The sequence below is a fragment of the Haliotis rubra genome, unplaced genomic scaffold (assembly GCF_003918875.1).
Source record: "Haliotis rubra isolate DU_JTF1 unplaced genomic scaffold, ASM391887v1 Scf555, whole genome shotgun sequence".
NCBI lineage: Eukaryota > Metazoa > Mollusca > Gastropoda > Lepetellida > Haliotidae > Haliotis > Haliotis rubra.
The window spans coordinates 373,897-507,318 of NW_025767252.1; the positions used below are offsets into that span (position 1 = coordinate 373,897).

The 133,422-nt window shown below is 42.4% G+C and overlaps 5 protein-coding genes and 1 long non-coding RNA gene across 8 annotated transcripts; 4 read left to right on the top strand and 2 right to left on the bottom strand.

The window, feature by feature from the left end:
• The first annotated feature begins 2,654 nt into the window (after positions 1–2,654).
• On the top strand, positions 2,655–24,632 carry LOC124253832 (N-terminal EF-hand calcium-binding protein 1-like). Of its 2 annotated transcripts, XM_046687678.1 has the most exons (14): positions 2,655–2,803; positions 3,671–3,695; positions 4,523–4,631; positions 5,041–5,164; positions 5,511–5,647; positions 6,640–6,698; positions 9,080–9,136; positions 14,037–14,057; positions 17,622–17,692; positions 17,842–17,895; positions 19,701–19,810; positions 20,133–20,210; positions 21,009–21,100; positions 21,560–24,632. In XM_046687678.1, exons 1-14 carry the CDS (start codon positions 2,756–2,758, stop codon positions 21,577–21,579), a joined length of 1,005 nt encoding a protein of 334 aa, XP_046543634.1. In that variant the 5' UTR covers positions 2,655–2,755; the 3' UTR covers positions 21,580–24,632. The 2 variants fall into 2 exon arrangements, with proteins under 2 accessions (XP_046543634.1, XP_046543635.1); XM_046687679.1 differs by lacking the exon at positions 14,037–14,057.
• Positions 24,633–27,353: 2,721 nt separating this feature from the next.
• LOC124253835 lies at positions 27,354–28,663 on the top strand. The gene is made up of 3 exons (XR_006892305.1): positions 27,354–27,425; positions 28,463–28,534; positions 28,595–28,663. It is a non-coding gene; the product is annotated as an uncharacterized LOC124253835 (long non-coding RNA).
• LOC124253834 (cytochrome b-245 light chain-like) lies at positions 28,424–37,300 on the bottom strand. Of its 2 annotated transcripts, XM_046687682.1 has the most exons (7): positions 37,154–37,300; positions 36,940–37,009; positions 35,895–35,969; positions 31,911–31,994; positions 31,327–31,408; positions 28,769–28,875; positions 28,424–28,492 (listed from the first exon to the last, which is right to left on the bottom strand). In XM_046687682.1, exons 1-7 carry the CDS (start codon positions 37,209–37,211, stop codon positions 28,468–28,470), a joined length of 501 nt encoding a protein of 166 aa, XP_046543638.1. In that variant the 5' UTR covers positions 37,212–37,300; the 3' UTR covers positions 28,424–28,467. The 2 variants fall into 2 exon arrangements, with proteins under 2 accessions (XP_046543638.1, XP_046543639.1); XM_046687683.1 differs by lacking the exon at positions 31,911–31,994.
• A 9,622-nt stretch (positions 37,301–46,922) lies between these two features.
• On the top strand, positions 46,923–90,172 carry LOC124253822 (GPI ethanolamine phosphate transferase 1-like). The gene is given in 30 exon segments (XM_046687667.1): positions 46,923–47,175; positions 47,614–47,857; positions 48,041–48,162; positions 48,577–48,675; positions 49,312–49,418; positions 49,588–49,712; positions 49,900–50,030; positions 62,310–62,429; positions 62,620–62,660; positions 63,393–63,452; positions 63,781–63,873; positions 65,343–65,398; positions 65,543–65,564; positions 71,302–71,399; positions 71,647–71,727; positions 72,241–72,410; positions 72,716–72,797; positions 72,972–73,074; positions 76,304–76,396; positions 76,684–76,775; positions 77,502–77,552; positions 77,893–77,959; positions 78,588–78,696; positions 78,809–78,911; positions 79,055–79,145; positions 80,645–80,755; positions 82,553–82,611; positions 84,922–84,997; positions 86,450–86,566; positions 89,582–90,172. Coding segments are annotated over 29 exon segments (2,859 nt in total). The 5' UTR covers positions 46,923–47,175; positions 47,614–47,630; the 3' UTR covers positions 89,735–90,172.
• Positions 90,173–98,276: 8,104 nt separating this feature from the next.
• LOC124253823 (protein IMPACT-like) lies at positions 98,277–118,137 on the top strand. The gene is given in 12 exon segments (XM_046687669.1): positions 98,277–98,428; positions 99,731–99,859; positions 100,156–100,208; positions 101,336–101,398; positions 103,942–103,980; positions 103,982–104,026; positions 105,368–105,567; positions 107,445–107,542; positions 112,343–112,416; positions 112,795–112,885; positions 115,527–115,661; positions 117,289–118,137. Coding segments are annotated over 12 exon segments (1,005 nt in total). The 5' UTR covers positions 98,277–98,389; the 3' UTR covers positions 117,328–118,137.
• Positions 118,138–126,671: 8,534 nt separating this feature from the next.
• Positions 126,672–132,201, bottom strand: LOC124253841 (E3 ubiquitin-protein ligase Midline-1-like). Its single transcript, XM_046687689.1, has 3 exons — positions 132,105–132,201; positions 130,350–130,641; positions 126,672–128,804 (listed from the first exon to the last, which is right to left on the bottom strand). Exons 2-3 carry the CDS (start codon positions 130,639–130,641, stop codon positions 127,165–127,167), a joined length of 1,932 nt encoding a protein of 643 aa, XP_046543645.1. The 5' UTR covers positions 132,105–132,201; the 3' UTR covers positions 126,672–127,164.
• Positions 132,202–133,422: the final 1,221 nt, after the last annotated feature.

The window sequence follows — 133,422 nt, forward strand, 5'->3', positions numbered from 1 at the left end:
TTACAGTTATTAGCCCTGTGGTCTGGTACAAAGTTTGCTGGAGTCCATACACTGCACCAAACGCAATGACGCACAACGTACAAGTCGACGGCGTTTACCTATACTAACGGGAAAAAGTTACGGTGCATAACATAAAATTGCAAGAAAATAATAGTTATTTGAAATGTTATAAAAATAACCCTAAATATACATGTAGCAAAGCTTTTTGCATGGAATTTGATGTCACGTATCGCGCGTGGCACGTGCACTTTGTGCCCAATGAACTTACTTACTTTTGCATGCTTTTTGACACCTGAAGTTCACACACCTGCTATCGTAAATTGGAGAAAGGTTGATTATTCTCTTGCCTCTGAATGTTGTTGAAATTTCAACATAAACTGTGCGTACGTTATGCCACGGTTTACAGAAAATCAACGTCTCCGCGACGTTATGGTTATGCTGGAGACTAGGATGGCCCAAAATGACCTGACATTTTGGTCTCAATCGAAACACGATCTCACCTCTATGGAGACGTTTTTAACATAATGGGTATATGAGAGATTTGCCTCGGTCCAGCCGTCCACACGTGACGTCACGTCAGCAAGTCAACCACATTCGGATGAACTATCTAAGGAATCGATTCCAGACTGCCAGTTTGACTGCTCGGACCATTCCTGGCCTACGCCCAAACAGTTTCAGGACTATACGGAACCGACTGAGGGAGAACAACATCCGCGGGCGCGCCTCCAATACGTCCAATTTTTCTCCAACGTCATGGACAGGCACGTCCTGCCTGGTGTAGTTGTTTCAACGACGAGTCGATATTTCATCTGTACAGTTCAGGTGGCAGGGCAAGAGTGTACAGACGGCGAGGTGAATGTTATCAAAGTCGACACTGTGGTGGCGAGTGCGTAACGGTATGGGGGAGGGAGGTGGTGTGTGTGTGTGTGTGTGTGTGTGTGTGTGTGTGGGGTGGGGGAGGGCATCACATCTCATGGTCGGACACTACTTGTCGTTGTCAATGGCAGTCTGACAGGGATGATATCACCGGGCCTCATGTACAGCCGTTCATTCAAGGACACAGACGTTACTTTACGCTTCAGCAAGGCAATGCCTGTCCTCATCTCACTCGTACTGGGACAGATTTCCTAAGACAGCAGAACTGTTGCTGGCCAGTTGTTTCTCCGGACCTGTACACTATTGTGCATGCTTGGGATGTAATAGTCTGTCTCACAGTCCCTGAACCACATTATTTTCCCCACAGCCTAGCCTTCCCTGAAGTGCTAAAGCCCTAAATGAAGCAAGTCTAGATATCCCCAGGTTCAGGTTCTGAATCTCTGGTCTCCCTGGGGCTCCTTTTCAATTTATAAATAGGTTTGTTTGTTACTATCAAAATTATATATATTCAGAGACTAAGCATTGGTCTAGGGATGAAATGGAGCGACGTATAAGTCAAGCTCAGAATCAGCCATTGGCGTTAACTGATTGGGACAAGTGTTGGTTCAGACATTCCCCAAGCTTTCTTCAATCACTTCGTGTGGTCTATGGGTCGTCGTTATCAAGCCTGCATCAACGCCAATGGTGGTCACACACGATACTGAATTTGTGAAGTGACTTTTGACACAACATCTCTTCAAGGGCGTGTCACGATGCCTAGTGTCAAATCTTCAGATTTCGATATTATCATGTGAACAGTTAAATAGTGATTAAAGATAACACCATAAATCATGTTATTATTTTTTTCATTAAAAACAAGTCATAACATCAAACACAGCACAATTACTTCATTCCAGTAGTATATATTCAATCTGTACGAACATTTATACTTATTTTTCTACCTGTTTTTCTGATTAACAGGCTGACAGTATTGGATAGTATGTAAGGAAATATTTCAATCTATAATTGTCTGTGTTTATTATGTAGTAAGGAAAAGATATGTGGATGAACAACTTCTTAATGTGCAATGAGGAGCGACGTTTCGGTGTAGATTCTGTATAAATAGAGAATCTCACCCAAGTGTCTACTGATATCAATTATATCAACAACAAAAGTTGATAAAGTTACTTTTATCAACGAGTGTTGATATATTTGATATTAGAAGACACGAGGGTGAGATTCTGTTTATCATAAAAAGTCAACGAAAGAGATTACATCTCTGAACACGGTACTGATATTAGACTAAGCTGGGAAAGGTTACGCGCGCAAAGGGAGCCGGGAACCCGTAATATTAGACTTGCAGTGCAGCGATGTCATAGCATTGTGACGTCATCAAGTTTATGACGTCATAGCATTGTGATGTTATCAGGTTTATGACATCATAGCATTGGGAGTCATGTAATGGATGATGTCAAAGCATTGTTATCTTATGTAATTGATGATGTCAGGGCATTGTTCAAAATCCACTGTCTCTCCTAGGAGATATCGTTTGATCTCACACAAGCAATATCTCCAGTGGAACACAGTTTTGAATGATATAGGGATGCACAGATTTGGTACGTCATGCAACATATTTTCATGTCTTCGTATTGGAGTGATATGGCTGAGGCTTGTTTGCCAGTCCATTTCGTTATAAACTAAATATGCTTAAAACAAACAGCAAACAAAATTACGTTCGTCTGCGTCTCCCCTTTTCCGCTTTGACATTGGTAATTGGGCCATTTTGGAGTTGTGCCGTTTTGGACGGCTAATGCGGTTTGTCTACTGACAGCAAGGGTAAGATTTGTTGTTGATCGTCTTAAAGTGACAAGTAGCAGAATCTGCCACCAACGGGACAACTATGGCAGACAAAAGTATTGAAGATAGAGGGATGTCGATATTTCTGGATGTAAGTAAGAGTCATACCTACAGATGACTTGTTGCTCTCAGGTCGGGAGATATTAGCTGCAACATGAACAATGTTGTGTTTGAGTTTACACTTCTCAGCAAGCTGCTGCAAAGTTCAAATGCCATTTATTTGAGTTCCGTCCGAGATTCGAACTCACACTGACAGAGCGAGTCACCTAATCGCAAGTGCACAAACCTGGTAGACATTAGGATAGACTCTACTAGGAAGTACTTCCATGTTAGGCAACAGTAGGCGGAAACACCATGAGAGCAATGGCTCGTGCACAAACTGCTCTGTCTCACTGTTGTACATCCATAACTGAGTTAAAGCAGAGAGTGAGGCTGTGCAAAATTTGACTATGTGTTTTGCAGTGTTTGCACGTTTTTGGTTGGTTGTCCTTATGACAACATGGTATAAAACTCATATCAATGCTTTTTATCGCTGTTTAATTTTTTATGAATGGTCAATAATTGATAACAATTATACTTTTCAAAATCAATTATCAGTCTTGTCATAATAACCTATTCACAAAGCCAGTAGTATTGGTGTCTCCTGCTTGCGGTAAAGAATAACTAAAACAAGATGTATTTGTCATGCCAGTTTGTCTGTCCCAGATGTGATTACAGACCCATGTGATACAGGCCATTGTGACACAGGCTATTATGACCATCTTGTCTGAATATATTTATCATGTTGATAAGATTTTCTGATGATACATTAGTAAAATGTGAATTAAAGACAGTGCTAATACAGATATTGTCTCGTGTGATTCTAAACATAAACTGAATTCAAGAAAAAAAAATCTTTTAAAACATTCATGAATATTTGATTGTAGTGAGTAATGCATAATCTTCTACCTGTTCACAGGTGTTCAGACGAGCAGACAAAGATGGTGAGTACACACAGTATAGATGTTGTAGTAAATACAGGTATTGAGGGTAACTTAATTACTACCTAGTCTGGAAGATTGCAATAAAACCAATGAAGTGTATCGATTGTTGTTCCAGTAAACTGATATCATTGACGATTCCAAGAACATAAAACAACAATCATTCATGACATATGATGACATATATGATTATTTTCCAAGTCTTGGAGATCTCTGGTTTGTTTTGATGTTCAACTATGTTGATTTACCCTATGGACCTTCAAAATCATCTTCACGCAGAAGACCCGGGTTCGATTTCCGTTATGGGTACAATGTGTGAAGCCCATGTCCCAGACCCTGCCGTGATAATGATAGTGCTGGAATATTGCTAAAAGCGGCTTAAAACTAACTCACTCACTAAATCATCTGTTATTAATGTAAACTTATGATAAAGAGCTCTTGGCTTTCATATGTAATTTCAAATGCTGAAACTATGCAAATGATTCACCTGGTTATATCAAACCCAGAACCAGACAGTTACCTACAGTCTCCTCTAGTGCAAATATTCTCTCTGACAGTATACATTACTTTAGGGGGCAGTGGGGTAACCTACTGGTTGAACAGACCCGGGTTCGATTCCCCACATGGGTACACTGTGAAGCCCATTTCTGGTGTCCCCTGCCATGATATTGCTGGAATATTGCTAAAAGTGGCGTAAAACAAACCCACCCACTCACTTACTACATTACCCTAGTACGTGATCTGCTCTACAGTATACAGACAACTGTTCAGCATGAGAATACAGACATGGTTGTTTCTGCTGTGTATGTTATAGACAACTATGTTTTCAGATGATGGTTTTATATCTTGGGAAGAGTTTATTGCCTTCTTCGCGGATGGCGTAATGGGTAAAGAAGAGCTGCGAGTCCTGTTCAACGAGATCGACACCCACAACACTGGGTATGTTAAACTTTGTATTGCATTTACCACTATAGCAGGTTGCCATGGTAACTAGGTTCAGCAACAATATGGAGGAATGTGTGATACTGACCTAAACATGAGTGCATGTGGAGTTTATAGGTTTTGTAGGAAATTACTTTGTATTGTAACATATGTTATATTTGGGATTATACTTTCTTAATAAAGTACAGATTCCAGTACTTTTTGCGTTGAGTCCCATCCGGGATTCAAACTCACACCCTCAGAGTCAGGCACCTAATCGCCAGCACACAAAATCAGATGCCTAGACCGCTCAGCTACTAGTTGGCATTATCAGATGAAGCCTGTTGATGTACATACTTTATCATTGATTTTGGAACATGTTGGAGGGTGGGCAACAATGATGACATGACTGCTTGTCCAACTCCAGCAACATCGACACCGGGGAGCTGTGTTCCTACTTCGCCTCTCACCTGGGGGACTTCCAGCAGATCTACGGGACCCTGGAGGATCTGTCAGCTAAAGTCACGAATGTGCTCTTCTCTACATCCCAGGTACTGCAGCTCACCTGTCCCAGTCAGGAGGACTATGTGTAGACTGCAGCTCATCTTTGAGTGTTTATAGTACTTGGTTTCCTGATCTCCTTACAAAACCACAGAGAAGGTTGTGAAATATATGTAATCTGAATTACTGGTTGTGCAGATTTTTATCCCCAAATACTTGAATTACAGAGGAAAGACCGTGCAAAGATAGCTCTCTTTTCAAAAGTGATAAACAAACAGAGACTGTTGCTATGCTTCACTTGACTTGGCTTCAAACTTGTGGCTAAATTCACTGACTCTTTTCTGTATTGATCAGGATCCGAGATCTTGTGACATGGAGTGAGATCTGTTATTTCAGAGTTACGAGGGAGCAGATAGAAAGGAGAAGTTTGTGACCCGGTTCCTGATGCGGGAACTACAGAACCAGTTGTCAGCCCTGCAGCAGCCGCTGGAGGCAGCATCGGAGGAACTCGACCTCCAGGCGCGCAGAGAGAGGTAGGGGACATTTATTCTGGTTTATTAGATAAGGGAAACATTTTGAAAGATTGTTTGAGCTGAATGAGTGCCAGAGTTATAATGTATTGCTTCACAATTCTGAAACTCTTTCTTTGTTTTGAAACAGTAGTTCAATGAGAGTTTCAAATCTTGAAACAATACTCTCAAGGAAATACAAGTTTTGAAGCAATGAATTATTTTTGCAACAGCATTAGTCAGGTATTTGTAAAATGTGGTGATGTCATCGGCATTTTCATGGTTAACATTAAACAAACAACACTTTACATGTGTCTGCAATTTCTACCACATGGCATGTTTGTTAAAGGTCAAGGTCATCTGAGAGGTTCTTAGGAAGCATTTTTGTATCACCCATTTCTGCACCATTCCTAGTGCACTCCAAGCACTTGGTAACTATGGCATCATTTTAGTAGAGTTTCAGAAGTCCATGACGTTTGACATCAGTATGTTTGGGAAACTTTGGGAAAATGTTGTCAAAGGTTCTGCAAAGATCAACACCTTACAATTGCTATGAATTTGTCCATGTATATATTTTATAATCATTCTAATATGAATCAGTTGTTCTAAATACAATAAATTCAAATGACCTGGCTGGTGTGGAAATAACTTTAAAATTGCTAGTGTTTTCCGGTACAGTGGCACATGCAAAATCACTTGCCCTGATAATTATTCCACAATACCGGCCGATTTTCTTCTTGATATTTTAAAATAAACGACATAATTAACATTGGAAAGTCAACTGGACACCAGTACAGCATGATATGCAAATTTCCTTGCCTGACAAAAAAACACTAGACTGGGACGTCGGGCAATGGGTTATTTCCACCCCTGCGGGCCTGTATTTTCTGATCATTGGTTCTGACACTGGTCAGTTGAATCCATGAACTGAAAAATGAAGACATTGTTGTGTTGTGCAGCAGGAATGCAGTAAGGTGCCAGGTACTTCACTTTGTGACGGTTGTTTGTATATTCAGGGCAGACATACAACCTGTTGACGTGGAAGCCATGAAGAAGACAGGATCTACTATACCAGGTACCGATATGAGGCCTCACTGTAGAACGGTCAGATGAACACCACTAACACATGGGAAACAAATGAAGAAATTGTTGACCATCTGATGATCTCAGTCTTTGTTCAGCTTAACCTGTTGTTGGTTGGCCGTTGATGGCTGGTTGTTGAGGGCTGGTTGTTGATGGCTGGCCGTTGTTGATGGCTGGCCGTTGTTGATGGCTGGTTGTTGATGGCTGGCCGTTGTTGATGGCCGGTTGTTGATGGCTGGCTGTTGTTGATGGCTGGCCGTTGTTGATGGCTGGTTGTTGATGTCTGGCCGTTGTTGATGGCTGGTTGTTGTTGATGGCTGGCCCGTTGTTGATGGCTGGCCGGTTGTTGATGGCTGGCCGTTGTTGATGGCTGGTTGTTGGATGGCTGGCCCGTTGTTGATGGCTGGCTGTTGTTGATGGCTGGTTATTGATGGCCAGTTGTTGATGGCTGGCCGTTGTTGATGGCTGGTTGTTGTTGATGGCTGGCTGGCCGTTGTTGTTGGCTGGCCATTGTTGATGGCCGGTTGTTGATGGCTGGTTGTTATTGATGGCTGGCCGTTGTTGATGGCCGGTTGTTGATGGCTGGCCGTTGTTTTGTTTATATGTGCTGGCTCTTCTGCAGTGTTTAGTGTGACGTGATTAAACTGAAGAAACAAATATGACAATAGATAGACATTCTGCATATTGGGATTGTTGATAGTCACACACCGTAAAGATAGTAAAGGTGAGTCGAAACTGTCCAATTTAGTGGTGTTTTAGTGTGTTTATAATGCATTTTGTTTCCTGTGAGGTTCCAGGCAAATGCATCCAAAGCCTGTCAGGTAGCCCTGTTTGGGGATCTTCAATTGTCACCATCAACCTTATCATCCTTATAACACATGATACTTTTATTTTTGGCATTTTTAGTATACCTTTATTCAAATCTCTAAAGTCAATGCTCAAGCCTCTAAATTTAGAATAAATGCAATGTCTGGTCACAGCAGAAGTCATAAGGGAAGTGCGGCTGGTTGAGCCCAATATTTTCTGGGTGAAAGGGCGATTTCAGGATCAGTGAAGATTAGTTTTCATCTGAATAGTGTTTGCTTTATGTATTTGCTTCAGTAACACAGCAAAGATTATATGAAGTATTTTTGTAATGTTTTGTTCAAAAGCTATTGTTATGATTATGATAATTATCATCATTGTTGCTCAAAAGGGAAGGACCCGTGAAGATCCGGGGTAGAATAGGTCTTCAGCAACCCATGTGCTTGCCATAAAAAGGCGACTATCTTGTCGTAAGAGGCGACTAACGGGATTGGGTGGTCAGTTTCGCTGACTTGGTTGACACATGTCATCGGTTCCCAATTGCACAGATCGATGCTCATGCTGTTGATCACTGGATTGTTATGATTATGATTATTACATCATCATATAGCTGGAATATTGCTGAGTCGGCGAAAACTAAACTCACTCACTCACTGTGGAAGGTGGAAGGTCGCTGGTTCGACCCCCGACTGCGTCAAACCAACAGACGTTAAAATATGGTACTTGTTGGTCCCTGACTGGCTCTCGGCATTAATGGGTACAACATGGACTGGTCGGCTCGGAGTCAGTATAATGTGTCTGAGTGGGGTATTCATGCTTCACTGCGACATGGTATCTCAGTGGGCTAGCACTCTAAAACCAGCTTCAGTCTGGGCTAGTACAAGCAGCCGCACATACACATACACATACATGCATGCACGTCGTCATATGAGCGAAATATTCTCAAGCACGACGTTAAACCCAATTTCACCACCACCACATCATAAGGGAAGTCTTAACATTGTGACATTGGAGACATGACAGCAGGAGTAGCATCCAAAGTCGACCCAAGTTGACGTAACTGAATGTACACCATCGTGGGGTTTCTATGTCAAGTTTTCTGCCTAAAACCTATTATCACACTTGCTGTTAGTGATGTAACTTTGTAAGAGTCACAGTATTGTTTTGCACTATTATAGAATTAAGATCAGTTGTTTAAATTTGCAAAATGAGGTTTGGGAAGGAAGTAGTTGGGAATAGGTATTTCTGTGCTCAGTCTAATGTAGATTTTATAACTCACTCACTCACATGGCCACTGACACTCCCCCTACAAACCCATTCATTCACTCACTCACATGGCCACTGACACCACCACCCACCCACCCACCCACTCACTCATTCAATCAATGGCAACTGACACCACCACCCACCCACACATTCACTCACTCACTCACTCACATAGCCACAGACACGCTTATTGACTCACTCACTCATTCATTCACTCACTCACTCACATACATAACCACCAACACACTCACTCACTCACATAGCCACTGACACACCCACCCACTCACTCACTCACTGTTACAGGTCGGATTGTCCGCAGGGCCAAGCGACAGGTCAGCTCTCAGAGCACAAACAGTGAAGGTAAGTCAACATGGGCATATTTTTGTACTGATTTCTCAGTGTGTATTTCGCACTTGATGTAATGACACAATAACACTGTCGCTATTGATATGTTATGAATTAACTCCAGATGGAAAGGATTGAATCTATTTTCCCTGGCCTCCTATTATCACATTGGTCAGGAAACAGACAACGTTACTAATTTAATGTCATAATTGTAAGAGTAAATATGTTTGATGAGTGATATGTGATGTAGGACAGTAATTAAATTAATTATTTTTCCTTATCCTGACTCATGCTCATTATGCTTGTCTCCTTCCTCTTGCAAATGGTAGTGGAACACTTGAAATCCCTTGAAGTTCCCTTCTAAAAAGCGGACGTAAAATCATTACTCACCCAGGAGTTGCCTCCCTTGCCCCTTTGGCGCGCCCTTTTGGTCACCTGACCGACCATGCTTTGTCATTCTCTCCTTCTTCGCCCTTGAGGACGGTTGTGAGAGCACCTGAGTCCCTATACGACATATATCCTTTTTATAATTTCGGACCTTACCGTATATTAGCGTCATAAGCTGACCCCATAGGTAAGCCGACCCCCAAAACTTGACCCTTAAAATCAGTGTCAAAATGGTATGTTTCGTGCATAAGCCGACCCCCCGCGATGGGGTCCTAATCGCGGCAAACACAGACCACAGACAACTGGCGGTTACCAATAATTATAACTTTGGTCCACATTATTAAAAAAATTCACTATCATATTGCTTCTACTTACGCATCTAAATGAAGTGTAGTTGACAGAAAATGGATAATATATTTTGTTTAGCTAGATATCATACATATTGTAGCTAGACGATAACATGTCAACAAACTGGCTTGCTTATTACCAACTTGTTTTCCATGGACTGCTAGTTTACAGTAACATCGGTAAAAATGTGTGAATTTAAATGGCTTGCTTATTTTACCCCATTCCATGTGCGTACAACTTACCACGTTCATGAGGGTCGGTATAACCTTAGTGTTGAATATATATTTTACATTTATAGTGCAAAAACTGAAATTAAAATTACACAATGCTAGGATATATTTCTTTGGGTTAAATAATAGTATTCTGTATTATATTTTACTGATGACTGCACCAGAATTCATCCCGTTATATTATTGTGCATGTTTGAACTTGATCGCCGGGAAACGGGTGCACAGCTGATTGCTATTTCCGGCTCAAATACACACGGTAATCTTATTCATATTAATTTATAGAGCAAAAACTGTAATTAAAATACACAAAAGTAGGATATATTTCTGTGGGTTAAATAATAGTATTCTGTATTATATTTTACTGATGACTGCGCCAGAATTCATCCCGCTATATTATTGTGCAAGGAAAAACCTAAGATTCCTTTTCAACGGACATCACTTCCAGTGGAAGGTTCTACCGTTTGGAATATCGTCGGCCCCCTGGTTGTTTACTCGAGTGACCAAGCCCATCGTCACATATCTACATCGTCAAGGTCTACGCAGTGCTTTCTACCTGGACGACGGGATTCAAGCTCATCAAGATCCCAGTCAACTCAGACTGCAACTAGACTTCACCATCAGGCTGCTCACTCAACTAGGATGGCTAGTAAATCTCCTCAAGTCGGAACTGGAGCCGAAACAAGATCTGCAATTTCTAGGAATTTGACTCATCACACCAGTGAATCGTATAGTCGTTCCAGAGTATCGTTGGGTCAAGATACAACAGATGATATCTCAAGCAATGCTCTCTCTGTTGACACTACGTGCTTGGCAAAGCATACTCGGTCTATCACCTCAGCTCAAGACATGACTCGCAGAGAGAGACTACAGTTGTGCCCACTACAAGTATTTGTGAACGCCCACCTAGACAGCCTTGATCCATTAATACTACGGGACAGCCTGAAACCATATCTCCTATGGTGGACTCGGAAGTCGAATGTTTGCAGAGGAACCTTTTTGACAGAGCCGGTTTGCAATACTCGTCTCTAAGTGGATGCCTCCCTACAAGGATGGGGTGGGCACTTCAACAACGGAGTGGCAGCAGGGAAGTGGTCGAGTCAGAATCAGAAGTCACACATCAATCTGTTGGAGATGAAAGCAGTAATCAACGCTTTACAACATTGGTCCAGCGTACTAAAGAACGCACAACTCATGGTACACTCGGACAACTCAACAGTGGCGTTTTACATCAACAAACAAGGGTCAACAAGATCAACAAGTCTGCTACAACTCAGCTTTCTCCTGTTCAGCATAGTTGACGACCTGAACATCTACATGAAGGCATGCCACATTCCGTCATAGCAGACACCCTATCTCGTCCACTACAACCATCCCCGACGGAATGGATGTTGCATCCAGAAGCATTCCAGTTCATCATACAGACTATAGCATCCCCACTAATAGACCTGTTTGCAACAAAGTGTAACAAACAGCTAGCAACATCCGTCTCACTGATTCCAGATCCTCAGGCATGGGCAACAGACGCTCTAAGCATCTCATGGGAAGGACTAAACTCTTACGCGGCGTTTCCACCTCCTGCACTGCTACCACAAGTACTACAGAAAATCAAGCAGATGACTATGTTGCAACTGATTTTGGTCACGCCCTATTGGCCAGCGAGGGTATGGTTTCCCGTCCTCATACAAGAACTCGGAAGTCCAACCCTGAAACTACCAGAGTGGTCAAACCTACTCGTCCATCCACACACCAAGCAAGCTCACGGGAACCCGACACTGTTCCAGCTACATGCATGGAGCATATTAAAGCTTGCCTGAAGACCAGAGGGTAGTCCGCCAGAGCAGCAAAAGCAGTTACACTAGCTCTACGCAGATCAACTCGCAACTTGTACGACGACAAGTGGCAGAGATTTGAACAGTATGCAAAGAGGAAAGGCTTTACAGCGGTGAAAGCAACACATCCTCAAGTGGCGGAATACTTATGTCATCTACGACAGACGAGACACTTAAAAGGTTCAACACTCTCAACTTACTTGGCTGCCCTCAGTACAGTTATCACCATGAAAACGGGTATCAAGCTGACCAAAGTACCAGAGATTCTGGCACTACTATGCTTGTTCAAGTTGGAAGACCAACAAAAGAAATTTAAGGCTCCTGCCTGGGATCTCAACATAGTTCTACAACATCTCACCAGTGATGCCTACGAGCCTCTAGAACGGACATCCTTTGAACTACTAACTCAGAAAACGCTGTTCCTGATCGCCCTAGCAACAGCTGCACGGATGTCAGAAATACATGCTCTGGACTTTGAACAAACACGATTTGAATCAAGACATCGTGACATCGTACATCTTGGACTGAGATGGGATTTTATCACCAAGAACCAACTGCCCGGTCAGCCTGACAGACAGTTCCACATCCCAGCACTCTCTACAGTCCTTGGGCCACAGGATACACAGGATCTATCCTTATGCCCAGTCAGAGCACTTAAAGTCTACTTACAGAGAACTAAAACAAGGAGACGAAAATTCAAGCGCCTATTCATCCCCTTATGCACTGAGACACCCGGAAGTCTCAAGGACAACGATATCGATCTGGATGAGAGCCGTTATACTAATGGCCTATAAAGCAGCAGGACTTGAGCCTCCATGAGCCTCCAACCCACATGAAGTCAGAGCCCTGGCGTCAACACTTGCTCTGCATGGAAACTGCTCGATTACAACTATTATGGAGGGCTGCTTTTGGAGATTGAACACTACCTCAGAGACATTGCCACCGAAGACGTCTCAGGCATTCACCAGTTTGGGCCACTTGTTGTAGCACAACAACTAACGGTTCCACAAAAGCGCTGAGTAAATCTCACCCCTTTTATCACGTGACTTGTGAAAACCAACGCTCTGGAGAGCAATGGCTATAAGTCCATGCACACGTCTAGGACAGACTAGCATGAGTGATAGACCCTGTACTTGTATAGGACATACTTGTACATGAAGAAGGGTCGCATCTCCTCTTGCTGCGTGCATCAAGAGATGGAGTTGCAATAGATAACTAATGGAATATTAGTATATCTAAATCCACACGAAAATGTCAGGAGAAGTTTCGGAAGAAATCTGACAAGTTGTTGTTCCCCCCAGACTCATCAGAGAGAAGTTGAAAGAACAGAATTTTCAAAAGAGCCGTCGTAAGTTCCCATGGGGGGTAATACAGGACGTAAATCAACAACTAGTGAATCCAGAACGTGGCCTGACCCACCACCGTTTCCGACGGATTCTGCAAGCATTATTAGCATGAGTCAGGATAAGGAAAAATATGTAATTTTCTGACTAAAATTGATATTTTATACTTATCCTGACTCATGAGGTTAGCCCTCTCAACCTCCCCTCTTATGGCACTCTGGATTTCCCTGTAAATCCGGGTGTCGGGCATTCATACGGAGAGAGTGACACGTCATGGTCGGTCAGGTGACCAAAAGGGCGCCAAAGGGGCAAGGGAGGCAACTCCTGGGTGAGTAATGATTTTACGTCCGCTTTTTAGAAGGGAACTTCAAGGGATTTCAAGTGTTCCACTACCATTTGCAAGAGGAAGGAGACAAGCATAATTAGCATGAGTCAGGATAAGTATAAAATATTAATTTTAGTCAGAAAATTACATATTTGTGTAAATACTCTATAGATATGTGACATGCATATGTATAATTCGCATATATTGCTTGGGTTGTGCTGATCACCTTATACAGCATCCTCCTGCTATTCTGACCATCTCTAACCTTGTGTCTTGATATGAGCCGGCATGATACCAGTATATACTAAATATGTCTGTCCTTAGTAATATTTGATACAGGATTTCCTTTTACTGATTCAATATGCAAGATAGATGATATATAATTCATTGACTTTAATTGTTGCCTATTGTGAAAAATGTTAACACCTTAATTGTTTTTACAACAACCTGCAGCAGTTGAAAATATTGTGGATGGTAAATATTCTCATGAAGATTTTTTAAATATTTTTTTCTAATTTTGTCTAATGACTGTCATTCTCAGCCTCTGTTCTTGATGCTTCTGGCTTCTTGTGTAACATGCACTGGTCAAACATGGTTTCCTCGTACTAACAGGAATAACAGAATCATCTTGAACCTATTTACATATAATGTCATCTTTCATGATCTTATCAGACCACAGAACACTCCTTCCCTTTCTATGTGGTTAGATCAGATTCCAAGTATCCCACACTTTTTGTTAGAGAAGACTAAACATGTTCTTAGACTCCGATACTTGGCCCCTAGTAGGGATACCACACTTGTTGTCAGTGCAGATTAAAGAGGTTGTTAGGTTGTTAATTCCAAGTTAGATAAGGTCTTCAAAAATCTATGTCGCTGGCCAAAGGTGATTGATGGATGGTCAGGCTTAGAGACTTGCTTGATCCTGAGTCATTGTACCAGATAGTGTGGATTTCTGCCTCTAATGTCAATCAGATCTGTGGTTACTGTTAGGGTGGCATAAAACAACAAGCACACGTTGTTTGTTCGCTGATTGCATGACATGTCATGAGTGTACTCATACGTTCAGTCACATGTGCCTGGTCCAGTCTTGGTTGTTTACAGGCCTGTTTGATCTTGCTGCAAGATTGCGACTGAATTGTTAAACAATATTTGCTCATTGCCGTTTACTGTTTGTACAAACCTTTGGTTGATTTAAGACATGACAAAAAGTAGCCAGATAAAAGCTGTATAATGTAGAAGATACAGTACAACCAGAAATTATTGAGAATTTAAAGATTGTAATTTTTTAATTTTTTTCACTCATTACTCACGTATTAAATGTGAATATTAGCAGAACATAACTCCAGATTCAAAGACAGGTGAACAGTTAGTATTTTGTCAAGTCACCATGGGCAGCAATGCAGGCTTCAATGCGGCGGGGCATACTACTGATCAAAGAAGTTAGAAAGTCTTGTTGGTCCCTGCCTGGCTCTCGGCATTAATGGGTACAGCAAGGACTAGTCGGCTCGGAGTCAGTATAATGTGTCTGAGTGGGGTATTCATGCTTCACTGCGGCATGGTATCTCAGTGGGCTAGCACTCTAAAACCAGCTTCAGTCTGGGCTAGTACAAGTAGCCGCACATACACATACACACGCATGCACATCGCCATATGAGCGAAATATTCTCAAGCACGACGTTAAACCCAATTCCACCACCACCACTGTTCATATTCCCTTCAGGGGGCGGTGGGGTAGCCTAGTGGTTAAAGCGCTGGCTCGTCACGCCGAAGACCCGGGTTCGATTCCCCACATGGGCACAATGTGTTAAGCCCATTTCTGGTGTCCCCCGCCGTGATATTGCTGGAATATTGCTAAAAGCGGCGTAAAACTAAACTCAGTCAGTCAGTCAGTCATATTCCCTTCAAATACACAGAGGGGTGTACCCCTAACACAGATATGCCACCCCCACACGTTAAATTTCAGACTGTACTTCGGGCGCTGATACAAAGGTTTTTCAGTTTGTTTGGTCAGGATGCTCAATGCCATATCCATTTGCAATATTTTTCAAAAACGATAAACAGTGGACAAAGGGATGCCTGTTCTACTTGAAATCACTTTAGCTGATCTGATGTCCTTGTTATAATACTCTAAAATCAACTTCCTCTTCTCTAAATCATCCATACTGAGGATCACTGAAAATGTCGTCTGCTAGCAAGTAAACAAAGGGGGATAACTCTTCACAGCTAATGAAAAGGTATTAACAGAGTTGTCTCTATTGAATGAAACCAAGCACTTGCTAGCTGGTCAAGGTTGTTTATACTAGAAATCCAATTAAACATATTCCTAAAATTCTCAATAATTTCTGGTCATACTATATCTCATATATAGATGATAACATAATTAATCACCTATTACCTGTTTGATATCTATATATCTTGATATCTGTGTGCTACTTCTATTTTCATACTGTGCAAGTCTATGCATGTTTAACGTCACACCAGCTAACCTCTGCAGTCTTGCTGCTGTATCAGCTGTACTTCTTGCTTACTTATCTGTTGCCATGGTTACACATGTGCTGGGTTTGGTACTCATTTCATTTCAGTCAAGTTCATCAATTAGCTCAGCCTAAGATGTAAGCAGACATCCTCAACTATGTCAAACTGAAACAGTCATACCATTCTTCATATCAAGTGTATCTGTAGCACTTACTAAACATAAAATAGCAGGATGTTTTTCCCAAAAAATGACGATAATTTCAAGAACTTATTTGGTCAGTCCGGATTTGACCTTCACATAAACTTATATAGTCATCTTGAAGCTCAATTCCCTCATTTGTATTCATTTGTGTGGTGCAACATATACATGTTAACTGTGTGTGTTATGCAGGGTGTTACAGCAGTGTTAACTGTATGTGTGTTGTGCAGGATGTTACAGCAGTGTTAACTGTGTGTGTGTTGTGCAGGGTGTTACGGCAGTGTTAACTGTGTGTGTGTTGTGCAGGGTGTTACAGTAGTGTTAATTGTGTGTGTGTTGTGCAGGGTGTTACAGCAGTGTTAATTGTGTGTGTGTTGTGCAGGGTGTTACAGCAGTGTTAACTGTGTGTGTGTTGTGCAGGGTGTTACAGCAGCAACTGTGTGTTAACTGTGTGTTACAGTGTGTTAACTGTGTGTGTGTGTTGTTACAGCAGTGTTAACAGTGTGTGTTAAGCAGTGTTAACTGTGTGTGTGTTGTGCAGGGTGTTACAGCAGTGTTAACTGTGTGTGTTGTGTGCAGGTTGTGCAGGGTGTTACAGCAGTGTTAACTGTGTTACAGCAGTGTTAACTGTGTGTGTTGTGCAGGGTGTTACAGCAGTGTTAACTGTGTGTTAATTGTGTGTGTGCAGGGTGTTACAGCAGTGTTAACTAACAGGGTGTTACAGCAGTGTTAATTGTGCAGGGTGTTACAGCAGTGTTAATTGTGTGTGTGTTGTGCAGGGTGTTACAGCAGTGTTAATTGTGTGTGTGTTGTGCAGGGTGTTACAGCAGTGTTAACTGTGTGTGTTGTGCAGGGTGTTACAGCAGTGTTAATTGTGTGTGTTGTGCAGGGTGTTACAGCAGTGTTAATTGTGTGTGTGTTGTGCAGGGTGTTACAGCAGTGTTAACTGTGTGTGTTGTGCAGGGTGTTACAGCAGTGTTAATTGTGTGTGTTGTGCAGGGTGTTACAGCAGTGTTAACTGTGTGTGTGTTGTGCAGGGTGTTACAGCAGTGTTAATTGTGTGTGTTGTGCAGGGTGTTACAGCAGTGTTAATTGTGTGTGTTGTGCAGGGTGTTACAGCAGTGTTAATTGTGTGTGTTGTGCAGGGTGTTACAGCAGTGTTAATTGTGTGTTGTGCAGGGTGTTACAGCAGTGTTAATTGTGTGTTGTGTTAATTGGTGTTGTGCAGGGTGTTACAGCAGTGTTAATTGTGTGTTGTGCAGGGTGTTACAGCAGTGTTAATTGTGTGTTGTGCAGGGTGTTACAGCAGTGTTAATTGTGTGTTGTGCAGGGTGTTACAGCAGTGTTAATTGTGTGTTGTGCAGGCTATGGTAACCAAGTGCTGACACTGCAGGTGGACCGGCTGGAGAATCTCATAGACAAACTGGAATCTAAGGTAATTACCCGCTTTTAACTCTTAAAATTATACATGCAGTTACCATAGTTACCATTTGAAAAGTATTTGTAAAATGTTCATTTTTTTTACATTCTTGTTGTGTTCGGAATCATTGTATCTGCAATGCAAATGTTGTTTTTGTTTTTCAGGTGAACTTCGACAACTTCGTTGATGAAGAGGTCGTGTCTGAACCTGATTGCCTGGTGTGTACAGACATATTTTAAATTATTTTAGCCATGGTTCCTGGATGTTGTTGCCGTCTTTGACTTCATTTAGTCGTTTGGTCTGGCGTTACCATCTGTTATTGCAACTTGCCTCTGTTTCTTCTATTGTTTCATAATTTGATGCAACAATATTGCAACTTGTGTCCACAACCTGTTGTAGTTTTGAAGATAGTAGTGGAGCAATATTGCACATTGTTTTAGTTGCTTGAGATATTGACGCTACAATGTTCTGTCAACAGTGTGTTATGTTGATCCTACAATATAAGTGAGTGAGTTTAGTTTAATGCCGCTCTCAGCAATATTGCAGCTATATGGCGGCGGTCTGTAAATAATCGAGTCTGGACGAGACTATCCAGTGATCAACAGCATAAGCATCGATCTACGAAACTGGGACACATTGACATGTGTCAACCAAGCCAGCGAGCCTGACCACCCGATCCCAATAGTCGCCTCTTGCGATGAGTATGTGTTACTGAAGATCAATTCTGACCAGGATATTCACAGGTAGCTACAATGTAACATGTGTCAATCATGAGATGTATTGATGCTACAATGTAACATGTCCCCCATGTGTTGTGTTGATGCTACAATGTAACCTGTGTCCACCATATGTTGTGTTGATGTTACAATGTAACATGTGTCCACCATGTGTTGTGTTAATGTTACAATGTAAGCTGTGTCCACCATGTGTTGTGTTGATGCTACAATGTAACCTGTGTCCACCATGTGTTGTGTTGATGGTACAATGTAAGCTGTGTCCACCATGTGTTGTGTTGATGCTACAATGTAACCTGTGTCCACCATGTGTTGTGTTGATGTTACAATGTAACCTGTGTCCACCCTGTGTTGTGTTGATGTTACAATGTAACCTGTGTCCACTGTGTGTTGTGTTGATGTTACAATGTAACCTGTGTCCACCATGTGTTGTGTTGATGTTACAATGTAACCTGTGTCCACCGTGTGTTGTGTTGATGTTACAATGTAACCTGTGTCCACCATGTGTTGTGTTGATGTTACAATGTAACCTGTGTCCACCATGTGTTGTGTTGATGCTACAATGTAACCTGTGTCCACTGTGTGTTGTGTTGATGTTACAATGTAACCTGTGTCCACCATGTGTTGTGTTGATGCTACAATGTAACCTGTGTCCACCATGTGTTGTGTTGATGCTACAATGTAACGTGTGTGCACCATGTGTTGTGGCTACAATGTAAGCTGTGTCCACCATGTGTTGTGTTGATGTTACAGTGTATCATGTGTCCATCATGTGTTGTGTTGATGTTACAATGTAACCTGTGTCCACCATGTGTTGTGTTGATGTTACAATGTAAGCTGTGTCCACCATGTGTTGTGTTGATGCTACAATGTAACCTGTGTCCACCCTGTGTTGTGTTGATGTTACAATGTAACCTGTGTCCACCCTGTGTTGTGTTGATGTTACAATGTAACCTGTGTCCACCATGTGTTGTGTTGATGTTACAATGTAACCTGTGTCCACCATGTGTTGTGTTGATGTTACAATGTAAGCTGTGTCCACCATGTGTTGTGTTGATGCTACAATGTAAGCTGTGTCCACCATGTGTTGTGTTGATGTTACAATGTAACCTGTGTCCACCATGTGTTGTGTTGATGCTACAATGTAAGCTGTGTCCACCATGTGTTGTGTTGATGCTACAATGTAACATGTGTCCACCATGTGTTGTGTTGATGTTACAATGTAACCTGTGTCCACCGTGTGTTATCTTGACACTACAATTTATGATGTCCACCATGTGTTATTACAGATGCTGATGCTACAGAGGAACTTTGAAGTCAAGGCTGAGGAACTGGACAACTTCAAGTCAAGTCTCAAGTTGTATGTGGAGTCTATACAGGGTGTCGGTGGATGTCGCAAGTAAGACCATGGTTTTCAAGCTGTCTAACTATGTCAGTGTAAACATACATGCACTCATGGTTCAGAAATTTATGTACGATATATTATGATGCCAACTTCTTTTTATCTAAAGCCAGCCTTCGTATTTTACATGTTTGATGTAGATAATAAACTTTATCCAACATGTCCTGCGAATTATCTGTGAGTGGTTTAAGACCTGACAATTTAAAGAAAGAATTCTAGGTAGCCACAGAACATCAAATGGTTGGTTGACAATAGATATCGTCGACCTACTCCTTGCGACCATCTCTTTGTGTTACTATATGACATTGTGATGTTTCAGTGTGAGTGTTCGATCATTCAGAGACAGCAACAAGCTGACAGTGTACGAGATCTGGACTTCAGAAGCAGACAAGAAAAGGTGGATGTCATCTGTTGTCTCTCGTTTTACTGTTTCAACAATAGCGACAACTTCATGACACCCAATAAAATTGAGTGTTTCAATCAGAGATGATTTGATACCTAACTGACCTATAACAATAGAGTAATTTAGCAAATAGCTGTTTACAAATGACTTCCCTTCATCTATGCCAGACTGTTTTTGTGTCATAGTTAAAAATGAAACATACAACATTTTGGATGACAACTTCTTGTTTATAACATTAAGTGATGTTTCCATGTAGATTCTTACATTCTTGTCAAGCTAAAAGTCCACTTTTTGTATGTTTCATTTTTGACTCACCAGCTTCTACAATGCTGATCAAACAATTAGTAAGATGTCATAGTCTTCATTCTGACAGATAAGTTGTATGAAAATCATGAAAATCATAGTGGCTGTTTTTCCTCAAGTTGGTAGTCAAATCCATATTTTCAAGATCTGGCTCAAGGACTAAGAATGCAAGGCCAAACTCATGTTTCAAGAAACTTCAGTATTTCAACGATCACAGAAATATTCAGGACTGATGACCCAAAACTGTAATGGAATGTCTTTGGGACAAGTTTATTGTCTGCTTAGTCAAATCAGTGTTCATAACAGCAAGTTTATCCTTTCCGTCATCAGATGTTGATGAAACAGTTCCCAGTGGGTTGTCCATGGCCTTGTTTCGTTCCTAGCCCTACATCAGGATTACACCTGGTATTAGTCAGTGATGGAGTAACATTCAGGACACTGCAGTAAAGATTCACAAAAGTGTGTTTATGCTGAAGTTTTCTATTTCAGGAGTGAAGAAAGTGCTGCTAGTTGTACATTCATGACGGACATCGCAAGTCAGCTGGCGACTCCCGAGACTGGCAGTAGCATGACTGTCCCAGGTGAGTACCTCACACACGGACTTGCTTGGAATTATTTATTCATAGAGTTTCTTGACTGAACCCTCCACTTTATTTTGCCAAAAATATGAATAAGGAGAAATTAGTGTTAGTCACTATTTAATGTTTATATTTTTCATAAATTGTTGAAGTTGGTTCACTATGACAAAAGTCATTCTGTGAACAGTCAAGTGATTATACATATACTTTTTCTGGTTCCTGTCAATTTTGTACACTAGTCGGGGTGTCATTGATTTTGTACCTGGCATGCAGAGGGGTGGGGTGGGTGGGGGAGGGTCACTTTGTACATAAATTTTAGGGGCCTCATTCACCTTGTACATCCTTCTCCATGAAAATCATCATCGCCCCCACAAGCCATAAATTATGAACGGTCCCTAAGGCTTGGCCTGTAGGACTAGTGCTGGTGGCTGCAAGTGAGTGTTCTCTTGTTTCATGTTGCAGGGAGCTGGTGGAGTCAGTAGGGTAGATACAGTAGAACACATGGAGGTTCTGTAGGGCCAACCTCAGTATACCTCGGCCATGTTCCTGTCTCCTCACCAGGTGGGGCAGTCGTCTCATCACCTTGGGTATGAAGGCAACAGACATAATCACTGGTGCGTTCCAGTGGGTAAGAGTTCCTCCCATTTGCCCATCCCAAATAATATTTTAAATTAATATATACTAAAATTATCAACAATTCCTAACACAACACTTACTAAAGAACTCACAAAAACAACTAAAAGCCCTAAAATTCATTACAATATATAGGGTCGAACCATGTTGTATGATAAGGGCCCCAGGCAGGGTAATGTTACCAAAACAATATATGGCGGAACGGAAGGAACTCTTTCCTTCCAGTGTATCTGGTTGGATGGATTGCCAGACTGAGAAGCCACATTTTTCGTGGTGACTTCACAAAGTATTTGTAGTATTGTGCCAGGAGTCATATGAGAGATAACGGATGAAGTACTACAGCTATTTCATGAATTGTTCCTGCCAAATAGCAAGGTTCTATATACATGTATCTACTATGTCTTATTTTTCTTGGATGTGTTTTATCCACATGTTATGTATTGTCACTCATGAGATCTTTTGTACCCTTTTAGCATAGAAAGCAGTAATTTGTTTGGATGACTATTTCTGGCATCATGTCATAAAAATCATGCTCAGAATGAGGCTGTGGTGGTGAACGGGCCCAGGTTGTCGTTCCGTGAATAGGTCCTGCACTACCACAGTCAGAATTCTTGTTCATTGACAGGTTTTTACAATTTACCATTAATTACTATGTATAAAATTAATTGTTCTCGTCACGATATGGCTGAAATATTGCCGATGTGACGATAAATTTTAACTCACTCACTCATAATTCTTTGCTCCATGGAACGGAAGCCAGGGTATTTATGCTAAACAATGGAGCAGACATGATGAGGATTATCAAGGATGCCTTCTTGTTAGCCAGGTTTGGGAGCGTATGAACAAAACAACTGACCATGACATTATTTTTAGGTCAGCTTGTCTTGCTTGTGTTCAATATACTGATGCTGTAATAATCAAATACTGTTGATGATTTGGGTTAGCTGTTCTCTTTGACAGTTAATGAAGTTCCTGTACTCAGGTTGTTGTTGTCAACAGAGACCATAAAATAGATATTATATGGTCTCTGTTGTCATGTCATTCTGTTGTCAAGGTGATCACGTTTTTTGGGAATACAAAGGGTGTGTCAAGGTGACATGCTAGCCATAGGACAAACTTTTCTTTTAACTTGATTTAAAAAATCTTCACATCCCAAAAATTACAATGTAAAAATCAAACTGATTTTGTTATGCTGTGGACAAGAAATATTTCAAATGGTTTAAAAAATTGTTAACTGTTGCTAAAAAAATAAATAAATTATTCAAAAATACTAAAATTAAGACTTGTTGAAACTCTTTGAAACTTGAAGACACACAATGAATCATAGTGAGAGGTAAGAGGAAACAATATATGCAAGTGAGTTTTACACCCCCAAACATAGATCAAATGTGTACCAAAGTTTTGATAGTCCATCAAACGAATACCTTGCATAGCATGCATAGCAGGATGTGAAATTTCATAGCCTGGTTTACTTTCACTTTGTTTTCCAGTATGAACAATAGGTCTGATAGCATGAAATATTTTAGTTTCTTTATGGGCATGTTGTATTTCTAGAACTGCCTTATTATGTATGCATAGCATTTCAGGCACTATAATAAATGGTCACAAACTAATCAAAGTGAAAGTAGAACGGCCTGGACCCAGTCATGCTGTATGCATCAGTATGAAGTTGCTGCCTATAATATGTTTCTCATTAGCTCTAGGCCAAATAGTTCGTTAACCTGTCATGGTTGTTTGATATTTGGTGACCACCGTGTCATAAGTTGTCTATCATACTCACGTTTTTGATATTGACAAAATGTCATGTCACAGGAAAGTTCTTCTCAGCTCATGTTTTTGATATTGACAAAATGTTTCTTCTTAGCTCATGTGTTCGATATTGACAAGATGTTTCGTCAAAGCTCATGTTATAAATTTTCACACGTTTTCTTTTTTATAGATTTTTTACATTGTCAGTAAGCATGTTGTTTACAGTTGTTGTTTATATCTCTTGAATCTAATACACGTTGACAGAGTTTGTTGGTTTTTACTTCTCTTTACCAGTATACATAACTGCATTGAGATTACCAGAACAGGTGCTTCACGATACTACCTGTATGTAGTAGAAAATGTGATCCTCATGATCCTAGTTTGAACAATGTGATCCTCATGATCTTTGCTTTAGAAGACAATGTGATCCTAGTTTGAGTAGACAATTTGATCCTAGTTTGAGTAGACAATGTGATCCTCGTTGGAGTAGATAGTAGGATCCTAGTTTGAGTAGACAATGTGATGCTAAATGTAGTAAATGTGATCCAAGGTTTAGTAGAATATGTTATAAGAGTTTCTGTATAAAATGTGAATATATTTCAGGTAGAAAGCAAAGATACAAGTGATTACTGATGTGTAGAGCAAAGTATGAATCTCACTCAGTGTCAGTTATGGTCATGTTGGTCATGTTGACAATTGTCAACAGTCAGTGGTCATTATTCTACATTGTTGTACTTGCTTTGTTATTCTTATCTGTAAAATAAGAATTAAAAATATATATTGCATGCCATTAGCTAGTCGGTGTTCAATGAGAGTTAACATGGTGAGTCATGGCTGAGCTTGATCTGCAGAATGGGATTCGGTCATTTCTGTCAGTCATGAGCTGTCTGTCAAGTTATGACATGGAGCCACAACATTTCCTGGAAGAGTTATAACAGTTTATGAACCAAACATAGGTTGTATGGAATATTTGATATGTATAGTACTTCCATGTCTTTCTTTGGAACACTCAGACCATGTGTTTCAGTTGTCACTTGGCATGTTGAACTGGTCCTTCTCCTGTACACTGGATTCAGAAAGATTCTGCTGAGACAGAAATGCAAATTTTGTTAGAATACTGTCAAACACCACAAAATAAAATTATCTGTCTGTACGGTCTTGTCTTGTGTTCTAGAGTAGATATTTCAGTATTACTGGAAAAACAGATGTTGGTCACTGGAGACGTGTGAGGTGGTTTAGTTGAATGCTTCTGTGTACATGTCATATCAAAACACATCACTCCAATCCTAAAAGATCTCCACTGGCTCAACTTTGAGGACAGAATCAAGTTTAAGGTGCCGACTCTGACATTCCGTGCTATCCTCTGAAATACTTCACCATACATTTCTGCACTCATTCAAGACCTGAGAGACCTGAGAAAACTCCAGTGTCTTTTGAAGCTTCCGTCAGCTTGTACACCATTTGGCGAGGGAAATTTCGAAATCAGATGTGGAAATCTCTCCCACTTGAAATAAGAAACATTCAAATCACTACCTGAGAACTCATTTGTTCAAAATCTGATACTGTTAGTCTATGTGTATTCTCCAGACTGCTCATTGCTCATTAATATACTGGATAATTATACCGGAAACAAGCGCTATACAAGTGTGTATATATGATTAATATTTCAGTGATAGCTGGATGTGGTATGGTGCTGACATACAAAAGCATCATGGTAAAACTGGGATCTGAACCCATGATTACTAGATCCTGGTTACACTAAGGGGAGCAACTCTAAAGAGTCAGATGACTGGACCACCTGTGTGCCCCATATGGAGATGACAACAGGATCTGGGAGGGGTGAACTCTTTATACACCTGGTAGCTCATTGTTTGAGTGAGTGAGTGAGTTCAGCAGTATTTCACCAATGTCTCATCAAAAGACGTGAGTGGGGTAGCCCAGTCGTTAATGCGTTCGCTTCTCAGACCGAAGACCTGGGTTCGATTCCGTACATGGGTACAATGTGTGAAGCCCATTTCTGGTGCCCCTGTTGCTGGAATATTGCTAAAGGCGGTGTAAAACCATACTCACTCACTCACTTGTCAAAAGACCAGAAATGAACTTCACACAGTGTACAGCATGCGATTCATTATGACAGGCAAATGCTTTAGCCACACTGCCACCCAACTGCTGTAATGTGTATAGATACTCTGGACAATTTCTAACAGATGACAGTGCCTTGGTCCCAGGCAGTCTCAGCTTGTGTCATGGAGGCTAGGAGGACTGGCACAGCGTCATCTCGCACGTCATCCACAGATATGTGTCACACCAACTAAAGTACTGTCGGAAATAGAAAAAAACTATTTTCTCATTTATCTCTACAATTTATGTAGTTGATATGTGCAAGTGTGAAATATCTGTTTGGCCTAACTACAGTCTCAGTGGTAGGGACATAGGAAACGTAGAAAAAGGACTTTACTGAGGAGAGATTAGTGCAGAAATGAGCAATGTCAGACTAGAGGTGAGGTGAGGTGAAATTGGGGTTAGCGTCGTTCTTGAGAATATTTCGCTCATATAACGACGTGCATGCATGTGTATGTGTAGGTGCAGCTGCTTGTACTAGCCCAGACTGAAGCTGGTTTTATAGTGCTAGCCCACTGAGATACCATGCCGCAGTGAAGCATGAATACCCCACTCAGACACATTATACTGACTCCGAGCCGACCAGTCCTTGATGTACCCATTAATGCCGAACGCCAGGCAGGGACCAACAAGTACCATATTTTAACGTCTTTTGGTATGACGCGGTTGGGGATCGAACCCGCGCCCTTCCGCTCTCCAGGCGGAAGGCCGGGCGGACGCTCTAACCACTACACCACGGAGGCGGTCCTGTCAGACTAGAACTGATATGTGTACAAGATAAAGAAAAATATCGTGTAGCCTTGTTTGTTTGATGCAGAAGAAAACATCACAATGTAATAATCTTCTTTATTCTAAAAAAGTTGTTGCTAGGTAACAAGAGCTATAAAAAGGCACATTTGGTCCGGCAACTTTATCAGGTGAACATTCATAAAACATAGAAATCATGCATGTTTACGATAATATACATCTTTGATTCAATACAGATCTAATACACAAGTACTCACATAATGATTACTGTTGTAAATTGTTAATTGGTTCATGGTCAAATAGCATATATCCTTCCTAAGATCTGACTTTTAAAATCTAAACAGGCTGACATCCATGGTAAGGTGCAAATTTTGCTTGGGCATCACATTTCTTTTTATGTATAAGTCAAACAATTATGGCTGTCAACTTCTTTATTGTATACACAACGTTTCTGGGCTATTCCTTGCCCTTCGTCAGGTGAATGTTTTTCTATAGCATTAAGTAAAAAACATTAACATCCATTCTCAAGGATTTGCTGTATTTAAAAGAGTTCAGCCACATGTGGTAAATGTCTCTGCCAGCAGAGATGGTTCACCAGTGTCTTCCTGTCATGATACAGCAGTCGGTTTGGTGGAGTTGTGAGTCCTTGGACAGTAACACTGAAGTTCAACACTCTCCTGTCTGCTGTAGATCGGAGGATTTCAACCACACAACAGTATGATGTTTGTACAGTCGAAGGGTTGAGACGAGATGTGTAGTAGATCCACAAATGCCATATATCAAGGAGAGGATCTTGTTTGTGGAGAAAAAAGATCATATGTTGCAACAAATCCTGTCAAAAGTGGGTCATATATTCATGGATTGAGGGTGGTGGATCTTGTTTGTGTAGAAAAAGATCATGTAGCAACAGATCCTTCATAAGGGGGTCATACATTATGTGTTTGTGAAGAAAATAGTCATATCAAATAGGGATCCGACACTGTTGTCGATGGGTTGTCTGGGAGAGGGTCAGATACTGTTGTCGATGGGTCGTCTTGGAGGGGGTCAGATACTGTTGTCGATGGGTCGTCTTGGAGGGGTCAGACACTGTTGTCGATGGGTTGTCTGGGAGGGGGTCAGATACTGATGTTGATGGGTTGTCTGGGCGGGGTCAGATACTGCTGTCGATGGGTTGTCTGGGAGGGGTCAGATACCGTTGTCGATGCGGTCGCCTTGGAGGGGTCAGACACTGTTGTCGATGGGTTGTCTTGGAGGGGGATACAGATACTGCTGTTGATGGGTCAGATACCTGGGAGGGGGCCCCGGAGATACTGCTGTCGATGGGTTGTCTGGGAGGGGGTCAGATACTGCTGTCGATGGGTTGTCTGGGAGGGGGTCAGATACTGCTGTCGATGGGTTGTCTGGGAGGGGTCAGATACTGCTGTCGATGGGTTGTCTGGGGAGGGGCCAGATACTGCTGTCGGCGGGGTCGTCTGGGGTCGTCAGATACTGCTGTCGATGGGTCAGTGGGTGTGTGTGGGAGATACTGTCAGTCGATGGGTCGCCTGGGAGGGGTCAGATACTGTTGTCGATGGGTTGTCTGGGAGGGGCAGATACTGTTGTTGATGGGTTGTCTGGGAGGGGGCCAGATACTGTTGTTGATGGGTTGTCTGGGAGGGGTGTGTGTGTGTCAGATACTGTTGTCGATGGGTTGTCTGGGAGGGGCCTCAGATACTGTTGTTGATGGGTTGTCTGGGAGGGGGTCAGATACTGTTGTTGATGGGTTGTCTGGGGAGGGGGTCAGATACTGTTGTCGATGGAGTTGTCTGGGAGGGGTCAGATACTGTTGTCGATGGGTTGTCTGGGAGGGGTCAGATACTGTTGTTGATGGGTTGTCTGGGAGGGGGTCAGATACTGCTGTTGATGGGTTGGAGTCTGGGAGGGGGTCAGATACTGTTGTCGATGGGTTGTCTGGGAGGGTCAGATACTGTTGTCGATGGGTTGTCTGGGAGGGGGTCAGATACTGTTGTTGATGGGTTGTCTGGGAGGGGGTCAGATACTGCTGTCGATGGGTCATCTGGGGGGTGGGTGGTGGTGTGTGTGTCAGATACTGTTGTCGATGGAGTCGCCTGGGAGGGGGCTCAGATACTGTTGTCGATGGGTTGTCTGGGAGGGGTCAGATACTGTTGTTGATGGGTGTCTGGGAGGGTCAGATACTGCTGTTGATGGATGCCGGGGTGTGTGTCTACTGGATGGGTCGCCTGGGAGGGGTCAGATACTGTTGTCGATGGGTAGTCTGGGAGGGGGTCAGATACTGTGTTGTGGGTTGTCTGGGAGGGGGTCAGATACTGGGAGGGGGTGTGTGTGTCAGATACTGTTGTCGGCGCTGGGAGGGTCAGATACTGCTCTGGGAGGGTCAGGATACTGTTGTCGATGGGTCGCCTGGGAGGGGGGTGGCTAGGTGGCTGAAGGACCCGGGGGCCTGGCTGCTGTGACGGCGACTCTGTGTCCAGACCAGCTGCCTTCCATTCTTCTCCTTTCAAAGCAGCCTGGGGAACACAGAAAACATCCTGCAGCACATCATGGACGCACATCATAGACGGAAACTGACTCTCAGCATCGGCACAACAAACATCAGACGTCTTTAAGTAAGAATGTCGGAGTGAGAGAGGTGCTTGGTCTCTTCAGCAAAACTAGTATTGGCATCTATGGTGCAAAAGTATATGAGTAAAGGTGTACCTACCACAAAGTATATTGCACTACTGATGGGGTGTACCTATCACAAAGTATATTGCACTACTGATGAGGTGTACCTACCACAAAGTATATTGCACTACTGATGGGGTGTACCTACCACAAAGTATATTAAAATACTGATGGGGTGTACCTACCACAAAGTATATTGCACTGGTGATGGGGTGTACCTACCACAAAGTATATTGCACTACTGATGGGGTGTACCTACCACAAAGTATATTAAAATACTGATGGGGTGTACCTACCACAAAGTATATTGCACTGGTGATGGGGTGTACCTACCACAAAGTATATTACACTACTGATTGGGTGTACCTACCACAAAGTATATTGCACTACTGATGGGGTGTACCTACCACAAAGTATATTGCACTACTGATGGGGTGTACCTACCACAAAGTATATTGCACTACTGATGGGGTGTACCTACCACAAAGTATATTAAAATACTGATGGGGTGTACCTACCACAAAGTATATTGCACTGGTGATGGGGTGTACCTACCACAAAGTATATTGCACTGGTGATGGGGTGTACCTACCACAAAGTATATTACACTACTGATTGGGTGTACCTACCACAAAGTATATTGCACTGGTGATGGGGTGTACCTACCACAAAGTATATTGCACTACTGATGGGGTGTACCTACTACAAAGTATATTGCACTACTGATGGGGTGTACCTACCACAAAGTATATTACACTGGTGATGGGGTGTACCTACCACAAAGTATATTGCACTACTGATGGGGTGTACCTACCACAAAGTATATTGCACTGGTGATGGGGTGTACCTACCACAAAGTATATTGCACTACTGATGGGGTGTACCTACCACAAAGTATATTAAAATACTGATGGGGTGTACCTACCACAAAGTATATTGCACTGGTGATGGGGTGTACCTACCACAAAGTATATTGCACTACTGATGGGGTGTACCTACCACAAAGTATATTAAAATACTGATGGGGTGTACCTACCACAAAGTATATTGCACTGGTGATGGGGTGTACCTACCACAAAGTATATTACACTACTGATTGGGTGTACCTACCACAAAGTATATTGCACTACTGATGGGGTGTACCTACCACAAAGTATATTGCACTACTGATGGGGTGTACCTACCACAAAGTATATTGCACTACTGATGGGGTGTACCTACCACAAAGTATATTAAAATACTGATGGGGTGTACCTACCACAAAGTATATTGCACTGGTGATGGGGTGTACCTACCACAAAGTATATTGCACTGGTGATGGGGTGTACCTACCACAAAGTATATTACACTACTGATTGGGTGTACCTACCACAAAGTATATTGCACTGGTGATGGGGTGTACCTACCACAAAGTATATTGCACTACTGATGGGGTGTACCTACTACAAAGTATATTGCACTACTGATGGGGTGTACCTACCACAAAGTATATTACACTGGTGATGGGGTGTACCTACCACAAAGTATATTGCACTACTGATGGGGTGTACCTACCACAAAGTATATTGCACTGGTGATGGGGTGTACCTACCACAAAGTATATTGCACTACTGATGGGGTGTACCTACTACAAAGTATATTGCACTACTGATGGGGTGTACCTACCACAAAGTATATTACACTACTGATTGGGTGTACCTTCCACAAAGTATATTACACTGGTGATGGGGTGTACCTACCACAAAGTATATTGCACTACTGATGGGGTGTACCTACCACAAAGTATATTGCACTGGTGATGGGGTGTACCTACCACAAAGTATATTACACTACTGATTGGGTGTACCTACCACAAAGTATATTGCACTGGTGATGGGGTGTACCTACCACAAAGTATATTGCACTACTGATGGGGTGTACCTACTACAAAGTATATTGCACTACTGATGGGGTGTACCTACCACAAAGTATATTGCACTGGTGATGGGGTGTACCTACCACAAAGTATATTACACTGGTGATGGGGTGTACCTACCACAAAGTATATTACACTGGTGATGGGGTGTACCTACCACAAAGTATATTACACTGGTGATGGGGTGTACCTACCACAAAGTATATTGCACTACTGATGGGGTGTACCTACCACAAAGTATATTGCACTACTGATTGGGTGTACCTACCACAAAGTATATTGCACTACTGATGGGGTGTACCTACCACAAAGTATATTGCACTACTGATTGGGTGTACCTACCACAAAGTATATTGCACTACTGATGGGGTGTACCTACCACAAAGTATATTGCACTGGTGATAAGGAAGCACATGCCGCCCAGCAGCGTCGGCAAGATGAAGCAGCATGGTACTGATATTCTGACGACAAACATTTTCAGCATGTTTGGTGAAATCAAACACTTGAACATTCCATAAAACAACAAATTCTGTTAAAACATGGAATAGAAGCAGAGGCATGTAGCATGTTCAGCGTGACAAGATAAAAACTGGGGCTTCACAACTGTTGGAGTATTTCATTCCCACAGAATTATACACAGTTAGAAGTCTTAGTGAGCATATCTCATGAAAAGTTTGTGAACAAACCCAATGTGTATCATGTATACTCACAATAGACAGACAGACATTTTATTCAGTAACAGGCCTCCGGCCCATAATTCAATCTGATAATTTTATATCTATTCTACAGAGTGAAAATATGGATATGACAATAAATGTACATGTGTATTCTTATATCATGTAAACAAGAATCACAAACTGCCAATACTGTAAATATGTGCTGATGTGTTTCATATGTTCATTTGTGGGGAAGTTACTAAAATATTTCTTAATATATTTATTCCTGATACTTGAGTATACTCACATTAAGTAAAATACAAAACGTATGAAATAGTTTCGAGTCACCAGACCACCACATCGCACCAGTAACGTCAAGGGTTTCTGAAACCTGAAACACAACATAAATATTAAACATCAACACCCACCACTTACAGTAAATCACCAGGTTTGTTCACACGCCTAGTATTCTTGGTTTCTTATGGATATCTCAAGACATTGGCGGCATTGCCACATTCATGGAAATGTTTAAACACAGATTTTATGACTGCTTCACACAAACTAGCATGCATCGCTATTTTCGTCATCTAAATGTAATTACTATTCACAATTTACATCATCTCTCAGCGTCGAACCATATTTAAAGGTCACATAAACCCTAGGGGGTAAAAATACATAAATCACTAACTGGCATCGTTATAAATGAAACCCCGTCATTAAAACTACTCATTTCGACCTTTAATTGACTTAAATCGACCTTTTTGACAACAGTGCACAATTCTCACCCGCGAACGAAATTTCAACCAATCAGCGCGGCGCGACTCTGTGACGTCATATGAGGAATAGCTCGGAGGGCCGGTGCAGAATTCATCTACATTTTAGGGGTTAAATTATCTTGTTTACAAGCTTGTATAAACCTGAAATCGTGACAATTGTTGTGGACAATGAAAGCTATATGTTCTCACAATCTACTGTCATTTAATTTTGTCTCCTGCTTTGCCTTGTTTCCGAGTTATAACTTGTTTTCATAGACGATTCTGTCAAAATCGATTGGTGTCGTTAGGCCCTATTTGTATAATGACTGATCCAAATTGATCCCATTTCTGTGTTTTTTTACCTCGATATTTAATCATGTCCTGTAAAAATCTGGTTGTATTCTCAAAACAGTGTCGGCCCATAAGTTTTCACATGCAATACAGCAATTAATACTCCCTTGTTGTAACCCGTGTTAGGTGGTATAAACCTAGACGTTATTTGTCATCATTCACTTGATGGTCAGTTAATGAATTTATAACAGGTATAATTAGTGGTAACACACTTAAATTACCCGACAAAGGTTCCCATTTGGCATTTCTTGTGTCTGGAGTAAATATTCAACATTATAAACATCGATCAAAGGATTAACCGATAACATGCTGATTGATTAATTTCTTTTATCTTACACAGCGGTCAAAAGGTAGTGTTTATGTATGTAGATTTACTAATCTATACTGAATACACTCTGTCGTGGTCGGTGTTCATGCGTAAAACAACGCCCTTCTTTCAAAGGATTAACCGGCAATACATTGATTGATTGCCCATTATTGGCTAACTAAATTACTGTTTTTAAAGAAAGGCGGACATTATGCAATTAGTTGCCAGGTGTGCTATCTTGGTGACCAATGAGACTATACACCAATACCTGAAAAGATTTAGCACTTTTTCAGTATATTAAACTGTTAAAAGACACATCATTTGGAACAGTTTTGTGGATATTGATGGATGCATTCCTCGAACAAGGTAATGGCCTGATATTGTTCCTATAACTTTAATCTGTTTTAATTTTAATATTTGCATTTTGTTTTTATTCATTTGTCGTAGCATTCAACAGAATCATTGTTTTCACTTGCGTGATGTAATGAGACAACATGCACTAGGGTGTGTGTGCGAATTATGATTCACATTGGCAAACTATAAAATGTCTAGATATTACAGTTCTGTTATAAATTCACTATAAGTATCAGCAGATCGCCTGCTTTTATTTAGCTTCAAAATGCATACAAGTATGATAATAAACTAATTAGGATTATAAGACCAAATATAAAGACGCACATTGACTAGTATCTACATACTGGTGAGTGGACATTAACCATGGGAATGTAGCAAGAAATTTATCGCAGTATTGTGACTTCGACTTCCACCTCGCTTCCGTGGAAGAAATCGCTATGTTATAAGTTGTGTCATGCAAAATCCGCTTTGGTTATGATTCCAATACATATTTAACTACGAGTAGAAAGTAGTCTTGATTTTCTAACTTGATGAAAACAAACTATAATCTCATTAATTCTAACTGATTTTTTATTTTTAAAATGATGGCGCCTTCTGTCGGGAACATCCGGCCAGTCTGAGGATAAATGGTATTTAGGTTTGTTTTCACCGAAAGTTACAAAATCAAAACTACATTCTACTGGTAGTAAAATATGTATTTTATTGATGGCCAATAGGATTTTGTATGACAAAGCCGATATAACATAACAATTTCTCTCGGCAGCCGCAGGTGGGTGTCAATATAATACTACTTACAATATTATTGTTACTCGACCACAACCTCACTTCCGAGGAAGAAATCGTTATGTTACAAGTTGTGTCATAGAAAATCTTTATGGTCATCAATCATATGCATATTTTACTACAACTAGTAAGTAGTTTTGATTCTTTAACTTCCGTAAGCGATCTGAACACAAGTAAGATATCGCTTCAGGCTTCCACAACGCTTCGCTTCGCACTCACAAACATAACCCATTTAGCACTAACGGCGGGTCCTGTGGAAATCTGTGCATGGGGACACCATCGCCTCGACTCCTAGGAGCAATTGATCGACAAAGCAACGATTCGCATGTCGTCGTTGATGTTGGGAAATCATCAAAATGATGAGCGTATACACATTTTCTATACAACTAACTGAAAATCGCTCCTCATATGACGTCACTGCAGTGCTCTGGCGACAGAGTTACGTAACCTGTCTGTGGTTTCGTTGGCGGGCGAGAGGAAAGCAGGCGACTTTTTGGCCACTTTTAATCGCTCGGTATTAATTAACCACAAGTTTTTAAAGAATAAATTTGGTGTTCCACATAAGACAAACCACAAATCTTTCATATGTAATGGTTAAAAGAGTAACAAAAAACAAAGTTTAGTGGTTCTTTAACCAGTGAACTGCTACCAAATCAGCGTAAAATCATAACTCAGTTTCAGTAACTTTAGACTCGCAGTGGAATGTGGCCATCATATAAACACCCTGTACAATGAACGTCTCTGCCTCTTTTGTCATGCTGCTGGTTTTGATCACATTGAAGATAAACTCCATATTTTATTAAAATGTCCAAAATATTCCCAACAAATTATCAAGTCATCAGACCCAACCACCGACAATTGAAACCTTCACCCCGGGTTCGATTCCCCACATGGGCACAATGTGTTAAGCCCATTTCTGGTGTCCCCCGCCGTGATATTGCTGGAATATTGCTAAAAGCGGCGTAAAACTAAACTCAGTCAGTCAGTCAGTGAAACCTTCACCCATCTGATGTCATCAGACAATATCCATATTTAAAATCATTGAGAAAGTATCTTTCACAAGTTCGCCGTATAAGGAATGAGTAATATAACATTAATTAATACTAAACTATACTCAGCTTTACTCAGTATGTATATACTTTTGCCAAATGTATGTATTCTGGGCCTATAGCTAGGACCTAAATTACCGAGTAAATCTGTCTGTCTGTCCTAGTAATAGTAGTATACTGCCATTGTTAAAACATTTTCCTAAACTTAATATAACATCAATGCCTTTGTTATAATCAGGACCATGTAGGATGTAGCAATGAAACTGAATTACTAATGAGCAGAAACATGTCTGTTCCACAACTCACTCACACACAGGCTGACACTAAAGATGAAACATGGACAAGTCACAAGCACCTGCGGGGATCGGGATGACGAAAGCTTGACCAAATAACTCAAATCTTTTCATGATATCTCTGATGTTGGTGATACCTTCTCTCCAGCCCATAAGGATTATAGAGTAGACAAGGTCCGCAGCAAGACGCAACCAAATGGATCGGGTTGTCAGATTTGGCTGATTAAGTGTCACAGACTGTTTATCGCTTGGATCGCTGCTCACAATACACATCACAGGATTATCAGGTCCAGACTTAACTACATACAGGTTGCAATCATATTATTATATATTGTTGATTGCAGAGTTAAAAACAAGAACCATCCACACCAAATTCTGCTGCCAAACGAACAGACTGACCTTCTCTCCAGGGTCCTTCCCTTCTGGCGCTTGCTGCGAGGATACTCCAACAACTCAACGAGCACTCCAACACAGCTGCACCACAGTTAAGAGGATTCAATACACAGAACTTACTTTTGACAATAACATCGAAAACCACAGTTGTAATCAAAACAAGGCTATTTATTCCTCTTCTCAATTTCCACCTCTCCTGTATATAATTAATAGATTAGAAAGGCTGCAAGAAATGACAACCATTTACAACAGGAGAAATAAATTGGGTTCAACTTTAGGTTCAACTTTGAGTTCAGCATTTTAAACAGTAATGTGTTTTGACTGAAAAAATAAATAAATAATTACCTTTACCATGTTGTATATTGGCCTGTGCAAACAGGTGGCTAATGGCTTGCCAAAATGCAGTGGTCTTATATTCAATTAGTGAAATGTGGTCGGTACAAGTTCCTTACGTACCCCCTACCTAATTTTTAACTATAAACTATAGACTAAACTATAGTGTTTGCTCAACACAAAAATAGGCAGGAGATACGTAAGGAACTCTTTTGTGAGGTCAAATGCCAGTTTGAAATGACAGCTTTATGTGGCGAGAAAGGTCAAAGAGGTTGACATCCAAGACAAATGTACAATTTGTACAAATGATGTCATGACTAAGAGTCGAACTGTCTACGAACTATTGCTGGCCCTTTGGTGTCTTGGCTCACAGGAAGCCTGAAGAATTTGGAAATTTTGGGAAAAAGTAACCTGGGGAATGAGAGTTGCCTAGCCGAGAGCCATGATGTATACTTGACTGTATAGGACCACGGTTCTGGACTAAGTGTTGCCATGTTGGTGAAAACAGTCTTTTAAGTGGGCAATTACGTGAAAATTGACATGAATTTATCTAATTAAAATGGAAATAATTCTGGCCTTCAACAATCACTTAAGCTAGTCGTTTAGCAGCAAAGGTCTAAGAGAGTTAGACGAATGGTGTGGGTATGGATTGTCGATCGCTCACTCGGTGAAGTCCTCTAGCTGTGCCCTAGGCACAGTATCCAACTCACAAGGATACATTCCATAGATTCCAAACTGGTAGTTCTTGAACTTCCCTGCAAGTGTGACAATCCCTCCAAGGACAACAACTGAAATACGAATACAGGAACGAAATGCCACTGAAATTAAGGTTCGCGAAAGAGTTCAAAACATCACACAATTACATATCTTCTAGACAGTTTGGATCTTAAGATCTATGATTCATATGATTTAAAGAACTAATTTAGACCAACCAGCGGAACTGGCTAACGCCTGTTCATTTGCCCACATCGACCATTCTATCTTCCCCATCTTCTTTCTTTAGTGTAAGTAAAACTTCATGATACCTCCATGTACAAAATAAAAATAGCAAGGAAGACGGCGAATCGTCTATATGCACGACGTCGTGTATATTGTGGTACAATATACACGACTGGATAATTTCCCAACCCCGGTTTGCAACACGCGCTGTGATTGGTAGATTGCTTGTAAACCGGTTACAAACCCTTGTACCGCCGGAGAACAAGCGTTACATTAAACTGGGCCCTGTCTCGCATATCACATTATATTGGTACTCGAATGTCTTAATCAGAGGTACAGATAAGCTGCGTGTCTGCGTAAATTAAGTAAATATCTATGTGAAAATTCAATTCCTATTAAGACTCTTGCATAAATAAGTACGCTTGATTTTTTGTAAATACTCAATAAATGTGATCTTACATGTATACACACAAAAATGTCAAATCTTAGCTTGCGTACCGGTGGATAAATAAAATAACATGATATTGAGACATTCTATTTCAGAACATGAACTTGGCAACTTGTAGTTTTTCTTATCGTTTCTCATAATACAGATCAAATATAAATAACAAACACTCACATTTAAACTTTATTGTATTTTTAAAGTTAATGGAAATAGTAAAATACCCAATTGAGTTTGAGTAAGATGAGTACATTTTTATAGTTACTCAAAGGAAAAATAGGATACCCAATTGGGATGAGTATAAGCGAGTACATACCCCAAAAAGGTATCTGTAGCTCTGCTTAAATACTTATATTAATATATATATATTACTCCCAGTCAAGACATTCGGTCATGTGGTCCTATAGTAGGATCGACCGAACTCATGCCCTCAATGTATTCAGACATTCCGTACATATTTGTAAGCGAACGCCAAGTTTAATTACTTACCCTCAATATTTATTGTTCTCGTTCTGTATGTGTTTGGAATAGCAATGATGAAATGGGTTCGAAGGACATGCCCATTTACACAGTCTACGAAGCCCTGTTACCTTTATTTCCTCAAGGGATAATAATCACAATCATTCCTGACGTTGATTTTTTGTTGCATTAAAAATATATGACATAAATATGTTTCACTTATGTTGTGTGTTCTTGACTCCACACCTCTTGCCCCCTGTTGTTACAAGCCACTAATTTGTACCGCTAGTCCATCGCCCGGCTGTTCTGTTAGCTGTACTCACTCCCCTGTAACTGGATTTACTGCTAAGTACTATGAATTAACTCGTTAGGTCAGGTGATGGTTGTTAGTGGGTGACTTGGTTTAGATAATAAAGAATCGTTCTCTTACTTTTGTTTAATTCGTTTAAGTTGCATGGCTGGAAAGTTGTAGGAAAAGTCCTTGGTACAAAGTATCAGTATAACTTCTCGGTCAAAAAGTCTTTTTGTAGTAAAAACTGATTTAGTTATATTTATTTGACAATATTGATTAAAAAACATGAAGAAATCATATACGATGACAGAATAAATTTTTAAATTGTTGTTTGAATCCCATCTTCTCCGGATGATAAACCTTTCAGTTTGTTTGAACATATTTTATTCAGTGTTGAAATGGATTGGGCACAAGTTATGTAACTTATAATAATTGCCGCCCGCTCCCATATCAGAAACATGAACAATAATGATTGGTAGTAATGGATAGACATAATAATATTGAGACATATTATTGATTAATTGAAGCGCTTACTTCGTACAATGTATGTATGCACATGTCTAAAGATATTTTCATTGATAGTATTTGGCAGAGCAGCGTTGCCGTAAAGAATGGTATCAATGTCTAACTGTACTTTTGATAGTTCAAAGTCTTTCTTCAGATCAAAACGGCAACTGACAAATTTTGGACATTTTAAGAAGAAATGGTTAGCATCTTCCACCGGAGTACCACAATTGCAAGCTCTACTCTCTGATAGATTAACACGAAACAGATCTGCTTGTAATGAACTACACGAATGTCTTAACTTCGTGTGTAGTATATTTGTCTTTCTTTTGGAACCTTGTCATTATTTCCAGAGAACTTTGATTTACACGATGATAATGAATTTGTACATTTTGTTGTAGAGGAGAGAGCATTCCATAAACTTGCAGAATCATAAATAAATGACTCTTGGAGAATTGAGGTGCGAAATTTAGGAACAGCCAAATCTGATTTGTTACGCAAGCTGTATCCGGAAATGGTTTCAGTAAAAGGTGTGAGTGAATGAGTTTAGTTTTATGCCGCTTTCAGCAATATTCCAGCAGTATCACGGCGGGGACACCAGAAATGGGCTTCACACATTAATATTGTGCCCATTATCTCCCTAAGTACCGGGAGTCACCTATTCAAAACCAACACCCAACCTAACGAGATAATTGATAGTAGCAGTTAATCCAGTTACGGTGGAGTGAGTACAGCTAACAGAACAGCCAAGCGAGGGGCTATAGAGGTACAAATTAGTGGCTTGTTGTGAGTGAGTTGAGTTTTACGCCGCAGTCAGCAATATTCCAGCTAAATGGAGGCGGTCTGTAAATAATCGAGTCTGGACCAGACAATCCAGTGATCAACAACATGAGCATCGATCTACGCAATTGGGTACCGATGACATGTGTCAACCAAGTCAGCGAGCCTGACCACGCGATCCCGTTAGTCGCCTCTTACGACATTTGTGGCAAGCGTGGGATGCTGAAGACCTATTCTACCCCGGATCTTCAGGGGTCTGGTGGCTTGTAACAACAGGGGGTTATGGGGACGGGGGCTAGAGGAATGATGACGTTTTCTTTACTTGTGTTGTGTTCTATTGCTTTCGCATTCAAATATGGGAATAATATTTTTTTGCACAGGTATCTGGTACAAAACAAGTGTATCCACTGCAGTAGGTATCTGGTACAAAACAAGTGTATCCACTGCAGTAGGTATCTGGTACAAAACAAGTGTATCCCCTGCAGTAGGTATCTGGTACAAAACAAGTGTATCCCCTGCAATCTCAACGGTACATCGTATTATCGGGGAACTTACAACTCTTGCAGCCACTATAGTGCACCGAGTTATCGCGGCTTTCTCATCTTTCCGAGGTACCCATTCCCAGCTGGATGTACTGGGACACAGAGTCACAGTACTTTGTTCAATTTACTGCACGTTGCTGTACCGGCAACTAGGTGTTTTCACGTATTCATGTGCCCTCCATCTGGTCATATACCTACGCTTCATGGTTTCTTGTAAGTGCACAGGGTTGTGTACTGGGTGACAGGCCGGGGAAGTCACATTTAATAAATGACTATTGCCGGGAAGGCCACAATTCAATTACATGGCTGTAGCCGGTAAAGCCACATTTCCAATAGATTAATTAATTAATGGATTACCATGGATAATTTTTATTTCACAAGAAACGAATATTTTTTCTTACTCACAAGCGTGGTGTTTAGCAATACTGGTAAAAGACTATTCCTATTTATGATTCTAAATCACATTGTATAATATTGTTTTCACAAGAAACTAATAATCTGTCCTACTCACAAGCGTGGTGTTTAGCTTCTACACTCATTGTTTATTACTCAAAATGGTATATGTCGAGTGAAGGTGAGTTTTTAAAAATCTTATAATATTAGCCTTTAGATGAACTATTCATTTCACTGGTCCATGATTGTAAAAACTGGTCTTTCAGGATTGATTCAGATTTTGATATGATTCAGGATTGAGTGTAATGAAAGGGGTTTACAAATACAGCCGCATTTACAAAATATGTGTTTCACATGATTTAACCAGGGAGCATCATCCATAATATAATCTAGAATGAAAGCTGCTATTTTGTTGTTTGGATGAGAAAATTTCAATTTGCACCAATAAGTAATTAATCGTTTAGAGATTTGGAGCTGAATAGGTTGTCTTCCAAGTTCTCCATAAACCATAAAGTTCGGGGTGTTTTAACTAAACCATTATCATTATTATTATGTTTTACAGATTAAGATTTATTATTATTTTGTGATATTATTATTATATGTAATATACCTATTAGTATATTATATTGTGCTAAGTATAGAAACAAAACCTGTTGTGATCTGAATAAAGTTATGAGGAAACATGCCTTGTTTTGTTAAATACCATATTCACTAAGCATGTTTTGACAGCATAGCCGGGAGAGCCACATTCCATGTTCACGCAACCGTAACTATTGCCGGGAAAGCCACATCAATTTAGACTATCTGTTTCGGAAATGTGGCTCTCCCGGCCTGTAACCGTGTACTGTACACTAGGGGTTGTTACAACACTGAAAGAGGCTGCACAGGTGGGTTCGATCCCGACACCTCAAGCTTGCTGGATCACGAGCCTTAGCCAGCTCGCCCACCACACCCCCGTTATAATACTATATGTGTTGATACTAAATCCCTTTAAATAGAAGAATGATTTTTGTCATAATTCCATGTATTTATCGCATGTTAAGAAATAATGTACAGCATTTTCGATCTTATGACCACAAGAGCAGGAGGGGCTGTCGACGATATGTCTGTCAGTGAGTGAGTTTAGTTTTACACCTCACACAGCAATATTCCAGCTATATGGCGGAGGTCTGTAAATAATCGAGTCTGGACCAGACAATCCAGTGATCAACAGCAGGAACACCGATCTGCGCAATTGGGAACCGATGACATGTGTCAACCAAGTCAGCCACCCTGACCACCTGATTCCGTTAGTCGCCTCTTACGACAAGCATGGGTTACTGAAGGCCAATATTCTAACCCAGACCTTCACGGGTAGATATGTCTGTCAAACCTATGGTAATTCAAATCACTTTAACGGAACCTGAGGCGAGAATGGATACTTTGACATATTCTTGCGCCATAGTTTCGGTCCAAGATAATAGTTTTCTTTTTAGGTCTGCATAACGATTTTTTTAATCGGGATAAAGTATCGATATTTTGAATTTCAGTACCAAGTGAATTTCATTGTTATTTTGTATCCGGCAAGAATGATCTGACGTATGTCGGCGTTCTACATGTAACTGTTCGCACTGATGAAATTCCCCATAGGTTATCATCATTAGTTTTAGGTATTGTAGGTACGAGGTTAAATAGATATTGAGGCGAGAGAGTATTTATTCATTTCATAAAATGAATGTATTTAAGAGTTATGCATGACGGAATGTTGCAGGTAAAGGCAGAAACAGTGTCTATTTCATGGGAGATTTCCGATATTGTTTCCTGCAATAACGACCTTCTCTGCGATTCCCTAGATTCAGAATTCAAAGTGTAGAGAATGGAATGGACTTAGGAATTGGAATGAGTGGAACATATACACATCTTGCACTAAACAAACCAGGTGCCCACCTTTAAACATAAAGTAAATTGACAGTTTGTTAGCAGTCACTTTCCTTCCTGCCCCCAATTCCTTACACCTCTCCTGCCCCGGAGGGAAGATAAGGCTAGTGGCACACACATGTGTGTCATGTCAACTGTATGTTATTCCACCTGTATTAGTGTCATGTCACCTGTATGTTATTCCTCCTGTGTTAGTGTCATGTCACCAGTATGTTATTCCTCCTGTGTTAGTGTCATGTCACCAGTATGTTATTCCACCTGTATTAGTGTCATGTCACCTGTATGTTATTCCACCTGTATTAGTGTCATGTCACCTGTATGTTATTCCTCCAGTATTAGTGTCATGTCACCTGTATGTTATTCCACCTGTATTAGTGTCATGTCACCTGTATGTTATTCCTCCTGTATTAGTGTCATGTCACCTGTATGTTATTCCTCCTGTGTTAGTGTCATGTCACCAGTATGTTATTCCTCCTGTGTTAGTGTCATGTCACCTGTATGTTATTCCACCTGTATTAGTGTCATGTCACCTGTATGTTATTCCTCCTGTGTTAGTGTCATGTCACCAGTATGTTATTCCACCTGTATTAGTGTCATGTCACCTGTATGTTATTCCTCCTGTATTAGTGTCATGTCACCAGTATGTTATTCCTCCTGTGTTAGTGTCATGTCACAAGTATGTTATTCCACCTGTATTAGTGTCATGTCACCTGTATGTTATTCCTCCAGTATTAGCGTCATGTCACCTGTATGTTATTCCACCTGTATTAGTGTCATGTCACCTGTATGTTATTCCTCCTGTGTTAGTGTCATGTCACCTGTATGTTATTCCTCCTGTATTAGTGTCATGTCACCTGTATGTTATTCCACCTGTATTAGTGTCATGTCACCTGTATGTTATTCCTCCAGTATTAGTGTCATGTCACCTGTATGTTATTCCACCTGTATTAGTGTCATGTCACCAGTATGTTATTCCACCTGTATTAGTGTCATGTCACCTGTATGTTATTCCACCTGTATTAGTGTCATGTCACCTGTATGTTATTCCTCCAGTATTAGTGTCATGTCACCTGTATGTTATTCCACCTGTATTAGTGTCATGTCACCTGTATGTTATTCCTCCTGTGTTAGTGTCATGTCACCTGTATGTTATTCCACCTGTGTTAGTGTCATGTCAACTGTATGTTATTCCACCTGTATTAGTGTCATGTCACCTGTATGTTATTCCTCCTGTGTTAGTGTCATGTCACCAGTATGTTATTCCTCCTGTGTTAGTGTCATGTCACCAGTATGTTATTCCACCTGTATTAGTGTCATGTCACCTGTATGTTATTCCTCCAGTATTAGTGTCATGTCACCTGTATGTTATTCCACCTGTATTAGTGTCATGTCACCTGTATGTTATTCCTCCTGTGTTAGTGTCATGTCACCTGTATGTTATTCCACCTGTGTTAGTGTCATGTCACCTGTATGTTATTCCACCTGTATTAGTGTCATGTCACCTGTATGTTATTCCTCCTGTGTTAGTGTCATGTCACCAGTATGTTATTCCTCCTGTGTTAGTGTCATGTCACCAGTATGTTATTCCACCTGTATTAGTGTCATGTCACCTGTATGTTATTCCTCCAGTATTAGCGTCATGTCACCTGTATGTTATTCCACCTGTATTAGTGTCATGTCACCTGTATGTTATTCCACCTGTGTTAGTGTCATGTCACAAGTATGTTATTCCTCCTGTATTAGTGTCATGTCACCTGTATGTTATTCCACCTGTGTTAGTGTCATGTCACCTGTATGTTATTCCACCTGTATTAGTGTCATGTCACCTGTATGTTATTCCTCCTGTGTTAGTGTCATGTCACCAGTATGTTATTCTTCCAGTATTAGTGTCATGTCACCTGTATGTTATTCCACCTGTATTAGTGTCATGTCACCTGTATGTTATTCCACCTGTGTTAGTGTCATGTCACCTGTATGTTATTCCTCCAGTATTAGTGTCATGTCACCAGTATGTTATTCCACCTGTATTAGTGTCATGTCACCTGTATGTTATTCCACCTGTGTTAGTGTCATGTCACCAGTATGTTATTCCTTCAGTATTAGTGTCATGTCACCTGTATGTTATTCCACCTGTATTAGTGTCATGTCACCAGTATGTTATTCCTCCAGTATTAGTGTCATGTCACCTATATGTTATTCCACCTGTGTTAGTGTCATGTCACCTGTATCGGTGTTGTTTCGTGTTTATTAGTGTCATTCAACCTGTATGAGTGTAGGCTATTCTGTTAGATTTGTATCATATTGTATCAGTGTCATCCATAACATATTACACCTTATTTGGAATAAAATCTGTCAAATTGTTGTTATTCAACGTTGTAATATTTTCATTCAGAATCTTTGCAGGATTATTTAGAATATTCATAAGTCGAATTATGCGATGCCACCTTATGTGAGCGTCAATGCGTTTCGAGACACCATAACATGAATAACGAATGACGGGAAGAAGCAATGCGCATTTTTATATATGAAATATCGGTCATTCGTCATTTGCTGACATTCGTCTTTCACTTAAAGATCAACTCTTAAAGGTACCGAGCAGCATAAGTGTAACTCCTACACACACATGTACCTGCTGCCTTGTAGAGTTTTATCTCCAAACACATATGGAGGTATCCACTGGCTAGCATAGTGTTATCTCCTAACACACGCAGGTACCCATTGTTTGGTAGAGTGTTATCCCCACACATACAAAGGAACCAGCTGCCTTGTAGAATTTTATCTCCTAACACAGACACGGGTGCCCGCTGACTTTTAGAGTTGTATCTCCTAACACATATAGAGAAAATGTTTATTAAAGTGTCACGGGGTTTTGTAATGGAATACAATGTAATAAATACGTACATTGAATATATAAAGCACCCGGACGTGTGGCATATGAGACACTAAAATACTAGAATATCACAGCAATAAAATAAGAGAATACAATCACACAGAAGTTAGAACCACACTGACGCACGCACACTGACACGCAATCGTGCACTCGCTCACTCATACACTCACTCACGCATACACGCAATCAAGCATTCACATACACAGCCACAGGCTTACACTATCTCTCTATGAAGTACTCACACACATACACAAGAACTCACATACAAACACAAAAAGCTACCTACGCGCACTTACATGCACATGTATATGCAAACACTCACATACCTGCAAACATGCATACTTACATGCAAATGCTACATACTATTAGAATAACAAAAAAAAACAACCCAAAACACCACTCACATACATACATAAAAGTATAAATATATATACGATACACTAAAAACTGCACACTCACTGCTTGCGCCTTGTTATACTTTACATACATAAAGGTACCAGCTGCCTTGTAGACTTTTACCCCTAAAGATTTATAGAGGTAACCGCTACCTTGTGGAGTTTCATCTCTTAACACACACAGGTACCCGCTACTTTGTAAAGTTTGATTTTCTAACTCATATACAGGTAGCCGCGGCCTTAAAAATTGTAGAGTTTTATCTCCAAACAAATGACTAGTCACACGCTGCCCTGCAGAGTTTTAGTTTGTCTTATTAAGGCCAAATACGACATGAACTATTTACGAGAAAAAAATGTTTTTGTTACACACACATCGTTCCGTGAATGTATGCACATGTACAAATATATTAAAAATAAAACTGGTACATGCGTTGAATGAACTTAGTTTGTGTTAGATTTTATTCATAAATTTATAAATTCGCAGCACGAAATAGTTCTGTAAACATTAATTTATTTATAATCCTGACGACGATATGTATCTCATGTATAAGTTGTAATAATTCATTTATTAAAGTCTCGTCAATGCAACTACGAATATATGTTACAAATATATCTACATATAACATTTGTAGCGTGACTTCAAATTTGTAAGACAAAAAATCGAAACGACACTGGATGGTGCTCAAAAATAGTTCTTTATTTTATATTCATATGTCATTATGGAATTGTTTTTACCCATTCAGTTATAATTTCTCATAAATATATCCTGAGGTAAACATATAGTTTAATTAGTTGCCGTGTGAATGACAGCATTATATAAACGTTAAAAGGGCTGTGGTGGATATAGGAGACATATATACACATATATACGTCATGTCGTGTATATAACAGAGTTATATGCACGACATGGTCTTGTCGTGTATATAAGAGCATTATATACACGACGTCGTGTATATAGCCACAGCCGGAAGACGGAAATGTCAATGATCCAATTGTTACAGCGCTTTCGATTGGATAATATTGAAGGCGTTTAGCCAATAGAGTCTCGGTTTCTTACATAAATGTTAACACATTTACAATTGGTCATCTAACAAGTACAATAGCCAATCATACTCTTGTTACTATATTGTGTAAACTTCCGGTTTATTTTTATTTCCGCGTTGTGGGGCACATGTCAGCACGGTTCAGGTTCCTGCTTGTTTTGTGTTATTTGAAAACCAACCTGTATAATAATTCCCACATTCTGATTATTTTTACGGACATTGCAAATGATATCAACTTGTACATTCACAATAAACCAGTGAGGAAGTCTAGTCGCGAGATTACTAAACCTAATTCCTGACCGGTAACCCGGCCTCCTGAGCCTACAGCATTATCGGCCCCACTAAGCTATGTTCTGAGGTACCATTATGTATTATAGGCTTCAGATCACATGAGGACCAATTAGTCTATGTTGGTTAGTGTGATCGGGTAATGATCAGAGGCGTCTTACAATATTAGCGCACTCTGTAAATAGAACGTTCTGTATCTCTGTATTTTGGTGATAATTCATTATAACATAAGGAACGTTCATTGTATTGACATAATTCTGGATAGTCCAATATATATGTGAATTACCATACGTAATAAAATACACACACACTCACACACATCTTATCAACATAACTAACATCACTAAACATTGTCCATGTAAACTGATCAATTAATTACCTCATGAACAGAAATTATTCAACACTCAATGACAGTGATGTTGCTTCTTTGTACCTTGCAGTAGTGGATAGATGTTTTTAATAGTGTAGATTGTAAGTAGGCTGACAATGTTTATGTTTATTTTTCCAGTGGTATTGTGACGGAAGATGAAGGTGTGGCAGCTGATGCTGTCTGGATTGGTGGTTCACCTGATTCTCTTCTACTCCATCTTTGACATTTACTTCACATCACCATTGGTGCATGGAATGACGCCAAGTGTTCCTGATTCTCCACCACCTGCCAGGAGACTGGTACTGTTTGTTGCCGATGGATTGAGAGCAGACCGTTTCTTTCAGCAGAATAGAGATGAATCAGGACGGGAACTCTACCTCAGGTGATCAGTAGTATTAAAATGGGATATTCACTTAAGATGTACCGATGGCTGGAATGGGGTTGTGTGCATGTAACCATGGTATTAAATACCGGTAATGTTATTGTTGTTTGGGCAACAGTTTTATTTGCTGTGTTAAGTAAACTCTATTTGCTTTGATAACAATTATGCTCATGTCTATGACAGGAATGTTATTCAGGACAAAGGGTCATGGGGTGTGTCACACACTCGGGTGCCAACAGAGTCAAGACCAGGGCATGTGGCGCTCATTGCTGGCTTTTATGAAGATGTCAGTGCTGTGGCGAAAGGTATGATGCCATCTTGTCAGTTCAAGATAATGTGTTACTAACTTGCAGGTTTATTGTTCTCTCTTTTTAAAACTCATTGCCACTAGCATTACTTATAGCATTCTCAAACTTGCAAACTCAAACTTAGATTATTTTCATAGTATTTCAGTTTTATGGTAATGGTGTAACATATGTTATATTTGGGATAACACTTTCTTAGTAAAGTATAGATTCTAGTACTTTTTTGAGTCCCATCCGGGATTCGAACCCACACCCTCAGAGTCAGGCATCTAATTGCCAGCACACAAAGACAGATGCCTAGACCGCTCAGCCACCGCGGCTTCCACAAAATGGAAGTCAGACAACTGGTAGTCTAGACTGGTCTTGTATGGTAATGGTGTTGATAATGAGTACCTTATGATTTATTCCTTGCAGGATGGAAGGAAAATCCAGTCGAGTTTGACTCTGTTTTCAATGAGAGTCGCTACACTTGGTCTTGGGGGAGCCCAGACATATTACCTATGTTTGCCAAAGGTACAGCTCTCACACAGTTTCATCTACAACACCAGATGTTGTGGGAACATCATATTATTTTGAACAGAGTTATGATTTCTTATTTTTTGAAGTTCGGTATTACTTTATATAGTATTTACCGTGGCATTCAGTAAAGTAGCAGAAACCAGTATTTACCCTCTTCCTTCTTTTTGTCCAATTAGCATTAAGATGCAAGTAGAAAACTGTATAATTCATCATAACTGATTGACTATATTGATATGAATACAAATTTTGCTGACATAGCTTCAGACTTTGTCCCGTATGTCTGTGCAGGTTTACTGTTTCCTCTTTGATAAGCATGATATGTGGTGAGCACTTGAAGAGGGAATTGGACTTGCATCAACCATTCTGTTGTGCTAACTACTACATGTACTCCGAATTCTATCATGCTGATTTCCATCTCCCATGCACCTAATACAGTGTGTCCTTTAGATATTTGGGAATTTCTAGGGTAGATGTTAGCAAGTGAATGGCAGTAATCAGTCGTTCCCTTTCAAACCAGGATCTAAATATTGAGCAGAAATATGGAAAAGTTCAAATATTTGGCCAGTTGGATTATTTTGTGTTGCCTAGAATGTGAACCAGGATGTTTATTAGCCATGTTCCATGTTTGAGGTGCAACTGGCGGCCATGTGTTCACACACTGCTACTCTTCAGCTGAGGAAGATTTTGCCAGTTTCGATGCCAGTCAACTCGATACCTGGGTTTACCAGAGGGTCAAGGTAGGCACTACAAAACAATATTCCTTCATTTTACTGCTAATTTGAAAATGGCATTAATATGATTAAGATCTGTGACCTCATTACCATGATTAAGCTGATGTAGCCTGTTAGAGCTGCAGTGTACAGAAATTCACACAACTACACAGAAAGTTAATGTATGTCATTCCAGAAATTCCTTTCCTCGGCCAAGAGTAATGCGACATTACTTCATCAACTGCAGCAAGATAAGATTGTCTTCTTCCTTCATCTTCTTGGATTAGACACAAATGGACATTCTCACAAACCACACTCAAGGTAAATGTCTACATGAATCTGAGGACCGTGTATTTTCCAGACACCAGATATGTCCCAAATAATATGATCAGTAGCCTGTGGACACCCTGGAGTAATACACTACCTCATAAATTGTCAACAACATATGTTCACCTTATTAAAACATGGATTGTAGTAACTCAGAAACTGTCTATAATTCTTTTTCCAGAGAATACATAGAAAATATTCATCTCCTTAACCATGGGATTGAACAAATGGTGTCTCTGTTTGAAGACTTCTATAACCAAGATGGCCGCACAGCTTATGTCATGTCTGCTGACCATGGCATGACAGACTGGGGTAGGTTGAAACATGTCTACTTACCTTGTCATGACAAACTGCGGTAGGTGGAAACATGTCTACTGACCTTGTCTTGACAGACTGGGGTAGGTTGAAACATGTCTACTGACCTTGTCATGACGGACTGGTTTAGGTGGAAACATGTCTACTGACCTTGTCATGACGGACTGGGGTAGGTTGAAACATGTCTACTGACCTTGTCATGACAGACTGGAATAGGTGGAAACATGTCTACTGACCTTGTCATGACGGACTGGGGTAGGTTGAAACATGTCTACTGACCTTGTCATGACAGACTGGAATAGGTGGAAACATGTCTACTGACCTTGTCATGATGGACTGGGGTAGGTTTAAACATTTCTACCCACCTTGTCATGACGGACTGGTGTAGGTGGAAACATGTCTACTGACCTTGTCATGACAGACTGGAATAGGTGGAAACATGTCTACTGACCTTGTCATGACAGACTGGGGTAGGTTGAAACATGTCTACTGACCTTGTCATGACGGACTGGGGTAGGTTGAAACATGTCTACTGACCTTGTCATGACGGACTGGGGTAGGTTGAAACATGTCTACCCACCTTGTCATGACGGACTGGTGTAGGTGGAAACATGTCTACTGACCTTGTCATGACGGACTGGGGTAGGTGGAAACATGTCTACTGACCTTGTCATGACAGACTGGGGTAGGTTGAAACATGTCTACTGACCTTGTCATGACAGACTGGAATAGGTAGAAACATGTCTACTGACCTTGTCATGACGGACTGGGGTAGGTTGAAACATGTCTACTCACCTTGTCATGACAGACTGGAATAGGTGCAAACATGTCTACTGACCTTGTCATGACAGACTGGGGTAGGTTGAAACATGTCTACCCACCTTGTCATGACGGACTGGTGTAGGTGGAAACATGTCTACTGACCTTGTCATGACGGACTGGGGTAGGTGGAAACATGTCTACTGACCTTGTCATGACAGACTGGGGTAGGATTGAAACATGTCTACTGACCTTGTCATGGCGGACTGGAATAGGTTGAAACATGTCTACTGACCTTGTCATGACGGACTGGGAGTAGGTGGAAACATGTCTACCCACCTTGTCATGTGGGACTGGGGTAGGTGGAAACATGTCTACTGACCTTGTCATGACAGACTGGAATAGGTGGAAACATGTCTACTGACCTTGTCATGACAGACTGGGGTAGGTTGAAACATGTCTACTGACCTTGTCATGACGGACTGGAATAGGTTGAAACATGTCTACTGACCTTGTCATGACGGACTGGGGTAGGTGAAACATGTCTACCCACCTTGTCATGAGCGGACTGGGAGTAGGTGGAAACATGTCTACTGACCTTGTCATGACAGACTGGAATAGGTGGAAACATGTCTACTGATCTTGTCATGACGGACTGGGAGTGCACGTTGAAACATGTCTACTGACCTTGTCATGGCCGGACTGGGAGTAGGTGGAAATATGTCTACTGACCTTGTCATGACGGACTGGGGTGCGTAAAACATGTCTACTGACCTTGTCATGGCGGACTGGGGTAGGTTGAAACATGTCTACCCACCTTGTCATGGACGACTCGCAGTAGGTGGAAACATGTCTACTGACCTTGTCATGACGGACTGGGGTAGGTTGAAACATGTCTACTGACCTTGTCATGACGGACTGGGTTAGGTTGAAACATGTCTACTGACCTTGTCATGACAGACTGGAATAGGTGGAAACATGTCTACTGACCTTGTCATGACGGACTGGGGTAGGTTGAAACATGTCTACTCACCTTGTCATGACAGACTGGAATAGGTGCAAACATGTCTACTGACCTTGTCATGACAGACTGGGGTAGGTTGAAACATGTCTACCCACCTTGTCATGACGGACTGGTGTGTAGGTGGAAACATGTCTACTGACCTTGTCATGACGGACTGGGGTAGGTGGAAACATGTCTACTGACCTTGTCATGACAGACTGGGGTAGGTTGAAACATGTCTACTGACCTTGTCATGACGGACTGGAATAGGTTGAAACATGTCTACTGACCTTGTCATGACGGACTGGGGTAGGTGGAAACATGTCTACCCACCTTGTCATGACGGACTGGGGTAGGTGGAAACATGTCTACTGACCTTGTCATGACAGACTGGAATAGGTGGAAACATGTCTACTGACCTTGTCATGACAGACTGGGGTAGGTTGAAACATGTCTACTGACCTTGTCATGACGGACTGGAATAGGTTGAAACATGTCTACTGACCTTGTCATGACGGACTGGGGTAGGTGGAAACATGTCTACCCACCTTGTCATGACGGACTGGGGTAGGTGGAAACATGTCTACTGACCTTGTCATGACAGACTGGAATAGGTGGAAACATGTCTACTGATCTTGTCATGACGGACTGGGGTACGTTGAAACATGTCTACTGACCTTGTCATGACGGACTGGGGTAGGTGGAAATATGTCTACTGACCTTGTCATGACGGACTGGGGTACGTAAAAACATGTCTACTGACCTTGTCATGACGGACTGGGGTACGTAAAAACATGTCTACTGACCTTGTCATGACGGACTGGGGTAGGTTGAAACATGTCTACCCACCTTGTCATGACGGACTGCGGTAGGTGGAAACATGTCTACTGACCTTGTCATGACAGACTGGAATAGGTGGAAACATGTCTACTGACCTTGTCATGATGGACTGGGGTAGGTTTAAACATTTCTACCCACCTTGTCATGACGGACTGGTGTAGGTGGAAACATGTCTACTGACCTTGTCATGACAGACTGGAATAGGTGGAAACATGTCTACTGACCTTGTCATGACAGACTGGGGTAGGTTGAAACATGTCTACTGACCTTGTCATGACGGACTGGGGTAGGTTGAAACATGTCTACTGACCTTGTCATGACGGACTGGGGTAGGTTGAAACATGTCTACCCACCTTGTCATGACGGACTGGTGTAGGTGGAAACATGTCTACTGACCTTGTCATGACGGACTGGGGTAGGTGGAAACATGTCTACTGACCTTGTCATGACAGACTGGGTAGGTTGAAACATGTCTACTGACCTTGTCATGACAGACTGGAATAGGTAGAAACATGTCTACTGACCTTGTCATGACGGACTGGGGTAGGTTGAAACATGTCTACTCACCTTGTCATGACAGACTGGAATAGGTGCAAACATGTCTACTGACCTTGTCATGACAGACTGGGGTAGGTTGAAACATGTCTACCCACCTTGTCATGACGGACTGGTGTAGGTGGAAACATGTCTACTGACCTTGTCATGACGGACTGGGGTAGGTGGAAACATGTCTACTGACCTTGTCATGACAGACTGGGGTAGGTTGAAACATGTCTACTGACCTTGTCATGACGGACTGGAATAGGTTGAAACATGTCTACTGACCTTGTCATGACGGACTGGGGTAGGTGGAAACATGTCTACCCACCTTGTCATGACGGACTGGGGTAGGTGGAAACATGTCTACTGACCTTGTCATGACAGACTGGAATAGGTGGAAACATGTCTACTGATCTTGTCATGACGGACTGGGAGTGCGTTGAAACATGTCTACTGACCTTGTCATGACGGACTGGGAGTAGGTGGAAATATGTCTACTGACCTTGTCATGACGGACTGGGAATGCAGTAAAACATGTCTACTGACCTTGTCATGACGGACTGGGGTAGGTTGAAACATGTCTACCCACCTTGTCATGACGGACTCTTGTGGTAGGTGGAAACATGTCTACTGACCTTGTCAAGAGGCGGACTGGGGTAGGTTGAAACATGTCTACTGACCTTGTCATGACAGACTGGAATAGGTGGAAACATGTCTACTGACCTTGTCATGACGGACTGGGGTAGGTTGAAACATGTCTACCCACCTTGTCATGTGGACGGACTGGTGTAGGTGGAAACATGTCTACTGACCTTGTCATGACAGACTGGAATAGGTGGAAACATGTCTACTGATCTTGTCATGACGGACTGGGGTACGTTGAAACATGTCTACTGACCTTGTCATGACGGACTGAGGTAGGTGGAAATATGTCTACTGACCTTGTCATGACGGACTGGGGTACGTAAAAACATGTCTACTGACCTTGTCATGACGGACTGGGGTAGGTTGAAACATGTCTACCCACCTTGTCATGACGGACTGCGGTAGGTGGAAACATGTCTACTGACCTTGTCAAGACGGACTGGGGTAGGTTGAAACATGTCTACTGACCTTGTCATGACAGACTGGAATAGGTGGAAACATGTCTACTGACCTTGTCATGACGGACTGGGGTAGGTTGAAACATGTCTACTGACCTTGTCATGACAGACTGGAATAGGTGGAAACATGTCTACTGACCTTGTCATGACGGACTGGGGTAGGTTGAAACATGTCTACTCACCTTGTCATGACAGACTGGAATAGGTGCAAACATGTCTACTGACCTTGTCATGACAGACTGGGGTAGGTTGAAACATGTCTACCCACCTTGTCATGACGGACTGGTGTAGGTGGAAACATGTCTACTGACCTTGTCATGACGGACTGGGGTAGGTGGAAACATGTCTACTGACCTTGTCATGACAGACTGGGGTAGGTTGAAACATGTCTACTGACCTTGTCATGACGGACTGGAATAGGTTGAAACATGTCTACTGACCTTGTCATGACGGACTGGGGTAGGTGGAAACATGTCTACCCACCTTGTCATGACGGACTGGGGTAGGTGGAAACATGTCTACTGACCTTGTCATGACAGACTGGAATAGGTGGAAACATGTCTACTGACCTTGTCATGACAGACTGGGGTAGGTTGAAACATGTCTACTGACCTTGTCATGACGGACTGGAATAGGTTGAAACATGTCTACTGACCTTGTCATGACGGACTGGGGTAGGTGGAAACATGTCTACCCACCTTGTCATGACGGACTGGGGTAGGTGGAAACATGTCTACTGACCTTGTCATGACAGACTGGAATAGGTGGAAACATGTCTACTGATCTTGTCATGACGGACTGGGGTACGTTGAAACATGTCTACTGACCTTGTCATGACGGACTGGGGTAGGTGGAAATATGTCTACTGACCTTGTCATGACGGACTGGGGTACGTAAAAACATGTCTACTGACCTTGTCATGACGGACTGGGGTACGTAAAAACATGTCTACTGACCTTGTCATGACGGACTGGGGTAGGTTGAAACATGTCTACCCACCTTGTCATGACGGACTGCGGTAGGTGGAAACATGTCTACTGACCTTGTCAAGACGGACTGGGGTAGGTTGAAACATGTCTACTGACCTTGTCATGACGGACTGGGGTAGGTTGAAACATGTCTACTGACCTTGTCATGACGGACTGGGGTAGGTTGAAACATGTCTACCCACCTTGTCATGACGGACTGGTGTAGGTGGAAACATGTCTACTGACCTTGTCATGACGGACTGGGGTAGGTGGAAACATGTCTACTGACCTTGTCATGACAGACTGGGGTAGGTTGAAACATGTCTACTGACCTTGTCATGACAGACTGGAATAGGTAGAAACATGTCTACTGACCTTGTCATGACGGACTGGGGTAGGATTGAAACATGTCTACTCACCTTGTCATGACAGACTGGAATAGGTGCAAACATGTCTACTGACCTTGTCATGACAGACTGGGGTAGGTTGAAACATGTCTACCCACCTTGTCATGACGGACTGGTGTAGGTGGAAACATGTCTACTGACCTTGTCATGGCGGGACTGGGGTAGGTGGAAACATGTCTACTGACCTTGTCATGACAGACTGGGGTAGGTTGAAACATGTCTACTGACCTTGTCATGACGGACTGGAATAGGTTGAAACATGTCTACTGACCTTGTCATGACGGACTGGGGTAGGTGGAAACATGTCTACCCACCTTGTCATGACGGACTGGGGTAGGTGGAAACATGTCTACTGACCTTGTCATGACAGACTGGAATAGGTGGAAACATGTCTACTGACCTTGTCATGACAGACTGGGGTAGGTTGAAACATGTCTACTGACCTTGTCATGACGGACTGGAATAGGTTGAAACATGTCTACTGACCTTGTCATGACGGACTGGGGTAGGTGGAAACATGTCTACCCACCTTGTCATGACGGACTGGGGTAGGTGGAAACATGTCTACTGACCTTGTCATGACAGACTGGAATAGGTGGAAACATGTCTACTGATCTTGTCATGACGGACTGGGGTACGTTGAAACATGTCTACTGACCTTGTCATGACGGACTGGGGTAGGTGGAAATATGTCTACTGACCTTGTCATGACGGACTGGGGTACGTAAAAACATGTCTACTGACCTTGTCATGACGGACTGGGGTAGGTTGAAACATGTCTACCCACCTTGTCATGACGGACTGCGGTAGGTGGAAACATGTCTACTGACCTTGTCAAGACGGACTGGGGTAGGTTGAAACATGTCTACTGACCTTGTCATGACAGACTGGAATAGGTGGAAACATGTCTACTGACCTTGTCATGACGGACTGGGGTAGGTTGAAACATGTCTACTGACCTTGTCATGACAGACTGGAATAGGTGGAAACATGTCTACTGACCTTGTCATGACGGACTGGGGTAGGTTGAAACATGTCTACTCACCTTGTCATGACAGACTGGAATAGGTGCAAACATGTCTACTGACCTTGTCATGACAGACTGGGGTAGGTTGAAACATGTCTACCCACCTTGTCATGACGGACTGGTGTAGGTGGAAACATGTCTACTGACCTTGTCATGACGGACTGGGGTAGGTGGAAACATGTCTACTGACCTTGTCATGACAGACTGGGGTAGGTTGAAACATGTCTACTGACCTTGTCATGACGGACTGGAATAGGTTGAAACATGTCTACTGACCTTGTCATGACGGACTGGGGTAGGTGGAAACATGTCTACCCACCTTGTCATGACGGACTGGGGTAGGTGGAAACATGTCTACTGACCTTGTCATGACAGACTGGAATAGGTGGAAACATGTCTACTGACCTTGTCATGACAGACTGGGGTAGGTTGAAACATGTCTACTGACCTTGTCATGACGGACTGGAATAGGTTGAAACATGTCTACTGACCTTGTCATGACGGACTGGGGTAGGTGGAAACATGTCTACCCACCTTGTCATGACGGACTGGGGTAGGTGGAAACATGTCTACTGACCTTGTCATGACAGACTGGAATAGGTGGAAACATGTCTACTGATCTTGTCATGACGGACTGGGAGTGCGTTGAAACATGTCTACTGACCTTGTCATGGCCGGACTGGGGTAGGTGGAAATATGTCTACTGACCTTGTCATGACGGACTGGGAGTGCAGTAAAAACATGTCTACTGACCTTGTCATGGCCGGACTGGGAGTGCGTAAAACATGTCTACTGACCTTGTCATGACGGACTGGGGTAGGTTGAAACATGTCTACCCACCTTGTCATGACGGACTGCGGTAGGTGGAAACATGTCTACTGACCTTGTCATGACGGACTGGGGTAGGTGGAAACATGTCTACTGACCTTGTCATGACAGACTGGTGTAGGTGGAAACATGTCTACTGACCTTGTCATGACAGACTGGGGTAGGTTGGAACATGTCTACTGACCCTGTCATGACAGACTGAGGTAGGTGGACACATGTCTACTGACCTTGTCATGACAGACTGGGGTAGGTGGAAACATGTCTACTGACTTTCTCATGACGGACTGGGGTAGGTGGAAACATGTCTACTGATCTTGTCATGACAGACTGGGGTAGGTTGAAACATGTCGACTGACCTTGTCATGATGGACTGGTTTAGGTGGAAACATGTCTACTGACCTTGTCATGACAGACTGGGGTAGGTTGAAACATGTCTACTGACCTTGTCATGACGGACTGGGGTAGGTTGAAACATGTCTACTGACCTTGTCATGACAGACTGGAATAGGTGGAAACATGTCTACTGACCTTGTCATGACGGACTGGGGTAGGTTGAAACATGTCTACTCACCTTGTCATGACAGACTGGAATAGGTGCAAACATGTCTACTGACCTTGTCATGACAGACTGGGGTAGGTTGAAACATGTCTACCCACCTTGTCATGGACGGACTGGTGTAGAGTGGAAACATGTCTACTGACCTTGTCATGACGGACTGGGGTAGGTGGAAACATGTCTACTGACCTTGTCATGACAGACTGGGGTAGGTTGAAACATGTCTACTGACCTTGTCATGACGGACTGGAATAGGTTGAAACATGTCTACTGACCTTGTCATGACGGACTGGGGTAGGTGGAAACATGTCTACCCACCTTGTCATGACGGACTGGGGTAGGTGGAAACATGTCTACTGACCTTGTCATGACAGACTGGAATAGGTGGAAACATGTCTACTGATCTTGTCATGACGACTGGGATGCAGTTGAAACATGTCTACTGACCTTGTCATGGACGGACTGGGGTAGGTTGAAACATGTCTACCCACCTTGTCATGACGGACTGCTGTAGGTGGAAACATGTCTACTGACCTTGTCAAAGACAGACTGGGGAGTAGGTTGAAACATGTCTACTGACCTTGTCATGACAGACTGGAATAGGTGGAAACATGTCTACTGACCTTGTCATGACGGACTGGGGTAGGTTGAAACATGTCTACTGACCTTGTCATGACAGACTGGAATAGGTGGAAACATGTCTACTGACCTTGTCATGACGGACTGGGGTAGGTTGAAACATGTCTACTCACCTTGTCATGACAGACTGGAATAGGTGCAAACATGTCTACTGACCTTGTCATGACAGACTGGGGTAGGTTGAAACATGTCTACCCACCTTGTCATGTGAGGACTGGTGTAGGTGGAAACATGTCTACTGACCTTGTCATGGCGGACTGGGGTAGGTGGAAACATGTCTACTGACCTTGTCATGACAGACTGGGGTAGGTTGAAACATGTCTACTGACCTTGTCATGACCGACTGGAATAGGTTGAAACATGTCTACTGACCTTGTCATGACGGACTGGGGTAGGTGGAAACATGTCTACCCACCTTGTCATGACGGACTGGGGTAGGTGGAAACATGTCTACTGACCTTGTCATGACAGACTGGAATAGGTGGAAACATGTCTACTGACCTTGTCATGACAGACTGGGGTAGGTTGAAACATGTCTACTGACCTTGTCATGACCGGACTGGAATAGGTTGAAACATGTCTACTGACCTTGTCATGACGGACTGGGGTAGGTGGAAACATGTCTACCCACCTTGTCATGACGGACTGGGGTAGGTGGAAACATGTCTACTGACCTTGTCATGACAGACTGGAATAGGTGGAAACATGTCTACTGATCTTGTCATGGACGGACTGGGAGTGCGTTGAAACATGTCTACTGACCTTGTCATTACGGACTGGGGTAGGTGGAAATATGTCTACTGACCTTGTCATGACGGACTGAAGTGCGTAAAACATGTCTACTGACCTTGTCATGACGGACTGGGAATGCAGTAAAACATGTCTACTGACCTTGTCATGACGGACTGGGGTAGGTTGAAACATGTCTACCCACCTTGTCATGACGGACTGCGGTAGGTGGAAACATGTCTACTGACCTTGTCATGACAGACTGGGGTAGGTTGGAACATGTCTACTGACCTTGTCATGACAGACTGAGGTAGGTGGACACATGTCTACTGACCTTGTCATGACAGACTGGGGTAGGTGGAAACATGTCTACTGACTTTCTCATGACGGACTGGGGTAGGTGGAAACATGTCTACTGATCTTGTCATGACAGACTGGGGTAGGTTGAAACATGTCTACTGACCTTGTCATGATGGACTGGTTTAGGTGGAAACATGTCTACTGACCTTGTCATGACAGACTGGGGTAGGTTGAAACATGTCTACTGACCTTGTCATGACGGACTGGGGTAGGTTGAAACATGTCTACTGACCTTGTCATGACAGACTGGAATAGGTGGAAACATGTCTACTGACCTTGTCATGGCCGGACTGGGGTAGGTTGAAACATGTCTACTCACCTTGTCATGACAGACTGGAATAGGTGCAAACATGTCTACTGACCTTGTCATGACAGACTGGGGTAGGTTGAAACATGTCTACCCACCTTGTCATGACGGACTGGTGTAGGTGGAAACATGTCTACTGACCTTGTCATGACGGACTGGGGTAGGTGGAAACATGTCTACTGACCTTGTCATGACAGACTGGGAGTAGGTTGAAACATGTCTACTGACCTTGTCATGACGGACTGGAATAGGTTGAAACATGTCTACTGACCTTGTCATGACGGACTGGGGTAGGTGGAAACATGTCTACCCACCTTGTCATGACGGACTGGGGTAGGTGGAAACATGTCTACTGACCTTGTCATGACAGACTGGAATAGGTGGAAACATGTCTACTGACCTTGTCATGACAGACTGGGGTAGGTTGAAACATGTCTACTGACCTTGTCATGACGGACTGGAATAGGTTGAAACATGTCTACTGACCTTGTCATGGCGGACTGGGGTAGGTGGAAACATGTCTACCCACCTTGTCATGACGGACTGGGGTAGGTGGAAACATGTCTACTGACCTTGTCATGACAGACTGGAATAGGTGGAAACATGTCTACTGATCTTGTCATGACGGACTGGGGTATGCGTTGAAACATGTCTACTGACCTTGTCATGACGGACTGGGAGTAGGTGTGAAATATGTCTACTGACCTTGTCATGACGGACTGGGGCGTAAAAAAAACATGTCTACTGACCTTGTCATGACGGACTGGGGTACGTAAAAACATGTCTACTGACCTTGTCATGACGGACTGGGGTAGGTTGAAACATGTCTACCCACCTTGTCATGACGGACTGCGGTAGGTGCAAACATGTCTACTGACCTTGTCAAGACGGACTGGGGTAGGTTGAAACATGTCTACTGACCTTGTCATGACAGACTGGAATAGGTGGAAACATGTCTACTGACCTTGTCATGACAGACTGGGGTAGGTTGAAACATGTCTACCCACCTTGTCATGACGGACTGGTGTAGGTGGAAACATGTCTACTGACCTTGTCATGACGGACTGGGGTAGGTGGAAACATGTCTACTGACCTTGTCATGACAGACTGGGGTAGGTTGAAACATGTCTACTGACCTTGTCATGACGGACTGGAATAGGTTGAAACATGTCTACTGACCTTGTCATGACGGACTGGGGTAGGTGGAAACATGTCTACCCACCTTGTCATGACGGACTGGGGTAGGTGGAAACATGTCTACTGACCTTGTCATGACAGACTGGAATAGGTGGAAACATGTCTACTGACCTTGTCATGGCGGACTGGGAATACGTTGAAACATGTCTACTGACCTTGTCATGACGGACTGGGGTAGGTGGAAATATGTCTACTGACCTTGTCATGACGGACTGGGGTACGTAAAAACATGTCTACTGACCTTGTCATGACGGACTGGGGTAGGTTGAAACATGTCTACCCACCTTGTCATGACGGACTGGTGTAGGAGTAGAAACATGTCTACTGACCTTGTCATGACCGGACTGGGAGTAGGTGGAAACATGTCTACTGACCTTGTCATGACGGACTGGGTAGGTGGAAACATGTCTACTGACCTTGTCATGACAGACTGGTGTAGGTGGAAACATGTCTACTGACCTTGTCATGACAGACTGGGGTAGGTTGGAACATGTCTACTGACCTTGTCATGACAGACTGAGGTAGGTGGACACATGTCTACTGACCTTGTCATGACAGACTGGGGTAGGTGGAAACATGTCTACTGACTTTCTCATGACGGACTGGGGTAGGTGGAAACATGTCTACTGATCTTGTCATGACAGACTGGGGTAGGTTGAAACATGTCGACTGACCTTGTCATGATGGACTGGTTTAGGTGGAAACATGTCTACTGACCTTGTCATGACAGACTGGGGTAGGTTGAAACATGTCTACTGACCTTGTCATGACGGACTGGGGTAGGTGGAAACATGTCTGCTGACCTTGTCATGACAGACTGGTGTAGGTTGAAACATGTCTACTGACCTTGTCAAGACGGACTGGGGTTGGTGGAAACATGTCTACTGACCTTGTCATGACAAACTGGGATAAGTGGAAACATGTCTACTGACCTTAATGTCAAGACCAAACAGAAATGAAGTATTCAATAAGGTTTGGTGGACACAGAAATGAAAGTTTGGTAAATATTGCAGGTTCTCATGGAGCTGGCCTTCCTTCTGAGACACTGACCCCAATTGTGGCTTGGGGGGCTGGGCTACGTAGGCCTCTGAGGGCAGAGACATGTGGAACCTATCCAGACACATTCTGCACAGGTATGTTCACAGATGAATTTAATATTCATATAGTTCAGATTTCCTTTGTCCTGTACACTATAATCAGCAAAAGTACAAATTACATACAGCAGCAGAATAAAGCATTATTATGTCTTGACTATGATGAAGACCTGTAGATTACATCTAAAAAATATACATGTGGTTAATGAAGAATTATATTTAATTACAGACTGGAACTTGAACACTGTAACCAGATTTGATATTCAGCAGGTAGGTGGACATCATTGGGAACATGGCAGTCTCATGTTATGTGGAATACAGGAAATACTTTCTTTAACGGATGACTGCTCTCTCACAAAGAGGGGCGGTGGGGTAGCCTAGTGGTTAAAGCGTTGGCTCGTCACGCCGAAGACCCGGGTTCGAATACCCATATGGGTACAATGTGTGAAGCCCATTTCTGGTGTCCCCCGCCGTTATGTTGCTGGAATATTGCTAAAAAGCGGGTAAAACCAAAGTCAGTCAGTCAGTCCGATAAAGAAGGTTTGGTCTGCCAGATTTGTTTGTTTTCCTTGATACCTGAAAGTGGGGACACCTTTACTGACCACATATACTGGTCTATACATTGCGTGTTGTCCGTCCTCTTACATCGTGGAGTCACTGAGTCAGTGAGGCAGCCAGTCAGCCAGTGGGTCAGTCAGTGGGTCAGTCATCTACCTCGAGCAGTATGTCAGTGTTATCACATCCTGGACTGATGCAGGTTGCCTGACACCCACAGACAGCAAGGTGTCTGACAAACCTAGGGACATAGTCCTGACCTTCTGTAATCCTAACCAATAGTCATAGGAGCGGACAGTGAAGTCTAGCAGTAAGTTTGGCAGACGTCGCATAACGTTTAGATAGAGAAACTAAGATTCTGCTCTCAGATGTCTGAACCTTATGTTTCAATTCACCAGAAGCAGTTACACAACTTGGAGATGTCCTCTGTTGATGATGTTGTTTCAGGCTGATGTTGCTCCCCTTATGGCGTACCTCATCGGCATTGCCTTTCCCATGAACTCTGTGGTAAAGTTTGCTTTCATTTGGTAGTCTCACAACAAACATAGAATCTTCATGTTATGGCATACTCAATTTGTATCTGCAAGTGGACTTTAATTTTGTTTAATGATCAATTCAGAAAACTTGTGTAATTCCATAATGATGTATGACATACATGGTACATCTGTGATACATGGTAGATTGTTGATACATGTGCATCAGGTGACACATGGTACATCGGTGATTCATGGTAGATCGTTGATACATACCTCTCTATTGCAGGAACTTTTTGACCTGGGTCTTTAAGTAATGTAAAGGGTTGATTCTGGTGCAATTAAAATTTTACTCTTTGTAGGGAGTTTTGCCCCTTGAGTACCTGGGTGTGTCGCTGTGGGAACAAGCAGAGGGGGTATACGCTAATGCACAGCAGATACTGGCACAGTATCAGGTAGGTGAACAATCCTATTAGTTACACGGTGATTTGAAAGGGTGTACAGGACTGTAAGACCCTTGTAAATTCCGTATTTCCTGAGGCACAGCCGAAGGAAATACGGAATGTACATGGGTTTTACAGTAAGATCACCCGTAAGATCTTTTAATTTAGCTTATCTTTAAACAACAACATTCTGCCAAACGTTTCGCCAAGATTTTTCCTGAACGGTCATAAAGATAGTTTAATTTAGCTTATCTTTAAACAATAACATTCTGCCGAATGTTTCGCCAAGATTTTTCCTGAACGGTCATAAAGGGAGATAACTTGGGATCGAATTTGAGTTTTCTTTAAAGGACAAGTGAAATACAGAAACATGATATTTTTTGGATATATTTATTGACACAAATAAATAAGAAATTATGGCAACAATTTTATTACTCTGTTTATACTCATAATTATATCCAACAACTCTAAAATTTCAAAGACCGCCTCCGTGGTATAGTGGTTAAAGCGTCCGCCTGGAGAGTGGAAGGTCGCGGGTTCGATCCCCAACCGCGTCATACCAAAAGACGTTAAAATATGGTACTTGTTGGTCCCTGCTTGGCCCTCGGCATTAATGGGTACAACAAGGACTGGTCGGCTTGGAGTCAGTATAATGTGTCTGAGTGGGGTATTCATGCTTCACTGCGGCATTGTATCTCAGTGGGCTAGCACTATAAAACCAGCTTCAGTCTGGGCTAGTACAAGCAGCCGCACATACACATACACATGCATGCAAAATATTCTCAAGAATGACATTAAACCCAATTTCACCTCACCTCACCTAAAATTTCAAGGCGATCAGCGGTTGGCAGCCACATTCCATCTGAGGTCAAGGTCATTCGTACAACCCATGTAGTATGTCACTTGACAGATTTGACAGGTTGTACGGTACGTACACCCTGACAAATCTGCCTACATGGTTTGGTATGCTTTTGCTATTGACCAATCAGAATTCAACAAATTCATCTTAAGGGTAATAATGTTTGGTTGATACTTGCACAGAATCAAGTAAGGGAACAGGATTGGTTATGATGTAATTCACCGTATTGACACATGATGATACAGGATGTTCCGCTGTTACCGTCTTCCTTTGTTTCCATTCAGCCTCCTTTGTGACCTAGGGTGTTAGGGTGTCCGGTACATCACAGCATTTCGTATTGATGAGGGAACAGCCCTCGAGTTGTTGCAGAGTTAAAACAGATGTTACCACTTGAATAAAACCCGACAAGCACTGGTATGATGCTGACAAAACTGAAACACAGTCCGGACAATGCAGGATTTCGAAACATGATCTTTTATTTCCTGGACGCTACTCTGCACAGCCAATAGTAATACCTTAGATGAAAGCCTTAACACTGAGTGTTTATTGTTGATCCAGTATACTGTCTCCACGGTTTTACGGTTTTCTCTGTGTTTCAACTACTCATGAATTAATTTGACAGGTAAAGATGATGCAAGTGAAAGAGAGGACTGTCTCAGCTGCCTTCCGACCTTTTGGGTAACCTTGACTGTTTTTTTTTTAAAACTGTTTTAAACCTGTTAATAAATCTGTTTCGATTTGAAGATAACATAACTGTCTTCCAAATATGATTTGACAATGTTGTCACATATGTTTAATATGTATCAAATGCTTCGTTTTCAGTGAACTTTCACCCTCAAAGCAAGTAAGTATTGATTCTATAAGCTGATATTTTCCATCAAGGGGAGACAAATTCTTTTTCATGAGAGATCCTCCTTGGGGTACATATAAGCATTAATATGTCTACTTTTAATCCCTACGACAGTTGTAACTATATTTTGAATAAAATATTTACAAAACAAAAACAACCTTTTGGTCTTGTTTGACCACCCCTACGGAACCCACAATGGACCCGTTCGCCAAGAACAGGTAATTCTAGACGCTAACTTCGTACCTCACTTTCCATGCTGTCGTTCTTCAGTATCGACGTATGTGTCCATCTGCCTGTGTTACAAGTTGAATTTCTTCCCTTACGACTTCAAGATGTGTTCTTCAGAAACAGCTACTGTATGTATGGTTGTCTCTTATTCCCATGGGCTATAATTGATAAATGTTTTTAAAAGTTTTCATTCATCATTTGTTGTAACTTACGTCTTAGTCCCTTTCAGTTTGCCATGTGCTTGTCAAGATGGCGGACAGGAGACGCATACACTTTATGTATTTTTCCAAACTCATGCGGGCGGGGGTGATACCTGGGGTCAGGACCCCTATTCCAAGAGATCACAGAAGAAGAAATCTTCCACTAGCTCCACGCCACCAGGGGTGAAGAAAGCTAGGGTCTCGAAGGCATCTTCACCTGTTCCTTCCACCTCCAACCCCCCTGTACCCCTGCTGCTGCCTTACATATTCATTCAATTGCTTCCTTATTTCAGCAACAAATGCAGCATCACATGACTAATGTGAAGTCGATGATTGAAAGTGCGATGTCCGGGCTCCGTTAGGAGCTCGGCCCGCAACGAGTAAATCTCCATGGTCCAGGTGTCTCTGCTGGGGACGGTGGCGGCCTGGGCTCTGGCCGGGTGAGCGCACCTATCCCTGGGCAACCTACCCCGAGTCTCGGCTCCGGGGATGGTCTGTCTGCTATTCCTAGTGCTGACCCGGTAGGGTGCAGGATTCGTCTGCCACCGATGGGCGCCTGAGCATACCGGGGAAACCAGGTCCCTTGGCACTCAGAGGCTCAGCTGGACAGACTGGGCGGCCTGCTTCGGCAGTTCCTACCTTGTTGCTTCAGCCCCGTGGTTCGGGGACAGGGCGATCCGAACCCTCTGGTTCAGATCTCTCCCTTGAGCCCTTTGTGTTCTGTGTCGACGCTGCCCACAGAGAGTTCGGTTGGCGAGGTGATTAATCCTCTCCTCCCGGGTACACACTCACGTTTTGACCTACCAGAGCTTAGCAGGTGGTACCCATTGAGAGAGGAGGCACTGTTTGAGCCGCCGGTTGTGGATGAATGCGTCTTTACATCTATCACACTTGGTGGTTCCTCTTCCTCCCTGGCTTCGGCTAGGCAGGGCCGGCGACTGCTGCCATTCCCTCCCAATGCTCCAGCTCTGAAGTCGGCCTATCGCTCTTTTGAAGAGGATATAGGATGGCGGCACAGCAGCTGCAGGTGGTGGTCTACTCAGCATACCTATCTGCACTGCAGGGGAAACTGGTAGATCAGGGAGTGAGTGGGGATCATGCGTCATCCCCCTCGTTGGTGAAGCAGTGGACAGACATCCATTTACATCTTGCACGTGACAGTATTCACTGTTGTGCTAGCATGATGATGGGCGCTGTCATGGGCCTGCACCGTTTGTGGCTGTCATTTGCGCGCTATTCGCCAGCCACTCGGCAGGCACTACTTTCTCTGCCTTATACTATGGGTTCCACCCTCTACCCTGGGGCACTGAACGTAGTTCGCGAGGAGCCAAGGCGGTAAGCACTTTTAAGGACTCCAAGCCCTTACTAGAGCAACCCCTCACATCTCGCCAGCGGCCTGCGCCTCTTGCTGCTTCGTATCCTTCCACGCCGCAAAGGAGCCTGCAAAGTGAACTGCTCCACTGCAGGTTAACAAGAGCAGGAGGACAAGAGGCAAGGGAAAGGCTTTACTTGCGCAGCAGCCTTTTTGGGGAAAGGGGGAGCCACACCCGGCTTCCCGTTAGATCTCCCTTGGACGCCCTCCCACACACGCAAGGGGAGACTTGCCGACTGTGGGAGTGCACTGCCTCATGCCACACGTCCCTGTAGGCGGCTGGCTTATGCTCTTCCTCCCGGAATGGCTGAAAGCCACAAATCCCTGGGTCCTATCCACACTCAGGGATGGCCATATGCCACAGTGGAAGCGAGGTCCGCCACCATTCACTGGGGTGCGGCACACTCCTGTGCCCACCTCCCGGGAAAAGGCTGACATTGTCCGTGCTGAGGTCCGTATTGCCAAAGTTCAGAGAACTGTTTTACAGATTCTTGGGACTCCCACGGATTCAGCTTGGGCGTGTCTCCAGTTGCTAGGCAACTGTGGATGTGGTGTGGCATGCATGTCTGAGGATGAGACCTACACAGTAGGCACTGGCTCAGCTGTGGTCCCATTTGGAGAGCTACGAGAAAGTTCAAGCCACTGAAAAACATCATACGAGAAAGTTCCTGTGAGCTCCGATTGGTCAACCCTCACTTGCGGTGGTGGACAGACGCCATTGACTTATCCACGGGTGTTCCTGTTGAGTCCCTGACGCCCATGCTCTCGATTCAGACAGACGCCTCCCTCTCAGGTTGGTGGGTGTTCTGAGCGACAGGTCAGTCTCGGGCCTTTGGGCGGAGCACGAGATCAGTCTGCATATCAATGTGCTAGAATTGAGAGCAGTATGACAGGTGGTCGAGAGCTTTGTGGATCAGGTTCGTGGCCAAGTGGTTCGTCTAGAGGTGGACAACCAGACAGCCATGACCTATATCCTAAAGCAAGGCGGCACGGTATCAGTGTCCCTGCTACAGCAGTTGTGGCAGTTTCTGCTATGGTGCGACCAGTACAACATATGGGTGATGCCAGTCTATCTTTGGGGATAGACAATGTTTGGGCAGACGCGCTGACCCGTCGTATACTAGCTCCACACGAGTAGATGCTAGACCGGGGGATATTCAGGATTATCTCCCAGTGGTACGGGTCGTTCCAGGTGGATCTGTTTGCCTCTGGGGCGACGAACCAGATACCAGTGTTTTGCTCCTGGATACCGATCTGACGGACAGGGTATTTGATGGACAGGGTACTGTGGGCGTTCTCACCGATACCACTGATATCCAAGGTCCTATCGCAGTTGGCCACCAACCAGCTCGACTGTTAGTGCTCCTTGCACGTCATTGGTCGGCTCAAAGGTGGTTTCCGGTAATCATCAGGTTTCTGGCTCAGCCTCCTGTACTATTACCTTTTTGACTGGACCTCCTATCCCAGAATTGAGCGCCGCACCCGAATCCCAGGATTCAGTGGGTTGCATGGCCACTGTCTGGAATCGCCTCCATGCAAGCGGAAATCCTGCATCAGTTGCAAACACAATTCTGGCTTCCCCGGAGGAATTCGACAAACATTCAATATGAGGATAGATGGGCCTGCTATATGTGCTGGTGTGTCGGCAGGGGATTTGTCAATCCCTTTTCCGCAGATCTAGTCATGGTGCTTGAGTTTCTCCAGTCTCGGTTGGAAGCAGGGCTAGCCGCCTCAATTGATCGAGGTTACTCAACTGCTATGTCAGCGTTTCGTATAGCTACATCTTAGGTTTATGCTGTGGCTCTGTCTATTGAGGAGATCTGCTCCGTGGCTATTTGGAGCCAGCCGAGTACGTTTATCCGGCATTAGAATTACGATTGTATCTGTATTTTACTGGTGGCAGGTTTGCAGTCAACTTTCCTCCCCTTTTACCCTTACTTGGTGTTGGGGTTTTATGGTGATGGTTTGTTCTCCCCTTATGACAATATATAACATTATTCCTTAGAAACCTAGGCTTGGCTGAGGTTTCATGGGATTTTATGTCACTCCCTCCCTAGGTACTTGGGGGTGGGGATGGGGATGGGGATGGGGATGGGGATGGGGCACTATTGTTTACTACATGTGTAGTTCACCGCTTCATTTGCATATGAGCAGAATAGATAACCCCTGACCCTGGACCACGCCCTCGCCTGATTGGCTAAAGAGGTCAAGTGGCCAGGTAAGTGAGCTGTTCCTTCTTCTTTTTATAGTTGGGAAATTCTACTTGTCGGGGTCTTAGTTTATCAGACAGAATGCCACTCCCAGGGCTCTTGTCTTTAGGAGTCTGTCTTATGGTTATATGTACCCCAAGGAGGATCTCTCATGGAAAAAAACCCAACAAACCTGTAGAGGTTGCTGATTCTTTGAGGAGAGTCCTCCTTGGGGTATGGCCACCCACCTCCCCACATTCTGTCTGTATTTCTTCAGCATGGAAAGTGAGGTACGAGGTTAGCGCCTAGAGTTACCTGTTCTTGGCGGACGGGTCCATTCTGGGTTCTGTAGGGGTGGTCGACAAGACAAAAACGTTTTTGTTTTGTAAATATTTTATTCAAAATATAGTTACAACTGTCGTACGGATTACAAATGGACATTGTTATGCATATATGTACCCCAAGGAGGACTCTCATCAAAGAATCAGCAGCCTCTGCAGGTTTGTTCGAATTCATACTTGTAGATGATGACTGGTTCTGTCGAGTTTAGGGACCAATGTGTGTGTGATCATGTCCCAATTCCTGGTGGACATTCTGGGTACAAGCTGAATCTTCACTCATCTCTTCAGTTTGTATAAACTTTCTGTCCAGCATGGATTAGCTTGAATTTCGTTATCTTTGATGGGCTAAAAATACAAACTATTCTCAAAATATATAATTTGATCCTTAGTTCCGTCCAAGATGGAAAGGTTTCATAAACAGTGGGTAAGAAAGAAATTTCTAGATTGATCGCAGAAACTAGTAATTAATTTACAAAACAAATGAACTGTACTGTTTTCCATTAGTGACATGTATATTTATGATTGAACTGTGGGTGGCGGAAAGCTTGTACATGTTTGGAATTTGTTGATTCTTACTCTTGCTGTTAGCCACTGATGTGCCTGATCCAATACATCAACAGTGATACTTCTGAAAGAACGACAGTTTCTAAATATAATCTTACTTTATAGATAATAATTTTTACATTTACATAAGACATTATGACCATCAGATGATTAACTTAGTAGTTACTTGTCATTGAAAGCCCTTACTTCAAAGTGTTCCATTTGTGGAGATATATAGCTGAAAACATGTTGTGACATATGTTATATTTGGGATTACACTTTCTCAGTAAAGTAGAGATTCTAGTACTTTCTTGGGTTGAGTCCCATCCGAGATTCTAACCCACACCTAGTCTAGACTGAGGACTTTGTGTACCCCTCTGATAAGTGTTAATTGGCACGGCTCCCATGGCCGAAAGCTATGAAATACACACTGCCATTTTAGAAAGTGGTCAAATGTAACATATGTTATATTTGGGATTACACTTTCTCAGTAAAGTACAGATTCTAGTACTTTTTTTGGTTTGAGTCCCATCCGAGATTCAAGGAAGTGTAATCCCAAATATAACATGTTACATTTGACCACTTTCTAAAATGGCATTGTGTATTTCATTGAAAACATGTTGTTAGTGAAGTACATCAATTAATGTGATCCATCTATCCTGCAGCTGGTGGGGTGGCCTAGTGGTTAAGGTGTTCATTCGTCACACCAAAGACCCGGGTTCGATTCCCCACAGGAGCACGTGAAGCCCATTTCTTGTGTCCACCGACGTGATATTGCTGGATTATTGCTAAAAGTGGAGTAAAACTAAACTCACTCACTCCTTTGACCCAAACATGAATATTTGTATTTATTTCCAGGCTGACTTCATCCGACACACCCGGCAGCTGATCAAGTCGGGAAACTATGCAGAGGCAGTAAGTTTGAAATTCTTTGGTGTCTGGAAAATTATCATCACGTAAACTAGATGTCATAAACTGGGAATATCTACAGACACAGTTATTCTGGGCTGCAATAAAGAGGTCCTCGGAAACCCTGGCTTATTGTAAGAGGTGACTTGATATTAAGGGTGGTCAGACTAAGTGAACTGGTCAATTGCGTGTCATTGACTTGGATCGATCCCTGTAGAGTGTGGTTCAAAGTACCACACACAGAACATCTGAGTCTTGGTTTGATGACATGTTTATTGTATTTGCATGTTGTAGATATCTGAAAGTCGGGGAGTTGATGAATGTGGCTCTGAAAGGACTGAACTATTACCAGAAGTATGACAGACTGTTCCTGGGGTGAGATTTGTTTTTGTTTTTGTTCCCCGCCGCAACATGGAACGGGGGAGCTATGTATTCAGCAGCATCCCAATTCTTGTTAACGCGATATCTCATGAACAGTTGTACCCAATGTCTTCAAATTTGGTCACAGCCTTCATGGGGATTTACGCAGACACCAGTCGATTTGGGTGACTTTGACCTTATTTTTAACGTCACCACGATACTTTTCAAACTTATGTAAACGTGATGTCTCATAAAACATTGCACCTAATGTCTTCAAGTATGTCGACAGCCTTCATTGAGTGATTATGCAGACACCAGTCATTTCAGGCATCTTGTATGTGACCAAAAAATAAAAATGAGTAAATATGTTATAAATATTTCATTCTTCTTTAGTGGCGGGGGAACATTGCCATATTAGTGTCAAACAATTGTTTTGTAATGCACTCAGGAGTGTTAGTTCCAATGTCTTGGCCTCACTACTCACCGAGGAACTGCATGTGTTTCACCACTCTCTGTCTACCACATCAGGATCAGTATAGTGCTCAGCTTCCTGGGGTGGATGGTGTACATCCTGCAGCAGGTGCTCCACAACCACACCGGGTTCTGTGCCGGCAGGTCAAACAGAGTTACCTCCCCTCTTCGCTACATCAACATGGCAGCAGCTGCCCTGGCCTCCATTGTCAGCTTACTCTTGTTCAGTAAGTGGAATTCTGTTGTTGTTTTATTTATTGTTAAAGCATTTGTGATTGTGGCATTTACTGTTATTATAAATGTTGTATCATTAGTTTCCTTCCAGAGTTATGCCCCTTTAAAAAATTATGGGATATGATGTCAGCAAGCATGATGGCTTGGCTGTAAATGTGTATTACTACCTGATTGAAGTGTATGTTTGAATGGAGACAACGGCTTTGTTATATGACCACAGAGATGATGATGATGATGATGATGATGATGATGATGATGATGATGATGATGTTAAGAACTTGAGATGATGTTGTTTCAGTCCAGTCATCCCCCGTCACCTACTACCTGTACTGCTTGCTCCCTGTACCCTTGTGGGCCAAAGTTGTAGAAGCTGAAGTCAGGTAAATGTTTCAGCTTTTCCCCACCCTGGTGAGCAGACTAGTATGACCGAACATGTTGTTGTGTCCTGGACTTTTTCAGGGCTAGTTGCATGTTGGGTGTTATCTGAGGACTAATTGATGCACAGCAGCAAGTGATTTCATTTCATAAAATAATAATGGAGGAATGTTTTACAGATTGCAGGTCCTGAAACGAGCAGTGTCTGTGTGTTACAATAACAAGCATGTCCTCACTGTCACAGCCTCTGTTGCCTGCAGCATGCTGGGACTGGAGATAGTGGTGAGGAATACATTGTGTAGTGTTACAGAGATAGTGGTGTGGAATATATTGTGTGGTGTTACAGAGATAGTGGTGAGGAATACATTGTGTAGTGTTACAGAGATAGTGGTGAGGAATACACTGTGTAGTGTTACAGAGATAGTGGTGGGGAATATATTGTGTGGTGTTACAGAGATAGTGGTGAGGAATACATTGTGTAGTGTTACAGAGATAGTGGTGAGGAATACATTGTGGGGTGTTACAGAGATAGTGGTGAGGAATATATTGTGTGGTGTTACAGAGATAGTGGTGAGGAATATATTGTGTGGTGTTACAGAGATAGTGGTGAGGAATACATTGTGTGGTGTTACAGAGATAGTGGTGAGGAATACATTGTGTGGTGTTACAGAGATAGTGGTGAGGAATACATTGTGTGGTGTTACAGAGATAGTGGTGAGGAATACATTGTGTGGTATTACAGAGATAGTGGTGAGGAATACATTGTGTAGTTTTGCACAGATAGTGGTGAGGAATACATTGTGTGGTGTTACAGAGATAGTGGTGAGGAATACATTGTGTAGTGTTACAGAGATAGTGGTGAGGAATACATTGTGTGGTGTTACAGAGATAGTGGTGAGGAATACATTGTGTAGTGTTACAGAGATAGTGGTGAGGAATACATTGTGTAGTGTTACAGAGATAGTGGTGAGGAATACATTGTGTAGTTTTACAGAGATAGTGGTGAGGAATACATTGTGTAGTTTTGCACAGATAGTGGTGAGGAATACATTGTGTAGTGTTACAGAGATAGTGGTGAGGAATACATTGTGGGGTGTTACAGAGATAGTGGTGAGGAATACATTGTGGGGTGTTACAGAGATAGTGGTGATGAATACATTGTGTAGTTTTACAGAGATAGTGGTGAGGAATACATTGTGTAGTTTTGCACAGATAGTGGTGAGGAATACATTGTGTAGTGTTACAGAGATAGTGGTGAGGAATACATTGTGTAGTTTTACAGAGATAGTGGTGAGGAATACATTGTGTAGTTTTACACAGATAGTGGTGAGGAATACATTGTGTAGTGTTACAGAGATAGTGGTGAGGAATACATTGTGTAGTTTTGCACAGATAGTGGTGAGGAATACATTGTGTAGTGTTACAGAGATAGTGGTGAGGAATACATTGTGTAGTTTTACAGAGATAGTGGTGAGGAATACATTGTGTAGTGTTACAGAGATAGTGGTGAGGAATACATTGTGTAGTGTTACAGAGATAGTGGTGAGGAATACATTGTGTAGTTTTACAGATAGTGGTGAGGAATACATTGTGTAGTGTTACAGAGATAGTGGTGAGGAATACATTGTGTGAGGAGTGTTACAGAGATAGTGGTGAGGAATACATTGTGTAGTGTTACAGAGATAGTGGTGAGGAATACATTGTGTAGTTTTGCACAGATAGTGGTGAGGAATACATTGTGTAGTGTTACAGAGATAGTGGTGAGGAATACATTGTGTAGTTTTACAGAGATAGTGGTGAGGAATACATTTGGGGGGTGTTACAGAGATAGTGGTGAGGAATACATTGTGTAGTTTTACAGAGATAGTGGTGAGGAATACATTGTGTAGTTTTACAGAGATAGTGGTGAGGAATACATTGTGTAGTGTTACAGAGATAGTGGTGAGGAATACATTGTGGGGTGTTACAGAGATAGTGGTGAGGAATACATTGTGGGGTGTTACAGAGATAGTGGTGAGGAATACATTGTGTAGTTTTACAGAGATAGTGGTGAGGAATACATTGTGTAGTTTTGCACAGATAGTGGTGAGGAATACATTGTGGGGTGTTACAGAGATAGTGGTGAGGAATACATTGTGTAGTGTTACAGAGATAGTGGTGAGGAATACATTGTGTAGTTTTACAGAGATAGTGGTGAGGAATACATTGTGTAGTTTTGCACAGATAGTGGTGAGGAATACATTGTGTAGTGTTACAGAGATAGTGGTGAGGAATACATTGTGTAGTTTTGCACAGATAGTGGTGAGGAATACATTGTGTAGTGTTACAGAGATAGTGGTGAGGAATACATTGTGGGGTGTTACAGAGATAGTGGTGAGGAATACATTGTGTAGTTTTACAGAGATAGTGGTGAGGAATACATTGTGTAGTTTTGCACAGATAGTGGTGAGGAATACATTGTGTAGTTTTACAGAGATAGTGGTGAGGAATACATTGTGTAGTGTTACAGAGATAGTGGTGAGGAATACATTGTGTAGTGTTACAGAGATAGTGGTGAGGAATACATTGTGTAGTTTTGCACAGATAGTGGTGAGGAATACATTGTGTAGTGTTACAGAGATAGTGGTGAGGAATACATTGTGTAGTTTTACAGAGATAGTGGTGAGGAATACATTGTGTAGTTTTACAGAGATAGTGGTGAGGAATACATTGTGTAGTTTTGCACAGATAGTGGTGAGGAATACATTGTGTAGTGTTACAGAGATAGTGGTGAGGAATACATTGTGTAGTTTTGCACAGATAGTGGTGAGGAATACATTGTGTAGTTTTACAGAGATAGTGGTGAGGAATACATTGTGTAGTGTTACAGAGATAGTGGTGAGGAATACATTGTGTAGTTTTACAGAGATAGTGGTGAGGAATACATTGTGTAGTTTTGCACAGATAGTGCTGAGGAATACATTGTGTAGTGTTACAGAGATAGTGGTGAGGAATACATTGTGTAGTTTTACAGAGATAGTGGTGAGGAATACATTGTGTAGTTTTACAGAGATAGTGGTGAGGAATACATTGTGTAGTTTTGCACAGATAGTGGTGAGGAATACATTGTGTAGTTTTACAGAGATAGTGGTGAGGAATACATTGTGTAGTTTTGCACAGATAGTGGTGAGGAATATATTGTGTAGTGTTACAGAGATAGTGGTGAGGAATACATTGTGTAGTATTACAGAGATAGTGGTGAGGAATACATTGTGTGGTGTTACAGAGATAGTGGTGAGGAATATATTGTGTAGTGTTAGAGAAATAGTGGTGAAGAATATATTGTGTAAATGTTACCGGGTGTCATGTCATACGATGCATGGAGATTGTCAAAAGGTAATGTTGTATCACCTATGAGTTGTATGATTTGTATATTGTATCAGCAACTTTTTATGACTGAGAAATACATGTGCAATGACACCCTCAGGAATACAAGTTGTCTCAGTGTTCTAGTCTCCATTCCATTGGACAGGTCCAAGGCTTCTTCCAGAGGGAGCTGCTGTCTATCGGACTTGTCTGTATTGCTCTCTGGTCAGTGACATCGGGGGTCTTCAACACTTCCAAGGTGAGTGATGTCAAGGAAGTGTGGTGAATGCTGCATGGGTTCAGTTAAATACTTTAGTCAAAATTACAAAGAGAATCTCACCCAAGTGTCTAGCTATGTCGTAGCATTGTGACATCAGGGCATTGTACAAAATCTACTGTCAAAACGATATCTCCTAGGTTGCTAAGCTGTGTGTGTGTGATATGTTTCAGTTTTCGGCCTACGGCTGGTTGGTAAGCTGTGTGTGTGATATGTTTCAGTTTTCAGCCTATTGCTGGTTGCTAAGCTGTGTGTGTGATATGTTTCAGTTTTCAGCCTACGGCTGGCTGCTAAGCTGTGTGCTGTTGGCAGTGTTTCCTCTTCTCCCTGTCGTTGGCCGGAACGCCAACTATAGTCTTGTGTGAGTAGCACCAGGTTACTTAGATCAACTGAAGTAGCATTTACACCTCACCAATATATGAAGTATATATATTTATATGACATTCATTCTGCATGTTAAATGAAATCCCCAGTGGGAATTTGAGGTTAAAATTTGTCTCGTACTAGTGGACTGGGAGCTCAGTCAGTGCTGATTGATGCTCATGATATCAGTCACTTGTCTTGTTTAGGCTTGAGTACTCAGATGCCATTATTACGTTGTAAGTAACTAAGTATGTGGTCTTAAACAACATCAAAATAACTATATTGAATAAAATCACTTGAACTGAATGTATAAATAAATATATAAAATAAATATATAGCCTGCAATGTTTCTCACCCACCCATCGTTGAAAGTGATTCATGGAAACAATAGTACTATATATCATGTGACATGTTGTTATTGAATGTATATCATGTGACATGTTATTGGATGTATATCATGTGACATGTTGTTATTGAATGTATATCATGTGACATGTTATTGGATGTATATCATGTGACATGTTGTTATTGAATGTATATCATGTGACATGTTATTGAATGTATATAATGTGACATGTTGTTATTGAATGTATATCATGTGACATGTTATTGAATGTATATCATGTGACATGTTGTTATTGAATGTATATCATGTGACATGTTGTTACCGAATGTATATCATGTGACATGTTGTTACTGAATGTATATCCTGTGTGTGTTGTAGCCTCATCTCAGGGCTGCTGGCCTTCCTGCTGGGTGCAGTCATGGTGTATCAGTAAGTGCTGGCAGACAGCTGTTAAACATCTTCATCTTAATGTCAAAAATAATTTGATCTGTTTCATGGCTTTCTCTTGGACCTTTTGTCATTGAGGAGTTGACTAGTTGGGTACATGCCTGTAGTTGATTTATTAATGAAAACTTTCGTGAGTTATTCTGTGGAAGTATGGTCAGCAGTGTGACGATGGTGAAAACCGGAATACAGATAGATCAGCACCTTCTAAATGTTACTTGTTATTTTACTACTGTTGTAGTGTAAGAGTTATTGTATGGTGTGTGGAGGACATAACATGGAGGACATAACATGGAGGACATAACATGGCCTGTTTGGTTTTCAGACTGGGTGTCTTGACCAGCAGGGACAAGAACAACAACAGAATGTCAGGGGTCATCATGGGCATACAGGTATGTCCCACGGGTTCTAGGGGAGTTTTGTCGGGGCACTTGGGAGAACTGGCCCATGGGTTGAGGGTAAAGTGCTGTTCTTTGGGGTCTGAGGAAGAACTGGACTGCAGGTTATAGTTTGGCATGAAATGCATGTGGACCCAGACCCAATGGATCTCAAACTGTGCAAGTGGATGTTGTGTCAGACAACCTAATCGCATTGTAAATCACCGATTTTATGCATTTGTATTAAAGAATCTGTCTATGTAATTGTCAACAAAATAAACAGCAGAACGCAGACTGTTTGCAGAGGGAGGGTCTACATGCATTTCATGCCAAACTATAATTGGGAGTGTTGTCCCTTTACTGGGGAGCGTTGGCCTGTGGGGTTGTGCAGAACAGCTGGCCAGTATCAGACTGGGTTTGGGGGAATGTTGGCCATGGGGTTATCCCTTGGGGTATGAGGGGCATATTGGCCCTTGTAGTTGTGGGGAAGTGTTAGTTCTTATGGTTCAAGGGAAGTATGGCCCTTGGGTTTGCTGGAGAGAGTTTGTATTAATACTATTGTTTCAGAATGGGTTATACCAAAGCCGATTTTTAGTTGCTCTGAATTTAATGTAAAATTTGTCAGTATTTGCTGTTGTTTCAGCTTGTGATGATCCTAGCAGCAGTGGGATTGGTGAAGTCGACATCGGACGGCATCAAGCAGCGGCAGGGGGTCCCCACCTACAATCATATCATCAGCTGGGCCATGCTGGGTGAGTGCACACGTCACCAGTATTCTCCAATGTCCTCCAAAGACTGTTAATTCTGGGTAAATTCCTGGGTTTTGGGGGAGCATGCCCTGATAGACTACATGGATTATTTCAGGTTTGAGTCCAATCTGGCCACTGCTGACCAGCACCAACCTACCTGAGAGACTGGCCAGCGTCGGGCTCACCTTCATCGGCCCCTACCTCCTCGTGAGCATCACGTATCCTTGAACACCGGACATTCCTGCCTGACTAAGGCTGTAACACAAATGTTGTTATATGAGTTGTACTTACTCACCCTGAAGTTATCACTCTATCTATCAAACTTTGTTACATGATATGACATTTCCTTGACCTTGGTCAGTTACGAAAGTATGTTCCTTCTGGTGCTGCTGAGTCTCCTGTACTTTTGGCTCCACATGGAGCACAACTTGACGGAGGAGCGCTCCAGGAAGGTGGGTACAGTCACTGCACCTCAGGGTGGGACTCACATGAGTAGGGTGGGGACAGTCACTGCATCTCAGGGTGGGACTCACATGAGTAGGGTGGGGACAGTCACTGCTTCTCAGGGGACTCACATGAGTAGGGTGGGGACAGTCACTGCATCTCAGGGTGGGACTCACATGAGTAGGGTGGGGACAGTCACTGCATCTCAACATTGGACTCACATGGGGAGGATGGGGACAGTCACTGCATCTCAGGGTTGGGACAGTCACTGCATCTCAACATGGGACTCACATGGGGAGGGTGGGGACAGTCACTGCATCTCAGGGTTGGGACAGTCACTGCATCTCAACATGGGACTCACATGGGGAGGGTGGGGACAGTCACTGCATCTCAGGGTTGGGACAGTCACTGCTTCTCAGGGTGGGACTCCACATGAGTAGGGTGGGGACAGTCACTGCATCTCAGGGTGGGACTCACGTGATTAGGGTGGGGACAGTCACTGTATCTCAACATGGGACTCACATGGGGGGAGGGTGGGGACAGTCACTGCATCTGAGGGTGGGGACAGTCACTGCATCTGAGGGTGGGGACAGTCACTGCTTCTCAGGGTGGGACTCCACATTGGGAGGGTGGGGACAGTCACTGCATCTCAGGGTGAGATCTCACATGGGGAGGGGGGGCAGTCACTGCATCTCAGGGTGGGACTCCACATGGGAGGGGGGGGGCAGTCACTGCATCTCAGGATGGGACTCACATGAGTAGGGTGGGGACAGTCACTGTATCTCAACATGGGACTCACATGGGGAGGGTGGGGACAGTCACTGCATCTCAGGGTGGGGACAGTCACTGCTTCTCAGGGTTGGACTCACATTGGGAGGGTGGGGACAGTCACTGCATCTCAGGGTGAGATTCACATGGGGAGGGTGGGGACAGTCACTGCATCTCAGGGTGAGACTCACATGGGGAGGGTGGGGCAGTCACTGCATCTCAGGGTTGGGACAGTCACTGCATCTCAACATGGGACTCACATGGGGAGGGTGGGGCAGTCACTGCATCTCAACATGGGACTCACATGGGGAGGGTGGGGCAGTCACTGCATCTCAGCGTGGGACTCACATGGGGAGGGTGGGGCAGTCACTGCATCTCAGGGTGGGGACAGTCACTGCATCTCAGGGTTGGGACAGTCACTGCATCTCAGGGTGGGACACAAGGGGGAGCAGGGGACGGAGGAAGTTGGGTGTAGCCACCACCACAGCACAGAGTGGGACTGGACTTGTTTGATGCATGTCATTGTACCCCAATTGTATAGATTGATGCTCATGATGTCAGTCACTGGTTTGTGTGGTCCAGGGTCCCACTCCACAAAGTGACCTATTGTAACACTTTACTTTATCACTGTCTTACGGGTGGTGTGGATAGGGTACCAGATTTGATCTTGAAAGACACCTGCTGTCATATCGGCGGAATATTTGTGACTGCAGTTAAATAAACGTGCTTGTGTTTACAGTTGTTATCCCACACCGACTTCACTGCCAACAACTACCTCAAGTCTCACCGCGACAGCTCACCTGATTCAAGATGGCTGCAGCTGGCAGACCTCAGACGAGCCTTCTACTTTGTATCCTTGCTACGGATAACTGTTGTCTGAATTATCTTGATATATACAACCTGTAGTAGCTGAAGCTGTTTCCACACCAGCCAGACATGTTAGAATGGAGATGAAAGGATGGGTCTGAAGAGCTGTCGAAGAAGTGAATTTATTGAGGAGCACTTGTCTATGGCTGCTGATTGAATACAGTTTTAAATGGAATGGCCAGATATAAAACAAACAGGGTGTTCTGGTGTGATGATTTGTCTTGATAAATGTCATGTTGATGTTGCCAGTCACATGTCTGCCTGATCTTCGCTCAATTTTACATTTTGCTGTTATACCGCTGGAATATTACTGGAATATTGCTGGGATATTACTGGAATATTGCTGGGATATTACTGGAATATTGCTGGGATATTACTGGAATATTGCTGGAATATTACTGGAATAATGCTGGGATATTACTGGAATATTGCTGGGATATTACTGGAATAATGCTGGCATATTACTGGAATATTGCTGGGATATTACTGGAATATTGCTGGGATATTACTGGAATATTGCTGGAATAATGCTGAATATTACTGAATATTACTGGAATAATGCTGAACATTACTGAATAATGCTGGATATTACTGAACATTGCTGGAATATTACTGAATATTGCTGGAATAATGCTGGAACATTACCAAATACATGCTGGGATATTACTGAATAATGCCAGAATATTGCTGGAATATTGCTGGATATTACTGAATATTGCTGATATTACTGAATATTGCTGGGATATTACTGGAATATTGCTGGAATACTACTGAATAATGCTGGATATTACCGTAATAATGCTTTGATATTACTGGAATATTGCCGGGATATTACTGAATAATGCCGGCATACTGGCTGGATAATGCTGATATTACTGAACATTACTGAATAATGCTGGAATATTACTGGAATAATGCTGGAATATTACTGAATAATGCTGGATATTACTGATATTACTGGAACAATGCTGATATTACTGAATAATGCTGATATTACTGGAATAGTGCTGGATATTACTGAATAATGCTGGATATTACTGGAACATCGGCTGGATATTACTGAATATTGCCGGAATATTACTGGAATATTGCTGATATTACTTGGGAATATTGCTGGGGACATTACTGGAATGTTGCTGGATATTACTTGATATATTACTGAATAATGCTGAACATTAGCTGAATAATGCTGATATTACTGGAATATTGCTGGGGACATTACCGGAATATTGCTGGGATATTACTGGAATATTGCTCGATATTACTGGAATAATGCTGGATATTACTTTCTGAATAATGCTGGATATTACTGGAATAATGCTGGGATATTACTGAATATTGCTGATATTTCACTGAATATTGCTCGGATATTACCGGAATATTGCTGAATATTACTGGAATAATGCTGGATATATCTTACCGAATAATGCTGATATTACTGGAATAATGCTGGGATATTACTGGAATATTGCTCGATACCACTGGGATATTACTGGAATAATGTTGGGATATTACTGGAATAATGCTGGATATCACTGGAATATTGCTCGATATTCCTGGGGACTGGAATAATGCCGATATTACTGGAATAATGCTGGGATATTACTGGAATAATGCTGGTGGATATTACTGAATAATGGAATGATATTACTGGAACATTTATGCGATATGGGTGGAATACTGCTTTGACATAGCTGGAATATTCCTGGCTGCAGTAATCCAGTCACTCCACTTGGGATGATTTTCAGAAGTATTTGTTGGTTCCTTGACTCCGTGACAGGTCTTCCCTCATTAACTGACAGCATTCTTTGGTACAGGCAATATAGCAAGCATTAACAGGTAGGTTGTCCGGGCACCAGACTCACATGGCGGAGGGGGACACCAGTATCCGTGATGCCCACCAGCGAGTTATCGGCCAGGAGGAACACACTCACTGGCCTAGTAGCCTCTGCTCTTACACGCCATGCACAACGTCGTCAAGCCTAGGAGTTACTAGTCTGACTAAACGGATTTAAGTCAAGGCGCAGTGTGCTATTTTTTAATTTTCGAATGTTTTTAAAACACTGAGGAAAGGCATGAAACAACTTCGCGGCACATCCATTTCAGCTGTAATCATGGAAAGCCAAAGAAAGCCGAGAAAACCAAACTTTACCGATGGAGAAATAATGTGTTTTGGAGCTGTACGGAGATAATGAGGATCTTCTCAGCTCCAAACTGATGAACATCGACAGGATCCCCCGCTACAATGTGAAGGGAGCCTGTAGCATTAAACATTAGGCTACAAGTACCTGCACTTCCGGGATACGGGTGGAACTGGGGTACGAGCCATAATCATTATCACCTCTGATTGGATCCACTATCTTGAAAATGTCAGATCTCCTGAATCTAAATCTTCTAAACAGATCAACATCGTCGTATATTTCTAAAGGGTTTGACCTTTCTCTAAAAATACGGTTTCTGTAGAACTGTCTTCCGCGATATCAGTATACAAGTGCCGCCATTACGGGGCTACGTCTGGCTTATGCCTGCTGGGTAGGTGGCGTAAATCTAGAGCCCTACGCCTGGTGTTACTTTTAGCTACGTCTAAGATATGCATACCAGTGTAACAGGCGAAGCTTTACCCCTGGCCAAACCTTCCCCGGGGAAACTTTAGCCTAGGCCAAACTTTACCCCCCTAGGCTTAATCTTCCCCGGGGAAAGTTTGTCCTAGGCCAAACTTTCCCCACCCTTGAATCAACTTTAAAGGCTACTTGTTTCCCATCCTTGTTCTTATATCAAAAGGGGGAGATTAAAAAAAAAAAAAGGGTGAGATTCTGGCCTAACTAGGCTATTTCTTCCCCAACCTTGTTTTCATGTATATGTTCGTCTTGAAAAAGTCAGAAATGAAAACAAGACATAGTTATTCACGTCAACACATTGATAAGATATTCCTGTTGATGTCAAGTTCCATTAACAATTTACAGGTCATCTTCATATATAACATGTACATAGTTCCCATTTTGTTTCAATAAAAGAGATTAAAAAGAAAAGCATGCATAAAAGCAAAGATATTATATCATTACTATTGTTTTACATTATCATTTACTTATTTTTATATTTCAATAATTTACTTATCCCCGCTTACTCAAAATTGGCTTATGTCAAAATCATTACTATATTCGAAACAGCATAAGAGAGCAAGCAACCTGTGTATATTACATCTTATTTACCCATCAAATGTACGATTGAATGTTTACGTCTTATGGTGGACAGATGAAGAACTAATGCAATGTGTCTTCAAAGGAATGGCGGCAGGAGCAGGATGGATTTAGGGATATATGCCGCTCAAACGTATGCATTCAAATTACTACACCCAAGTCAGAGGCAAAAATGGACTATTTAGCAAAAATGTGTACCAAAATATAAGTCAAACCTACTGTCGGTTTATAAGAGCAAGGGTGGGGAAGAAGTAGCCTAGGTAGGCCAGAATCTCCCCCTTTTGAGATGAGAACAAGGGTGGGGGAAGAAGTGGCCTAGCAAGGCCAGAATATCCCCACTTTTCATAGACAACAGAACAAAATATCCTTGTTTAAACAGGAGGGAAAGTTTGGCCTAGCCCAAACTTTCACTGGGGTAAGAATATCCTAGGACAAAACCTCCCCGAGGAAAGTTTGGCCTAGGCCAGATTCTCCCCAGGGAAAGTTTAGACTGGGGAGTTCATGTCCTGCTACACCGGTTTAACGTTATGCCCAGACGCACATTTTACTTACGCCAGGACTAGAATTCACGCCCGACATATGCATACGGCCACAGGAAGGGGAGTACAGTCACTGCCCCCTAGCACCACCATCACCAATAACAAGCAGCACTGACCCCCAACTAAATCCAGTTCTCTATGTAGCCTCCACATTGATGTACTGAGGCTGTGATATGTGGCAGTGGTGCATGAAGACTATGGGGGGACTCTCCCTGTGGTGTGGGATGTTCTGACATGTTGACATGTCTGTGTCACTGGCCATGATGGCCTCCATGATGAGCTCGTACACTGTGCCTAGTGACAGCTTGGTGTACAATACACAGTAACAAATGATGTAAACTATTTACTAAATGCCTCTTAAAGAAGTTGGTTGACATTGTCAAGGTGAGTGAGCTTTTCCTGTGTTGTTCCAGTTTTGACCCTGCCTCCGTGTACTGCTTCCTGACTGTCTTCAACCCTTTTGTCATGGGAGCTCTGATGATGTTGAAGGTTGGTGTATTGCACATCATGTAGTCCAGTACACAATTACTGTCATATTGAAGGGTTTGAAGGGTGGAAGCACCACCACTCTACAAGTCATCTTGCTTGTTTAGTATTAGGTCCTGTCTATATTAATACATTAAAGATAAATATAGATATTTCTAAGATGCTTTGGTGAAAGATCAAAAGCGCCAACAGTACTTTATCACACGATAATGAGCACTTCTTGCATTACGTCACAATGTATTGGCGTCACTGCACCATTCTAGTCTGCCCCCTCGTAATCAAACAATTTTGCATTACACAATGTAAGCAACGTCAAGATGCATGTTGGTTGTCATCGCCTGGTACAGCCTTGTACAGTAAACTACTCCATTGCATCATGTTTCTTGGTTTGCAGTTGCTTCACTCAGCTAACATCACTGGTGGAAACATTACGTTTATGTTTTCCGACGGATAAAATGTCTCAGTTCGACTCACAATTTTGCAGCGACATGGTAACGTTCGCAATGTTTACATTCCCACAATGCAATCGTGGAATGTTGCTTGACTGGTCAGCTTCATCTGGATGTACAGATCTAAACATACGTTGATAGTAGAAATGCGATGTTCATATTGCCCCATATGGTTTACGTTAAGAACAGATTAATTAAGATAATTTAGAGAAGATATTTAACCCGAAAGTAAACCGTCATCAAACTGTTTATCATTTGTTTTTCTGATATGTAGGGGGGCAGACAGGTCAATAGAACAGCATGTCAGTTAGCCCTGTGTGAGGATTCTTAATTTAGGTCACCGACACCGTCGTTTGTTTTCTGCCTTAGATTAATCGTAATTATCCTTAGAAAATCTTAAATTTGGCATCATAGAAAACTTGTATTGATGGCGAGAACAATACACTGGATGGTGTGAAGTGATATTTGCACCATTGCTTATGTGATTGTTATGGACTTGATTATTTTTGTCTTTACGGGTAATATTATAAGTTGTAGCACTGTGAGGAGGGTATACAGGGTTTTATGCATCCCGTGTTAGGTGGATAAAATCTAACAAGTGACGGATAAAACCCTGTATACGCTGAATCACAATGCTACAGCGAATTTATCTTACCAAATGTTTAAATTTCTCATTATGTAAATATAGCATTAAAACAAACTGAAATTCAGTCATATATTTTACTACCATGGTACTGACTAGTCGATCTGAACCACTGGTTCATGGCTGAGTGACTGCCGTGGATGGATGCTTTTTCCATGGGGCGGGATATGAATGATATGTTCTCCATCGCTTAGGCGGTGTACGGCCGTGCACCAGGCATACATGGTAGTTTGTTCAAGGTCATGTGAACCAATCAGATGGATATTCTTACATGAGGTGGGATAAAGATATTTATTGATACATATTCATAAAAGGTGTACCCCAAACCTCCTACACAAAGATCAGTGATTTTTTTGTCTGCAGAATGTGATCCCCTTTATGCTGGTGACGTGTGCGTTCCAGGCAGTCCACGTAGTGACCAGGATCCCAGTCCGGGCCTTGTTCCTCCTCGTGATGCTTATGTCCGACTTCATGGGGCTGGTGAGTTGTGTTGGTTCTAGACTTCATGGGGCTGGTGAGTTGTGTTGGTTCTAGACTTCATGGGGCTGGTGAGTTGTGTTGTTGCTAGACTTCATGGGGCTGGTGAGTTGTGTTGTTGCTAGACTTCATGCCTCTGGTGAGTTGTGTTGGTCTCTAGACTCTCATGGGGCTGGTGAGTTGTGTTGGCTCTAGACTTCATGGGGCTGGTGAGCTGTGCGTTGTTGCTAGACTCTCATGGGGCTGGTGAGTTGTGTTGTTGCCAGGACTTCATGGGGCTGGTGAGTTGTGTTGGTTCTAGACTCATGGGGCTGGTGAGTTGTGTTGTTGCTAGACTTCATGCCTCTGGTGAGCTGTGTTGGTTCTAGACTTCATGGGGCTGGTGAGTTATGTTGGTTCTAGACTCTCATGGGGGCTGGTGAGCTGTGTTGTTGCTAGACTTCATGGGGCTGGTGAGTTGTGTTGTTTCTAGACTCTCATGGGGCTGGTGAGTTGTGTTGTTGCTAGACTTCATGCCTCTGGTGAGTTGTGTTGGTTCTAGACTTCATGGGGGCTTGTGAGCTGTGCTGTTGCTTGACTTCATGGGGCTGGTGAGCTGCCTGTTGCTGCTAGACTCTCATGGGGCTGGTGAGTAGTGCTGGTCTCTAGACTTCCATGGGGCTGGTGAGCTGTGTTGTTGCTAGACTTCATGGGGCTGGTGAGTTGTGTTGTTGCTAGACTTCATGGGGCTGGTGAGTTGTGTTGGTTCTAGACTTCATGGGGCTGGTGAGTTGTGTTGTTTCTAGACTTCATGCCTCTGGTGAGTTGTGTTGGTTCTAGACTTCATGGGGCTGGTGAGTTGTGTTGTTGCTTGACTTCATGGGGCTGGTGAGTTGTGTTGTTGCTAGACTTCATGGGGCTGGTGAGTTGTGTTGGTTCTAGACTTCATGGGGCTGGTGAGTTGTGTTGTTGCTAGACTTCATGGGGCTGGTGAGTTGTGTTGTTGCTAGACTTCATGGGGCTGGTGAGTTGTGTTGTTGCTAGACTTCATGGGGCTGGTGAGTTGTGTTGGTTCTAGACTTCATGGGGCTGGTGAGTTGTGTGCTGTTGCTAGACTTCATGGGGCTGGTGAGTTGTGTTGGTTCTAGACTTCATGGGGCTGGTGGAGTTGTGTTGTTGCTAGACTTCATGGGGGCTGGTGAGTTGTGTTGTTGCTAGACTTCATGCCTCTGGTGAGCTGTGTTGGTTCTAGACTCCTTCATGGGGCTGGAGAGTTGTGCCAAGTGAGACTTCATGGGGCTGGTGAGTTGTGTTGGTTCTAGACTTCATGGGGCTGGTGAGTTGTGTTGTTAGCTGAACTTCATGGGGCTGAGTGAGTTGTGTTGCTAGACTTCATGCCTCTGGTGAGTTGTGTTGGTTCTAGACTTCATGGGGCTGGTGAGTTGTGTTGTTGCTAGGACTTCATGCCTCTGGGTGAGTTGTGTTGGTTCTAGACTTCATGGGGCTGGTGAGTTGTGTTGCTTGCTAGACTTCATGGGGCTGGTGAGTTGTGTTGGTTCTAGACTTCTCATGGGGCTGGTGAGTTGTGTGTTGTTGCTAGACTTCATGGGGCTGGTGAGTTGTGTTGCTGCTAGACTTCATGGGGCTGGTGAGTTGTGTTGTTTCTAGACTCATGGGGCTGGTGAGTTGTGTTGTTGCTAGACTTCATGGGGCTGGTGAGTTGTGTTGTTGCTAGACTTCATGCCTCTGGTGAGTTGTGTTGGTTCTAGACTTCATGGGGCTTGTGAGTTGTGTTGTTGCTTGACTTCATGGGGCTGGTGAGTTGTGTTGTTGCTAGACTTCATGGGGCTGGTGAGTTGTGTTGGTTCTAGACTTCATGGGGCTGGTGAGTTGTGTTGTTGCTAGACTTCATGGGGCTGGTGAGTTGTGTTGTTGCTAGACTTCATGGGGCTGGTGAGTTGTGTTGGTTCTGGACTTCATGGGGCTGGTAAGTTGTGTTGTTGCTAGACTTCATGGGGCTGGTGAGTTGTGTTGTTTCTAGACTTCATGCCTCTGGTGAGTTGTGTTGGTTCTAGACTTCATGGGGCTGGTGAGTTGTGTTGTTGCTTGACTTCCATGGGGCTGGTGGTGAGTTGTGTTGTTGCTAGACTTCATGGGGCTGGTGAGTTGTGTTGGTTCTAGACTTCATGGGGCTGGTGAGTTGTGTTGTTGCTAGACTTCATGGGGCTGGTGAGTTGTGTTGGTTCTAGACTCATGGGGCTGGTGAGTTGTGTTGTTGCTTCTAGACTTCATGGGGCTGGTGAGCGTGTGTTGTTGCTAGACTTCATGGGGCTGGTGAGTTGTGTTGGTTCTGAACTCATGGGGCTGGTAAGTTGTGTTGTTGCTAGACTTCATGGGGCTGGTGAGTTGTGTTGTTTCTAGACTTCATGCCTCTGGTGAGTTGTGTTGGTTCTAGACTTCATGGGGCTGGTGAGTTGTGTTGTTGCTTGACTTCATGGGGCTGGTGAGTTGTGTTGTTGCTAGACTTCATGGGGCTGGTGAGTTGTGTTGGTTCTAGACTTCATGGGGCTGGTGAGTTGTGTTGTTGCTAGACTTCATGGGGCTGGTGAGTTGTGTTGTTGCTAGACTTCTTTGAGTTGGTGAGTTGTGTTGGTTCTAGACTTCATGGGGCTGGTTAGTTGTGTTGGATCTACATACATAACACAAGTTTCCAACACAAATATACACATATTCCACTATTGTGCCAAAAGAAGCAGTTTGTAATTTGGAAAATATATAACAGTGATATCGCCAGGACATGTGGATGTACAGTAAAGCCTTGGAATTGCAGAAAGTACTGTTTCTAAAGATGCTGTTCCATTTTCACAGGTGTTTAACAAGTAATGGCTCTGACTGTGTATTCACAGGTAAATGACTCCCGACTGTGACAGTGAATCTCCAATAATTGGCTAGGTGTCTCTGACACTGATCAGTAAACTCCACCATGATGTTATACAACCTCACAGGTAGATGCTGTACAATGTTCTTGCTCTGTTCCAGCATTTCTTCTTCATGGTGCGTGATTACGGCAGCTGGCTAGAGATAGGCACAAGCATCAGCCACTACGTGATTGTCATGACGATGATTATCTTCCTAATGCTGCTGATGGGAATATCGCATATACTCACCTGTTGCCGCCTGTCATTCCTCTAGCAGAATTACCATCCTGGCTAGTTGTGTCATCCAAGCACCATCCAGGCTAGGTGTATCATCCAAGTACCATCCAGGCTAGTTGTATCATCCAAGTACCACCCAGGCTATTTGGGTCATCCGAGTACCATCCGGGCTAGTTGTATCATCCAGGTACCACCCAGGCTAGTTGTATCATCCAAGTACCACCCAGGCTAGTTGTATCATTCAAGTACTATTCAGGCTAGTTGTGTCATCCAAATACCATCCCACCTTGTCATGTTATGAAGACTAGTCACTGATGTACATATTGTGTAAAAAATATGGTATAGGCTTGGAGAACTATCTCAGGACGTACAATTATCAACTGCAAAATTCTGTTGATTTGAAAACCATGTTTTGTTGTTTCTGAATTATTGTTATCACTAGAGGACATCTGTCGAGCACAGTTGTATAAAAGGTGTCTGCACAGGACGTCGACCTTTGGGGGAATTGTCACGGTTCAGGTAAGAAAAAAGGTCGACGTCCTGTCCATTTGACATTATACCAATCAACAGGGGATTAAAAAAGACAGAAATAATCCACAGTGTTTACACAAGGTGATAATCCGGATTATGCGGTTGAAAGCACAGACAACAGGAGAAAAGTATTATATTTCGTCCTTTGCAAGAAACTTGATCATTTCAAAGATATTGGGGTGCGCCTTCCCCACCAATCTCTTGAGACGAGAGTGCCACCCTTCTAAATGGTTGTTGGTTCCAATGTGGTCTATGGAGGTCACCCTCGACCAAGTAGCTGGTGATGTAGTCACTGATGTCTTGGCATCGTGGGTCGTCGGTTCCATCGTCTACCAGGAGGAAATCCTCACCAGATTCGGTCTTCTGGAAATCTTCTGGGATGACAAGGTCATCTCGTCTGCTGGGAAGTCGAGGCAGGACGGCTCTTCTGGCACGGTAGAGGAGGTTCCTGCTACTATCAAATGTTGGCATTGATGAAACTAGGGCTTTGGTGTCCTCAGTCCAGGAACCTTTCTTAAACTGCCTATTTCTTCTTCATAAAGGGAAGGCATCGGGGAGAGAGTGGATGCTGCTTTCACTTTCAAGTCATCAAGGGTTTCCTTCACTTGTGAACAAATATCAAATGTAAATTATGCAAAACATGGTTCGGATCAGATATATTTATTTTACATTTATATTTTTCTTTGTAACATATTGATATTAGGCATTGAGAAAATGCTTACCTTCATGTCTACTTTGACATTGGGATGACTATGGGGTCATTGACGGTTGACGCAATGGATTGACAGTTCTTTTCTGTGGACTTCCCAAGATATCCAATCTCTCTTCCTCTTATTCACGGGGCGGTGGGGTAGCCTAGTGGTTAAAGCGTTGGCTCGTCACGCCGAAGGCCCGGGTTCGAATCCCCACATGGGTACAATGTGTGAAGCCCATTTCTGGTGTTCCCCGCCGTGATGTTGCTGGAATATTGCTAAAAGCGGCGTAAAACCAAACTCAGTCAGTCAGTCCTCTTATTCACACGGTACATAAAGCCACCAACACACAGGTATCTGCCACCACGAGATGTAGGAAGAAATCGCTGATTCAACTGTGCATTTGCCATTTCGAAACTGAAAGTAAACTACCTCAACATACATGACATTGATGACATTTTGTGTGAACTACGTGGGTGAACTATGTTCACGCCTTTTGCACGCCCAAGTTATCGACAATCTTAAAACAACACCCACTGGCGGATTAGGGTGACTCTAACAACACCTTCGACATCAAAGTTAGCCGCAGGTCGACTTCGTGTCCATAGCGAAATTTCAAAAGGTCGACTTCGTGTCCATAAACCGTATAAAATGCTGCAAGTGTCTGTACAGAGTTTTGTCCTCACCCAAGACAGGATGTGGAGATACTGATTATATTCCTTGCTCCATCAGAACTGTACTCAACTGTTTAAAGCCAAACTCAACAATATGACTCCAATATAAGGTGGATGTGGAACAGACAATCCAGTGATTGACGTGGGAATCAGTTCTGACCACCTTTATCCAATCAGACGTCTCTTATGACCAGCATGGGTTGCTAAATATCAGTTCTAACCCAGGACACAGTACAGCATGCTCCAAGTAAGCCCTGGGCTCTTCTCAGTCAAATCAATGCTTTCATTATCAAAGTTATTACAAATTCATGATTTTAAATATTTTTAAATAATGATTTTGGACTACCCAACAGTTGTTATAAGTAAATGTCTACCAAACAATTAGACAATGAAACTGTATAGCACCAGACGTTATTGTCAGAATCCAACATTCTGTGATCAGTGTTTGCAGGACTCCAACCTTTTTGTCACAGGAGGGAGGCGGTGGGGTAGCCTGGTGGTTAAAGAGTTGGCTCGTCACAACAAAGACCCGGGTTCAAATCCCCACATGGGTACAATGGGTGAAGCCCATTTCTGGTGTCCCCCGCCATGATGTTGCTGGAATATTGCTAAAAGCAGCGTAAAACCAAACTCAGTCAGTCAGTTGTCACAGGAGGAGGGCTGTATCTGCAAAGATAGACTTGAGGTGTATTTCTTCAGTCGTATGTTCTATTATTGATGTTTGACAAGTTATTGTTCAGGATCCTACATCTAAGGATCTCAGTAATGATCATGTACATATATGTTGTTACATTGGTACTTTTATTATCTGAAATACTGTTTCTATATTTGTATATCGTTGTGTACAGTGACGATGGTGAATCATGTGGTTTACTTATCCTAGTCTTGTTTCATTAACATCAGACAATGATGCACTGTGTGTGATGTGCTTTGACTGCAATCAAAGACTGTTTCTACTTTTGTTTTGTTGATGTTTATGTATCATTGCATCGCAATATTAATTTTGGGCTTGAATATATCTCAATATATCAATATTCTGAATGTCAGTTATTCATGGTGTTTTCCAGGGAAAAGGTATCATGTTATACAATGTGTCTTTTGTATAAGGAAATAAAAATCTTTAAACAGTATATTCTTATTTTTACTTATTACTACAATTAACCCTTGACCAGACAAGGTTAATATTTTGGGACCATTTTGTTTTTCAAATCACATCATGCTCACAGTTTTCAAAGTTGTGACATTTTCACTGTAGGCATAACCAAACTCAACCACTGTTTCAGATAGACATGGTCTGTGTGTCAGTATTAACCAATCTTCATGAGAAATGTTGTGTTATACGAAGGCAGTCCCCAGCTTTATTAGGGACCGTACATAATTTATGGCTGGGGGGTAGATGATGATTTTAGTGGAGAATCATGTACAATGTAAATAACCCTCCCCTAAAATTTATGTACAAAGTAAAAGATGCCCCCCACCCCCTGCATGTCATGTACAAAATCAGTGCTGTCCTCCCTCCCCCTCCTTTAATTTATAAGCATCATTTTTTAATATTATTATTTACAATATTGCTTAAAAATACCCTTGCTTAAAAATCAAACCATCCCCCATCCCCCCACCCCAGCAATAAATTAGGTTCATTACAAATGTTGTAGATAAACAAGGCAGTCAGCAACAACCACCTCATATATCGTCGCTTAAAACATGGAGTGTCAGTGGAGGACCACGAGATAGGTCTGACCGTAGCTACGTGTATCTGTACGTTTTCTATGGTTGTTTCTTGATAATATCGTTAGTCTTAGAGAATATGTATTTCTGAGATAGCATATTTACCAAAGTTGTTTGTGTTTTGTTTTCTATTTAAATGACACCGCTCTTAGCAAGTAAAGAGGAATGTAGATGTAGTATCACTTTTGTATTTCATGCTGTCTTTGTTATTTTCTTTCTCACAAGTGTTCTCTGCCAAATATGTTCCTCTGTTACCATCAGTGTCTGGAATATAGTTCAACTGTCTTTAGTTCACTGAGCGTCATATGCTTTGCTTCATGCTGATTGGCTGTTCCTGTTGTTCCACTGCATTGATTGTATCCAAACCCTCATTCTCCCAAAATATCGTGGGTTATACAAAATACACGCATAACCTGTTAGCAACTCGGAATTACGGAGTATCAGTCCCTCATAAATAAGTGTTGAAAAATCTTTACTGATCCATAAATATTATTATAAAATTAATAACCTTTGAACAGATAATCCATAATTTCTCATTGTTCATCCAATTATTATTATTGTGTATATTTGCCTAAATTCATTGCCCCCTGCCCAAACATAGTATTCAGGGGAGATAACCTGCTGTCTTCCACAGTTAAAATAGAAGTTGTTTTCAAGGGTATAATTTGTTATGTTATATTAATCCACTAACACAAGAAAATTGTTTTTTCTTTAAAGTATTTCAGTGAGTGATACAAATGGAAATATATTGGTGATGAGTTTTTAGATAGGTGTATGATATTGTCATTATGTAACATTATGGTATGGATAAGGAGACACAACACAAGCACACTAAACACAGATACAGATGAGGTAGGAGGAGTCTCCACTGGACATGCAGGGGCATGTATTTCCACAGACCTGTGTTGTCTTTAGATGATACCCAAGGTATCCAACAAAGGGACCCTTAATAATTTATAGCTAGTGGAGGTGATGATGATTTTAGGGAGGTGGGGAGGTCACCCTTTTTGTTCTGGGGAAACTTTTGTACATATGTACTAAAGGCCGGGGACAACAATTTTGTACATTAATATATCAAAACATTATGCTTTGAAATAATTAGGGTGTCTGGGGTGTCATTGATTAAGGGGGGGGGGGTGGGGGCATTCACATTGTACATGCCTCTCCATAAAAATCATCACCCTCCTGGCCATAAATTATGAACGGTACCTTACTGCAGACATTCTGTCCGCTATCTTAGTACTATATACCTCTGACTTATGTGCAATAGATAACAAAATGTAGAGGTGGGCCATTTAACAGAGATTATGCTTTACAAAGATAAGGTATAAACAAGACTGCCAGTTTATGAAATCTCACACAGCTCCTACACAAGATTAACTCGGGAGGGTCAGCTAGTTCCAAGTTCATGGGGTGACGATTTTATACTGAGTGTTGTTAATATCGAAGTTTAGTAAAAGTATCTAAGCTAGATTCTAAGATGCTTCGGTGAAAGATCAAAGGCGCCCCTGGTACTTTATCAGACGATAATGTGCACTTTTGCATTACGTCACAATGTATTGGCGTCATTGCGCCATTCTAGTCTGCCCCCTCGTAATCGAACAATTTTGCATTACGTCACAACGTAAGCGACGTCACGATGCATGTCAGTTGTCATGGCCTCGTGCAGCCTCCTACAGTAAACTACTCCGTTGCATCCAGTTCCTTGGTTTGCAGTTGCTTCACGCAGCTAACATCCCTGGTGGAAACATTACGTTTATGTTTTCCGACGGTTACAATATCTCAATTCGACTCACAAGTTTTCAGCGACACGGCAACGGAATTTTTCAGATGAAAGGAAACTTGTATTGGAATCGCATCCACTTTGTGAAATGTTAAATATATCGACAAATGATGTGATTAGTTCATTCGCTAAGATAAATCCGCATAAATGTTGTGGGCCTGATACTTGCTATGGATTGTTCTTAAGGAATGTTCGTCACGATATGGCTGAAATATTGCCGATGTGACGTTAAATAATAACTCACTCACTCACTCACTTAAGGAATGTAGAGTGCAACTGGCTGTTATTTTCCAAAAGCTATTTCAGATATCAATTAATTCTCATAGTGTTCCTATTCTTTGGAAAACCTCTAAAATTATTCCATTGCCAAAAAAGAAAAATCCCTCTGTTAATAATGACTTCAGACCAGTGGCCCTAACCTCTATTGCCATGAAATGTTTGGAACGTATTGTTAAGATCTTATTGTTGAATAAAGTCCGCCATGTTCTTGACCCATTACAATTTGCATACAGAACAAGGCGTGGGGTAGATGATGCAACAACCACTCTGTTAAACAATGTCTATGAGCATTTAGAAAACTATGGTACTTATGTGAGAATAATGTTTGTTGATTTTTCATCTGCCTTTAATACTATTCAACCTGATTTGTTAATTGATAAACTTTTCAAAATGAATGTTAATTCTAACATCATCAGGTTAATAATGTGGAATCATCAATTGTAAACACATCAACTGGCGCTCCACAAGGTTGCGTTATTTCACCAATTCTGTTCATATTGTACACCAATGACTGTGTATCCAACACAGAAACATGTTTTACAGTCGAATTCGCGGATGCTGCTGCATTGGTAGGCCTTATTAGGGAATCAGAACTTAGTTACAGAGCTGAAATTTCAAAATTTGTAGAAAGGTGTAAATCAAACTTTTTATTTTTGAATGTGCAAAAACACGAAGAAATTATCATAGATTTTCGAAAAGCTAAGTCAACAATAAATGCTGTAAATATTGAAGATAATGAAATCGAATGAGTAACTGAATACAGATATTTGGGTACTGTCTTACATTCGAAACTCTCCTGGAACGAAAACACTGAGAAAATATATAAAAAAGGACAGCAACGCTTACATATTTCATGGAAGTTGAAACATTTAAAATCGACCAAACTATCATGATGTTATTTTACAAAACCTTTATTCAAAGTGTCATAACCTTTAATTTCTTGAGTTGGTTCGGGAACCTGTCTGTTCAGAATAAAAACAAACTCTCAAAAATCGTAAAGACTGCGTCTATAATTATTGGGCTTCCTATCGAATGTATCGGCAGTTGTTATGAGCAGCAAATTTTAAAAAAAGGCAAACAAAATGTTAAGTGATCCTACTCACACACTCTTTTCTGAATATTCATCATTACCTTCTAGACGCAGGCTGCGCATGCCGACTTTTAGAACAAACAGGTTCCAGCTAGTATTAGATGCATTAACAACGAATTCTGTGATTGACTTGTCTTTTAATTGTCCAAATTCTATTCAATGTTTGTGTACTAAATTGATGTATTTATATCCTGATTATTTCATGATTACCAATTGCAATGTTATGTACTGCTGATTTATGAATGAAAAACTGGAGAACTTATGATGCAAAACAAATTTCCCTTGGGACAATAAAGAATTATATTATCTTATCTTAACGTTCGCAATGTTTATGTTCCCACAATGCAATCGTGGAATGTCGCTTGTCTATTCAGCTTCATCTGGGTGTACTGATCTAAACTTACGTTGGTAGTAGTAATGCGACGTTCATATTGCCCCATATGGTTTACGTTAATCACAGATGTAATTTAAATAATTTAGAGAAGATATTTAATCCGAAAAGAAATCGTCATCAAACTGTTTATCATTTATTTATTTTTCGGTAACGTTCGTCTTAACGTAGGGGGCCAGACACATCAATAGAACAGCGCGCCAATTAGCCCTGTGCGAGGATTCTTAATTTAGGTCACCGGCACCGTCCTTTGTAGATTAATCGTAATTATCCTTAGAAAGTATTAAATTTGGCATCTTAGAAAAGAAATACAGTTCGCTCTACCACCATGTATAGTGTAATAAAGCACACTTTCGCCCTGAACTATTATACTATTTTGCTAACTGTATTTCATAATTAACGTATTTCATTAATATGTCTTAATGTTATTATGTCCATTCATTATTGTTCATGTTTCTGATGAGAGCGGGTGGTAATAAGTTACATAACTTGTGCCCAATCCATTTCAACACTGAATAAAATATTTTCAAATAATTAAATAATTAACGTTGAAGTCACGGGTACTACAGTATGTAGTACGAATTATTCAACTTCAAGTGTTGACACTGTTGTGTCTGGCTGCTCCTTACTTACGCTTTCGAATGCATCTCATACAACAGTATGACAGTTTGGATAAAGAAAACGGCACAATGTTGAATGGACTCGTCCTAATGGAAGTTTCTGTAATCTCTTTTTGGCTTGAGTACCTTTCTGTATACAGAATACTACATTACAATGCCGTCCGGTAATATTCCGCACACCTAATCACATCGATCGCAACACGGCAACTAACTTCTCTTATTTTTTTTGGTTTATGTGACTAAACATGCTGGTATACATCATATTTACCTAGAAATATAAGTTTTATTGACGACTATAAGATTATAAGATTCTAACGTTGCATTATGCCATACGGTTGGCCTTACCGGCGTTCTGACGACATTGCTTGCTGTCCGGTAAGTCTGCGTGTAGCAGCTGATGCGCAAAACATCCAGCGGGAGATCCGAAGTATGGAAGCGTATTAGGGTCAGATTATTTTCAAAAATCACTTCATCATTGTAAGGAAGGGTGTTTCATATTAAATCCAATTATGAATAATGAAGAAAAAGTTTTAAAAGTCTGAAGAAAACGAATTTTCATAAAACTGTCAATTTTTCTGTCAGTTACTGTTACTTACTTACCATTAGTGATTAAAAGCCAGTCCCATGTAGAAATGTCCCGATATCAAGCGTAAATGTGGTAGCAGACGATGTTTACCTTCGACACGGAAGTACGCTATTGTAGCTGCGCAGAATTACCGGACTCGCTTGTATATCTAGTACCCTCTCCAACAGCAATCCCGTCTGCGAGAGTAACATGACCCGAGAAGTCACATGACAGTCACGTGATGTGTGTAAACTTTCAAGATGGTGACCTCAACACGTTGTAGTTCTTGGAATTGGCGTGAAGTTCCAGCAATGATCTGATTTGTTGTTATTTGCCGCGATGGCGGAAGAGGATAAAGAAGATAACCTTTCCAAGCAGGTGAGAAAATGACAACAACTTGTGTTTATAGTCGAATGATCAAATAATTGTTACTCGTTGCGTTGACTTCGCTCAAACATCCTGAAACCGAAAGTTAGTTATTCCCAGAATTGTAAAATGAAACTTGGATAGAGGGTATTTTTGGTTGAGCTAATAATGAAACTTACTTGGAATTAAATTTAGATATTTCGCAATCACGATCAAACTCGAGTTATGTCGAAAAGAAGCAGTCGCACAAAGACAAGGAACCGACAACAGGTAAATCCATCGATATGCCAGTTGCTGGTGTGTTATATAGTAGTCCTGTCACAATTTTTGTTAATGTTACACATGTGGTCAGTGATATTGTCAGCTCTAAAATAACATGATTTCTTTGACACTGATTGGGAATATGTCCTTGATTTTGTATATATACTTGTCGAGTATCTACCTTCATCTGTACATCTTGATCTAGTCTGCAGTAGCCATGCGGTTCCACCTGCCTTGATAGGTCGGGGTAATAGACAGGACGTTGATGATGTTGGTACACTGTTGTTCGAATTGGTTGGTATGTGCTAAACAATATGCTGGTGTTCTTTTCACCTTAATTTCACAACACAAAATGTGTCCCGAAATGATAGAAATTATATGTTATGTCCACAAATGTCATTAACTGTATCCAGAACACCTAGTTGTATTCTTGTGGTTGGTAGTGGATGTGAAAAGCTAAGACTTATAGCTGGAATATTGCTGAGTGTGGCGTAAAACTAAACTCGCTCACTAAAGTACAGTCCATCATCTGCAGGTTCATTATAGATAAACGTTCAGGGGTGGAAATAACCCATTGCCCGACGCCCAAGTCCAGTGTCTTTTTCTGTCGGGCAAGCAAATTTGTATATCACTCTGTACCGGTGTCCAGTTGACTTTCCAATGTTAATTATGTTCTTTATGTAAAAAGTCAACAAGAAAACAGCTGGTATAGTGGAAAAATTATCAGGGCAAGTGATTTTACATGTGCCACTGTACCAGAGTACACTAGCAATTTTAAAGTTATTTCCACCCCTGAGCTTGTTTGTTTCAAATCATTCTGTCAAACGCTCCAAGACAGTACTGAATAGGACCATAACTATTCATATCTTGTAAAGAATTAAATGGTTTACTGATGTTTTGTTTTCAATTTATACAATTATTGTTCAATAACTATATAATGGCATGAAAATATACGCTTTGATTGTGAGTCAATGTGACGCAGCAAGTCAGTGTCCTTGAATCGCCAACACAGATTGTACCTTTGTTTCGTGAATGAAACTGAATTTGTTGTAGATAGATGAGATTGAAGTTTTGACTTCCATATATGGTGATGAGTGGCATGTTGAAGATGAGGCTACCCGCCACTACTACATCGACATACAGGGTGATTCGGAATCAGGGAACCTGCAACTCAGGCTGTCGGTACGTTGCTGCAACAGCAATATTTACATCAATGTTTTTGCATTTACTACGTTGTCTGTTATGGTTATTTTTTATGAAACTTAAGAATCTTCTTTGTTTGAAAACCCAGTGACCTCGGTCTGGGGTCAGCGTACATGTTGTATGAAACAAACACAGCTTCAAAATTGACAGGGGGGAAGGGGAGACAACTATTGATAATAGACTGACATGAATATTTTGTTACATATATTTTATAGCAGTGTCTTTGTGAATTATCAGTTATACTTGTATTATATTACATGAATGTGTTTCTGCAGGTGATTCTGCCAGTGGAATATCCAAGTGCCGCTCCCCCTCAGTACCGTGTCAAGTAGGTGATGAGGGAACACTTTATTGTTTGATTGCATCCTTGGGCTTCAACCCATTGTCATAAAACCATTTTGGTTTTTTCTTGATTACATGTCAAATAAACTTTTCATTATGACAACACTAATTTTCAATCTACTTGATTCTTTCAACATATTTCACTTAAAAAGCATAGTCTTCATGACACAAGTCAGCAGAGGTATGGAGGTGTATGTTACTGCATGCAGCAGTAACCTGTAGTTTGCAGCTGTAACCTGTAGTATATAGCAGTAACCTGTAGTATGCAGCTGTAACATGTAGTATATAGCAGTAACCTGTAGTATGCAGCTGTGATCTATATAATAGCATGCAGCAGTAACCTGTAGTGTGCAGCTGTAATCTTTATAATAGTATGCAGAAGTAACCTGTAGTATACAGCAGTAACCTGTAGTATGCAGGTGTAACCAGTAGCATACATCTGTAACCTGTAGTATATAGCAGTAACCTGTAGTATGCAGCTGTAACCTGTAGTATATAGCAGTAACCTGTACTATATAGCAGTAACCTGTAGTTTGCACCTATAACCTCTAGTATATAGCAGTAACCTGCAGTATGCAGCTGTAACCTATAGTATGCAGAAGTAACATGTAGTATATAGCAGTAACCTGTAGTATGCAGCAGTAACCTGTAGTTTGCACCTATAACCTGTAGTATGCAGCTGTAACCAGTAGTATGCAACAATAGCCTGTAGTATGCAGCTTTAACCTGTAGTATGCATGATAACCTGTAGTATGCAACAGTAGCCTGTAGTATGTATGATAACCTGTAGTATGCAGCAGTAGCCTGTAGTATGTATGATAACATGTAGTATACATGATAACATGTAGTATGCAGCTGTAGCCTGTAGTATTCATGATAACCTGTAGTATACATGATAACCTGTAGTATGCAGCAGTAGCCTGTAGTATTCATGATAACATGTAGTATACATGATAACCTGTAGTATGCAGCAGTAAGCAGTATTTATAATGAGACAAGTAGAGCTGCTGATAACCTGATCACCACACTAAGTAAATCTGTCAGTTGCGGGTCACTGTGATATGTGTTGTGCATCTCCTGTGTGGAGTATTGCTTCCTCTGTTTCTTTATCAGTGCACCCTGGCTCCGAGGTGAAAGTCGATTGCAGCTGGAAAATGCATTACAAGATATATATATGTAAGTAGTCTTGCCTTACATGTTGCCATTATCATGTAGGTACTTGGTGGAGGGTAGCCGGTCATGCCAGTACTTGGTGGAGGGTAGCCGGTCATGCCAGTACTTAGTGGAGGGTAACTTTTCATGCCAGTACTAGGTGGAGGGTAGCCGATCATGCCAGTACTTGATGGAAGGTAGCCGGTCATGCCAGTACTTGGTGGAAGGTAGCCGGTCATGCCAGTACTTGGTGGAGGGTAGCTTTTCATGCCAGTTCTTGGTGGAGGGTAGCTTTTCATGCCAGTACTTGGTGGAGGGTAGCTGGTCATGCCAGTACTTGGTGGAGGGTAGCCGATCATACCAGTACTTGGTGGAGGTAGCCGGTCATGCCAGTACTTGGTGGAGGGTAGCTGGTCATGCCAGTACTTGGTGGAGGGTAGCCGATCATACCAGTACTTGGTGGAGGGTAGCTTTTCATGCCAGTACTTGGTGGAGGGTAGCCGGTCATGCCAGTACTTGGTGGAAGGTAGCCGGTCATGCCAGTACTTGGTGGAAGGTCGCCGGTCATGCCAGTACTTTGTGGAGGGTAGCGGATCATGCCAGTACTTGGTGGAGGGTAGCTTTTCATGCCAGTACTTGGTGGAGGGTAGCTTTTCATGCCAGTACTTGGTGGAGGGTAGCCGGTCATGCCAGTACTTGGTGGAGGGTAGCCGATCATACCAGTACTTGCTGGAGGGTAGCTTTTCATGCCACTACTTGCTGGAGGGTAGCTTTTCATGCCAGTTCTTGGTGGAGGGTAGCTTTTCATGCCAGTACTTGGTGGAGGGTAGCCGGTCATGCCAGTACTTGGTGGAGGGTAGCTTTTCATGCCAGTACTTGCTGGAGGGTAGCTGGTCATGCCAGTAGTAGGTGGAGGGTAGCCAACCATGCCAGTACTTGGTGGAGGGTAGCTGATCATGCCAGTACTTGGTGGAAGGTACCCAGGCATGCCAGTACTTGGTGGAAGGTAGCCGGTCATGCCAGTACTAGGTGGAGGGTAACTGGTCATGCCAGTAGTAGGTGGAGGGTAGCCGGTCAGCCAGTACTTGGTGGAGGGTAGCCGGTCATGCCAGTACTTGGTGGAAGGTAGCCGGTCATGCCAGTACTTGGTGGAGGGTAGCCGGTCATGCCAGTACTTGGTGGAGGGTAGCCGGTCATGCCAGTACTTGCTGGAGGGTTGCCGGTCATGCCAGTATTCGGTTATGGGTAGCCGGCCATGCCAGTATTCGGTTATGGGTAGCCGGTTATGCCAGTATTTGTTGGAGGGTAGCCGGTCATGCCAGTATTCGGTTATGGGTAGCCGATCATGCCAGTATTCGGTTATGGGTAGCCGGTCATGCCAGTATTCGGTTATGGGTAGCCGGTCATGCCAGTATTCGGTTATGGGTAGCCGGTTATGCCAGTATTTGTTGGAGGGTAGCCGATCATGCCAGTATTCGGTTATGGGTAGCCGGTCATGCCAGTACTTTGTGGTTGTTGCCATTCCTTTAAAGTGATTTTTGTTACATTGTATTAAGTGAGGACATATATGTTACAGTTTTAACATGTTGAACTAAACACCAAATGAACTATGTATTAGTTCACATTCTTTAGGTCTAATGAAGTGTGTTTATAACTGATGTGTTTAATAATGCTTGTGTGATGAATCACAGTGATGCATAGTACAACCTCACTAGTCCTGGACAGTGTGGTCTATTTCTAGTTGTAATTTCAGTTCATTTTCTAACCAAAGACGCCCTTCATGGTATAGTGGATAAAGCATCTTATCATAGAGCTGAAGGTCCATGGTTCAAGTCGCAGATGGGTCATTCCAAAAGAATGTCAGTGATCGTCCTTGTTATATCCCTTCTCAGTGGTCAGCAACAGGACTGGTCAATAGAGAGTCAGTACACAGTGCCTGTTGGGTATCAGTGTGAAACCACATCATTGTATCTTAGTGGGCAGCTAGCATCGTAAACCAGCTGGCATGCACATGAATGCCTCTTCTGACTGCGATATTATGGCCTCTCCTGTGCCGCTTGTCTTGTTTCAGTGAGAATCTTGGTGTTAGCATCCTTTCCTTGTGAAATGATGGCCTCCACTTTTATACCGGTGCTGCTTGTCTTGTTTCAGTGAGAATCTTGGTGAGGCATCCTGTACTTGTGAAATCCTGTACTTGTGAAATGATGGCGCCCGGCTTTTACCGCGGTGCTGCTTGTCTTGTTTCAGTGAGAATCTTGGTGAAAGCATCCTGTACTTGTGAAATGATGGCCCCCGCTTATATAACGGTGCTGCTTGTCTTGTTTCAGTGAGAATCTTGGTGAGAACATCCTTTCCTTGTGAAATGATGGCCTCCACTTTTATACCGGTGCTACTTGTCTTGTTTCAGTGAGAATCTTGGTGAGAGCATCCTTTCCTTGTGAAATGATGGCCTCCACTTTTATACCGGTGCTACTTGTCTTGTTTCAGTGAGAATCTTGGTGAGAGCATCCTTTCCTTGTGAAATGATGGCCTCCACTTTTATACCGGTGCTACTTGTCTTGTTTCAGTGAGAATCTTGGTGAGAGTATCCTGTACTTGTGGATAGAGAGCGAGGGAGTTTCTACAAGAACTGAGCTCAAGCAGGCGATGGAGGTACAGCTGCAACCTCTTACTCAGGCTAGACCAATTTAATGACAAGTTTAACAGATATTTATCCAAAACTTCCTGAGGCATGAGTGGTGAGAGACATGTATAAGAAATAATCTATTTAATGTAGGACTGCATTTTGCTGATCTCATTTGGGGAGATTTTTATTTTGTGTGATAAAGCAAACATTCATTACCTGTAGCATACCATGGAATTGTAAGTCCACTGTCTTGGTGATACTGTCTGCTCTGCTGTGGACTGTTCTCGTGTTGTCAAGATCACATAGTAATCTGGTTTGAATGTATATGTTACGTAGTTAGGTTGGACTGTATGTCGTGGTTGTGTGGTCAGTGCAAGAAATGATGAAAGGTGGGCCGAGTGCAGAAGAGTAAAGCATGGAAAATGTGACCATATACAGAGATGCCAACCCTCCCGAATCATCCCGAAAAATGCATGTCGATTCCGTCATTCCGACAAAACCAAATTCATTCTGATTTTTTTTCAAAATATAACAAAGATATAGATAGTGTTACTTACTGGAGGACTAGGATCATCTTTGACATTAGAAGTTTCAAATTGTTTACACAAGAAGGGAGTTTAGTTTTACGCTGCACTCAGCAATATTCCAGCTATATGACGGCAGTTTACACAGAAAGTCATCCAGAAGTTGAGTAGGCTGCCTGATTAATTCCACGCACTGTTATATATATATTTATTCACTTACCATTCACAAACACTGCTGCCGAGTACTGCAAGCCGGTTTCAGTTGTATAAGGATCGCTATGTGTAATGACATTGAAAGGTTTCGTTTCTTGAGTGCAACAATTTATAGGGATCCCTAAAAATTGTTGGGAAAATTCCTTATTTTTGCTGTCTTAGGGAGCTCAGATTTCCTTATTGCACCAATTTGGGGTTGGCATCTCTGCTATATACGGTGAATGTCAGGTGTAATAAGTGCAGTCATGAGAGAGCACACTTGCGATATGGCTGGTTGATGAAGTGGCTGGTTTTATCTCATGATGTGAATAGAATTTGCGAATTATTTGCGAAGTGTTTCTAATTATGTATCGCTTAGCTTTATGATGTTACATAATTATACGAAGGTACAGATAGTTGTGTTGCATAGTGAATTTTCAAATGCTGTCGCACTTCTGTGTAAATATCACCATTGAATTGTGAGTGAATTGTTATACAGTTAGTTTTTAGTGGAAGGTCTGCTTGTGGATTAGTTTTGAGTGGAAGGTCTGCTCAGTTTCCTAATTGACATTATGTCCAAACTCAGATGCAGGTAGCTTGTGAGACAGATGTCTTCATTCCTTCAATACATTCTCAAAAATTTGCTTTAAGAGTTTCTTCAAATGTTTCTTTCCCAGCTGCAGCAGCAACTACTGACACACCAACAGTGTCCACAGACCCGTCCGATGACCTGATCTCGGCGTGGACAGTCCCCTCCCTGGATGACAGGGGTGACGAGGCAGGGGGCGATGTCGACAAGGAAAGTACAGGTGGCACTAGTCTGTCACAGTTCATGAACAAGAAGCCTGCAGGTCTAAAGAATCAGTTTTTCTTGTTTAATATGTCAGCAGTATTCCAGCCACATTCAGCAATATTCCAGTCACATTCAGCAATATTCCAGTCACATTCAGCAATATTCCAGCCACATTCAGCAATATTCCAGTCACATTCAGCAATATTCCAGCCACATTCAGCAATATTCCAGTCACATTCAGCAATATTCCAGTCACATTCAGCAATATTCCAGTCACATTCAGCAATATTCCAGCCACATTCAGCAATATTCCAGCAACATTCAGCAATATTCCAGCCACATTCACCGATATTCCAGTCACATTCACCGATATTCCAGTCACATTTAAGAAATACAGTTCGCTCTACCACCATGTATAGTGAAATAAAGCACACTTTCGCCCTGAACTATTATAGTTAAAGTACGAGGATGCTTGCGTTCGAGTGCTTTAACGTTTAACTTATAAAGTTGAAAAATAACGCGATGAAAAAACCGCGCGATATCGGAGTTCAAACTGGGGAAAAACTGGTTTCAACAGCTGGGCTGCGCTCATAGCACGTGCGCAGTGAAATAGGTTCGCGCAACTTGGAAGCGGGCTGTCCGGTGAATACTTGGTGAAGGCTTTGGTGTGAGCTATTTTCCTAATGTTTTGTTGATATCTCACAGGTGCGAGCTTTTTATATGTTATGACAGTAAATAAACTGTTTATATAATTTCATTTGTCAATTTCACCACACGTTCTTCTTACCGAGTCACTTTCTCAGTTCGATACTTAAAAGCAAAGTCATTATTTAGCGTTGACAGAATTTCCAACTGTGATATAGATATGTCGTTGTCACAGACAAAACTCAAAGTCTTGTTTTATTGACACCTGTGTGTCTGCCTGCGTGTCTGCTAATGACAATATTCAATAAACAACTGCGATCACTGACCACATGCAATTTGAACTTAACACCAATCAGGCTATACACCATAAACAAAATGCATTGATTTATGGCCCAAGTTTGGTCTCTGTCACTTTATGTAATTACACAGACAGACAGTGTGATACTTGAACACATGACATGTAATGATGTCTGTTGATTGCAAAATGTTATCCACAAAAAATGAGCATGTATTTACAAAACCCAACATCTCTATATATACACACACACAATGAGCCGTGAGGCATCTTGAGTGCACACCCTCCCGCTCTGACTGAGTTCGGTATCCCAGCTGCTTCGTTTCTTGGGAAGTAAACCCAAGTACACAATATTGCACTTTTGATTTGCGATTGTACGCTTATAATTTTGTTGATGTTTTTTCATAACCAGCAATGTATATTATATGTCATGAATAAGTGATAATTGTGTTTTAATTATGTTTGATTTTTTGGTTACATGTGACCTTTAATACTTTCTAAGGATAATTACGATTAATTTAAGGCAGAATTGAGACATTTTTACCGTAAACATAAACGTAATGTTTCCACTAGTGATGTTAGCTGGGTGAAGCAACTGCAAACCAAGAAACGGGATATAATGGAGTAGTTTACTGTAGGAGGCTGTACGAGGCGATGACAACCGACATGCATCGTGACGTCGCTTACATTGTGTAATGCAAAATTGTTTGATTACGAGGGGGCAGACTAGAATGGTGCAGTGACGTCAATACATTGTGACGTAATAGAAAAAATGCACATTATCGTCTGAAAAGTACTGTTGGCACCTATGATCTTTCACCGAAGCATCTTAGAATCATCAATATACTAGCTATGTGACAGTAGATTGCAAGTAGACAAATCCAGACTAGACATTCTTGTGATTGGAGTTGTAAGCTACAATTCATGCTACTGTAGATCAAGTATACATGCTCTTTACAAATCTGTATATATAACTTATGAATGATCTTCACCAGAGGAGGCCCTGTGCCCAGTCATCTACCATAGTGAGTTCCTGTGGGATCGGAAAAGCAAGTTCCAGTCACATCTCGCTGCAGTCTACAAAAAGGAAGAGGTATGATGAATGTTGTGCTTGAACATGGTTACTGATAGCGTATTTATACTGCGTCCTTCTTGAACATGGTTACTGATGGCGTATTTATACTGCGTCCTTCTTGAACATGGTTACTGATAGCGTATGTATACTGGGTCCTTCTTGAACATGGCTACTGATGGCGTATGTATACTGGGTCCTTCTTGAACATGGCTACTGATGGCGTATGTATACTGCATCCTTCTTGAACATGGCTACTGATGGCGTATGTATACTGCGTCCTTCTTGAACATGGCTACTGATGGCCTATTTATACTGCGTCCTTCTTGAACATGGCTACTGATGGCGTATTTATACTGCGTCCTTCTTGAACATGGCTACTGATGGCCTATTTATACTGCGTCCTTCTTGAACATGGCTACTGATGGCCTATTTATACTGCGTCCTTCTTGAACATGGTTACTGATGGCGTATTTATACTGCGTCCTTCTTGAACATGGCTACTGATGGCGTATGTATACTGCGTCCTTCTTGAACATGGCTACTGATGGCGTATGTATACTGCGTCCTTCTTGAACATGGCTACTGATGGCGTATTTATACTGCGTCCTTCTTGAACATGGCTACTGATGGCGTATTTATACTGCGTCCTTCTTGAACATGGCTACTGATGGCGTATTTATACTGCGTCCTTCTTGAACATGGCTACTGATAGCGTATTTATTCTGCGTCCTTCTTGAACATGGCTACTGATAGCGTATTATACTGTGTCCTTCTTGAACATGGCTACTGATGGCGTATTTATACTGCGTCCTTCTTGAACATGGCTACTGATGGCGTATGTATACTGCGTCCTTCTTGAACATGGCTACTGATGGCGTATTTATACTGCGTCCTTCTTGAACATGGTTACTGATGGCGTATATTTATACCGCGTCCTTCTTGAACATGGTTACTGATGGCGATGTATACTGCGTCCTTCTTGAACATGGCTACTGATGGCGTATTATACTCAAGCCTTCTTGCCCTTCTTGAACATGGCTACTGATGCATTATGTATACTCGTCCTTCTTGAACATGGCTACTGATGGCCTATTTATACTGCGTCCTTCTTGAACATGGCTACTGATGGCGTGATTTATACTGCGTCCTTCTTGAACATGGCTACTGATGGCGTATTTATACTGCGCCCTTCTTGAACATGGCTACTGATGGCCTATTTATGATTGCTCGTCCTTCTTGAACATGGTTACTGATGCGTATTTATACTGCGTCCTTCTTGAACATGGCTACTGATGGCATATGTATACTGCGTCCTTCTTGAACATGGCTACTGATAGCGTATTCTATACTGATGGCGTATTTATACTCGTCCTTCTTGAACATGGCTACTGATAGCGTATTTATACTCGCGTCCTTCTTGAACATGGCTACTGATGGCGTATTTATACTGCGTCCTTCTTGAACATGGCTACTGATGGCGTATTTATACTGGCGCGTCCTTCTTGAACATGGCTACTGATAGCGTCGTATGTAGTGGTTACTGATTATACTGCGTCCTTCTTGAACATGGCTACTGATAGCCGTATTATACTGTGTCCTTCTTGAACATGGCTACTGATGGCGTATTTATACTGCGTCCTTCTTGAACATGGCTACTGATGGCGTATGTATACTGCGTCCTTCTTGAACATGGCTACTGATGGCGTATTTATACTGCGTCCTTCTTGAAGATGGTTACTGATGGCGTATGTATACTGCGCCCTTCTTGAACATGGCTACTGATGGCGTGTTATGTATACTCGTCCCTTCTTGAACATGGCTACTGATGGCCTGATGATGGCCTATTTATACTGCGTCCTTCTTGAACATGGTTACTGATGATGTATTTATTATACTGCGTCCTTCTTGAACATGGCTACTGATGGCCTATTTATACTGTGTCCTTCTTGAACATGGTTACTGATGGCGTATTATATATAAGGCGTCCTTCTTGAACATGGTTACTGATGGCCTATTTATACTGCGTCCTTGAACATGGCTACTGATGGCCTATTTATACTGCGTCCTTCTTGAACATGGCTACTGATGGCGTATTATACTGCATCCTTCTTGAACATGGTTACTGATGGCCTATTTATACTGCGTCCTTCTTGAACATGGCTACTGATAGCGTATTTATACTGCATCCTTCTTGAACATGGTTACTGATGGCCTATTTATACTGCGTCCTTCTTGAACATGGCTACTGATAGCATATTTATACTGCGTCCTTCTTGAACATGGTTACTGATAGCGTATTTATACTGCGTCCTTCTTGAACATGGTTACTGATGGCGTATTATACTGCGTCCTTCTTGAACATGGTTACTGATGGCGTATTTATACTGCGTCCTTCTTGAACATGGCTACTGATGGCGTATTTATACTACTCGTCCTTCTTGAACATGGTTACTGATAGCGATTTATACTGCGTCCTTCTTGAACATGGCTACTGATAGCGTATTTATACTAAGCGCCCTTCTTGAACATGGTTACTGATGGCTATTATATACTGCGTCCTTCTTGAACATGGTTACTGATGGCGTATTATACTGCGTCCTTCTTGAACATGGCTACTGATGGCGTATTTATACTGCGTCCTTCTTGAACATGGTTACTGATGGCGTATTATACTGCGTCCTTCTTGAACATGGTTACTGATGGCGTATTTATACTGCGTCCTTCTTGAACATGGCTACTGATAGCGTATTTATACTGCGTCCTTCTTGAACATGGTTACTGATGGCGTATTATACTGCGTCCTTCTTGAACATGGCTACTGATGGCGTATTTATACTGCGTCCTTCTTGAACATGTTTACTGATGGCGTATTATACTGCGTCCTTCTTGAACATGGTTATTGATGGCGTATTTATACTGCGTCCTTCTTGAACATGGCTACTGATAGCGTATTATACTGCGTCCTTCTTGAACATGGCTACTGATACCGTATTATACTGCGTCCTTCTTGAACATGGTTACTGATAGAATATTATACTGCATCCTTCTTGAACATGGTTACTGATGGCGTATTTATACTGTGTCCTTCTTGAACATGGTTACTGATGGCGTATTATACTGCGTCCTTCTTGAACATGGTTACTGATAGCGTATTTATACTGTTTCCTTCTTGAACATGGTTACTGATAGCGTATTTATACTGCGTCCTTCTTGAACATGGTTACTGATAGTGTATTTATTCTGCGTCCTTCTTGAACATGGTTACTGATAGTGTATTTATACTGCTTCCTTCTTGAACATGGTTACTGATGGCGTATTTATACTGTGTCCTTCTTGAACATGGTTACTGATAGCGTATTTATACTGCGTCCTTCTTGAACATGGTTACTGATAGTGTATTTATACTGCGTCCTTCTTGAACTTGACTGCTGTTATGGCTGCATTGTCTTTTCACAAATTACCCAGGAGTGTGGATGGAAGTGAAAAATATGCAGTTATTTGTCATACACCCCTGTACACACATACACCCCTGTACACACATACACCCCTGTACACACATACACCCCTATACACACATACACCCCTATACACACATACACCCCTATACACACATACACCCCTATACACACATACACCGCAATACACTCATACACCCCTATACACACATACACCCCTATACACACATACACCCCTATACACTCATACACCTCAATACACTCATACACCCCTATACACACATACACACCAATACGCTCATACACCCCTATACACATATACACCCAAATACACTCATACACCCCTATACACACATACACCCCAATACACAGATACACCACTGTAAACACATACAGCCCTGTACACTCATACACCCCTATACACACATACACCCCTGTAAACACATACACCCCAATACACTCATACACCCCTGTAAACACATACAGCCCTGTACACTCATACACCCCTATACACACATACACCCCTGTACACTCATACACCCCTATACACTCATACACCCCTGTACACACATACACCCCTATACACACATACACCTCAATACACACATACACCCCTATGCACACATACACAGCAATACACTCATACACCCCTGTACACTCATACACCCCTGTACACTCATACACCCCTGTACACACATACACACCCTGTACACTCATACACCCTTGTACACACATACACCCGTGTACACACATACACCCCTGTACACACATACGCCCCTGTACACACATACACCCTTGTACACACATACACCCCTGTACACATATACGCCCCTGTACACACATACACCCGTATACACACATACATCCCTGTACACACATACACCCTTGGACATGCACACTCAAACCCCGCCCTCCTGAAGACACACACAAAAGGTCCTTACCTTACCGGGGCCTGAACCTCGGCAGTGTGTAGCTAAGACAGTGTGTAGCTAAGACAGTGTGTAACTAAGGCAGTGTGTAACTAAGGCAGTGTGTAACGAAGACAGTGTGTAACTAAGACAGTGTGTAACTAAGACAGTGTGTAGCTAAGGCAGTGTGTAACTAAGGCAGTGTGTAACGAAGACAGTGTGTAACTAAGGCAGTGTGTAACTAAGGCAGTGTGTAACTAAGACAGTGTGTAACTAAGACAGTGTGTAACTAAGACAGTGTGTAGCTAAGGCAGTGTGTAACTAAGGCAGTGTGTAACGAAGACAGTGTGTAACTAAGGCAGTGTGTAACTAAGACAGTGTGTAACAAAGACAGTGTGTAACTAAGACAGTGTGTAACTAAGACAGTGTGTTATCGAGATGTGTTTCTATTTCAGATTGAGCTGGTGAGAAATAAGTTGCTTGAGAACAGAAAGATAGCTGCAGCCACCCATAACATCGTGGCCTACAGGTTGGTGAAGTCTGTGCCTACCATGAAGCTAATGATGATGTTTCTGCTGTTGGGGAGGAAGCCTTTCACACCATGTACACCAGCAGGCTCAAGTCACTCTAGCATTGTTTGCAGATATCTGTGGAACACTGAGGGAATTACTTTGAAAAATATTTAGCAGCCAGCTCCATCCTTACAGTGGATGACAGATAGACTCAGCACTGTTTTGTCATCCCTCATACAAGTGTTGCTTAATGAACCCTCACTTTCCTCATGTTGCCATGTTGAGGATTTTCTGGTAGTGATGCAGTCCCAGACTTGAATAAATAAAGTCGAGTACTTCTGTCTCCGTGATCCCTATTGTGTGGTGATTGTCTGCTAACTTCTCCCCTGTTTCAGGATCCGAGTCCCAAACTCAGACATCATGTATCAGAGCTGCGAGGACGACGGAGAATTTGGAGCCGGAGGGAGGATGTTGCATCTCCTCAATGTAAGGGAAGCTTTAACAGATAACTGGTTTCAGCTTTACGCTGGATGTCAACACAGCTCAGTCAAGGTGTATCAAGTATTGTGGTGATAGGGTTTGGCTGAATAGAGAGCTGAAAACCCCACAATTGTATTTTGCAGTATACACATTATGATTATTTTGGGTGTAAACACTTTTATTTTACCTCCATGTCTGAGTATTGAGATCTGATTGGCTCCTGCAATCTTGTATACTGTGTATACTGCCTTGGTGTGGGTGAATATGACCCTTATACCCAGTGTTCGAAATAACTGCCAGCCCGCCTGGCAAGTGATACTTTAGGAGCTGATCATGGAGAGGTTGGCGAGGCCTAAACACCTCAAGATTCTGACTGTGACAACTGCTATGATAGTGATGGCAGCATCTCAGATGCAGACAATTATGATGTGGAGGATTCTTCCAGTGATGATGACTTAAGTCCTTAAGACAATTCAATATGAAGATAATTTGAAAATGTATGGGTATTCTTAGAGTGTGTCCCATCAATGTCAGAGTCTGAAACAATTATTTTGTGAAATAAATACTCTAACTATTCTCATATGCGCTGGTTATTAATTATCATGAATTATTCGGGCCAGTAAAGTGTCTGAAGGGCTAGTGACATTTTGGGGTCATAGCCCCACTGGCTAGTGGCAATTTGAATCTATTTCTAACACTGCTTACACCCAACCAGCAATGATGTCTGTGGGGAGAGTTAACCCTTTATACTCCATTAAGAAGTTCATGAGTCCGTTACAGTCACGTGACACAGCAGCACCTCAGCTAAATGGAACAGCTGTTTTCTGTCAACTTTCACTATTTTATAATTCTTTTACATGGCATGTTGGGAAGATAAAATTTTTTGGAACAGTATCTGTTATATGTGATTTTATGCACCCCTCATGATGTTAAACCTACGGTGGAATACCACACGTACCACTCAGGATGCTGTTTCAACTTAGAACATACTGTGTCTATGACATAACATTGATGAGGCAGGATCTGGCGGGCCTATCTAGGTCATTAAGGCCAGATCCTGCCGTTGTCGGCACGGGTACTACAGATATGTACCGTTGCCATAATGAGAATACAGAAATGTACCCTAGGACGATTCCATTTCCATTCTTGATCGGAACGGTCATGTTGTTGTATTAGTTACATTTGATTGTGTTATGGAAGTAATGAGAATACACACTAACGGATATTTCACGATGCATATGAATACCACTCCCAATCAGTTGGACAGGAACAACTACATACAGTTTCGGGTTTGGATTGCGGAATATGGACTCGTCCGCCTTTTAGGGTACCGGCTACGTTTCTGTATTTTGACTTTGTTTAGGGTACATATCTGTATACAGAAACATACCTGGGGTACGTATCTGTAGTACAACAGTTTGGTGAGCAAAGTGAATGTCTGTCAATCTCTCAAATGAAAATAGTAATGTGTTGGACTGCTATTGTCTTGTGGCTGATGGTTGTCCTGTGTTGGACTGTTTTGTCTTGTGGCTGATGGTTGTCATGTGTAGGACTGCTATTGTCTTGTGGGTGATGGTTGTCATGTGTAGGACTGCTATTGTCTTGTGGCTGATGGTTGTCCTATATAGGACTGCTATTGTCTTGTGGGTGATGGTTGTCATGTGTAGGACTGCTATTGTCTTGTGGCTGATGGTTGTCATGTGTAGGACTGCTATTGTCTTGTGGGTGACGGTTGTCATGTGTATGAATTGTTATTGTCTTGTTGGTGATGATTGTCATGTGTAGGACTGCTATTGTCTTGTGGGTGATGGTTGTCCTGTGTAGGACTGCTATTGTCTTGTGGCTGATGGCTATTGTCTTGTGGGTGACGTTTGTCATGTGTAGGACTGTTATTGTCTTGTTGGTGATGATTGTCATGTGTAGGACTGCTATTGTCTTGTGGCTGATGGTTGTCCTATGTAGGACTGCTATTGTCTTGTGGGTGATGGTTGTCATGTGTAGGACTGCTATTGTCTTCTGGCTGATGGTTGTCCTGTGTAGGACTGCTATTGTCTTGTGGGTGATGGTTGTCCTATGTAGGACTGCTATTGTCTCGTGACTGATGGTTGTCATGTGTAGGACTGCTATTGTCTTGTGGCTGATGGTCGTTATGTGTAGGACTGCTATTGTCTTCTGGCTGATGGTTGTCATGTGTAGGACTGCTATTGTCTTGTGGGTGATGGTTGTCCTATGTAGGACTGCTATTGTCTTGTGGGTGATGGTTGTCATGTGTAGGACTGCTATTGTCTTCTGGCTGATGGTTGTCATGTGTAGGACTGCTATTGTCTTGTGGGTGATGGTTGTCCTATGTAGGACTGCTATTGTCTCGTGACTGATGGTTGTCATGTGTAGGACTGCTATTGTCTTGTGGCTGATGGTCGTTATGTGTAGGACTGCTATTGTCTTGTGGCTGATGGTCGTTATGTGTAGGACTGCTATTGTCTTCTGGCTGATGGTTGTCATGTGTAGGACTGCTATTGTCTTGTGGCTGATGGTTGTCATGTGTAGGACTGCTATTGTCTCGTGGGTGATGGTCGTCATGTGTCTTGTGGGTGATGGTTGTCATGTGTAGGACTGTTCATGTGAATAGTGACTCCTCTTCCTACAGATCCTGAATGCGGAGAATGTGATGGTGGTGGTGACTCGCTGGTATGGTGGCATCCATCTTGGCCCCGACAGATTCAAACACATCAACAACCTCTCACGGGAAATCTTGCATCAGCATGGCTACATCAAAAAGAAGGTGGGTGGTGTTTGGGGCAGTTGAGGGGAAGGGTATGGGTAGAATTGAAGGGAGGGTGGGTATGTAAGATGAAGGGGAGGGTGGGTATATGTAGGGTGAAGTGGAGGGTGGGTATGTAGGAATTGAAGGGGGAGGCGGTGGGTATGTAGGGTGAAGGGATGGTGGGTGTGGGTATGTAGAGATTGAAGAGGGGGAGGGTGGGTATGCAGGAGGTGAAGGGAGGGCGATGGGTATGTAGGGATTGAGGAGGGCGAGGTGGGTATGTAGGGTGGTGAAGGGGGAGAAGGTGGAGTATGTAGGAGGGTGAAAGGGGAGAGGGGGTGGGTATGTAGGGTGATGTGAAGGAGGGGTGGGTATGCAGGGTGAAGGGGAAAGGGGGAGGTGGGTATGTAGGGTGAGAAGGGGAGGGGTGGGTATGCAGGGTGGGTAAGGGAGGGAGAGGTGGGTATGTAGGGTGAAGGGGAAGTGGGTATGTAGGGTGAATGGGGAGGGGGTGGGTGACAGGGGAGTATGAAGGGAGGGGTGGGTATGTAGGGTGAAGGAGGGTGGGGTGGGTATGTAGGGTGAAGGGAGGGGAGGGTGGGTGTGAATGAAGAGGTAGGTATGGGTAGGGGAAGGGTGGGGGCATGTAGGGTGAAGGGAGGGTGGGTATATGTAGGGTGAAGGGGAAGAGGGGTATGTAGGGTGAAAGGAGGCGGGTGGGTATGTAGGGTGAAGGGGAAGCGGTGGGTATGTAGGGTGAAGGGGCGATATGGCATGTGGGGTGAAGGGGGAGTTGTTGAGGTATGCAAGCGTAAATTGTGGGTATGCTGGTTGAAAGGTGGATGGATAGGTATATAGAGAAGGAAGGATGTGTATGCATGGGGAAGGTATGGGTGGGTATGTAGGGGAAGGAGGTGGGTATGTAGGAGAAGGGGGGGTATGCATTGGGAAGGGTGGGTATGCAGGGGACACAGGGAAAGGTGGGTATGCAGGGGAGAGGTGGGTATGTAGGGAGGGGATGAGTATGTAGGGGAGGGAGGTGGGTATGTAGGGGATCTGAGAGAGAGAAGGGGAGGGGTGGGTATGTAGGGGGAGGGATGGGTATGTAGAGGAGGAGGTGGGTATGCAGGGGAGGGATGGGTATGCAAGGGGGAGGGTGGGTATGTAGGGAGGGATGGGCATGTAGGGAGGGATGGGCATGTAGAGGAGGGATGGGCATGTGGGGGAGGGATGGGTATGTAGGGGAGGGAGGGTATATAGGGGGAGTGATGGGCATGTAGGGGGAGGGATGGGTATATAGGGGGTGATGGGCATGTAAAGTCTGCAGGGAGGGATGGGCATGTAGGGAGGGGGTGGGTATATAGATGGGGTGATGGGCATGTAGAGGAGAGAGTGGGTATATAGGGGGATACAGGGAGAAGGGGGGCAGGGTGGGTAGTTAGGGTGAGGGATCTTATTTTAGGTGGAGCAAACCTTAATAGAATGTCCGACTTCCGGCTTTCAACCCATTTGAGTCAAGTTCTTGCTCAAAGGTTTAATATCGTTATAGAACAATGGTATGACATCAGTGGAAGTCTATGAATCGACTACAGAGGATGCTACATGTAAACATCAGCTTTATGTGGATCCATTCTTTGGTTTACAGGGGGATAAGAAAGGACCTCGGACCAACAAGAAAAGGTGACGTCACTCTACAAGATGCCACTGAGTCCGGGATGAGAGCTATTGTACAGGATTTATCTGAAGAGTATCTTTTAAGAGCTATCAGTGTTAAGGCTTCATTGACCACTGGAGCATGTGATATGTTATAGAACATTTGTAAATAATGCATGGATGTGTCATAAGTTAGCTAATCATTTCTTTATTTCGTGACATTTATTCCATTTTCTTCTGCTGTCACTGAATGGTTCCCATCTATTTTCATTTGAAATATACATCTACAGTTCAAAGCTAATACATTCGGATTTGGAAATGATGTGAAAACTTTTGACACATTTCTGTTGTGAATGATCTGAGCATGTGTTTTATTTGATATGGTGGCACAAAGTATGAAATGTACCATTTAATGTTTATAACAATAAGTAAGTATGTTTTAATTAATGTCACATGGGATGAAGGAAGTAGGCTTTTTAGGTGCAGCTGTACTGGTATTCTTTTAATGTGTACATAACTGATTGCTTGTTATCAGAATAACTTCTTTTATTGACTTTGTTTTGGACGTTGTTACAACTGAGCAGCAAGTACCGCCTAATGTTGATGTTTTTGTTGGCTGTATGTTAGTGATTCCTATAGAATTGTGATAGTATACTTTTAAGTTCAGCTGACATTGCCTTTGTGTAAAAGTGTTATGCCTTTTTGTGAGTGGCATTTTAGAAGTTGGGAAGTACAATATAGAACAAACTTTATGGATAACAACTTCTTTTTATTTGTGAGTCTCTGACGTTTCGATAGATTCTGGTACTGTTGTCAATTCCTGCTTGACAATGGTACAAGAATCTGTGTCGAAGCTTGTCATAAATAAAAAGGAGTTGTCCATCCTAAAGATTGTTCTATAAAGTGTAATACTTCATGAAAGTGGTACTTTTCAACCTTCAGTTCACATCCTTCATGGACATTATTTTACAATGTTGAACTACAACTACAGGTGTCTTGACTGTATATAGTTGAGGCAACACATATATTTTACCTGGTTTCATGTATATCAGTTGCTTTGTAACTGATTAGATGTCCTATTTTTCTTTCTGGAAACAAAGTCAAAGAGTTATCAATTTTCAAATGAAGCCAGATTTTATGAATTCATATTTTAATGTAGATTGGAATTGTTAAATAAAAGCAAAGAATTTGAGACAATTTAAAAAGATATTTCTTCAGTGTGTTACACATGAAATTTAGTGAATGACACACATATTTCATAAGAAAGATCTTTGTAATTTGCTGTGTGGAGTTGCCTCCCTTGGGCATGCCAGGAACCTGTGATGGTGGGTTTGAATCCCTAATTATGTTTATCAGCACAATACACATACTCATGGGTTTCACAAAAGTTGTAAATTTCTGAGACTTTCATCACTTTTGGGTTTGATCCTATGTTCAGCTGACACACCATGATATAACTGGAGTACTGTTCAAATGCAGAATTAAAAGCTACTCACTCACTCACGCATCCACACACTCACTCGTCAGATGGTTCAAGGGTCACAGGTCACTTGCTGCGAGTTGTGTCCTGTCCTCACTCACTCACTCACTCACTGTGTCTTGCGTTGACTGGTCATATATTAGAATTGAGATCTGTACACAAGTATCATATTCAGTGAGTCACTTCAAGGAAAGCACCCGGAAGTAATGTAAATGAAATGCTGGATAAAGGTACACAAAACCCCAAATGCAATTTTACATTGACAAAATGGCTGTCTGATTTAATCCACTTTCACTGATATAAGAGAGTTATGTGAGGGAAATGAGAACACAGTCATGATATTGTTATGTGTTGATTCACAAGTTCCCCCTAAAGATTCAGACAAACAACTTTAAACACCTTCTCAAAGTTGGAAAATTCTATTGGAAACATGTCAATTCTAGGTGACACTGGAAGACATTTGATTTTTATATCAACACAAGCAAAGGCCATCAAGTACTGGATAAAGGTTCTACGAATGACAACCGATCGCTTACCAAATGCTTTAATCACTCGATGGTGTAGGAAAGAGGAACTGGACTTCTGATATTCGAGAAACATCGTTCAACCTAGGATTCTCTCATGTATAGATCGCCCAGGATGTCGGAGATGCAGACAATTCTTATCAAGTTTTTTAAAAAGCGCCTCAAAGATATATCACTCCCAAACTGGCATCATGAGATACACAGTTCCAGTTTTCTTACCCATTACATTTCATTCAAGTTTTCACTGGAAAGTGAATCATATATCACGAACATCAGGAACAAACAGCTAATAAGAGTTTACTTCAAGTTTAGAACATCGCTAACTAACTTCAAGATAAACGGTAAAGTAAAGTAAAGATGCAACGGCTACCATCCGGGTATATTTCCCCATATGTGAACTTTGTCATTATAACCTTAATGAAGACGAGAACCGCGTATTTTTTGTTTGTGACAAGGACAGTGAAGTCCGAATTAGAGCCATATATCTACAGAAGCTACAACCAGTCTCCAGAGCCAGATATCTACAGAAGCTACAACCAGTCTCCAGAGCCAGATATCTACAGAAGCTACAACCAGTCTCCAGAGCCAGATATCTACAGAAGCTACAACCAGTCTCCGGGCAGAGCTGTCCAGTGATATCTACAGAAGCTACAATCAGTCTCCAGAGCCAGATATCTACAGAAGCTACAACCAGTCTCCAGAGCCAGATATCTACAGAAGCTACAACCAGTCTCCAGAGGCCCATTAACCGTTGAGGCTATTTTCATGTCACAAAACAGTCATGTACAGCACCTAATAGCTATATAACTCAATGAGATATTTAAAATAAGATCTATATGAAATTCAAATGTTCACGATCACGTGTAATTTATATTGTATTTGCCAACTGTATCCTAGACCTTATGGCCCAAATACTACTGAATATACCTTTGTCTGTCTCATTCCCAAGTTGAAAGTACAAAGTTAGCTGACTATCAGGCTGTAAAGATACTCTGAGATACACACAACAAAGAAATGTGATGTATTTAAAGGTCACATGCAAGGTAAAACACAACTTTGCAGATTCTGATACCTTTCGGTATGGACATAGCGAAACAAATCGTCAAAAATGCAAATTCATCTTTTAAAGTTGAAATATAACACGATGAAAAAAACCGCGCGAAATCGGAGTTCAAACGTTTCACTAATTTTCCCCAGACTTTTCTGGGGAATACGGGTTTCAACAGTCGGGCTGCGCTCATAGCACGTGCGCAAGTAAATAGGTTCGCGCAGCTTGGAAGCGGCTTGTCGGGTGAATACTCGGCGAAGGCTTTGGTGTGAGCTATTTTTCTAATGTTTTGTTGATATCTGACAGGCGCGAGCTTTTTATATGTTATGACAGTAAATAAACTGTTTATATAATTTCATTTGTCTATTTCACCACACGTTCTTACCGAGTTACTTTCTCAGTTCGATACTTAAAAGCAATGTCATTATTTAGCGTTGACAGAATTTCTAACTGTGATATAGATATGTCGTTGTCACAGACAAAACTCAATGTCTTGTTTTATTGACACCTGTGTGTCTGCCTGCCTGTCTGCTAATGACAATATTCAATACACAACTGCGATCACTGACCACATGCAATTTGAACTTAACACCAATCAGGCTATACACCATAAACAAAACGCATTGATTTATGGCCCGAGTTCGGCCTCTGTCACATTATGTTATTACACAGACAGGCAGGTGTGATACTTGAACACATGACATGTTATGATGTCTGTTGATTGCAAAATGTTATACACAAAAAATGAGCATGTATTTACAAAACCCAACAGCTCTATATATACACACACCATGAGCCGTGAATGCGGCATCTGCTAATGAACCAGCCGTTACACTTGAGTGCACACCCACCCGCTCTGACTGGGTTCGGTATCTCGACTGCTTCGTTTCGAGGGAGGTAAACCCAAGTACAAAATATTGCACTTTTGATTTGCGATTATACGCTTATAATTTTGTTTATTTGTTTTTTCATAATCAGCATTGCATATTATATGTCATGAAGAAGTGATAATTGTGTTTTAATTATGTTTGATTTTTTGGTTGCATGTGACCTTGAACAATTGTATTCTAAAATAAACAAAGTAGAATCAGTACAAATTGAAAGGTAAACTGAAATGCAAGCAACAAAGTGCTGCTTTTAGCAATATTCCTGCAATATCACGGCAGGGGACACTAGAAATGGGCTTCGCACATTGTACCCATGTGGGGAATTAAACCGGGAAGTTTGTCGAGCAAAGGCCTTAACCACGAGGCTACCCCACCGCCCCCCCCCCAGCAATAAAGACAATGATGGTACTATTCACCTCTCAGTAACATTCATCCAACTTGATAGCAAGGACTAGCCAGATAGGATCCAGGGTGTAAAGATCATCACACACAATGATGGTCTTCTTGTGGCTTGAGATGTAATGTGAGGCTTGAAGCAAGAGTTAGCTCCCCTAACGTGCCAGATATTTCGATACTGTTCTGTGCCGCGTTACACAACATATATCACCGCCACATAACACTTTTCCTCATTGCTATACCCCGCTGCGCGTTTAGCGGTCACAATGTCATTTCAAGGTCACAAGGGGACTTTAACGTTTTACCTTTGTCGGCAAGATATCTCAAGAGACGTTCACTGGATTATCTTCATATTTGACACCAAGCTTCATCTAGGGAAGGCGTAGGGCCCACTGACACTTTGAAGATTTCAGTATGTTCAGGGGCGGATACAGCTTTTTGAGAGTGGGGGATGGGGGTGGGGGTGTGAGTGTTTGCACACTATTGAGAAAAGGAGGGGTACACACTTCATTTTCACCCAGGTTTTGCACCCCTACGCCCCGTTCTGGATCCCTCGTCCTGGGGTAGATGTATGTGGGGTAGAGGATCCTGACCAGATCTAATGTCTCTGGATCCCTCGTCCTGGGGTAGATGTATGTGGGGTAGAGGATCCTGACCAGATCTAATGTCTCTGGATCCCTCGTCCTGGGGTAGATGTATGTGGGGTAGAGGATCCTGACCAGATCTAATGTCTCTGGATCCCTCGTCCTGGGGTAGATGTATGTGGGGTAGAGGATCCTGACCAGATCTAATGTCTCTGGATCCCTCGTCCTGGGGTAGATGTATGTGGGTAGAGGATCCTGACCAGATCTAATGTCTCTGGATCCCTCGTCCTGGGGTAGATGTATGTGGGGTAGAGGATCCTGACCAGATCTAATGTCTCTGGATCCCTCGTCCTGGGGTAGATGTGGCTGTGGGTAGTGGATCCCGGACCAGATGTGGGGTAGTGGATCCTGACCAGATCTGAAGTCTGTGGTACATGACGTAACAGGATCCTGTTCTGATGTGATGCCTGCGGGAGATGGGATAGCCTAACTTAGTCTGAAGTAATGCCTGCGGGAGATGGGATAACCTAACTTAGTCTGAAGCAATGCCTACGGGAGATGGGATAGCCTAACCTTGTTTGAAGTGATGCCTGCGGGAGATGGGATAGCTTAACCTGGTCTGAAGTGATGCCTGCGGGAGATGGGATGGCCTAAGCTGGTCTGAAGCGATGCCTGCGGGAGATGGAATAGCCTAACTTAGTCTGAAGTGATGCTTGCGGGAAATGGGATAGCCTAACCTGGTCTGAAGCGAAGCCTGCGGGAGATGGGATAGCCTAACTTAGTCTGAAGTGATGCCTGCGGGAAATGGGATAGCTTACCCTGGTCTGAAGTGATGCCTGCGGGAGATGGGATACCCTAACCTGGTTTGAAGTGATGCCTGTGGGAGATGGGATACCCTAACCGGGTTGGAAGTGATGCCTGCGGGAGATGAGCTAGCCTAACCCGGTTTGAAGTGATGCCTGCGGGAGATGGGATAGCTTAACCTGGTTTGAAGTGATGCCTGCGGGAGATGGGATAGCTTAACCTGGTTTGAAGTGATGCCTGAGGGAGATGGGATAGCCTAACCTGGTTTGAAGTGATGCCTGTGGTATAAAGAAAGGGGTAGTGGATCCTGTCTACAAGTGATGACCGTATAAGTGTGGCACTGCTAAGGAATGCAATTTGCACGGCTGTGCCTCATATTCTTTGGTCTTTATGTGTACTAGCAATGCAATTAGTTGACTGTGTTGGATCCAAGTATTGCCTTTATGAAGTGTCTAGCGTTCATATTTAAGAAGTAATAGGATTCTTGCACATTGACTTTTGCACTTTGACCATGCTGTTATATTCATTAAAAATATTTTTCTCTCATTTTTGACATCATGTCCTCAGAAGCTTTTGACAAAGAAGCTGAAACAAGGTGACCTATGAAAATGATGTCAAGGGGTTTCAGTCTGATGTTTTGATTATGGGTAGTTTGACATCTGAAGACCATTACTGACACATCTCTGCTCAAATTATAATGCTTGTAAACATTGTAAGGTGTTGACTATATATCCCAGTGTGGTACACACCTGTGGCACTGTATATGTCATTGTTCTGTACATTTTGTGGACTGTCTACGTCACAGACCCAGTAGCCTTGAGAAATGTCACCCATTGACCTTATTTGCATGACCTGTCTATACTGCTCGCCTTAGAACCACCCTGGTGTGCAGGGTGTTTATAGCCACTGTATTGTGTCAAGTACTCTTGTTGCATGACAAATTCAAATACAACATTTTCTTCCCAGTGAATGTAAGAAGAGGGTCTTTAATAGTGCTGGACTTCTGCATACCTGGACTTGGACAGCTCCAAAGGAAGTCAGCACTGGCACCGTGATCAGTATCCGGTCTCCAATAACTGGGTCACACTAATAACTGTTGACGTCACCCCCAGTTTGAATAAAGGATTTGTATGATTTTCTGTAACACGACGCCTCTTAACTCGTGAAAACTACATGTCTTGGCACATCTGTTTTAATGTCTTTTTGGGGGGTACATTGACTGAGCCTTAAACAATGACATGTCATGTTTCCTTCTGTGTTTTATGTCATTGTTAGGGAACATTGTCTGAGCATTAAACAATCACATTTCATGTTTCCTTCTGTGTTTTATGTCATTGTTAGGGAACATTGTCTGAGCTTTAAAAATGACATGTCATGTTTCCTTCTGTGTTTTATGTCATTGTTAGGGAACATTGTCTGAGCATTAAACAATGACATGTCATGTTTCCTTCTGTGTTTTATGTCATTGTTAGGGAACATTGTCTGAGCATTAAACAATCACATTTCATGTTTCCTTCTGTGTTTTATGTCATTGTTGGGAAACATTGTCTGAGCATTAAACAATCACATGTCATGTTTCCTTCTGTGTTTTATGTCATTGTTAGGGAACATTGTCTGAGCATTAAACAATGACATGTCATGTTTCCTTCTGTGTTTTATGTCATTGTTAGGGAACATTGTCTGAGCATTAAACAATGACATGTCATGTTTCCTTCTGTGTTTTATGCCCCGCCGTGATATTGCTGGAATATTGCTAAAAGCAGTGTAAAACCAAACTCACTCACTCACTCTGTGTTTTATGTCATTGTTGGGGAACATTGTCTGAGCTTTAAACAATGACATGTCATGTTTCCTTCTGTGTTTTATGTCATTGTTAGGGAACATTGTCTGAGCATTAAACAATGACATGTCATGTTTCCTTCTGTGTTTTATGTCATTGTTAGGGAACATTGTCTGAGCATTAAACAATCACATTTCATGTTTCCTTCTGTGTTTTATGTCATTGTTGGGAAACATTGTCTGAGCATTAAACAATCACATTTCATGTTTCCTTCTGTGTTTTATGTCATTGTTGGGAAACATTGTCTGAGCATTAAACAATCACATGTCATGTTTCCTTCTGTGTTTTATGTCATTGTTAGGGAACATTGTCTGAGCATTAAACAATCACATGTCATGTTTCCTTCTGTGTTTTATGTCATTGTTAGGGAACATTGTCTGAGCATTAAACAATGACATGTCATGTTTCCTTCTGTGTTTTATGTCATTGTTAGGGAACATTGTCTGAGCATTAAACAATGACATGTCATGTTTCCTTCTGTGTTTTATGCCCCGCCGTGATATTGCTGGAATATTGCTAAAAGCAGTGTAAAACCAAACTCACTCACTCACTCTGTGTTTTATGTCATTGTTGGGGAACATTGTCTGAGCTTTAAACAATGACATGTCATGTTTTCTTCGGTGTTCTATGTCATTGTTGGGGGAACATTGTCTGAGCTTTAAACAATGACATGTCATGTTTCCTTCGGTGTTTTATGTCATTGTTAGGGAACATTGTCTGAGCTTTAAACAATGACATGTCATGTTTCCTTCTGTGTTTTATGTCATTGTTAGGGAACATTGTCTGAGCATTAAACAAGGACATTTCATGTTTCCTTCTGTGTTTTATGTCATTGTTTGGGGAACATTGTCTGAGCTTTAAACAATGACATGTCATGTTGCCTTCTGTGTTTTATGTCATTGTTGGGGAACATTGTCTGAGCATTAAACAATGACATGTCATGTTTCCTTCTGTGTTTTATGTCATTGTTAGGGAACATTGTCTGAGCATTAAACAATCACATTTCATGTTTCCTCTGTGTTTTATGTCATTGTTAGGGAACATTGTCTGAGGTTTAAACAATGACATGTCATGTTTCCTTCTGTGTTTTGTGTCATTGTTGGGGAACATTGTCTCAACTGTGTATTGTGTAAGTACCTGTCATCTTAATGCACAGAGGCCTACTGTTTTAGGACTGTCTACTTACAATTCAGTTTTACGTCTGCAGTTTGTCTGTGTTGAAATTTTATAACAGGATGTTTAAGTTGAAATATGCGTCCAAACTTACATAGCTATTTGTACGTGGCGATCAAAGGTTCCTGGTAATGGGTAACACTCCCATAGTAACACTCCCATAGTTGAACCCTGAGTCATTGGGGCTTAAGAATGTGGTCGTTGTACTTGGTTCAGACTTGACACGCTGGGTCTCAACAATTACAGTAGTGGACACCCAGACTACAATGCTGTACACATTAAGGCTTTTAGAAATAATTAGTTTATGATGCTTACAATTCCACAGCTGAACTCTGAGCCAGAGTGCAATTTGAACACGTTAACAATTAATTAGTTTATTAAGCTTTCAACCCAGGTTTCACAGATTTGGAATGAAATTATTTTCGAAAACTGATTCTCTCTCTTGAGTTGGTTGGCTAATGAATCTTGAATCCAGGTCTTCAGCGTAACGACTGAATACTTTACCACTGGGTTACTGACAGACTCTAATTCACTTAATACATGGCCATAATTAGTTCGTTCTTAATACAAACTTGGAATACGTGTTGATTGACTTGAAATCAGTGTCGAAGAGAAGCATAAGTCACATAAATACTCACATTATTTTAAATTGATTTTATTGATTTCCTTAAGTGGCATATAGAAATTGGAATGATGAAAAGGGCGATTGTTTAAAGAAAGACTACTTGTTTGTTGTAATGGTTGCCACGTTTTGGTGTAGATGCTGACACCGTTATCAAGCAAGTGATAAACAACATTATCAACAAGGAGAATATATACATGAAAGATGTTTGAGCCAACCGGTTTCACTTTGTTGATAGTGCTATAGTACATTGATCTATCGTGTGCTGCAAGACATAATATTCTGTTTATCTAATGGCTGTGAAACATGTGTCACACATATTGGTTATTCAATTAAGTGATGATATCTCATGTATTGGAGACATACATATACCTGAGGTATTCAAAATATAACCTTTAAGATTTCTTGTCTATGCTCCACATCATACTGCCTCGGCTTTTAAAGATCCTTCCCTGATGACATGAGGAAGCTGAGAGTGTGAATACTCCTACGTCACGTCAGACATGCAAGTCATGTGAACACCTTAATAACTCCTTCAGTGCTGAGACAAACATACATGTAACCATATGGGTCTACACAGACATCCACAGGATGGTTAATACCGCTCTCTTCCGTCAGTATGTTTCTTACAAACTGTCCTGACTCAGTCAGATGGATGACTCTGTATAGACTGTGGTCTGTAACCAGGATGTCGCCTGTGTCGGTACTTGTGATACCATGAGGACACTCCAGTGCTGTGTCTCCTGTAGGTCTGTAGCTGAACACCACATCTCCCTCGGGGGTCAGACACACGACACACTTGGTTCCATAGTCAGACACCAGGATGTTACCTGTCCTCGTCGTACTGAGGAAGTCGGGACACTGTAAGATGTTGTTACCTTTGTGGCGTGGACTGATAGACCTCAACACGTTTCCTGTCATATCCAGGATGTCAACACAGGGAGGAGAGTGGGAACTAGCTGCTAGTGTTGATGGTGTCAGGGACGTTATACCCCAATACTGTCTGCTGGTCCTCATGGTTGTCAGTAACTCCAGGTCTGGTTTGACTTTTATTGTTACAATCTGTTTGGTTGCTGGCACAGTGACAGCTACCTGATCGTGTGTCAACTTGGTCAGACTCCATGGGTCACCACTCAGACTGAGTTTACTGTGCTGTGTCTGGTTGTTCTTGACGTAGAAGGCCTTCACACTGGTGTTTCTGTAATCTGTGACTACAACGGTGTCTGTGTCATTCACCACCAGCACTGTCACGTTTATGGGGTTTGGGTTACTCCTATCGTCTTCTACTGTGATTTCAATGGTGTCTCGTAACACAGGAGTAGCCTTCAGGTCCAGCACACTCTCATACAGGACCTCTATCTCACCCAGCTGTAGATCGTCCAGTGCTTTACTCAGCTTGTCTTGTCTGAATGTGACACTGGCTATTCTTCCTCTCTCCTTCAGGTCAGTGTCTCCGACAGCCTCCACATCACCGGCCTCACATCCCTGATACATCTCATACACATCCATGTCACACTCAGATTGTAGAGCCTGGTCTATCAGCTCCGTCTGATGTTGGTACATCAGTACCGACATCTCACCTGTCTTTATGTCTGCTTTCAATTGTCCGATGTGTTTATGTGAAATATTTTCCATCCGATCGAGTAGCTTCCTTTCTTTTTTCTTGGCCCGATCTATAACTTTCTGGCATGCGGAATGAATGTGTGACTTCATCAGTGAATAATGATCTCTCTCTCTCTGCTCCTGCAACTTTTGTTCCTTCACACGAAGTTTTGTCTCACCTTCCTTCTTTGTTAATGACTTCTTCATTTCTGTCAGCTCTGTTTTCATTGTCACCATCTGTGAGGGGATCGTGACAACGGCATCACATTTCCTGTGGTAAAGTATGCAACATTTCTGACACACGGCCTTCTTGCAGTCCTGACACAGAAATTCTAGCGACTCCTGTTTGTGCTCCTTGCACATGGCCTTTCGCTTTCCCTTGACCTTGACCTCTCCAGACAGGTCAGTGACGTCATGGTGACGAAATGATGGGATGCGGTTGTGAGCTCCAGTACATTTCTCACAGAGTGCATCATCACAGACGGAGCACCAAGCAACAGCCACAGTTGTCTCCCCATATTCTTGGCAGTAGGTACAATTGGTCGTATCTGTAAACACATCACATTTGCAAAATAACATCTCGCCTACTTAAGAGACTTACACATGTTTATCTCTCATTGTATCTTTATAGCACAGGAAACACTAGTAACAAACATTGACCAATTCAGTAAGACCCAAATGACACATTTCTGAGACGATCACCCATTGAATTCTGTTGAGCACCCAACGACACATAAGCTGGCCACTTTATATGGTACACCTGTAGTCCATCTGTGGGTGTTGCTTTATACATGGGAGTCTCAGTACAATGGTTAAGGAGTCATGTCAGCTGGGATGGTCGGGAGAGAACAGAACAGAACAGGACTCCTGGGATGAGGTGGTCGGTACAGGTAAATGGGAGGGTCGGGGTGGGTTGGGCAGGTGAATGAGACTCCTGGGGTGGTGGGACAGGTGGATGGGAGTGATGGGATGGGTGTGACAGGTGAATGGGAATGCTGGGGTGGGTGTAACAGGGAAATTGGAGTGTTGGGGTGGGTGGGACAGGTGATTGCGAGAGTCGGGGTGGATGGGATAGGTGAAAGGGACTGCTGGGGTGGGTGTGACAGGTGAATGTTATAGCGGGGGGTGGGGGGAGTCGGACAGGCAATGGCATTGCTAGGGTGGATAAGACAGGTGAATGGGGCTGCTAGGGTGGGTGTGACAGGTGGATGGAACTACTTGGATGCATTAGACCGATCCATGGGACTGCTAGGATGGAAGGGACAGGTGAATGGGACTGCTGGGGTGGGTGGGACAGATGATTGGGAGAATCGGGGTGAGTGGGACAGGTGAATGAGGATGCTGGGGTGAGTGGGACAGGTGAATTGCAGAGTCGGGGTGGGTGGGACATGTGAATGGGAGTGCTGGGGTGGGTGGGACAGGTGAATGGATGGGGCTGCTGGGGTGGGTGGGACAGGTGGATGGGTGTGTTTTGGTGGGTGGGACAGGTGGATGGGAGTGTTGGGGTTGGTGGGACAGGGGAATGTGAGTGTTGGGGTGGGTGGGACAGTGGAATGGGAGTGCCAGGGTCGGACAGGTGAATGGGAGTGCTGGGCAGGATGGGACAGGTGAATGAGAATGCTGGGGTGGATGGGACAGGTGGATGGGAGTGCTGGGGTGGGTGGAATAGGCGATTGCTTTGCTAGGGTGGATAAGACAGGTAAACGGGAGTGCCAGGGTCGGACAGGTGAATGGGAGCGCTGGGCAGGATGGGACAGGGGAATGTTATTGCGGGGTGGGTTGGACAGGTGAATGTTGTTGCTGGCGTGAATGGGACAGTTGAATGGGAGCGTTGGGTAGGGTAGAACAGGTGAATGGCAATGCTGGGGTGGGTGGCACATTGTTCTGCCACTAACCTACTGACATAGACCACTAGACTCGTTTTATTTGCAGCAAATGTTATTTGGTTACTTTTGCACATTGGGCCAACGATTTAGGAATTCTTCTCCTGAAATGGAAACGGACGGGCAGATATGGTGATCGCTATATCTCACTGTTTCTCAAACAGGAATATACATATATCTGTTTGGTAGAGGGTATAAAGTTGTAGCTACCTTTGGATCCAGGGCCAAACGAGTCCAAGAGTCCCTGGATGAGAAAGATAGGTTTGACGTCATCCGCCCACTCCTCCACTGGTCTCTCAGGGGCAGACACTTTCGTCATCTTTCTGCAGAATGGACACAGGAGGGACTTAGCACTGATGGCTTCTGGTCTGGTTTTGGTGTAGTTGACGATACATTTCCGACAGAAGGTGTGATTACACACAAGTGTACATGGCTTGTCAAACACCTCTGTACATATTGTACAGGACAAGAAATGGTCCGTCAGCTTCTGAGAGGTTGCCATCTGAAACCAGGTAAATAATGTCTACACTCTTGACATCTATCTAACATTGTCCAACTGCAGGTGATTCAGAACCTCTGTACAGACAGGTGACTGTAAAGTTTAACTCACTCAACTCACTGTCTCAGTGTACCTCAGGTGATGTTGATGCGGCAGTGTGTACATATCACGTTTTACAGATTGGTGAGATAGTAAAGTATGCAATTAAAGCTAATGGCATATATAAACGCTTCCAATAGTGTCTATGGTATATGTAACCATCTTTGGTTCTGTGGAATTAGGATATGCACACACGAATCAGTCACGGATATTGTGTGTAATGAATCGTTGGGTGTTGTCAATGGATGTGAATAGCCAATATCAATGGTCAAAAAGTTCAATCCAACTTTGTGGCAGACTAATTCTGAGATCTAATAATGAGATCAAGAGTAAAAGAGTATTTGCAGCCCCACACGGCCATGTGTTGATCGACCTAGAAGTCGTTAGATATGGACAGCCATAGCATGTGATATCTCCGGGACTTAAAGGGGCCACATGCATGAAGCCATCTTAGCCCTACGACTATCTTATGTCTATACTGAAGCAAGGATGTTACGACCGCTGTAGCGCTAAGATCGCTTTACATGCAAATTAAATGACCCAGCAAAAGGGGCACGGTTTGCCCAGCCGTCTAAGGTGCGGTGATTGTTCTTCAACACCAAGTATATTATCCTAAATATTATAGTTCCTAAATATAACATAGTTATACTTGATAGAGGAACAGTAAAAACAGAAAAAGACCATTTTCCCACAAGAAGAGTGTCCGTTACAACTGGCGAGAAATTGGTACAAATCCTGAATACACGCTGCGCTCTTACAGTTGGTTTACTTGCTATGACACAATAAAGCCATATATAGCAAAATTCCCCCTTGTGAAATGGTCAATATGATAATTATGATTTTCTTGAAGTATCAGTGGAGCACAACAGCTGACTGAATACCTCCTGTGTCATTCTGTGTTGATCACGTGTGCTCATTACCATAACGAAAGTAAACAACATGCACTTCCTTGTTGTGTACACTATCTACATGTACGATGTATGTAGGGCACAGGCAACACACTGGAGATTGTGGCGGCTGTAGACCACGACAGGAGACTAATACACACGCACTGCTGGCATAAACTACACCTAATTATCACTGTTGACATAAACTACACCTAATTATCATTGTTGACATAAACTACACCTAATTATCATTGTTGACATAAACTACACCTAATTATCGACTCACTATACTCGTCAAGATCTGACGGAATACAACAAACAATATTCGACTTTGGACTGAGTCCTTGGACAGGGCGTAAATAGTTTTAAATATACTGAATACTTGATACATCAGATAACCAGAAACAGTGTGATTGTGTTTCCATCAACACCAGGACCAACCATCCAGTATTTGATACATTATGATGTATAGCAACTTACCGCACTGTCCACCTTCACACTTCACAACCGCCACTTGCCGTGTGGGCGTCACCAGCGGTGTAGAGGGTAAATGTACACCCGCGACAAAGTATTACCTGTCATGACAGGTAAAGATGATCTTGTGCGACACTACACTTCGTAGCAAAGGGGAAGGACCAGCAAAATGGTTGGGCGCTGACAAACCTAAAGCACTGTCGGAAATAGAAAACAACTGTTTTTAGGCTGTTACTCCATATCCCTAACATTTACACAATTGCAAATAGCATAATGGAAATAACCCACATCGGCCTAACAGGGCGTTCAGTGGGATGCATAGTCAACGCATGTCAAAGCTTAGAAAAAATAGGAACAGCTGCTGAAAACAATAGATCAGACTAAAGATGGCAATTTAAATCGCTCAGCCTCGGGTGTTGTTTTAATTAATCTCCATATTTAGTGTCTAAGATGCCTAGAGGCACAAGGGGTCATCTCAAAGAAGATTTTATATTTTTCATGTGTGTTGAATATTTTTCATCTATTGATTACGTGTCTTTCTTTCATAAAGTTTTGTTGAGATGTGTAAAAGTGTATGATACCCATAGAAAAAATTAAATCAGCCATCGTATTAATTGTCGCAAAATATATAGGTGGCATGACCAGCCGAAGATCGACAGGAGTGGATGTTATTTGTAAATTGTTATGACATGCCGTTTACTTTCCCAGCTTAAATCCCCTAAAGGATTATCATATCTTAGCTGATATCTCTATCCCCTAGCCCGATCCCAATCACCGTCTGCGACACCCATACTGGTTGTGCTTTTGAGAAGACCCCTCCTATCTTTTCCTTTTGATAATGATAGTGAGACTTCATGGTAGCTACATCCATAATAGTTTCAATATCAAAGTTATAATTTTTTACGTCAGCTATCGTTTATTATGAAGCTAAGTTTAATTTCAAAATGGGCATATAAAAAAGGGTCCTTTGTATTAGAATATCATCGCACACTAATTTGCATGTGGTCTGTTCCAAATGAATCAGTATGTTTGAGATGACAAGTTAAAATTGATATTGAAGGTGTCACCGTAAACGTTACTGTTGCTGAATAATCCAGATGTCATTCCGTGGAGTGTAGTAGTGTTTTGGTTTACCTGACTGCTGTTAGGCCTACATTCAAACCATTTTGGAAGTGACACGCGTTGTTGGTGAGAGACAGCTTTAGACGAATTGTCAACAGGAACAAGAGAGTTTTCTTTACTACCAGTAAGGATACCAGACATGTGTTTCTGCATTGGAAGGGGAAGCAACAGCATAGTCATTGAGACTGTTCACCGTTTTGTG

Bases quoted from the DNA above. Each gene is read 5' to 3' on its own strand.
- LOC124253841 (XM_046687689.1), bottom strand. From the start codon at position 130,641: ATGGCAACCTCTCAGAAGCTGACGGACCATTTCTTGTCCTGTACAATA. The intron at 128,805-130,349 runs GTAGCTACAACT...ATGTGTTTACAG, and splicing joins GTTTGGCCCTGGATCCAAAG to ATACGACCAATTGTACCTAC.
- LOC124253834 (XM_046687682.1), bottom strand. From the start codon at position 37,211: ATGGGGAAGATAGAATGGTCGATGTGGGCAAATGAACAGGCGTTAGCC. The intron at 31,995-35,894 runs GTCAGTCTGTTC...GTTGTGTTTCAG, and splicing joins GGAAGGACCCTGGAGAGAAG to GTTTCAGAAACCCTTGACGT. The intron at 28,493-28,768 runs GCGACCCATCGA...GACCCCTCCCAG, and splicing joins CCTAGCCACCCCCCTCCCAG to ACAACCCATCGACAACAGTA.
- LOC124253832 (XM_046687678.1), top strand. From the start codon at position 2,756: ATGGCAGACAAAAGTATTGAAGATAGAGGGATGTCGATATTTCTGGAT. The intron at 3,696-4,522 runs GTGAGTACACAC...CTATGTTTTCAG, and splicing joins CAGACGAGCAGACAAAGATG to ATGATGGTTTTATATCTTGG. The intron at 17,693-17,841 runs GTAATTACCCGC...TTTGTTTTTCAG, and splicing joins TAGACAAACTGGAATCTAAG to GTGAACTTCGACAACTTCGT.